Source organism: Ictidomys tridecemlineatus, chromosome 7 (assembly GCF_052094955.1).
Source record: "Ictidomys tridecemlineatus isolate mIctTri1 chromosome 7, mIctTri1.hap1, whole genome shotgun sequence".
NCBI classification, from domain to species: domain Eukaryota; kingdom Metazoa; phylum Chordata; class Mammalia; order Rodentia; family Sciuridae; genus Ictidomys; species Ictidomys tridecemlineatus.
In genome coordinates this window covers 40,343,108-40,450,484 of record NC_135483.1, presented here as the reverse complement: position 1 = coordinate 40,450,484, position 107,377 = coordinate 40,343,108, and the positions used below count along the sequence as shown (strand labels likewise).

Below are 107,377 nucleotides of genomic sequence, written 5' to 3'. Positions count from 1 at the left end.
AGAGCGCTTGCCTAGCATGTGTGAGGCACAGGGTCTCAGCACTGCATATAAATAAATAAAATAAAGGTCCATTGACAACTAAAAAAAAATGTTTAAAAAAAAAACACTCTTAGTAAGGATATAAAATCTCTATCAAACTTTTTCCACAAAAATATTTACTGTTAATTTTGGTTCCATTTTGATAGACTGGTTATATAAAAGTGAAATGAATAATATAGGTAAATACATTTAGGATAAAACCAAGTTTTTCACCATCAGAGAATGTGCTACAAATATAGAAAGGAAGAAGACTAGAATGAACTGTGGAACTAAACTGAAATTAAAATGTTAGTATGGGGGCTGGGGATGTGGCTCAAGCGGTAGCGCGCCGGCCTGGCATGCGTGCGGCCCGGGTTCGATCCTCAGCACCACATACCAACAAAGATGTTGTGTCCGCCGAGAACTAAAAAATAAATATTAAAATTCTCTCTCTCTCTCTCTCTCTCTCTCTCTCTCTCTCTCTCTCTCTCTCTCTCTCACTCTTTAAAAAATAAAATAAAATGTTAGTATGAACTCATGGTTGTTTGGGTTTGTGGGGGGACTGTTTTTTAATTTGTTTTGGTGCTGGGGATCAAACCAGGACCTTGTGCATGCTAAGCACAAGCTTTACACTAAGCTAGTCCCAAACTTATTCTTTTTAATTCTTTTTATTTTTATTTGTTTTAATTAGTTAAACATGACAGTAGAATGCACTTATATACTTTGATACATCACACATAGATGAGATATAATTTCTCATTTTTCTGAGTATACATATGGTAGAATCACATTGCTCATACAGTCACATATATACAAAAAGTAATAATGTCTATTTCATTATACTATTTTTCTTATCCCCACATCCCCTGCCTTCCCCTCCTTTCACTTCCCTCTACCTAATCTAAGATAATGCTATTCTTTTTTTCCACTGAAGGACATCCTGGTTGGCTCCAGTTTATCTATTGTGAATTGTGCTGCTATAAACATTGATGTGGCTGTGTCTGGAAATCCATATGCAACAAAATGAAATTAAATCCCTATCTCTCACCATGTACAAAACTTAACTCAAAATGGACCAAGGACCTAGGAATTAAACCAGAGACTCTGTGTCTAATAGAAGAAAAACTAGGCCCTAATCTTCATCATTCTTTTTTAATAAATATAAAGAAATATACATGAGCCAGGCGTGGTGACACACTCCTGTAATCCTAGTGGCTCAGGAGGCTGAGGCAAAAAGATCACAAGTTCAAAGCCAGCCTTAGCAACATAGCAAGGCACTAAGCAGTTCAGTGAGACCCTGTCTCTAAATAAAATACAAAAAAGGGCCAGTGATGTGGCTCCATGGATAAGCACCCCTGGGTTCAATCTCTAGTACCAAAAAAAAAAGAAATATATATGTTAGTAATCTGTATCTCCTAACTTTGATTGCTGGAAAGGCTAAAACCAGCAACACTACAGGATCAATGACTATATCAAATGACCAGACTGACTTTTAAATACCACTCTCCACTAAAATAGAAGTAAGACCTTTAGCTGATTTCAAGAGCAAGGGCAAGGAAGATCTTATTGAACTATATAGTATAAAAGTACTCAAAAGTTGATGGGAATTGTCAAAAAATAAAAAAAATAAAAGTTCTTGTAAAGGGATTCTCATTAGTCAAATCTGAAATAATCTGAGCATCACAAAATAATTATATAACAATAGATTATAAACCACTGAATAAAACAAATTTATAAATCTACAAAAATTAATTAGCAAGTTAGGGGAGAAGGGAAAGCTTTTCCCTAGAGCAGAATTCAAACTGATAAATATAAGTGAAATTAGTATCAGACATGGTGGTGTATACCTGTAATCCCACTGGCTCTAAGGCTGAGGCAGTAGAATTCACAGTTCAAAGCCAGCCTCAGCAACTTAGGGAGGCCCTAAGGAACTTAGCAAGACCCTGTCTGAAAATAAAATATTAAAAAAAAAAAAGAGAGTGGGGATGTGGCCCAGTGGCTAAGCAACACTGTGTTCAATCCCTGGTACCAAAAATTTAGAAAATCAACATTTGACAACAAACATAGCAATACATTTTAGGCAATAATCAGTATTTTCAAAGTGACTCCCCAGAGTTACAAAAAAAAAAAAGTTACAAAGGAAAAATAATTTTTAGAGTAAATACACCCTTCAGATAGCAATTTTTCAAATAAGTTTATTATTGTCAATAATGGGATAAACTAAAATCATATGCCTTTAGATGATATACTAGGAATTATGTCTGTGATATTCCTGCCCAAAATGTATAAACTGAATCTGATCATGAGAAAACATCAAACAAATCCAAACTAAGAAACATTCTACAAATGAATGACTCACACTCTTTAAAATTGTTAGTCACAAAAGATATGCAAAGACTTAAGAGACTGTTCCAGACTATAAGGGACTAAAAGACATGACAACTAAATACAACACATAATTCTGGACTAGCAGGAAAAAAGTTTATTATTCATTTAAATTTACTTTTGCCATTAGTACATTGTCTTAATGCACTCAGGCTACCATAACAAAATACCACAAGTTGGGCATCTTATAAACAACAGAGATTTATTTCCCACAATTCTGGAGCCTAAGGAATCTGAAATCAAGGCACTGGCAGATTCAGTATGTCCCCATATGGTAGAGGTAAGCAGCTCTCTGTGGCTTATTTTATAAGGGCAGTAATATTCAGGAAGGCTGAAGAATTTTGATTGATGGGGCATCATGTCAGTAAATCACTCTTGTTTGGTTCCAAAAAATCCCATACACAAAAACACACAAAAATGTAAACTTTGTTGATGTTATTTGTACTAGTCTTAGATTTTTCTATAAGTTTAAAATAATATTAAAATGTAATATTTAAAAAGTTTAAATTAAAAAGCATAACAAAATAACTTTTTAATTACAAGACTATGGAATACCAAAAGTATAATTATGTATAGATTGAGATCACAATAAATGATACATGCATTGCTCAAGCATGCTGGCAGTACAACCTGTACTACACCTCTACAGAGAGCAATTTAGCAATATCTATCAAAATGATAAATGCACATACCTCATGACCAACATCATACTCCAAGGTATTCTCCTATGAATATATTATCAAATACATACATAATATATAAACACTTATTTTAGCTTATTCATAATAAGAACATATCCAAAACAACCTAAGTAACTATTAATAAGACATAGTTAAATATATATTTGATGCATCTTTACAATGGAATTAGCTTTTAAAAAGAACAAGGTAGTTCTAAATGTATTTTAAAAAACATTTCAAAGATGTACTATTTACTCTCATCTCTGCCTTCATTGTCCTGTGGCCTCATTTTGATCCGTTTTTCTCTTTCTCTCTCTGATAAAGATACCAGTCATTGGATTTAGGGTCCATAATAAGCCAGTATTTACTCATCTTTATTTTGGATTTGTTTGTTTGGTTGGTTGTTTTGGATGTTTTTTATTTGGTTTGGTTTGGTGCTGAGGATGGAACCCATGGTTTCACACATGTTCTAACAATGAGCTATATCCCTTACCCTTTTCATTTTGAGACAGAGTCTCGCTGAGTTGTTAAGACTGGCCTCGACTTTGCACTCCTCATGTCTCAGGCTCCGGCGTTGCTGGAGTTACCATGTACCAGTATGGCCAGCTCTGCCCTCATCATAATATCCTAACATCTGCAAAGAATCTATTTCCAAATAAGGATACATTCATAGGTACCCAGGGTTAGAACTTCATCATATTCTTTTAGGGAACACAATTCAACTCTGTTTCTCCTTTCACAGAACTTGGTTTTCATAAAACCAATCTCAAAAGACTAAGCTGGACTGTTCATATAGAGAAAGGGCCATGACACTTGAACAACAAAAAAGACAGAAGTGGGCCCTTTTACTACAACCCTCAAAGAAGCACATTCTCTGGGCCTTGGAGGAAGTCATTCAGCAGTAGACCTGGACCTATACCTTTAGCCTCTCACAAGGAATATTATCTACAAATATGTAGTGTTATAAAGAGACTTTAAGTGCTCAGTAAAGTTGAATGGAGTGAAAATATACTTAACAGGGACAGTTCAGTTGTGAAAGAAAAAAAACTTAAACAATTTATGTAAAAATAATATTACTAATAAACTAAATATTAAATATCAAATATTATTATAAAATAATATGTGATTATATAGGAGAAAACATTTATTTTAAGAAATACTGCTAAAGTAGAGATAAAATAACATAAAATACACAACTTACTTTCAAAAAGTTTAAGGGAAAAAAGTATATGCACAAAGAAAGAAAGAAGGGCTGGATATGGTATAGCTCAGCAGTGGATGCTTGTGCAGCAGGTGTGAGGATCCCTGTGTTTGATCCCCAGCACCACACACAAAAAAGGAGAGAGTATATAAATAATACAAAATAAAAGTAAACTGTTGATTTTAGGATGTTAACTGGACTATTCTCTCAATTTCTCCATTGTAGGAAATTTTTCAAACTAAAAAGATGATGTGGGGAAATGGGGGCATATCTTAACTGGAACATACCAGCTTGCACCTCACATCAGAATAGATTAGATCTAGAACAGAAAGGATGTAAAAAGGTGAGTACTTTATACTACGTGTCTCTCATCTCTATGTTTTTCTATATATTATATTTCTCCCCAGCAATCTACCATAGCGAACAAAACATTTCTCACAAAGCTTTTTTACCCTATTTAACCTCTCTCTGAATAAGAGGCAGGAAAGTATCAGGAGGTTGGCAAAGGTTTCCCAGTCCAATGAATGTACTAAATCAGAGAAGGATTAAGGGATTAAGGCTTGAGTAAATTAATTCTCTCTTCAATTTATCTTAACTCTTAATTCCCTTCTCACATTTAGCAGGGAAGAGAATGAGAAACTATTGTAGAGGGAAAAAAAAAAAAAAAGCCCAAATGAGTAATACAGATTATATTCCAGAGTCTAAACATCGTTCTCTGGTGATAAACTACCATCCTAGAAAAGAAGCAGACACACATGAATCTATCTTTCTCAGGTTTGACAGTCAGAACAAAAGCCTGGGAAAATAGGATATTCACCTAACAAGGACAGAGGAGAGAAAAGAGGAATGGAGAAAAGTAAGAAAGAAAAAAGGGAGAGCAAATTAATAAGAGTGGTGATTAAATTGATAAACTCAGAGCTGTCCCTAGATATCTTTCTAAATCAATTCCAACTCTGAAAGTCTTTCTCAATCTCATTCTGACACTAGTTACAGCTTTGAAGTCATAAAAAATACATGACACCAGGTTATTGGACAATCAGGAAAACACAGAATTCCTTTCTGCTACAAAAAGAAATGAACCCATTCATGGGTAAAATTTATTAATCATCACAAAGTTCAAGAACCTCCACCAAAAGGGTTAAGTGTTTAAAATACTTTACTGATTTGCACTGGTATCATAAGGACGGCAGTTACCATTCTATAGCCCAACAGATGAAGCCAACTCCTAGAATCTGTCTGTTCAAACAATGAATAAATATCTGTGAACCACCTTAATTATATTTTTTTTAGTTACCTGAAAAATAGTATCTCTTACACATACAAAAAGAACCATAATCACTCTTTTAATTCAATTCAACAATGGCAGAATGAAACATGTTAAATGGTTGGTTTTCCTACAATTATATACCTTGGTAATTGAAATTCAACTGATATGAAGTTACTGCAGACTATAATAAATTGACAATTTATTCATTTCAAGTACATCTCCCCAGTACCATTAACATGTTTATTACAAAAAAAATTATATCAAAAATTTAAACACAATTAATTGTGGTACTTGAGGAAAAGATCATATTTGACCAATAAGTTCCCTTAAAATAGTATTAAATCTACACCTACCATAAAGTATAAGACTTCAATTACATGGCTATTAATATAATCACTAAAGATAAGTTATGACAACAGAAGATCTGAATTATCAACAATCTAGTATTATTACATCAACAGTTTTCAAATATAACATTCATTCTTGAATAATCATTTAAATATGGTAATAAGACTGATCAAATACAAACCTGATCAATAAAAAAGTTCACTCTTACCTAAAGGAGGAGAATCTAATGTCGTCACTGCAGATGATTCAAAACAACATTTCCCACTGTAATTATTTCCATCGTTAATTTCCTTACTTCTTCCTTTAGTAGGCAAAAGATTTGAACCACATACTCCAGAATCATTCTGTGCCTGAAGAAATGCATTATTTGCTGTACCCTAAAAGAACCAAATATATATATATATATATATTTTAAGCAGAAATTGATTCTAACTTCTCATATTTTTATAATAGACTCCTAGTTTTAAATGAGCTACCAGTTTGCCTACATCAAGAACAGATATTTAAGAATTAAAATCCAACTTCTATTGGTTTTTAATTGAAGAAAGACACAATAACTTTATTTTATTTATTTATTTTTATGTAGTATTGAGGATCAAACCTAGCGCCTCACACATGCTAGGCGAAATGCTCTACCACTGAGCTACAACCCTAGCTCCCTTCTACTATTATTTTTATTTATTTATTTATTTATTTATTTATTTATTTATTTTGGTGCCGGGGATTGAACCCAGGAGTACTTCACCACTAAGCCTTTTTTTGCATTTTATTTAGAGACAGGGTCTCACTGACTTGCTTAGTGCCTCGCTAAATTGCTAAGGCTGGCTTTGAACTCGCAATCCTCCCGTCTCAGACTCCACAGCCATTGGGATTTTAGGTATGTATCACAGCACCCAGCCCTCTTCTGTTATTTTTAAAGCAAATTTATGTTAACAAAGCTGAAAGACATGACAGAATGAAATCTATGGGTATAGCTCCAGTGTATTCTAAACATATCAGAAGAATTTTTAAAGAAATCAAAACGTCATTCACATAGTCAAATGTTCTTTTTCTTGATAAATTTCTCATTACTAAAATCAACATTTAAATATAATTAATTTTTAGGTGTGAAAATAGCAAATGCTTGGTTTTCTTGCAATTATATACCCCGATATTCAAATCTAACTGATGTGAGATTATAGCTGGCTCCCAGAATCTGTCCATTGTTGGTTTGATTTAAAGAGAAACATATACTAAAAATGTACTTAAAAGAGACTCCTGGAATTTTCTTCAAAATACCTGGGGAGGGCAGATGCTGCGGACGTGCCCAGGTCTTTTCTCTGGGCATGGCTGCTGCTACCTCCGAGACTGCTGCCCCTGATACCCAGAGGTCTTTTCTCTGAGGTTGTGCCTTCTACCTACAGTGTTACCACCAATGCTGCTGATACTAATAACACTGTTGCCACCCCAAGGCCGCCAGGAGATCTTCTTTCTGATTGCCTACACCCAGGCAGCTGCAGCCAACTCACTGCCCCCCCCCCCCCCGCAACACCGCTGTCCCCTATATCACTATGGCAGACACCACTGCTGTCCCCGCCCCTGAGATCACCTAGGTGATGCTACCACTGTCCCACTACAACTGCCGCTGACCCACCACCTGCTGCCACCAACCCCTGCCACTACTGCTGCCACCACTGCCCAGAGGTCTGCTGCCACGGAAACTCCAGGTTTGGTTGCATGTGGCAGCATCCACCTTGGGACACGGGCCAGGGCCCAGGGGGCTCCAGTGTGCCAGCAGGTTTGCCACCACAACCGCCTCTATCTGGGGATTCCAGCCAGGACCTGAAGGTCCAATGTGGGGAGTGCTGGTGGGTTTGGGTGCACATGGGGTCTTCCTGCTGGGAGTGCTGGTCGCCCCTGTCTTGATGCTGCTTCTCAGGGTCACTCTTTTTTGTGAACATGTCCCTGGTGGTCTCTCTGCAAGGTGCAATAGTGTTGAGATCTTGGGACTACAGCATGGCCAAGCCTGGGGTATCTGAAGCCCAGATTGGTGGAAAGAGTTTGATTTTTCCATCAAAATTTATTTTATTTTATTTTGTTTTTCTATTTGCTAACATCTCTACCATATTTTGAACAGGGTGTTTTTTATGCCTCAGTGTGTGGAGGATGGTGATATATGAATAGTGTTTTGCAGTTTTGTTGTACTCTTACATATCTTTAAATTTTTTTCTTTGTTTGTATTCTTTCTTTCACTTGTCTGTTTTCCGGGATTCTCTTTCCACCTTTTCTCTAACCAACAGCCAATCTCAGTCGGTTCTCTTCCACTCTTCCTATGAACTTAGCTTCTAGCTTCTCTCTTCCTCACTTGTAAACACTGCATACTACACTACTCCTGTTCTCTCATCCACCATTTGAAATTGTAAACAGTTTAGCAAATTTTCTATTTATACTGTAGATAACTACTGAACTTATCATTTTGGTTTATTGTGAGAAAGCAGTGGATGCCTTAGTGGAAGCTATAAGGTTTAAGGCTATATATCATTTACACTGGGTATTGTTGATATTGGTCTCACTTTAAAGGTGAGGTGCTGGAAACCTTCAGAGACATTATAGGTCAATAGGGTAGAATTTCTGCGAGATGGGAAAACACACGAACAACATGAAAAAACAAGGGAATAAAGCACCCCAAACAAACCAAGATACTCCAACAACAGATTTCTCTAACAACATAGTAGAAGAGATGTCCAAGGAATTCAGAATGTACATAGTTCAATTGATCTGAAAAGTAAAGGATAGTATAAGGAGTGAAATCAAAGAAAGGAAGTGAAAGATCATTTCAATAAAGAGAGATTGTGAAAAAAAAACAAGCAGAAATTCTAGAAATGAAGGAATCAATAAACCTAATTATAAATTCAATAGAAAGCATCACGAATAGACTAGACCACTTGGAAGACAGAACCACAGGCAATGAAAACAAAATATATAATCTTGAAAATAGAAATGACCATACAGAGAAAATGGTAAGAAACCCTGAACAGAACACCAAAGAATTGTGGGATACCATGAAAAGAGCAAATGTAAGAGTTATCAGAACAGATAAAGGAACAGAGGCACAAACCAAAGGAAAGCACAATCTTTTCAATGATAAAATATCACAAAATTTCCAAAACCTAAAGAATAAAATGGTAAATCAAATACAAGACGCTTACAGGACCCCAAATGTACAAAATTACAGCAGACCCACACCTAGACACATTATAATGAGAATGACTAACATAGAATAAAGATAAAATCTTAAAGGCCATAAAAGAAAAATATCAAATTACGTATGGGGAAAACCAATTCATATCTCAACTGATTTCTCAATTCAGACCCTCAAAGCTAGAAGGTCCTAGAAAAATATATTTCAAGCTCTGAAAGAAAACGGTTGCTAACCAAGAACTTTATATCCGGCAAAATTAAGTTTCAGATTTGAAGATGAAATAAAAACTTTCTGTGATAAACAAAAATTAGAAGAATTCACAACTTGAAACCTGCACTACAGAACATTTTCAACAAAATATTCCATGAGGATGAGATGGGGGGAAAAAAGTGAAAACCAGCAAAGGGAGGATCTACACTAAAGGGATAGTCAACCAAAGGAGAAACTAAGTTAAAATAAAAACCAGAAATAAATCAAAATGACAGAGAATACAAATCACATCTCAATAATAACAACCTTGTATGTTAATGGCCTAAACTGATCAATCAAAAGACATAGATTGGCAAATTGGATTTTTTAAGACCCAACAATATGCTGTCTCTAAGAGACTCACTTCATAGGCAAAGACATTCACAGCTAAAGGTGAAAAGATGGGGAAAAAAACATATCACTTACTGATTGTGTGAACAAGCAGGGGTTTCCATCCTCATTTCAGACAAAGTGGACTTCAAGCCAAAGTTAATCAGAAGGGACAAAGAAGGACATTTCATACTACATGAGGAATTATATATCAGTAAGACATAACAATTGAAAATATTATGCCCTAATTAACGAAGCATCTATGTACATCAAACAAACCCTTCTCATTTTCAATAATCAAATAGACCACAACGCAATAATACTGGGTAACTTTAACACACCTCTCTCATTACTGGACAGATTTTCCAAATAAAAACTAAATTAAAAAACTACAGAACTAAATAATACAATCAATAATTTAGACTTAACAAACACACAGAATATTCTATCCATCAACGAACAAATATACTTTCTTCTCAGCAACACATGGCTCCTTCTCTAAAATGAATCATATATTGCACTACCAAAGCAACTCTTAATAAATTAAAAAAAAAACTGAGATAATACCTTGCATTCTATCAGATAACAATGGAATAAAATTAGAAATCAACAAAAAAATAAAAAATAGAACCTACTGTAACAAATTGGAGACTAAATAATATAATACTAAATGATGAATGGATAGTAAAAGAAACAAGGATGAAATAAAAAAATTCTTAGAGGTAAATGAGAACACTGATACAACATATCAAAATCTCTGGGACACAAGGCAGTACTAAGAGGAAAGTTTATTGCATTGAGCTCAGACATTAAAAGAAAAAAAGTCAACAAATAAAAAACCTAAGATTATATCTCAAAGCCCTAGAAAAAGAACAACAAATCAACACCAAAAGCAGAAGACAGGAAATAGTTAAAATCAGAATTGAAATCAATAAAATTGAAACAACTGAAAAAATTGACAAAACTCTTAAGCCCTGCTAACAAAGAGGAAAAAGAGAGAAAACTCAAATTACTAAAAAACATAATGAAGAAGGAAATATCACAATGGACATGTCTGAACTACAGAAGATAATTAGAAACTATTTTGAAAATTTATACTCCAATGAAATAGAAAATATTGAAGACATTGACAAATTTCTAGAGACATATGATCTACCCAAACTGAATGAGGAGGGCATACACGATTTAAACAGATCAATTTCAAGTAATAAAATAGAAAATACCATCAAATGCCTACCAATCAAGAAAAGCTCAGGATCAGACAGATTCTCAGCCAAGTTCTACAAGACTTTCAAAGAAGAATTAATACCGATACTCCTCAAAGTGTTCCATGAAATAGAAAAGGAGCAAACCCTTCCAAACTCAATTCTATGTGGCCTATATTACCCTGATACCAAAACCAGACAAAGACACATCAAGGAAACAAAACTTCAGACTAATATCCCTGATTAACAGAGATGCAAAAATTCTCAATAAAATTCTGGCAAATCACATACAAAAACACAGTAAAAAGTGTACCACGATCGAGTAGGGTTCATCCAGGGATGCAGGGTTGGTTCAACATACGGAAATCAATAAACGCAATTCATCATATCAACAGACTTAAAACAAGAATCATATGATCATCTCAATGGATGCAGAAAAAGCATTTGACAAAATACAGCCCTTCTTGTTCAAAACAATAGAAAAATTAGGGATAGTAGGAATATACCGCAACATCATAAAACATTATATGCTAAACTCAAGGCCAGCATCATTCCAAATGGAGAAAAATTGAAAGCATTCCCTCCAAATATCGGAACAACATAAGGATGCCCTCTTCCATCACTTTTATACAACACTGTCCTTGAAACTCTAGCCAGGGTCATTAGATAGAAGAAAGAAATTAAAGATAAGTAGGTAAGGAAGAACTCAAACTATCACTATTTGCCGAAGACATGATTCTATATCTAGAAGATCCAAAAACTTCCACCAGAAAACTTCTAGCACTAATAAATGAATTTAGCAAAGTATCAGGATATAAAATCAACACCCATACATCAAACAGTTCCTATACATTGGCAATAAATCCACCAAGAGAGAAATTAGGAAAACTATCCCATTCACAATAGCTTCAAAAAAAAAAAAAACTTGGGAATCAATCTAACAAAAGAAGGTTAAAGACCTTAACAATGAAAATTCTAGAATACTAATGAAAGAAATTGAAGAAGATCTTTGAAAGTGGAAAGATCTCTCATGATCCTGGATAGACAAAATTAATATTGTCAAAATGGCCATACTACCAAAAGTGTTATACAGATTTAATGCAATTCCTATTAAAATCCCAATGACATTCTTCATAGAAATAGAAAAAGCAATCATGGGGCTGGGGATGTGGCTCAAGCGGTAGTGCGCTCGGCTGGCATGCGTGCGGCCCGGGTTCGATCCTCAGCACCACATACAAACAAAGATGTTGTGTCCACCGAAAACTAAAAAATAAATATTAAAAAATTCTCTCTCTCTCTCTTAAAAAAAAAAAAAGAGTTGAGAAAATTAAAAAAAAAAAAAAAAGCAATCATGAAATTCATTTGGAAAAATAAGAGACCCAGAATAGCTAAAGCAATCTTTAACAAGAAAAGTGAGGCATCACAATAGCAGACCATAAATTATACTCATTTATTTTTAATATTAGTATGGGTTCAGACTCCTACATTATTTGATGATTTATAATCAATATTTATTTTGATGTTCAATTTATCTCAGATTTTATATTTATCAGGTCAATCCAGTAAAAACTTCTAAAAGTTACTAAAGCAAACCTTTTTTTTGTACTGGAAATTGAACGTAAGGACACTTTATCACTGATCTATGCCCCCAGCCCTTTTTCTTTTGAAACAGGGTCAAAGATGCTTAGGGCCTCACTAATTTGCCAAGGCTGGCCTCAAACTTGTGATCCTCCTACCTCAGCCTCCCAAGTCTCTAGAATTATAGGTCTGTGGCCAAAGTAATACTTTCTTACTAAAGGTTAATTCAGTGTAATGATATTAACCAATCTCTGAAAAATAGCCATGTTCAGGTACATACACCTAATTCCAGCTACTCAGGAGGCTTTTCACTTCAGCCCAGTTTGGGGCCAGCATGGGCAACAGGGAGAACCTGTCTGTTGAAAAACAGAGCCAGGCACAGTGGCACACCTATAATGCCAGCAGCTCGGGAGACTGAAGCAGGAGGATTGTGAGTTCAAAGCCAGCCTCAGCAACTCAGTGAGACCCTAAGCAACTTAGCAAAACGCTATCTAAAAATAAAATATGACTCAGTGGTTAAGTGCCCCTGGCTTCAATCCCTGGTACTAAAATTATAAAATAAAATAGCCAGACATGGTGACACGTGCCTGTAATCCCAGCTACTGGGGAGGCTAAGGCAAGAGGATCACATGTTAAAGTCCAGCTTGGACAACTTAGCGAGAACATCTAAATATAAAACTTTTTAAAAAAGGCTAGAAATGTAGCTCCATGATAGAGCGCTTGCCTAACATGTACTAGGCCCTGGGTTCAAACCCCAATACAACAAATAAACAGAATGAGAAATAACCAAAGAACAAAAATTTAAGAATGGAATAAACAAAGTAAAGAGAAGATACAATTGACTGCTAAGTCTAACTTAGGCTTTTCATGTTAAATTGCTTTAAATTCCTGTATAACTTTAAAAATGCCTGCTTTATTAGTTTTAAAAAGTAAAATAACTATTAAGTTTCCTGATGTACTTAAAAAGAGAAACATTGTAAATCAGTATTTTGGTCTCAATTACTTTTTATAAACTACATCAGAAAATAAAACTTTAAGACAAGGGTATCAAGATAATTCAATGGGATAATGGGGTTGTAGCTCAATGGTAGAGCACTTGCCTAGCATGTGTGAGGTACTGGGTTCAATCCTCAGCACCACATAAAAAAATAAAGGTATTGTGTCCATCTACAACTAAAAATATTTTTTTTAAAAGAGATGATTCAAGGGCTGGGATTGTGGCTCAGCTGTGGAGCACTCACCTAGCACATATGAGGCCCTGGGTTTGAGTCTCAGCACCACATAAAAAATAAATAAATAAAATAAAGGTATTGTGTCCAACTACAACTAAAAAAAATAAAAGATAATTCAAGGAGCTGGGATTGTAGCTCAGTGGTAGAGCACTTTTCTCGCACATGTGAGGCACTGGGTTCAATCCTCAGCACCACATACAGGTGAACAGACAAAGTAAAAGATACTGTATACATCTACAGCTAAATATATATATTTAGAGGATCACATGTTAAAGTCCAGCCTGAACAACTTATACACACACACACATACACACACACACACGCATATTAAAATTTTCTTAAATATATATATATATATTAAAATTTTTTTAAAAAAGATAATTCAGTGGTGAAATAATAATCTTTTCAACAAATAATCCTGGGACAACTGGATTGATATTCACATATGAAAAGAACAAAATTGGACTACCACCTCACATCATACTCAAAAATCAACTCAAAATGGATCATAGACTGAAATGTAAGAAATAAAATTTTAAAACTCTTAAAAGAAAATAGTCAAAAATATTCATGAATTTCTTTATATATGACACCAAAAGTCAATCATTAATAGTGATATAGGGGGTTGGGGAGGTGACTCAAGCAGTAGCGCGCTCGCCTCACATGCGTGCGGCCGGGGTTCGATCCTCAGCACCACATACAAAAAAGATATTGTGTCTACAGATAACTAAAAAATAAATATTAAAAAAATTCTCTCTCTCTCTCTCTCCCTCTCTCACTCTCTCTTTAAAAAAAAATAGTGATATAGGTAAATCAGATTTCATCAAAATTAAAAACTTTAGCCATGGTGGCACATGTCTCTAATCCCAGTTACTTGGGAGGATGAGGCAGGAAGTTCAAGGCCAGCATGGGCAACTTAGGAGACCCTGTCTCAAAATTTAAAAAATTAAAAAGGACTGGGGATGTAACTCAGTACTTGCTTTGCTTGTACAGGCCTTATATTCAATACCTAAGTCCTCAGTATCACACACACAAAAAAATATTATTAAAAACCTTTGTGTTGCAAATGAGACCATCAAGAAAGTAAAGCAACAGAACAGGAAAAACTACTTGCAAATCATAGATTTGGTAAAAGACCTGTATCTAGAATAGATTTTAAAACAACTCTTACATCTCAATAATAAAAAGCAAATAATCCTATCTTTGATAGAACAAAAGATCTGAATAGACAATTTTCCAAAAAAATACACAAACAGGCAATAAGCACTTGTAAACATGCAACATTAGCTATTAGGGAAATGCAAAACAAAACTATAATGAGATACTACTTTACCCACTAGTATAGCTATAATCAAAAAGATAATAACAAGGATGTGGAGAAACTGAAACACTCATGCACTAATGATGGGAATATAAATGGTCCAGTTATCTTAGAAAAGGATCTGATAGTTCATTTAGAGGTTAAACATAAATTACCATATTATTTAGCAACTATTCTCCTAGGAATGCACTCAAGAGAAATGAAAACATGTCTTCAAAAAAATCTATCCACAGATGTTAAGGAGCATTATTCAAAAAAGTCAAAGTGGAAACAACTCAAATGCTTGTTAATCTAATGAATAAATACATAAAAAATGGTAATAGGGTTTATTCAGTGTTCCAGGCAGAATAACAGCTCTGAAAGATATCCTTACCCTAACCCCCTGAACCTATGAATGTTATCTTATGAGGCAAAGGGACTCTACAACTATGATTAATAACTATGAAATGAAAACATCATCCTAGATTATTCAGGTAAGCCTAGTCTAATCAAATGAACCACAGAGATAGCAATATGGAGATTCAAACTTCCGATTGCTGACTCTGCAGATGAAAGAAGAAGGCCATGAGCCAAGGAGTTTGAGTGACCTATAGAAGCTGGGAAAGGCTAGCAAGAAGACTCCTCTCTAAAACCCCGAGACATGAATGCAGCCCAACCAACATCTTGACCTTAACCCAATAAAAATCTGTGTTGCATTTCTGACTTACACAACTGTAAAATATACACATGTATTGTTTTAAGCCACAAATTTGTAGTAATTTGTTACAGGAGCAAGAAAAAAATGATATTTTGGCATAAAAATAAATGAATTACGAACACAAGCTACAACATGGATGAGCCTTAAAGATACTATCCTAAGAGAAGAAAGCAAGTCACAAAAGGACACATGTAGTATGAGTCCCTTAATATGAAATGTCTGTAAGAGGTAAATCTGGATAAAGTAGATTAGCCATGCCAAGACTGGAATGTTTGTAGAAAATTGGGGATTGACTGTTAATATGCATGAGGTTTCTTTTGAGAGTGATGAAAACATTCTAAAATTGATTATGTGATGGTTGCACAAGTCTGTAAATATACTAAAAAAACACTGAATTGTAGTAAGTGGACTGCATGGTATGTAAATTATATCTAAATAAAGCTGTTTTTAAAAAGGAAGAAGCTTTATTCAAAAATGAAAACCTATGTTTTCTTCTTACAGTATGCCAGAATACTTACTTTGTAAATGCTAACAGTATACTTGGAAGACTATAGAAATTTTTAAAATGTAGAATAAAAGAAACACATGCAGACCAAAAAAAAAGTCAAAAATTGGTATGCTTTTTGGGGCTGAGGCTGTAGCTCAGTGGCAGAGCGCTTGTCTAGCATGTATGAGGCACTGGGTTAGATCCTTAGCACCACATAAAAATAAACAAATAAAATAAAGGCATTCTGCCCATCTACAATTATAAAAAAAAATTTTAATAAAAAAAATTAGTATTCTTTCCAATAACAAAGACAACCCATTAAAAACCAAAAGACTTAAACAGACATTTCCCCAAAGAAGATATACAAATAGTAAATATCTCATGAAGAAAATTATCTAATTACAGCACCATTAGTAATTAGAGAAATGGAGATTAGAAGCACAATGAAATACCACTTCATATGTACCAAGCCAGCTAAATTTTTATTTTAATTTCTGAAAATAGAAAATAACAAATGTTCTGAAGATATAGAAAAAAATGGAGCATTATACACTGGGATAGAGATGTAAAATAGTACTGGATTTATGAAAAACAGTTTGGTGTTTCTTCACAAAAATAGACATAGAATTACATATTACCCAGCAATTCCATTCCTAGGTATATACCCAAAAGAACTAAACCCAGAGACCAAAAACAGAAATTTATATGCCAATGTCCATAACAGCATTATTCACAATAGATAAAAATTAAAGTAAATGCTAGAGTGATATAAACTATTTATGTATTTTTCTCTTTAAAATCACCTTATCTAAACAAGTTTTCACTTCTCTATGTAATAACTTTAAAAGAACAATGATAAAATTATTTATTTTTATAAGAATCTCTACCCTTTTTCCCTTGAAGAGATTTTTATTTACTGTTTATCACAAGTTTATTTTACAAACTCAACTGTGTGATTCCTTTAAAACATAACATAGCCTGGCATGGTTGTATACACCTGTAATCCTAGCAACTCAGGAAGCTAAAACAGGAGGATTGCAAGTTCAAAGCCAGCCTCAGCAACTTAGTGAGCCTCTATCTCAAAATTAAATAAATAAATAAATAAAGGAAGGAAGAAAGAAAGAAAGATGGAAAAGGGCAAGAAATGTGGCTTAGTGGGTAAACACCCCTGGGTTCAATCCCTGGTACCAGAAAAAAAAAAAAAAAAACACATCTACACAAACACACATCATGAATGTGCATACATTATATATTTAAAGACCATTTCTAAGATTCTGGAAAAACTTTTTCAGAAACACTAAAAAAAAAATAAAATGGGGGGCAGGGGCTACCAAGGATTGAACTCAGGGGCACTACTGAGCCACATCCTCAGCCATATTTTGTATTTGATTAAGAGACAGGGTTGCTTAGCACCTCACTGTTGAACTCACAATCCTCCTGCCTCAGCATCCCAAACCGCTGGGATTACAAATGTGCACTAATGCACCCAGCTACACTGAAAATTTCTATAAGCAATTAAGTACTTGTAAGTATTTAAATTATATTTATAAAAAACACATTCTTGCCAGGCGTGGTGGCATATGCCTGTCATCTCAGCAACTAGGAAGGCTCAGGCAGCAGGATCAAAAGTTCAAAGCCAGCCTCAGCAATTTAGCAAGGCCCTAAGCAACTTAGCAAGACCATCTCAAAATGAAAAAATAAAATGGGCTGGGGATATGGCTCAGTGGTTAAGCATCCTTGGGTTAAATTGCTGGTTTAAAAAAAAAAAAAAAAAAAAAAGCACAGTCTTCTCTAAGATTGTATAATTTTCTGATTTTATTTTACCTCAAATAATTTTATATCTGGATTTAGTTCTGTAATCTCTGTATTCAAACTTGGATTACTTCTTCCTGGTGGTATGAATTTTGGTTTTTTCAAGGAATTACCCTGCAACTGACTCGGTGCTGCAGATCGTCTCATTTTCAGCAACACTGACCTGAAAAATACCAAAACAAAATGGTCCAAGTCTGATTACAATCACCTCCAAATATAAAAATAGCTTACCATTACAGCAATGATATATTATAAAACCTACATGAACAAACCTGTACTAAGACTTAGAAAATAAGTTCACCAGCTAGTAAGATTTCAGTTTTCATTGTAAAGGGCTATTAAAAAAAATTCAAAGGTTAACATGAAACATGTGAACTTGAGCATATATGAATCCCATTTGGATAATACAACAGATTAATAAAAATTTCAAAACTTAACACAATTATTCCACATATATACATATACTTCATACATCTATACATACATATATACATATACATATACATATATATATATATATATATATATATATATATATATATATATGTACATGTATAAAGCACCTAGCTTAAACCACATGAGGATGGTGATCATAACTGTTTTCTTCACCATTCTAAAAAAGCTGCACAAGCCGGGCATGATGGCACATGCCTGTGATCCCAGGAACCCACGAGGCTGAGGTAGGAAGAAGGTAAATTCAAAGCCAGCCTCAGCTACTAAGGGAGACCCTGTCTCAAAATGAAAAAATAAAAAGGTATGGGGATGCAGCTCAGTGGTTAAGTGACCCTGGGTTTAATCCCTGGTACCAAGAAAAAAATAAAATAAAAAAGCAGAATGATCCACAATGCCAGACATCTGCAGTCATTAACAAATATTTTTGAATGAATGAATAAAATCCTAGCAAGACATTTATAATTCATAAGTTACCCTATTTCCTTTAAAATAATAGGATTTTTGAAAATGCAAATCAAGATGGTAGCACATGCCAATAATTCAGTGACTCCAGAGGCTAAGGCAGGAGGATCTCAAGTTCAACACCAGCCTCAGCAACTTAACAAGACTGTCTCAAAATAAAATAATAAAATATAAAGGACTGGGGATGTAGCTCAGGGGCCCTTGGTTTGGTCCCCAGTACCAAAATAAATTCAAATACACACATACATATAAATTGTGTGTGCTTGGTTTTCTGACTTTTGTTCAATTCTATTTCCACTAGGACTAGACAGGGAAAACAGGTAGAAGACAAGGACATCACATACATATATCATGTTTTTGTAAAGACAGCAGCACTCTGATTCGCCCCAATTTTGTAAAACACTAAACAAAATAAGCCATATCTACCAAAATTATTTGTTCAACCCAGAAAGTCTACTTCTGGCAATTTACCTTGAGAAAATATCAAAAATACATTCAAGCCAGGCACAGTGGCCCATACCACCATCTGGCCACAGCAATTACGCAAGACCCTCTCTAAAAATAAAAATGAAATGGTATAGCTCAGCAGCAGAACGTCTCTGGGTTCAATCCCCAAACCCAAATTAAAAAAATAAAAATTATATTCACAGAATTATGTATAAGGATAATCATGCTAGTATTACTTATAACAGGAAAAAAAGGAAATCTATGTCAATAACAATGTGCTAGATAAATTATGGTATACCCACCCACATAGTAAAATACACTCTATTCATATACTACTAAAACCCTTGAGTTATTATTGCAGGTAAAGCTAGGCATGCTCTCTTTTCCTCTAGACCTTTGAACAAACTTTCCACTCCATGGTATTGGAAATACTTTTTCCCATTTTACTTTGCCAGATTTATTCCACGTTGGGGATGGGGAAGGGGGTGTTTGCTTTTTGATTCTGTACCAGAGATTGAACCCAGGGAACTTAACCACTAAGCCACATTCTGCTGGGTTTCTGTTCTTGCGACTAAAAGGCTCAGGGGTCACTCTAGTTAAACTGGGCTAACTGGGCTGCATGAAATAACCACACAAGAGACACAAATACCTTTTTCTTTGGGGTTGCTGTGATGGCTCCTCTGACCTTAAGGGTCCGCAGAAGAGAGAGAGAGAGAGAGAGAGAGAGAGAGAGAGAGAGAGAGAGAGAGAGAGAGAAAGAGAGAGAGCGCGAGCGCTTGCACACATGCGGCACGTGCTAACCCCTTTTATTGAGAAGAAGCTATTCAAATGAGGCAAGGGGTCAGATTTCAGGGGGCTGAGTCTATCTTCATGATGTCCACGGTCAGCAGGTTGACTGACACCTGGGTAGGCCACACCCAAGGGCACAGTAAGAGGAGGGGACACACACAAGATACTTCCAAGGAAGATTCTATCCTAAACAGAGCAAGGGGTTATATTACAAAGGAACAGGTGAGCATAGCTTCACCCATGGGGCTGTAGCAAGACACACCCATTTCTGTGACTGAGCGCCTCAGCACCCAGCTGGGGAGTGTAACTCAGTCACCCATAAGGTTGGCCTCCCACAACATTCCCAACTCTTTTTATTTTTTTTAATTTTTTTCTCTTAATATTTTTTAGTTGTCAATGGACCTTTATTTTATTTATTTATATGCAGTGCTGAGAATCAAACCCAGGGCCTCACACATGCTAGGCAAGCGCTGTACCACTGAGCCACAACCCCAGCCCTCTTTTTATTGTTTTTGTTTTTTGAGACAGGGGTCGATAAGTTGCTTGGGACTCTTAAGTTGCTGAGGCTGGTTTTGAATTTGTAATCCTTCTGCCTTAGCCTCCCAGATCACTGGATTATAGACGTGTGCCATCATGCCCAGCAATTCTACTTTATCTTTTATAACTCTTTCCTATGAGTATTCTTCCTCTCTTAAATATGGATAAAAGAAACCTCTAATGTGTGTACCACACAAGCACTTTTCACACGGCAATACAATTATACAGGTTAATTATTCCTAATCCAAAAATATGAATCCAAAATACTCCAAAATCTGAAACTTTGAGAACTACCATTGTGAAAATTCCATAGCTGATCTCTTAAGGCAAGACATGGTCAAAACACAGGTGTATTTTTATAAAAATCAAAAAATAAATTAATTTTAAAAAATTTAAAAATTATATAACATTACTTTCAGGCTATCTATGTGTATATGAAAATCAGAGAATTTCATGTTAAGACTTGTCTCATCCCCAAGCTATCTTATTATGTATATGCAAATGTTCCAAAATCTGAAATACAAAATACTTTTTGATCCCAAGCATTTCAGATAAGGGATACTCAACCTGTATTCCATTCATCACTACCAAACATAAAAGGTATTCATTGCTATATAGACAATTATATAGCCATTAATTTGTGGAGTAGAATCACACTTTAGAAGAATGTTTAATGACATGAAAAATGTTTTTGACATACCAAATACAAAATGGCCACAAAACATGCTCAGTCTCATTACAACTTTTTAAAAAGGAAAAAAGTAAAAAGAAACAGACTTAAAAACAAAGGAGCATAAGAGAACTTTCTTAAGTGATAATCTATATCAAACTGTAGCATGATTACAGGGATATGTAAGCAACTGTATATAGAAATTCAGAAGACAGTATACCTAACTAGAGCTGGGTACAGCTTAGTTGTAAAGCACTTGCCTAGCATACACAAGGCCCTGGATTCAATACCCAGTGCTGCAAAAAGAAAAAAAAAGTGTACACCTAACTATACAACGCAAATTATACTATAAAATAATGGTCTTTAAATATATAATGTATGCACATTCATGATGTGTGTTTGTGTAGATGTGTTTTTTTTTTTTTTTTCTGGTACCAGGGATTGAACCCAGGGGTGTTTACCCACTAAGCCACATTTCTTGCCCTTTTCCATCTTTCTTTCTTTCTTCCTTCCTTTATTTATTTATTTATTTAATTTTGAGATAGAGGCTCACTAAGTTGCTGAGGCTGGCTTTGAACTTGCAATAATGAATGAATGATGAAATGTAATAGATCCATTCTCTACATTAGTCAGACTCCCCTGTAATGCTGTGAAATTGTTGACTGGCACCTTTTTAAAAGAAACATCAGAAAACTATATGAACTAGAAATACCAACAACAGAAATGAAGGAAACCCAGTACAGTTCAGATATGATTTAGGGATGCTTAACAATGGAGGAAGCTATTTAAAATCTCACATTCCTCATCTGTGAATAAAAAACTGGACTAAATGCTAAAATGTCTTTCAACATTAAATCTAAGAATCACTACCCTACACAATTCTACATCTAATATGTGATTTCTGATTTGAGAATGTAGGCTTATGAGAAACAGCACATAGCAATGGTCAGGAAAACAGATTCCTGGGCAGGGTCAGAAAGAAACCCAAACGCCACCAGAGCCTGTAGGCAACCGGCTGGTTCTGCTGAAACCGCCCCTCTCCGGTGAGTCTCCTCACCACCCCACCTCCGGCCTGGGCCAGAAGCCAGGGCGACCCTTGCATTCATGCTGTCTAGCATGAATGCGGCCTTGAGTTCAATCCCTAGCCCTGGAGATAAAAAAAAAAATACAGAATCAGAAGCCAGGTGGCCTGCTCTGGCAAAAATCCTACCTAACTCTTCCTATTTATGTATAATCCTTGGGCATCCATAAAGTTATATAATTTGTTATTGCATTTAGAAGTAAACTATAGAAATCAGTCCATCACCCAAAATACTTCAGCACCCTTAGGTGTTTTTTAAATTAGTTGTTCAGACTCTTCCCAGGCAGGAAGGGCTACAACTTCTTTTTTGTGGGGTAGAACAGGGGAACTGAATCTAGGAGTGCTTTATCACTGAGCTATATCCCCAGCCCTTTTTAGGTTTTGAGACAGAGTTGCTGAGGCTGGCCTCCAACTTGTGAATCTCCTGCTCAGCGTGTAAAACAGCTGGATTTCTGACATGTGCCAGGAAACCTGGCTGTGATACTACATTTACCTGTTCAATCTTAATTACTTGACACTAAACTGTAGTAATTAAGAACACAGCCCCCACACCACGCCCCCAGTGAACAGGAATGGAATATTAAAGCTCCTACAGACTATTTGGCTGACTAGAACATTGTGAAAAGACAAAATGTTACAGACTGAGTTCCAAAATTATCTTAGTCTTTCTGGTGATTGTTGCTGTTACTGTTCTCGTACTGGGAACTGAACCCTGAGGAACTCTACCCCAAAGCTACACCCCAACTCTTTTCTATTTATTTTGAGACAGGGTCTGGCTAAATTGCCCAGTCTGGCATGGAACTTGTGATCCTCCTGAGGCAGCCTCCTGAGTAGCTGGGATTACAGGTATGAGCCATTGCACCCAGCTTTAATCCCTTCTAATGGCCATTGACCATCAGTTTCTATGTATGACCAAACATTCTCATGACTACTATGTAAAACTCTTGGGATTTATCATTAAGCTTAGCAGATGTCTAGCTTCTACCTAAAAGACACCGCACTACGAATGAAAGATACCACACGACACAAGTCACCAGAGAGGTTCCGCTTTATTACAAAAGGCTGTGGGCTTCTATAGATCTAAGGAGAGGTGGCAGGGCTTAGGTAAATGACGGGTCACCCGATTATTGGTAAGTTCTTCCAGATGTCCGTTCCAGAGCCCAAGAAGTTAGTTCTTATTGGGGTTAAGGTTTCCTGCCAGCAGGATTTGAATATTGGCACTGGCAGGAGAATTGGCGCCGGTGGGAAAGGGAGAGACAGGAAGAGAAGTTCCTCAGGCGCCATGTTGGGGTTTTTGGGGTGTGGCTGCCATTATGTTTTCCCAACATTCCTCCCTTTTTGTTTTCTTAGGAATTGAGGTGTTGTTAGTCAGATCTGGCTGCTTCCTGCTGTGTGGGGGCGGTGTGGGGCCTACAAAAGGAAGTGGAGGAATGTTGGGGGGGGGCGGGGGGGCAGGTCTAGGGATATCATGGCAGCCAGAAATGAAACCCAGTGGCTATAGACAGCTACTTCCGTAGGGGTGAAGTCTAGGAAAGTTCCCTGAAGCCACAAGTCATCGATGGCATCGAACCAGTCCTGGATGGAAGAGATTGTCGGTATCAGCCATTGGTCCTGTAACAGAGACTCCAGGAAATATTGGAAGCGTAGCCTTGACATGGCATCACCAGAACCTGAAGAAGATCAGAGCAAACAAAAACAGGATGAAGATAAAAATTAAAAGGTCAGTTTTTGGCAGAAGTTCCATGTTGGGGGACTGATAGAGAAGAGGCCAAGGGCCATGAGGAGGCTTAAAAGGACATAAAGGCTCAAGAATCCAGGATGGCAGATTAAGAGGTTCTCCGGGCTCGTTGTCTCCCACTGTCTGATGTCCCTTGCATTCCATCGTGCCTGGTAGTGAGCTTCAGCACTGAGTGAGCTGTTCTCTTGAAGAAGTTGGGGGTTCATCAGTCATCAGAGGCTGATAGTGCCTAAGCAGAAGCTGGTTGAAACTTTGGTTAGAGATCTTCCGTAATTGGCCATGTAGGAAGCGAAGCAGACAGGGCAGGAACAGACACATCAAAAAAAGGAGACTTATGGGCCCTAAAAGAGGCAACAGCCATGATTGGAAGTTGGCTAAAAAGAAAGTGGCAATTGGGTTTTGGTTTGGTGGATTTTTCAAAGAGGTAGCCAGGTCGGTGGGCTTGACTACATTAGTTTCCACAAGGCCTGATTCATTGATGTAGTAACAGCATTCTTCCCTCAAGAAGAGGCAGGTTCCACCTTTTTCGGCCATGAGTAAGTCTATAGCTTGTCAGTTTTGAAGAGTAACTTGAGCCAAGGATATGACCTGCCTTTGTAAAGATGCTAGAGATTCTGCCGTAGAAGTGAGCGCTTGTTCAAGTTTAGAATTCAAGTCCTATACAGCCCATAACGAGTGTCCTAGAGCTCCATCAGAAATTTCTGCTCTCGCCGCAGATGAAGCCAGTGAGAGACCCACCATTACTGGAAGGAAAGCAGCGCGCCTACTTCGCACAGGGGAAGACAAGAGGGCCTGTACTTCAGCAAGAGTATAGAGAGTCAATTGCAGGACAAGCGTCACCAGTATACATGGGGCGGAGGTATTGGTGGATAAGATAGTGGTGAGAGAACCATTATACCAGAAGAATGAGCCAAGTGGTGCATAGAGGGTGAAGTTAAAGGTGATGTTAGAGTGGCAAAACTCTGACTGGGAGACATCCAAGCCCAGGAGGCATCGCCGGGGAATCACAGTATGGTTAGACTCCTCGGGCTCCCATAATGGAGCGTCAGATGAAAGGGTCCAGAGAGAATGGCAGGCAGATGGAGTGGAGAAATTTGAGAGGTCAGAAGCCAAGAAGTTTAAGGGAACTGCTGCAAGCAAAGGTCGAGTCAGAGAGGCACATAAGTAGCAATGAGTTGGTGCAATGGCGGGGAGGGTTTGATTTAAGGTTACAGTTTTGGCAAGTAGTCGTAGCCATGAATACTGTGGTGAACTCCCAGTATTAAGCTCATATGGATCCTGTATGGAGCCTAACAACTGCTGTTCGGAATGCTTTATGTCAGTAGAGATTATAGCTACTGAGGGCTGGGAGGGTTTGTCACAGTAGAAGGAAGCATTTACCCTAGAGGTCCAGCGCGAATGGTTGGGGTCAGTGATAGCCAATTGATAGCCCCCAGAGATCGATCTGAAATTTCCAACGCAGGAATCCCCGATGCATGCACGTGGGTTATGAATGTTGCATGACCAGTAGGGGCACCCCCCATAGGTTTCGGGCCACCATTTGCAGTAATCCTGTGTCTGATTATATAAGAAGCAAAGGTAAGGCCTAGTGGCTGTTTTTAAAAGTTCAGAATTCTGGGAGGAGAGGGGAAGGAAGATAGATGCATTACATCTTGCAGGGGCGCAATCAACCGAAAAAACTAGGCGAGTGTAACGAGTGCTGCCTTGGACATATGTCTCTCTAACTTTGAATCTCCAAGTATAAGAGGAGGACGATGATGTCCCCAGGAGAAGGGTGATGACAGCGAAAATACCAATTAAAAGAGTGGGAGTCATGGTGGAGTATGGGCAGTTACATGGGATAGGCGAAGCTTTAGAGGATAGTTGGAATGTGGAGAGCAGGAGTAAAGGGGAGGTCTAGGAGGTGACACTTGAAGTTCCTCTGGGATTGTCCTCTCGTCAGCAGGTGGGGCGGCCTACTGGTGATACGGCTTCAACCTAGAAATGTGAATCCAGGGGGTGAGACGGTTGCTTGGTAAGGAAAGTTTGGCGGCGGTGGGGGTACAGAGAACAACAGGATAGGGGCCTTCCCATTTTGGGGCAAGAGGCCCTTTCTTCTCTGGGGTGTTATAATAGACTAAACTCCCAGGTGTTAAGGGAGGAGTATTTGGAGAGGAGTCTGGGTCCGGAAGAAGCCAGTCCTGATATTTCCAGCGTTCCGAGCGGATAAGAAACAAGAGAGGCAAAGACAAATCTCGTGTGAGAGGTCCTTGTGAAACGACCAACCCAAGTGGTATAAGAGGTCTTCCATACATTATCTCAAAGGGAGACAGTAAAGATGGTTTTTTAGGGAGAGCTCTGATTCAAAGCAAAGCCAAGGGAAGGAGTTTGACCCAGTCTAAGTTTAATTCCATTGTCAATTTGGTAAGGACTTCCTTCAGAGTCCGATTTACCTTTTCCACTTTCCCTGAAGCCTGGGGGCGATATGGACAGTGGAAATGCCACTTGAAGGAGAGGGCTTGAGAGTCCTTTTGTGTGATCCTGGAAATAAACTCAGGGCCATTGTCGGATTGTAGGGAAGTGGGCATACCAAACCTAGGGATGATGTCTGTCAGTAAGATTGAAGCTACAGTGGAAGTCTTCTTATTGGAAGTGGGAAATGCCTCAACCCAACCAGAGAAAGTGTCCACAAAGACAAGGAGGTATTTAGTGCACGGTACTGCAGGCATGTTGGTGAAGTCTACCTTCCAGTCAGCAGCAGGAATGTGTCCCCGGGCTTGGTGGGAGGGAAATGGTTTAGGCCTTAAAGGAGTATGAGGGTTGGTCCGCTGACAGATCTGACAATTAGAGGCTATATTCTGTAGCATGGCTTTGTCAGAGGAGGTGAGGAAGAAGAAACTCTGTAAAAAGAGGGTCAAAGACTGAGAACTGGAATGGAATAGAGTATGGAAGAGCTTGAAAAGATCCTTGTTACTGGAAGAAGTAGGGGCTTCAGATAGGCAGTCTACAGTGGCTATGATATGTTTCCCAGGGAGGTCATAATTGGAAGCGGTAGCAGCCATCCGTGCCGCCTGGTCAGCTTTGGTGTTGCCCTCAGTGATATGAGAGCCATCCTTCTGATGGGACCTACAATGGATAATTCCCAATTCGGTGGGGAAGTGGGAGGCCTCTATCGAATCGGTTATAAGAGCCAAATTAGTGATCGCATTACCTTTAATGGTAAGTAGGCCTCGCTCCTTCCATATTGCAGCATGGGATAATAGACTATGGAAGACATATTTTGAGTCAGTGTGAAGGGTGAGGGATTTGCCCCATGCTAGGAGGCAGGCACGAGTGGCTGCTACAAGTTCAGCCTGCTGGTTGGTAGTTCCTGAAGGGAGAGCTTTGGCCTCTTTAATCTCAGTGGCATACCCAGAGTAATGAGTGCCGTTCTGCCAAAAGGAACTACCGTCAGTAAACCAGATAAGGTCACACTTGGTGAGTGGTCCCTCAGAAACGGAAGAATGACAGGGGAGGAAATCATCCAGCGGGATTTGAATATTGGTGCTGGCAGGAGAATTGGCGCCAGGGGGAAAGGGAGAGACAGGAAGAGAAGCTCCTCAGGAGCCATGTGGGGGTTTTTGGGATGTGGCTGCCATTATGTTTTCCCAACACTACCAATACTAAAGTGAAGAATGTTATAATGAAAGGGTAAAGTTTCTAAGCTGGAAAGCTTGAATTAAAATCAGGTATTATTAAGTTCCTCTGTTACACCCAGATTCCTGAGATAGTTAAAACAACGCCCTACTGGCCATTTAGCCTAGGGCCCTGTGCAGTTCGTCACAGGGCCCGAACCAATCAGTTTGAATGTGTAACCCGCTTACGAATGACCAATCACCCCCGCCTAACCTGTTCCCGCCAATGAATGTGCCGATCATGTGTCAGAGTTGTTGTTCAATTTCCCCGCACCTCATGATGATTTGTTCTGATGTATGCAAAGCCCACCGACCTCTCCAAAAAGTGTACTTAAGCTCTGCTTGACCTTTGCTCTGGGCTGCTCTCCCTCCTTGAGTGAGCACAGAGTCCCAGGGCGCTGGAATGGATCCCCAATAAATATCCCCTTTTGCCAATTGCATGGAGTCAGTCTCTTGGGTGGTCTCTCCCTCCGACGTTTCGCCAGACCCTTACAATAACAGCCAGGCATGTTGGCACATGCTTATAACCCCAGCAGTTCAGGAGGCTGAAGCCAAAGTTCAAAGCCAGTTTCAGCAATGTAGTGAGACCCTACCTCACAATAAAATATTTTTTAAAAGGGCTGGGGATGTGGCACAGTGGTTATATACCCCTCAGTTCAATCCCCAGTTTAAAAAAAAAAAAAATGTTATAACACCTAAAACCTATAAGAGATTCCCCTACCTCTGCTTTTGCCCACCTGATGTTTCATCAATGTATTTAGTAAATGCACTGATTTATTACTTTCTCTTGTTCTGTGATTATAAACTCTTCTTCAGTGGAGCACCAATTCAGGGTAACATAAATTTCTTCTGTTGTGATGGTGACCATTCAGAAAACACACTAAGTCCAAATTTGAAAGAAATTTTAAAAATTTATTTTACCTATTTTGCCAATTATTCCCAGTCAGGGGCTGTGTTTAACAAGAGTCCAAGTGGCTCTCTGAAATAGCCCCAAATTGTTTGTGACCAGACCACAGTAGACGTGGCAGAAGACCACACCCTATGGTACTTACAAACAGCAAGTAACCGGAATACAGGGGTTGATTATGCTGTAGTAGTGAAGCCAGATTTAAAATTAGGTAGTCAGTGTAGTTAGGTAAATCAGATCTAATACCAAGTGAAATCTAAAATGGAGGCCATGCTGAGAATGATTCCAGGAAAAGCAGGACAACTCATGGAATGTTAATGAAGTCCTGAAAAGGCCCTAGGCCAAAGTCCATCCCAAAGAAGTGTTAATGAAGTCCTTCCTGCTCAGATTACTTGTTTGGCCCACCTGTGTCCCACCCCTCAGGCCTTCCAACCTACATTCCATCACCAAAACTATAAAAAGGGGAAACAACCACACTTTCACGGATTCCACCTCTTGGGTCCCCTTCTTCTTCCGGGAGAAGTCTTTTCTGCTGTTCTTTAATAAACTTCTAATTTCTATTCTGACCTTGCCTCGGCGTGCTTCTTTGGTGTTATTCTTCAACATTGGGGAAGCAAGGACTTAAATCCTATGTCTTATAGTGATTATCTTACTTCTAACTTATAACTAGGGCAGACTGGAGTTTCTTAACATCACTAATTCTATAACGTTTGTCTCATGATCCTATTATTCTTACTAATTAATATTTCACTAACCTATAATTTCTAATCTATGATCTATAACATGCATTGATTAAATTCAGACTATAACAATTCTCTGACTTTGGTCACACAGAAAAAAACTACCTCTTCTTTCCTTTGGAGCAAAAGCTGTGTTTTCCCCAACATTCCTCACCCACACCCAAGAACAAAGCTTTCAACGCAAATGCCTGAATATAAATATTGACTGATACTTCCTAGCATGTGCTCTTACACAGTTATTTAATTTCTTTGTGCCTCAGTTTCTTTATCTATAATACCTTAATTAAACACAGGCATGTTGGGAGGATTAAATACTTAAAGCACTTAGAACAAAGCTTGACTCAGTAGCACTCAGTGTTACCTGTAATATTTCCATTATAATCATTATTAGGAAAGAATTAGATTTTTTAAGGAATATTTTTAAAATGATAATTATTATTATTATTAGGGTTTAATACATAAGGTCCTATCAGAGTAGCTACCTTAAAGTAGGGGGATAGAAAAGAATATAGTTCTGCATACAGGATTATGACCAAACTCTATGGGATCCTTTGGGTTTTTAAGGGTAAGTGTGTGCAACCATCAAACCTCTAGGATGCACGCATATAAACAATACAACTCTGCCAACAGCCAGCAACAGACACACACACACACACACACACACGCTTTGATCCTGCTTTTTGACTTCCAACTATATTTGGTAATAATTATTTCATTTCAGGCCTTCCCTGCTCCTTTGACTGACTCCTCACTACACCTGCTACAAAATCCTCCAGGGTTTAAAAAAGGGAGGGGGTGAGGGACCTGAGCTGTGGACTGTGGCCCAATGGAAGGTGCTCGCTGCGCAGACACCTCCTGAGCGCTGGCCGAACCTTCACCTCCAGGCCTGGGAAAGCGGCTCCACAGCAACAGAAAGAAACCCAAACGCCACCGGAGCCTGCAGGCACCCGCTGGCTCGGCTGCCCGGAACCGCCCCTCCGCCGAGTCTCCACATAAAAGCCCACCCTCAGCACCCCGCCGCCGGGCCTCCGCCCCTTGGGCCAGCAGCCAAGGCGACCCTCCTTCAGATCGTGACTCGGGGACGCGCAGGAGGCGACCGCAATCGCTCCTAAAGCCTTCCTTCCCCTCAGAGGGTTGCTCCAGCACCATTCCCCACTTTGTCCCGCCCGTGCTCACCGGCTGTCGCAGCCTCACGAGCCTACCGCTCCACAGACCCACTGACAACAATCTGACAGAAATTGCGCGCCGGATCTAAGAAGTACAGAGGAGTTTTTAAAAAAAAACATTTAAAATGACTTACAAACTGCCAACACCTTACAGCCACAGCAGCTCAAGGATCCCGCCTTCACGCAGCCAATGGGAAACCGGCGTTGCGCATGCGCATTACCTCTCCGCTTCAGCGCCTTCTCCGGCTCACTGATTGGACAACCTTGCTACGTCACTGCTCCTGTGCCCTTGCGCTCCTCTGACTCCGGTTTACAGTTCAATACAAAAAACGCTGATTTGATATAAACGCTCATTTGATGTTAGTTTGCAGACCTCACAACCCACGTGGGCATGTAATAAGTTATGATTCGGTGTAGAAGTGCAATAATAGAAATGTGCCCGTGCATGTTGGGTAAACATATAAGGGCAGCAGCACCCCAGAGAAAAACCCCAGCATGGCGTCTAAGGACCCTCTTTCTCTTCTTTGTTTTTTTCACTGGAACCACGTTCCTGCGGGTGCCAATGTTCAAACTCTGCTGGTGGGAAGCCTTAACCCCAATTAGAATTAACTTCTTGGCTCCGGAACTGTCATATGGAAGAGCTTGCCAATAAACAGGCGACCTGTTATCTACCTCAGCCCTGCGACCTCTCCTTAGACCTATATAAACACACAGCCTTTTGTAATAAAGTGGAAAAACCTCTTTGGTAATCTGTGTCTTGTGGTGCGGCATTTTCCAGTCTTACAATGCATTCATTCAAAAGTAATTTTTAAGTCTTTGTCAAGTTCTAGAAATATAAAGATGAGTAAGTAATTACTTGACTCTCAGAAAGGAGGACCTTCTCCGGACTTGGAAAAGCTTTAAAGGATTTTAACCAGGGAAGTGACATCATTCAATGGGTATTTACTAAGCAACTTCCAAGGCAATGACATAGTCTGCCAGTTCTGTGAAATGTGGAATTAGAAAGGCATGTCTGAAAGGATAGAAAGTGGTCAAAGGTCATTTATTGAGTTTTATTTAACAGCTTGACAAAAATTAAGAAACTAAAAAAAAAAAATCAAGGGATTAATGAAGATGTTAAATGACGAGAATTCTTAAACCGTTGATAGGATATAAATAGATTATTTGGAAATAAGGTATTTGAAGAAAAAGAATTTTTAAAAGGAATGTAAATGTGTACAGTCACAATAATTTTGACAGCATCTAATAAAAGGAAAAAGTGCTTAAAGACACTTCTAGCCCTCAGGACTTTTTCCAATCCTAAAGAGACAATCATAGATTGAGTTGTACTTTTGGCAGTTGCTAGGGCCAGGATTACAAGAGTTTTGCACCTGGGACCTGCCAGGTCCAAACAAAAGAGTAAAAGTGACTAGGAAACAACCTGCCCTCATAGTGTCTGCAGCCTACCTTAATGTCATCTGGAAAATCCAGAAAACCTAAAACAGATTGGCTGGAGGTGGCCTGGGACATTCTTCTTCCAGATTTGCACAGTCTACTCACTTCATCCAGGTAATAGGAAACTTTATATGACCAAACTATCTTATCTCACTCATACTCTACTCCTTTCCTACTTTATAGTTTATCTTTGCAATGCCTAACATACTTGGTTTTCTTTTGTTTTCCTGTTACTCTCAGAATTTAAGCTATGTGAGAGTGTGATTTTTGTTTCCTGCACATATATCTAAACAGTACTGTCTCATAGAAGGCACTCAATAAATACTTGAAGAATGAAGAGTTGTGTGAAAATCAACAGAGCTTAGTGACTGCTCCCTTTTAGAGGAAGAAGATTGACACTTGATTTCCACACATCAGTACCAGCATCAGAACCCTCTGAGGGATTGCTGGACTCCTCTGGAGAGTTTTGGATTCTGTGGGTCTGATCCATGCTGATAATTTGCATTTCTAATGAGTTTCCAAAGATGTTACCAGTGAAAAATGCAAGATTTTAGGGATGAGCCCACAAATTACAATGCTGTTCTTTTTGTTTTGTTTGGTGCTGGGGATTGAACCCAGGGCCTTAGTGTATACAAGGCAACCACTCTACCAACTGAGCTATATATACCCCCAGCCTCAGTTACAATGCTATGAAGATAAACTACTACATAAGCTACATGTAGTTGCACAGTACCAGGCACACACAAAAAATACTCGATAAATGCTAAGTGTGCATCTGATGCTTCCTTCCAACTGTGACTGAATTAATTGCTTTGTGCTTATCTTAAAAAAAAAAAAAAAAAAGAACCCTGGAACTACAAAAAAAAAAAAAAGGAGCAGAGGAGAAGAAGAATAGCAGCTCCATTCTGTGTCAAAACTCAGGGATCTTTCACAAGACTTCCTTCCATTAGTTTAGCATAAATCTTCTGTTTGGAGGGGCTTTCTCCATCTGGCAACAGCTTCTATTTTAACAAAGGGTCCAGAGGTAAGGCATGGGAGATGAAGATCTGTTCCCACTTCACTATCACTCTGTCCAGCTAAAACTGTGGCCACTTCAATAGAGGTATGTCAAATTTTCTTTAAGTTTGGTGGTATTCCAAATTGTCTTCAAACTGAAGTAATAAGCTTCTTTAAATTGCACTCAAAGAATCCATAATCAGATTCCTGTACAACCTTTATAACCTCATCTCCCTTGTACTCTCATGTTGGGGGTTCCCAGACCACCCCCAGGTTCCATGACTTGCTAGAAAGCCTTCAATCTCAGAAAAGCTTCTATAAACACAATTGTGATTTATTACAACAAAAGCATACACACTAAAATTAGCAAAGGTAAAAGGTGCATAGGGCAGATTATAGGAGAGATGAGATACTAGCTTCTAGTTGTCCTAGAACAATATATGACAACACACCCAAAGTATTGCCAACCAGGAATGCCATGTGAACACTGGTGTCAAGGATTTTTGTTGGATGTTGTTGGACCACAGAGCACCCACATGGCTAATCTTAGTTACACAGTCTCTTCCTGAGGTCAAAGTTATAAATACCTCAGGACCTGTACCATAAATCATATTGTTAGCATAAGTTACCTGCCAAGGTACCAGGTATACAGAAACACTCTTGACAGACAGGATATTCCCAGGACTAAAAGGGACTGGTACCTCCCTTCCCAGATGCTGTCAGGAAATAATGCTTATCCTCCCATACCCTGACTTTTGACTGTAGCTCAGGGCATAGCTGAGGTCACCATTCATAGAGTTCAGCAAGGCAAAGTCCAGACAGCACTGCACTCTCTCAGGAAATAGGTCACCTATCACTTCCCTTTGATTGCCTGTCAAGACACTAACTTATGGGAGTCTTTTTTTTCTTTTTTCTTTTCTTTTTTGGTCCTGGGAATTAAACTCAGGGGCACTCAAACACTGAGCCACATCCCCAGCCCTATTTTGTATTTTATTTAGAAACAGGTCTCACTGAGTTGCTTAGTACCTCGCTAAATTGCTGAGGCTGGTTTTGAACTTGCGATCCTCCTGTCTCAGCCTCCAGAGCCTCTGGGATTATAGACTATGCCACCATGCCTTACTGGGAGTCTGTTTTCTTATCAGCCAATCACTGTTGAGTTTACCTCACAAGTTTTTCAGATTTATAGAATTATAGAAGAAAAAAAAAAGGAAATCCAAGCTGATGATATGACATTGCACCAAGTTATTCCAGAGGTGCCCTTGTATGAGACAGTCTGGGATTCCAAATGACTTCCAACTACTTTAGCCTTCCCAAGAGGACAACTCACTTTTCTTTCTTTCTTTTTATATTTTTTTAGTTGTTGATAGACCTTTTTCATTTTTTATATATTTACATGCGGTGCTGAGAATCAGACCCAGTGCCTCACTCGTGCCAGGCAAGCGTGCTACCGCTGAGCGTCAGTCTTAGCTCCAGCCCCAGCCCCTCTTTCTTTCTTTTAATGTTTACCATGGGTTTTAGAAATTAAGGTTTTATTTATATTATTTGTAAGTAAAATTGCAGATAATGTTCCAAATCATCATCAAAAATTCAGAGCACCTGATTTTCACATGTCAGTACCAGCATCTGAATCCTCTGATAAAAAATTTGGTTTACATAGATTCTCAAGAGTTCACATCATTAAGTACAAATTTTTGGTTCATTTTAGCACTGGCGGCAGCGTTCAGAACAATTCAAATCCAATGCTGAAGGAAGCATTTCTGAATGTATATGACGAAATGAAGGCGCTTAATCACTGAGCCACATCCCCAGCTCTTTTTATATTTTCTTTAGAAACAGAGTTTCGCTGAATTGCTGGAGGCCTTGCTAAATTGCTGAGGCTGGCTTTGAACTCAAGATCTTCTTGCCTCAGCCTCCCAGCTGCTGGGATTACAGGTATGTGCCACTACCTGGCTGGCAGACATAATTTAATGGAAGCAATTCAGTCTTCTGAGTAGCTGGGTTATAGGTGCATCAGTTTCAAGTACTTTTAAATTAATGTTTCTACATTGGATTTTTTAAAAAAGATAGCATATCATATCAAACTTATATGCACTGGGGAACCAAAAAAGTGTGTAACCCATTCTATTGAGATATTTGCTTTATTGCAGTAATCTGGAGTTGAACCCCCAGTATATCTGCAGGATGCTTTTTATAGGAGCACTGAGCACAGAACTAGAGCTTCTAAGTTACAATTTCCTCTGCATAGTGACTATTTAGTATTTATTTCATCATTTCAGATTTCTTCATTTGAAAATCTACCAGTAGAAAGATGTTCTTGGATGTTTTGTGGAAACTGAGCTTTCCCTTCCACTTTTCAACAGATGTCTTTGCTTTTCTACTGCGATTAAAAAAAATTGTTTTTTTAGTTATAGGTGGACCCAGTGTCTTTATTTTATATTTATGTGGTGCTGAGGATCGAACCCAGTGCCTCACACATGCTAGGCAAGCGCTCTACCTCTGAGCCACAACCCAGCTCCCCACTGCAATCTTTAGATGAACTTCCAGAATTACACAAAACAAACAAAAACCACCTTGGTACCACTTTATTTGCCTCCAGCAAGTTTTTGTTCCAGGATCCAGTCTACAACCCTACAATGCATTTAGCTGTGCTACTTCTTTAATTGCTTCCAATCTGTAATAACTCCTTAGAATTCCTTTTTCTTTCATGAGCTTGACACTTTTTTTCCTGATAGGAGGGGGTACTGGGAATTGAACGTTGAAGTGCTTACCACTGAGCTACATCCTCAGTCCCTTTTTTTTTTTTTAATAACCCCAATTGTACCTAGGATTTATTTGTTTCAAATATAGATGTAAGGTAGGTATGAGGATGTCTTCAGCAACAGAAGCCTCCTGTCTGGATTAGAAGGACACCAACAGGAGAGTCCTCACTTGGACCAGCTGAGCTGGTCACAGGCAGCACTCCTCCACAGGCATGGGTTTCCTTATAGGCCATCCAGATATCTTTCCACCCTACAGGAGGAAAGCTGAATGCTCCCATATAGTATAGAAAACAAAGATGCAGTGCAGGAGGAAACAGGCAGAAACATACACTGCAACTGAACCAAGCTGAAGAGAAGCAGGTCCTCTAGGTAGTAATGCCACAAGCAGAGATTATTACAGTTTAAGACTTGGGAGGTTCGGGGGAGCAAATCTAACATCCAAAGCAGCAAGTCTCCATTACAATTATTTGTAACTGATAAATACCTAGGAGAACATGTTCTGAGATAATGTTAATATCCTCTTTCTACTCAGTTTTACCCACTGGTTTTAGCATCTATTTTGCTGATCATAATTTTCAGTATGATATTTACCCAATGGGATTATGTATTTCCCTCATTCCTTATACATTTATTAGAATTCTTCTATTAGGAAGAGTTCTGCTCCTCTCCTCCACTTATTTACCTATTTAATCATTTATTTTTTTCAGTATAGAATCAAAGATATTTATTTTATTCTGTGAAATAATCGAATTTATCAATATTTTGTAAAATTATTCAAAGTTTGGTCATTAGAAGTTCTACCTTAGCTCATCTGGTCTACTATAATGAAATACCACAAACTGGGTAGCTTATACACAACATAAATTTAATTCTCACATTTCTGGAAGATGGCAAGTCCATGGCACCAGCAGATTCAGTGTCTGATGAGGGCCCACACTCTGGTTCATGAATGCTGCCTTCTTGCTGTGTTTCTTGAGGACTGCACTCTCATAACCTAACCACTTCCCATAGACACCTACATGCTAATCTCATCACATTAGGGGCTTTTTAATTATACGAATTCTAGATAGTCTTAGAATGAAAAAAAGAAAACTCTTTTTTCCTACACTCCAGTTGACTCAACACTTCTGAAACTGGATGTGTGACTTCTGTGGAGAGGGCAACAGTTGAATTCTGTATATGTTTTGAAAACAGAAGCCAGCTATCTCAGAAGTAAAGTGTGAAACTGAGGAGGTAAGGACAACTCTAGGTTTTTAGCCTGAGAAAGCTAGGAGTTGCCACTTAGAAAAAGAAGATGGCCAAAGTTCAGTTTGTTTATGTCAAACTGAGGTGATTACCAGATATGTAGTGGAAATGTTGAGATGCAAATCTAGGGGTTACAGACATAGGTTGGAATTTTAAAGTATGTAGACCTGCTATTTAAAGTCATGAGACTAAAAAGAAATCAAAAACAAATGTAGTTTAAAAAATTAAAATTTGGTTCTAGTAGCTCAGGAGGCTAAGGTAGGAGGATCTAGAGTTCAAAGCCAGACTCAGCAAAAGCAAGGCACTAAGCAACTCAGTGAGACCCTGCCTCTAAATGAAATACAAACTAGGGCTGGGGATGTGGCTTAGTGGTTGAGTGCCCCAGAGTTCAACCTCCGGTACTCACCCCACAAAAAATTAAAAGTTGGGACTAAGGATGTACCTCAGCGGTAGAATCCTTGCCTAGCATGCACTGCACAAGGCCCTGGGTTCAATCCCAGAAATCACCAAAACAATAAATAAAAGTTTTATTCAATTATGTGAACTGAACACAGTAGCACATACCTGTGATACCAGCCACTTGGAAGTCCAAGACAGGAGGATCATAAATTCAAGGTCAACCTTAGCAACTTAGTAAGACCCTGTCACAAAAATAAAAGGACTGGGACTGGTGAGCGGGGTGCGGTGGTACACACCTGCAATCCCAGCAACTCTGGAGGGTAAGGAAGAAGGATTGCAATTTCAGCAATTTAGTGAGGCTCCAAGCTATTTAGAGAGCCCTGTCTGAAAATAAAACATAAAAAGGTTTGGTGAGTAAGCACTCCTGGGTTCAATCCCTGGTATCAAAAACAAAACCAGTGGCTGTGATTGTGGCTCAGAGGTACAGCACTCACCTAGCACATGAGGCACTGGGTTCAATCCTCAGCACCATATAAAGTAAAATAAAGACAATGTGTTCACCTATAACTAAAACATTAAAAAAATTTAAAAATGGTGATGTGGTAAACCAAAATTGGTGTAGCTTAGTGGTAAAGTGCCACTGGGTTCAATCCCCCATCCAAAAACAAACAAACAAATAATTAAGAGGACTCAGACATCTTTAGAAAGAAACATATTGGTGGGCTGGGGATGTGGCTCAAGCGGTAGCGCGCTTGCCTGGCATGTGTGCGGCCCAGGTTCGATCCTCAGCACCACATACAAACAAAGATGTTGTGTCTGCCAAAAACTAAAAAATAAATAAATAAATATTAAAATTCTCTAAAAATAAATGCTTCTTAAAGAAACATATTGGAAAACTTCAGTTCATTTCCATCTTTTTGTTTGGGGGCAGGGTACTGGGGATTGAACTCAACCACTGAGCCACATCCCCAGCCCTATTTTGTATTTTATTTAGAGACAGGGTCTCACCGAGTTGCTTAGTACCTTGCTTTTGATGAGATTGGCTTTGAACTCACAATCCTCCTGCATCAGCCTCCTGGGCTCATTGTGTGCCAATGCGCCTGGCTCATTTCCATCTTTAATCATTAAATACCAAAGTGTATCACCACTAAATATTTTTTGTAAGGATATTATGTTATCTTCAGTTTCAGGTGATGTTACAAGTATTGGAGGTATTTATAGGACAAATAATAGTAAATCAATACATATACATATATATATGTATAATAAAATCATGATTACCATCTCTTTAAACATTAATAATTTTTATATTGGGAATTTCATGCTCTTCTTGTCATCTTGAAATATATCATTGATAGTAGTAACCATGTTATGCTACTGTTCTACAGAAAACAAGACCTAATTTGTCCTCTCCCTGTAAATCTTAATTTTGAGTTAAAAAGCATTATTTATTAGTCATGGTAATGACAGCTAACTAGTTAGCAAACAACCAACATCCTGGGAGGTAGAAAGAAGAAAAAGAATTTGGAGACCTCCTTTTAATCTGGTTACTCACTACTACTAAGCTACACCTCCAGCCCCTTTTTAACTTTTGTTTCAGACAGGGACTTGCTAAGTTGCTGAGGCTGGCCTTGCCATCATCCTGCCTCAGTTTCCCAAGTTGCTGGGTTACAGGTGGGCCCTGTGCCCAGCAACCCTTCTTTTTTCATTTGTTATCTCATTTGTCTTTTAGTAACACTTTATCAATTCTAAATTGCTTTTTACTTAATTGCTTTATATGTCACAATACAGTTTTCAATTTATTTTTTTTATGGTGCCGAGGATTGAACCCAGTGCCTCACAGGTGCTAGGTGAGCACTCTACCACTGAGCCACAACCCCAGCCCTAAAATTGATGTGTTTAAAAGATCCCTGATGATTTGTTCATAACACATAGCAAATTACTGATTCGTTAACCAAGCCAGGATTAATACCTAGCTCTTTTCATTACTAATTTTCCTATTTTTTCATCAGAATAAGCTTCAGAGATAAAATTTTGTTTTATACAATTCTTTCAGATGAATTATTTTTAATTTTTTATTTAACTTAGAGAATAATAAATTTCAGAGAACCCTAAGTTGTTCAAGAAGGGACAGGTGAAATGCTTAAACAGCAAGTGTCCCATTCCGGGGTTACCAAAATGTCTAAAGAGACATTGCTCCACCCCAGGATAAATACTTAAAGCAGCTGCAGACTTGGGAGAGGAGTAGGAGAGCCATTAAGCCTACTTTAGTTCAGATCTTTACAAAAATACTCCCAAAGTCTCTCCAGCAAACCAAGAGACCTTCATTGGAGAATAATATAGTTTGCCAACTCAAATAATTGTCAATATTTATTAACTTGAAAACATTTTAAGAATTTTCATTTGGTTATTTTAGGGTTGTCTTTTGCTTTAACATGAAAGCCACGGGGAAGTGGGGTGTTGAACACCTGTAATTCTAGCCACACGGGAAAGCTGAGGCAGGAGGATCACAAGTTCAAGGCCAGTTTTGGCAACTTAAGCAAGACCTTGTCTCAAAACTAAAAAATAATTCTTTGAAACTCCACTTCCATATGATTAATCCTGTTAATACTTAACCTAAAAAGTAGCTTCTTACTTTTCCAAAATGGTCCAGAGGTAAGGAATTTGGGAACTAGCCAACCTGGTTTTAAATACTATTTCTACCACTTTTTTTTTTGGTGGGGGGCAGGAGGATTACTGGGGGCTGCACCTAGGGGGGCCTAACCATTGAGCCACATCCCTAGCCCCTTTTTTTATATATATATTATTAGAAACAGGGTCTTCTGAGTTGCTAAGTTGCTGAGACTGGTTTTGAACTCACGATCCTCCAGCCTCTGCCTCCCCAGCCTCTCGGATTATAGGCGTATAATTTGCACCTGTTTTATCTGAGTCAAGCTCCTTAGCTTTCTCCATCTGAAAATAAGGATTAAACCTCCTTTGCTGAATTGTTATAAAGACTGAGTGATATATGTAAATAAGGTGATCAACATGTTGGATTCCTTCCTTTCTCATTTATCTAGAAACTTTCAGTTACTCAGGACATTTTCAAATTTTCCTGACATTGCTTCTACACTAATAATTTATTATCTTTGCTGACCGGCATTACTGGGTAATAACCTAAAAGACTTATAAGGCAAAAACAGTTCTCTGATATTTCTTTTGAGGTTATATTCAACTTTATTGAAAAAATATCATAAAATATGTATCTATATATAGTCAAATCTTCTCATTCAAGAAACAAAGTTACCTAGGAAACATTAACATGTATTTGTGTCAGGCATTATAGACAAATTTCTAATTCATCTAATATGTTAAAAATATCTTTAGAGAAGATGAACCTATTAGGTTTCAGGATTGAAGGAGGTTTAGATTAATTTATGTGCTAAATTTCTATATTGAAACTAATGCCTGTATGTGAGCATATTAGGAGATGAGGCCTTGGGGAAGTTTGGTTTAGACTGTCCTGAGGGTAGAATCATCATGATAGGATTAGTACACTTATTAAAAAGAAGAAGAGACATGAGAACTTGTTCCTCAAGGAAACCATTGAGGAAAGACTGTGTGAGAAAAAGCAAGAAGGCCCTCATGAAAACCTAATCAGGCCAGAACCCTGATCTTAAGACTTCTAAGTCTCCAGAAATGAGAAAATTTTGTTGCTTCAGCCTGTGGTGTTTTGTTATTGCTGTGAGAGCAGGCTAAGACACTTTGGTTTTTGGACACTCTTAGTTATGAAGATTTCCACTACCTTTCACTTAAACATCAGAATCTTTAGAGCTGAACTTTTCTTTAAGGCATTTTCTTAAAAGAACTGAGACTTTCTATTTACTCACAAATAATTTCCCAAAACAAAGAGTGATAAAAGAATGGAATAAGACTCATACACGTATTTTTTGTTTGAGAACTCTATATTTTATGCCATTTATATAGGCTCAGTGTGTTAAGACATACCTTGGGGATATGGCTACTTTCTCAAAATTATAAGCTCCACTTCTGAATATAAAGTCCAGCATTTATTAGATGTTTCTGATTCCCAAAATAACAGTATCAGGATATGCCTCATTTCAGGCTTTAATTAACTATATAATAAAACAACATCAGAAGGTCCAAAGCTGAAACATAAAGTAAGTCTTTCTATGTAACATGGGAGAAGTGTTTTGTTTCTTTTGGTACCGGTATGGTTCCCAAACCTTACCAGGGCACCTTAGTAAATTAACATGAAGGCCAGAGAATATTTTAAAATTGTGAGGAAACATAGCAACACCATTTGGACACCACATACACTACTAATTTGAGGTAGTTTACATTTTCAACATTAGATAACATTATATTCCTTTCTATGACAGCATATCTTTGTAAAACATTCAGCAGTTGGATAAAAAGTACTATGAAATAAGCATAGTAGAGAAGGAAATGCTGCTGATTCCAAATTTTGAGATGGTGTGCAATGTCCGCAGTTACTAGTGATGTTAACATAAACTGCCTGGACCTAACTAAATATTTAATAAACAGAAGTATCAGATATTTCTTTTGGCCTAGGTATGCTGTAAAAAAATTACTGTGACATTAAAGGGTGCCATGGGCTGAGAAAGACTGGGAACATCTGTGGCATAGGCAAGAAAAATACAAAACAAGTCATTTAGTCTTTCTACCTAGAAATTTTCTAAATAAATAGTCATATAAAAAAGGGGAAAAATATATACAAACATACATACAAAGTTTGGCTTTTTATTGAAATCTTAGGTTAGGTATCAAACAAAATCTGCTTTCTTCAGATAAAAATATTCTCTCAGATGTCTCCAGATAACTGCTAAGTCTAAATTGGTCCTTAAATGTCTTTTTATTGTCCTCATGAAATGTCCATATACACTTAGGATGTTCCCCAAAGCATTTTTATCGTGTAAAAGACCGTACATGACGACCTCTACCACTGCCTCCACTCACAAACTTTCCTCTGGAACCTCCACTGCCACTATTAGCACTAGCCCAGGAAGGTCCAAGTCCCCCACGACCTCTAGAAGCACGGTCTCGAGGACTTGGGCGGTAACCTATAAAAGAAAGAATATTTTTAGTTCCATCATCCTTTTCTTTCACAATAATTAAAAACAAATTTATGACACTGTTCAAACCAAGAATTCCTCTTCTACTTTTTTTTTTTTTTTAACCCTCCTGCCAGTGATTGAACCCAAGGGTACTTAACCAATGATCCACATCCTCCCAGCCCGTTTTATTTTTTACTTTGAGACAAGTTCTCACCAAGTTGCTTAGGGTCTTGCTAAGTTGCTGAGGCTGGTCTCAAACTTGTAATCCTCCTGCCTCAGCTTTCCAAATCCCTGGGATTACAGGAAAGTTCCACCACACGCAGATTCTTTTTGTTATTTAAAAACTCTTCTAAAATCTCTGGGAATGTGGTAAGGACCACTGAATTGTATATTTTAAGTAGGTAAAGTACATTATATACAAGAATTATATCCCAAATAAAACTGTTGTTTAATAAATGTGCACTTAAAACCAAAGCTACTTCTGGCAAAAATTCTGAATGTGATATAGTAATGCTTAAGAAAAAGTAAGATTACAAATCAGGCACAGTGGCACACACCTGTAATCCTAGCTACTTGGAAGGCTAAGGCAGGAGGACTGCAAATTCTAGGCCAGCCTCAGCAAATTAGCAAGATCCTATTTCAAAATAAAAAATTCAAAGGGCTAGATGTAACTCAGTTGTAAAGCACCCTGGGTTAAATCCTCAGTGCTAAAAAACCCCAATACATTCTTATATACACAATAAAAGTAAATGAAAACAGAATAAATCATATAGACATTTCTATTACCAAAATTCTTTACAGTTAACCATAAGAATGGGATCCTAATTATTTATATTTCATGTATGTATAATATGCCAAAATATACTCAATTGTCATGTATATCTAAAAAGAACAAATTTTTAAAATACTTTATGGTTAAATAGGTATAATACGTTAAATGAGTATAAGGATTGACTTTCATTATTAAAATGGAGCACATCACCATGAAATGGTAATTCCAAATATAAAAATATGATTACCTTGACAGAAGATGTGTATTGGGCATTATTTCACACATATAAACTTGACTCCAGAATTTATGTCAACATTCTAAATTATTCTGTCTCAAATAAGAGTCATTCAACAAATAGAAAAGAAGAAATTCACTTCCCTTCTATCAGTAGTATCAAGTAGGGAAGACACATACCTGTAGAACTAAGTGGTCTTAATGGTGGAAGAGGGCCCCTGTTAAAATTGCTCTGGCCACCACGACTTTCATTGTAATTTCCTCGAGGAGTATTCTGAGCACTCCAACTGGAGCCTCTAGTTCCCTCCCGACGACTGTAGTTTCCTAAACACAAATAATGCAACCAGAATCTACATTTTCACAACCTCAATTGGATTAAGGCAGATGTGACATGTTTTTCTTAATCATCAAAAGTAATGGAAGAGAAACTGAAATTCTATGAACTGAATATACTATAAAGTGGAAGCATCACCCAGTGGTTTATAAACAGAGGCTACCAGCATTCAAACACTAGTCACCTGAAGGATAATTTTATTTTCTGTAAAGTGGGGTATTAACAGAACCTACATCATGGGATACAAGAATACTATAAATAGTGTTTATAACAACAGTTCCTGAAACTGCATTTAAGTGTTTGCTATTAAATTCCTATCCTGTTCCCCTTATCCTCCTAAATCAGCAGTTATAAAAAAACAACTCGACAAGTCACCAATAAAGAGTAATTCATCTAAATAGAGTCAGTTTCTAAAATATTCAAACAATTGAAAATACATGAAGCTGTAGCTCAGTGGCAGAGCTCTTGCCTAGGATGCATGAAGCACTGGGTTTGATCCTCAGCACCACATAAAAAAATAAAATAAAGGCATTCTGTCCACATACAAGTACCAAAAAATAAAATAAAATAAAATAAAACACATTAAATACAACACTTGCAAGCAGAGATAAGAAGCAATAGTGAACTTCCCAGAACAATTTCAAGGAAATTGCTAAGTTCAATTGTGAAAATAATGTATGAATATTACATAGGACAAATAAAATTGTCAGGGTAAAAAGGGAAATAATTAGCCAAGATTTATTTTACATTTCTCACTAAAACTACACTGTATCAAAGGTCAACTTAAAAAGCAGAGTATTCTACTTAATAGAGTACTCTGCCAATAGTACAACTGACCTACAAGCAATTTAACTGAAGTAAAAGAAAAACACTTTATCTGAATCTGCCATTTGAATCAGATACTTTAATAGTCCAATATTCTAACCCATTAGAAAATACACCTAAGTTCTTACCTTTTGAAGCAGGTGGTGTAAAAAACCTATTTTGACTATGAAAAGCACCGCGTCCTCCTCGATTGCCTGAAAACCCACCACGAGAAGAAATCTTCTGTGATACTTTAAGAGGTCGTTTTGGTGGGGGTATTCCATCTTGAGGGACCACTTCTTTACTTTCAGCTGCAACAAAGTCATCCACATGCATAGATGGTGGCCTACTTGTGTTCTGTTTTCTCTGACGAAAAATATCATGGGGTCGTATTCCCTGTCCAAATCCTCCCCTGCCCCTTCCTCGTGGTGGTGGCACAACATGAGCTCGTTTAGCAGGTTCAATGTATTCAGATTTTCCACTATTAAAACAAAAATACTTCATGAAACAATTTTTCTTCATATTTCTCATGAAAATAGTCAATTTTGCAATACTGAAAATTCAATTTCATTTATTTCTTACTCCAATTCTGTTAACTTTGCAGGTTTCTATATTACTTTCTGCAATAATACAACAAACTAGCTAAGAATAGTACTCACATTTTATATAATCAATAATTTTTAAAAACAATTCAGTTCACTTCTTATTCAACACTTCCAAACTTTCATAAAGAATAAAATAATAGGGGCTGGAGCTAGCACAGTGGTAGAATGCATGCTTAGCAAATATGAGGGCCTGGGTTCAAACCCTAGCGTTAAAAAGAGAGAGAGACATAACAAAAATACTGAATGTGTACTAGCCAAATTATCTTTTTAAAAAAAATCCAAATAAGGGGCTGCGGTTGTGGCTCAGTAGTAGAGCCCTCACCTAGCATGCTGGGTTCAATCCTCAGCACCAAATAAATAAATAAATATCCAAATAATATTCACAATTCAAGTGCTATGTTTAATAGTCATGCATTTATCTTAAAATAAGATCTTTAGCAGAAAAAGTTTTACCTTGAAGTTATAAAAGTCTCATGTTTGTGCTTCCCAAGTTTGAATCCTTTTGTAGTCTTGGTTCTCCCTGGAGATGATGGTTCTGACAAAAATGAACGCTCTAATTCTGAGTGCAAATCAAAGTCACTACAACATTTTTCAGACAACTCAATTAAGTCAACCTTTACCTGTGTCATAAAAAATGAAACAAAATACATCTTAAATGTAGTTATCAATGTAACATTTGACTACAGAAATTATAAATTATATTTAATTCTCACAGTTAATAAATTATAGATCTACCTCTCCTCATCTTTTCAGAAAGCAACATCATTGATAGTTAACAATAATTTTAAAAAACCTTAGGAATTCAGTAACTTACTTTAGTGGAACTCTTCTCAAAGCAGGACTATAAATCTAGAGAACTTCTGCTGCCTAAGAGGGAACTCAAGATTTCTCCATATAAATTAACACTGCAATACCTCCAGATCATTTCCAAAAGAATCTGAAAATTATGTACCCTGCCAGCCTTGTATAACGACCATTTCTACTATAAAACAAATCTTCACCACAGAATGAAGTTCCAATGCAAGTAATTTCAGAGAAACAAAATATAGTTTACATTTCAAACTTATCATGCTTAAGAGACCTAAAATTTCTCTAAACCATGGTCACAATGATCACTGCAAGACAGTATGGTTCAAATTTATGGTTTAAAGTTACAAAAAGAACAACTTTTGGGGGGAAGGATTGAACCCAAGGGCACTCAACCACTGAGCCACATCTCCAGCCCTATTTTGAATTTTATTTAGAGACAGGGTCTTACTGCTTTGCTTAGCACCTCATCAAGTTGCTGAGGCTGGCTTTGAACTCACAATCTTCCTGCCTCTAGAGCTACTGGAATTACAGGCATGTGTCACCGTACCCGGCCAAAAATTACACCTTTTAACACAAATATTTTACATCTGTACTGCCCATATGTAGACACTAATTGAAAGTACTTTTAAATCTAAATTAACTAAAATTAAATCAGAATAAGATTCAGTTCCTTAATCATATTAGCTACATTTCAATCCCACAAAAGTTACATGAGGCTACTACTGGCTACTGTATTGAACAGGGCAGACAGATTATAAAACATTTCCATCACTCAATAGGTCTTACTGGAAAACACAGTTCTAATGGTTCACTGATGAATTTATACTAAAAAGATATTAATACTTTAATGAAATTTTAATTGAATTATATGTGATTTTAAAACAATTTTATTCATTTATTTATTATGGTACTGGGAAATGAACCCAGGGTGCTTAACCACTGAGTCACATTACCAGCCTTTTCATTTTTTATTTTAAGACAGTGGTGCATGCCTATAATCCCAGTGGCTTGGGAGGCTGAAACAGGAAGATTCCAAGTTCAAGACAATCTCAGAAACTTAACATGGCCTTAAGCAACTTATTATCGAGACACTGTCTCAAAAAAAAAAAAATCCCCACTGGGGATGCGGCTCAGTGGTTGAGCACCCCTGGGTTCAATTCTTGGCACCAAAAACAAACAAACAAACAAAAAACCTAAATGCAAGAATGAACAGTTGAGACTGTGGATGTAGCTATGAGGCAGAACAAGAACATGTGCCTAACATACATGATACCCTGGTTTGAGCCTCCCCAAGAAGAATGAACTGTTATTTTGTGGGATAATTTTCTCTATTCTATACCTTAAAGACATAAGAAAACAAAGTACTTTGAAGCAGTTACATAAAAATGTGATTTTGGGGCTGGGATTGTGGGCTCAGTGGTAGAGTGCTTGGCCTAGCACAGGCGGAACCCGGGTTCGATCCTTAGCACCACATAAAAATAAAGGCATTGTGTTGTGTCCATCTACACCTAAAAAAAAAAAAAAAATTAAAAAAAGAAAAAGAATATTCTTAAAAAATAAAAATAAAAATGTGATTTTTTTCCTCCTTAAAAGCAACATTCCCAAAATATAAATCACTAACTAAAAAGAAGCAAAACAATTAGCATAAAAAACAGACAGTTCTACATACCAGGTTAAGTAGGCAACTGGCATAATAATATTTAATTCTCATCATTAAGTAGACCTGACCAGCTATACAATATGTAAACTGTTATAATGCTAACAACACAGAGAAACAAAAAAATCAGTAACTTTTTTCTAAATATTTGGTAATAAAATCTTTATACCAAATCCAGATCTGTATCAATCTCTTCAGCTTGAAATGGAGTAAACCACATAGATTTCAACTGATCATCCATGACATCGGCTAACACATATGCAGTCCTAGGAAATGAAAAGTATTTGGTAAAAAGCAGAATTTCAAAATCAAATATTTTAGCTCATCTTGTAAGTATAAGCTACAGAAAGGTACAATTAAAAATATTACCCTCTGAAGTACTACTAAAATTAGCACAGACATTTTCAAAAAGCTATTCAATAATTACGAATTCTTTAAAATTAGTAACTTCAGAAATAATCCTGTTATAACAACTTTGGACCTTTGGTAAAATAAAATGGACTCCTGGCCTTACTTCCAAAATGGCAAGTTCATTACACTGTACCAATCTGTACAGAAACTGCCTATATTTAATTTTTCTAAATACATAGTTTAATTCTATCACATTAAATGGCTATTAGAAGCCAAGCATGGTAGCAGATATCTATAACACTAATGGACCAGGAAGGCTGAGGCTAGAGAATCCCAGGTTCTGAGGCCAGCATCCCTGGGTTCATTCCCCATTACCACACACACACACACACAAAAAAAGTCATTAAAGCTATAATGCACCAAAGATTAAGAGGTATATATCCTCTACATTGTCTATTGGTTTGGATTTTTTTTTTTCTTGAAGCATATGGTGATTTGGTTTATTTATAATGAATTTTCCCAGACACATTCATTTCTGTAGTCTACAAATCTAACATAATCAATTTATTTATTACACTAGAAATCATAGGTTACAATAATTGTTATAATCTTAATTTTTAACATGGAAATTTTCATATGCAAACAGGAGCACATGGAATGAGAAACGCTTTTAAAACCTTTATAAACTTCAGTAAATGTTGATTTCCTCTTGTTTGGGTTGGATTATTCCTGAACACATCCTCCCTTACCTTAAACAAATTCGAAACATCACATCATTTTATCAGCATCATTTACGTTATTATTACAATTGCACATTTTTTTTTTAAGTTTTTCTTAAAAAAGCAAAATAAGCTGAGCACAGTGACGCACACCTGTAATCCCGGTGGCTCAGGAGGCTGAGGCAGGAGGATCACAAGTTCAAAGCCAACCTCAGCAAAAATAAGGCACTAAGCAACACAGTAAGACCGTCTCTAAATAAAATACAAAATAGGGCTGGAGATATGTTCCTGAGTTCAATCACCAGTATCCCACCCCACTCCCCAAAAAAGCAAACATGCAACAGAGAGGGTATACATGACCTGCAAAGCTAGAATTTTTACTGACTTACCCTTTACCAAAAAAAAAAAAAAAAAAAAGTTTGTTCACCCTCTCTAGCCTCCAACCATTGTATAGGTAATATCTACTCAAATACAAAACATTACTTGATTTACCTATTGTTAAACAGATTCTGGAGAGATTCTGGAGCTGAAAGTACTGGTTCTACATCCTGGTCACTGAGAGGTAAAGGATCACCTGATGACTCCAGCATCTGCTTAAGTCCAACTACATTGTCTAACAAGGAATCCAGATTGTCGTCATCTTTTGAATGTTCCTATACATAAACAAATGCAGAATAAGAAAGTGCAGAAAGACCTTGAATAATTATAAATATAATCTACTGACTCTTTAGGAGAAAAGGCTAAATTATTTTATTGCTAAACAATGTGGAACACCATCAAGAAATCATCAACTTAACATTAAACATATTAAAATAAAACAAATACCAAAATCATACATCTTTTTTTTTTCCTTTGTTTTCTTTTTTCAGTGTTTGTGATTGAACCCAGGGCCTTGTGCATGCTAGGCAGGAGCCCTACCCCTAAGTTATATCACCAGCACCCCCCATTTTATTTTATTTCTAAATAATGGCAGCAGGGAGTAACCTGCATACAGAAATAGACAATTCCAAAAATACTGCCTTTATTTACATTTACTCCTTTAAGATTCATTATAGTATAGAGGACTTAAAATTATTAATCCAAAGACTTAACAGAATGGTAGAAATATCCAACTAAGGATTATCTCTTAGCTTTTTGTTGTTTTTGTTGTTTTGCACTACTGGAGGATTGAATTCATGACCACATACATTCTAGGCAAGTGTTCGTCTACTGAGCTATATCCCCAGCCCTAAGGATTAGTATTTAAAAAGGTCACTATGAAAAACTTAAACTAAGAAGAAAGTATGCCTCAGGACTATTCTGCTTTTGTTATTTTTGTTTTTCTTTTTTCTTTTTTACCAAAACAAGCTTCTCTAGTTCCAGGAACAAATTTTCTGGACTTTCTTCTTTGCTTTGCAGAAGTTGTTTTAACTCTGCTGCATTAATACTCATTGTCCGTGATGGATGAGCTCCCTCCACTTCCATGAGACCACTATCATCTCCACAACATCCCTGGAAATATCACACACAAGTTAAATTTGAGAGCAGAAAAATTTGCAAAGATGCTTCCAAACTTAATTAGATATTTAAGCTATTTGCTGCGATCTTCTCCTCAATGTTATGGTTTTAAGTATGAACAGATAGTTTAAAGGATTTTAGTTGAAGCTGACGTAAGTTTGAGACTCACAAAATAAACACGTAAACACATATGTATATTCAATTTACTGGCACCAAGAAGTCTCAAGAAAAATATTAAATGGCAAACCCTCTGGTACTTACAGGACATACAACATACTAATTGATGTTCAAAAGTTAATAAAATATGGTCAAATTACACTGTTATGTTGTATACATGTACTAGTATATAACAACAAATCTCATCATTATGTACAACTATAATGCACTAATTAAAAATGTGAAAAGAAAAAAGAAGCTAATAAAATACTTACTAAAACAAAGAACTGAAAGACCCTAAAATTGTATTTCTACAGACAAGGCAAAGAACTAAAGAAAACAGTAACAATCACACTTAAGACTACCTTCTGTCACAAAGTGAATATTTTCTATTTTAAAATCATACACATTGTTACATATGAAAGAAAACTTACAGTACAGCATCATGTACATGCCTAACAGTACTTCTAAATCTTTATTAAAAAAAAAGAAAAGAAAAGAAAGAAACACCAGATGGGTTCAGTGGTAAATTCTACAAAATATTTAAGGAAGAAATTAGACCAGGAGATAGACACAGAGGAAATACCTCTTAAGTCTTCTATGAGGCCAGCACTTCCTAATATACTCAGGCAATACAGAACAACACTTTGGGTAAACAACATAAAGCACATACTACAGTGATCCCCTAAGGTTATAATGAAGGTGAAAAGTTCTTATCACCTAGTGAAGCCACAGACATCACTACTGTGTTGAAACTGCCTACAGTATTCAATATATGTGAATACTGCCTACAGTAATGTGCTCCACAGGTTTGTAGCCTAGGAGCAAAAAGCTATAGCATATAGCATCTGGGTATTAGTATGCTATACCATATAAGTACACTCTATGATGCTTGTATAACAATGAAATCACTTAACACATTTTTCACAATGTATCCCTGTTGTTAGGAGACACATGACTATAAGAAAACCAGATAGATGTTACAAGGCCAATACATCTACAACTACAGGTCAATACATCTCATGAACACAGATAGAAAAATCTACAACAGATTATCAGCAATCAAACCCAACAAAGCATAAAAAGAACTAGTGGAATTTATTCCAGGGGTATTTAAAGATGTTTTAACATTCTAAAATCAATGTCTATCACATCATAGGGCTAAAGAAAAAAATCCACATAATCACATTAATAAATGTGGAAAAAAGTATTCAACAAAATCCAATACTCATTCATGATATAAATTTAGTTAACTACGAATACAAGAAACTTCCTCAACTCATTTATCTACAAAAAATCTACAGCAACATCATGCTGAATAGTGAGAAACTAGAAGCTGTCTTACTAAGATCAGGATCATGGTACCAGAGCTTTACTACTTCTTTTAACTAGCTTCTATAAAAAGACAAGAATGGATATAAAAGATGCAGACAGAGAAGGAAGAAATTAAAATGTCTTTCATGGAAGCAAGAGATATGTGCAAATTCTGTACTTTCCACTGTTATTTCATTTAAATTTTTTTAAAAGTCCATTTAAAGGGGGTGGGGTGAAAAAGATTTATAAAGTTTGTCTATTTTTTAGTACTGAGGATTTAACCCAGGGGCAACTTACCACTGAAACACATTCCTAGCCCTTTTTATTTTTTATTTTGAGACAGAGTAACACTAAGTTGCTTAGGGTCTAAGTTGTTGAGGTTGGCCTTGAACTTATGATCCTCCTATCTCAGCCTTCCAACCTTTTGGGACTATAGACCTGAGGTAAGGTTTATTGATATAGATTAAATGAAAAAAATTTCAAGGGAAGAGATGAAACTATAAACTCATTAAAATATTTGGAATGATCTAAAATTTTAATCTCTCCATACTACCTTTCTTTTTTATCATTATGAATAGAAATCATTTTGAGCAAAACAAAATGCCTCTATATTCTAATCCAATTGCTTGTAATTAAGAGTAGTCTTAGAAAATCTAGAGTCAAATTTAGTGTATTTTCAAGTTTTCTGTATTTACATTACTGTGATAAGTAGCAACAAAAAAATTTTATTTATTATTTTTAATTATTTATTTATTCTGGCAGTGAGGATTGATTTCAGGGGCCTTGGTGCCTCCACAGTTAGCAGAATTACAGATACACCCAGTAAGATTTAAATATATATATGTACGTGTGTGTGTGTGTGTGTGTGTGTGTGTATGTATGTGTATACAGAATTGTTTTAGGAAAATGGAAATTCTATAAAATTTGTGTACAATACCATTTCAGTTTTTGTTATTCATTTGTTGAACACCAGCTTTTAAACTGTATGAGATTTTCTCTTGCTTTTTAAAAAATTTTTGTTCTTTTAGTTTTTTGGTAGCAAGGATTGAAACCAAGGGTACTTCACCACTGAGCCACATCCCCAGCCCTTTTTAATATTTTATTTTGAGGCAAGGTCTCACTAATTTGCTTAGGATCTCATTAAGTTGATGAGTGACTTGCAATCCTCCTGCCTCAACCTCCCAAGCTTCTGAGATTACAGGCGTGCACCACTGTGTCCAGCTAACCCAGGGGTTCTTTACCACTGAGCTATATCCCTAGCCCTTTTCACTTTTTAAGAGAGGGCCGTGCTGAGTTGCTGAGTCTGACGCAAACTTGTGATTCTCCTGACTCAGCCTCTAGAGTTGCTGGGATTACAGGTGTGTACCACTGTGCCTAGCTTGTATCAGACATTTTACGAGTATTCTGAGAAAAAGACAATTCAGATTTATGGCCTGAGCTAATTTCATAAAGTAGGGTGGGGAGAAAAAATATGTATATATGATTTATAATAAAGAAATCCAAGTAACATGCTATGAAGAGCAAAGAAGGAAAAGTAAATCCAAAAAAAACTGCATCTAATAGAAGAAAAAGTAGGCCCTAATCTCCATCATGTGGGATTAAGCCCTAACTTCCTTAATAAGACTCCTGTGGCACAAGTTAAAAGCCAGCATCAGCAACTTATGAAGACCCTGTCTCAAAAAAAGGGGGGAGGGCTGCTGGAGATGTGGCTTAATGATTAAATGCCCCTGAGTTCAATCCCTGATATATAAAAAAAAATTAAATGCCTAAGAATTATTTCTTTAGAAAGCAAAAATAAAAATTCTGAAGTGGAAAACTGCAATAACTAAAATTAAAAAGTTGGGCTGGGGGTTATAGCTCAGTGGTAGAACACTTGCCTAGCATATGTGAGACACTGGGTTTGATCCTCAGAACCACATAAAAGTAAATATATAAAATAAAGTTATTGTGGCCACCTACAACTCTGTGTGTGTGTATGTGTGTGTATAAATGAAAGTCAGTAGAAAAGCTCAATAGCAGATTTGAATTGACAAAGAATCAGTGAATTGGGGGCTGGGGATGTAGCTCAGTGATACAGTATCTGCCTAGCATGCATTAACTCCTAGATTCAATCCCTGGCAACAACAACAACAAAAATCAGTTAAAAGATAGGTCAACTGAGATTATGCACCTTTAAGAAACAAAGAAAAAAGAATGAAAACCATGAACAGCCTCAGAGATCTGTGGGATACCATTAAAATCATCAACATATAACAAGAGTTTCAAAAGAAGAGGAAAGAAGGAATCAGAAAGAATATCTGATCGAAAAAATGATTGAAAACTTCCCTAATTTGATGAAATAAATTAATCTACACTTGCAAGAGGCCCAACAAACTCCAAGTACAATAATCTTGAAGAGATCCTCACTTATTATGCCACAATCAAACTGTTAAGAGCCAAAGACAAAGAAGCGACACATATAAGAGGAAACATCAATAAATCAACAGCCGTTTTCTCATTAGAACCCATGGAACCAGAATGCAGTGGGAAGATACATTCAAAATGCTGAAAGACTATCAATTAAAAATCCTTTAATTTGTGAAACTATCCTTTCAAAAATAAGAGAGAAATTAAAGACAGAATTTACCCTAGCAGAACTACTCTACAAAAAATACTAAAGGGAGTATGTCATGCTGAAATGAGCTGAAGGACTGGGGTTGAAGCTCAGTGGTTAAGCACTTGCCTCGCATGTGTGAGGCACTGGGTTAGATCCTCAGCACCACATTAAAAATAAATAAATAAAACAAAGATATTGTGTCCATCTAACTAAAATAAAAAATAAAATTGGGCTGGGGATGTGGCTCAGTGGTCAAGTGCCCCTGAGTTCAATCCCTGGTATCCTCCCCCAAAAAAACACAATATGGATGAACTCTCAGTGTATAAAGATGAATTCTGTGTGGTAGTAACAGCACAAAGGAAGGAGGGGAAGGAAGGAACAAAGCCATATTGTAGTAGTTCTCATATACTACTGAAATTAAGTTGGTATTAAGCTGAACTTGATTATATTAAGTGAAGATGTTAATTGTAGTTCCAGGGTAATCACTACAAAAATAAATTTTAAAAATTAGTAAAACTAATTGGAAATTAAATAGAAAATATCTATTTAATACAAAAGACATAGTAAATATAAAGAGGGGGAAAAAGATGTAAGATACATACAAAGTAAATAGCAAAATGTCCAACATAAATACAACCTCACCAGCAATAAAACACAAATGAATTGACTACACCATCCAAACTGGAAATACACAAGAAAACAAAATACAATTCAACTCTATATGCTATCTACAACAGACAGATTTTAGATTGAAAGACAAGCTAGGTACAGTGGCACACACCTGTAACCCCAGCAGCTGGGGAAGCTGAGGCAAGAGTATCACAAGTTCAAAACCAGCCTCAGCAACACAGCAAGGCCCTATTTCAAAATTTAAAAGTTTTTTAACAAGGGCTGGGGATGTGACTCAGTGGTCAAGCACCACTGGGTTCAATCCCTGGTTTAAAAAAAAAAAAGACAAAATAGGCTGAAAATAAAACAGAAAATACATATGTTATACAAATGGTAACCAAAACATAGGTGGAATAGCTGTACTATTAAAATAAATAGACAAGAAATAGAGACAAAAAAGGAACCATTTTTAAGACCCAGGAAGACATAATAATCATGAATATATAGCACATATAGTCATATATATACATATGTACACATATATATATATCTGATAACAGAGTCCAGAGATACATGAAAAAAAAAAAAGAAAAACTGACAGAATTAACAAGAGACAAGAATAACTGAAAATTTTAGCACTCTACTTTAATAGTGGAAAAAAATCTATAAGGAAACAGCTTAAATAATTATAAATCAACCACAGACATTTATAAAACATTCCTCCAAACAACCACAGAAAACAATCTTCTATGCATAAAAACACTCTTCAGAATTGATCATATGCTAACCATTAAAAAAAGGCTCAACAAATTTAAAAGGACTTCTTCAATCAAAGTATGCTCTCTAATCACAAGGAAATGAAACAAGAAACTAATAACAGAAGGAAATTTGTGGAATTCATAGGTATGTGAAAATTAAACACATTCCTAAAAAATCAATAAGACAATGAAAAAAAAATCACAAGGGAAATTACAGACTTTTGAAATAAACAGCAATGAAAACATAATATACCAAATCTTTTAGAATTCAACAAAAGCAGTGCCTAGAGGGAAATTTATAGCTATAAATGCCTTCATTAAAATGGAATCTCAGTAACATAACTTTTTACCTTAAGAAACCAGAAAAAGAATAGCAAACTAAATCCAAAGCAAGCAGAAGAAAAGAAATAATGAACACTGGAGCAGAAATAAATGAAATGGAGAATGTAAAATAGGAAAAAAAAAAAAAGGGTGCTTATAGTAGTACGTCCATTATCTATAAGGGAGACATTCCAAGACCCGACAGTAGATGCCTGAAACCACTGACATTACTAAAGCTCTACATACTATGCTTTTTCTTCTACGTATATACCTATGATAAAGCTTAATTTACAAATTAGGCAGTTAAGAGATTAACAACAATAACTAGAAATAAAATAGAGTAATTATAACAATATGCTGTAATAAAATTTCCATCAGTTAGATAATGAAGATAAATGTAAAGGGACAAATCTGACTTCACTGGTAAATTCTACCAAATGTTTAAAGAATTAACAACAATCCTTCATAAACTCTTCCAAAAACAAGAAACCTTTCAGGTTACTCAATAACGCCAAAGATATCACAAGAAAAGAAAGTTATAGACCAAAATTCCTCTAGACATTAAAATAAAGCAAACTTAATCCAGCAACATTTAAAAAGAATTACATTATCAAGATCAAGTAAGATTTATCCCAAAAATGCAAGGTTGGTTTTAACATGCAAAAACTCAAATGAATGGTGGGGTTTTATCAAAATAAAAGAATGAGCAATGGAGTAGAAGAAGGGGATTAAAGGGAAGGAGAAAGGATGAAATGAGGAAAGAACAGTGGAATGAATCTGACCTAACTTTCCTATGTACACATACGAATGAATAATGTACACATATTGAATGAATACACTGGAGTGATTCTCACCATTATATATATCCACTAAGCATGATGTAAAACAAACAAACAAACAACAACAACAAAACCCATAAGTAAATAGCAGAAAAATTGGGAGAAAAGAGAAGGAGGGAACAGGGAAGTACTGTGGAATGAATTAGAGCAAATTATATTCCACGCTTTCATAACTATATCAAAATGAATCCAATATTATGTATAACTAAAAAGAATCAATAATAAAGATGAAAAAAACCTCAATGAAATATATATCATTTGGTAGACTATGAAGAAAAACCACATAACCATTTCAATGGACTCAGAAAAAGCATTTGAAAAAATCCAAAAACTTTTCATGATAAAAACACTTAATTTAGGAATAGAAAGGATCTTTGCTAATCCAATAAAGGACATCTAAAAAAAACATGGGCTGGGGATGTAGCTCAAATTGGTAGAGCACTTGCCCAGTGTGCTCAAGGCCTTGGGCTTGACTTCCAGCATAACACACACATACACAAAAATAAATAAATAAAAACCATAGCTAAGAAATTTAATAATGCAAGACTGAAGCCTTTTCCCTAAGATCAAAGACAAGGCACGGATATCCTTTTGCCACTTCTGTTCAATATTGTACAAGAGCATCTCACAAGGGCAATTTAACAAGAAATAAAAAGGCACCCAAATCTCTGATCTTGTATATAGGTAACCCACTAAGAAACTATTAAACTGAACAGTGAGTACAGCAAGGTTGCAAACAACATTGTTACAGAAAAATAAATTGCCTACCTTCCTTCCTTCCTTGTTCTAGGAATTAAAGCCCAGGGACCCTTAACCATTGAACCACACCCCCAGCCCTTTTTATTTTTATTTTAAGACTGGTCTCACTAAGTTGCACAGGGCCTCGATAAGTTGCTGAGGCTGGCCTCAAACTTACAATTCTCTCCTGTCCCGCATCCTGAGCTCCTGGGGATTACAGGCATGAACCACCATGCCCAGTAAATACACTATATTTCCAAAGAGTGGCAAAATAAATAAAAGCGAAAAACTCAGAAATGAAATTTTCAAAATAATTCCATTGGCATTAAAAAAAAAATCATTCCCATATTAGGGACATAAACTTAACAAAAGAGGTACAAGACTTGCATACTGAAACTATAAAATTTCTTAGGAAGAAATTAAAGATGACCAAAATAAATGAAAAGATAATTCATGTCTATGCACATGAAGAGTTAATATTATTAAGACAGTAATATTGGGCTGGGGATGTGGCTCAAGCGGTAGCGCGATTGCCTGGCATGCGTGCGGCCCGGGTTCAATCCTCAGCACCACATACAAACAAAGTTGTGTCCGCCGATAACTAAAAAAAAATAAATATTAAAAAAATTCTCTCTCTCTCCCTCTCTCCTTAAAAAAAAAAAAAAAAAAGACAGTAATATTCCCAAAATCCACCTACAGATTCAATACAGTCCCAATCAAAAACTCAGCAGTCTTTTTTGTAAAAATTGACATAAAGACAAAAAATAAATTAATAGTTGTCATGAGATGGGGAAAAAGGTAAAATGGGAGTTTAGGCTAACAGGTATGGGGTTTCTTTTTAAAGAGATGAAACTAAGACTGAATTGTCAGTTTAAATAGGCAAATCTTACAGAACATGAATTTTTAAATCTCTGAAAATGTTATTTAAAAAAAAAAAACAGAAACCAGCCAGGCATGGTGGTGCATGCCAGTAATCCCAAAGTCTCAGGAGGCTAAGGTAGGAGGATGAAGAGTTCAAAGCCAGCCTCAGTAAAAGCAAGGAGCTATGCAACTCAGTGAGACGCTGTCTCTAAAATAAAATACAAAACAGGGCTGGGGATGTGGCTCAGTGGTTGAGTGCCTCTGAGTTCAATCTCTGGTACCCAAAAATAAATAAATAAAATAAAATAAAAAGACCTGGGCATGTAACTCAGTGGTAAAGCACCCCTGGCTGGGTTCAATCTCCCATACACTGCCCCCCCACCCCGCCCCCAAAAAAAGGAAGAAAAAAAAAAAAGAAACTAAGGCATATGTTAAAAAAATAAAATAAAACAAATTTATGGGAAAGACTATTTGATTTTGAATATTTAATGGTTAGTGGTTATTGACTTGGAATTACTTAAAGACAAGTGTAAGAAGCTCTGTTATTCTGCTAACAACATCCCTTAGGATCCAGTGAAACCGATAAGTAGTCTTCATCAAGTAAAACATTAAAATATAAAATCTCCTTAAGGTAGCCACATCTCTACTATTAAATATGTCTATGTTTTAGAATCTAAACATCTGGTAAATGACTTCAATAAACCAGACATGATACAAAGCAAATAATAATTTGTCAAAAAAAAATGGCAAGACAACATCTACAAACATAACATGCAGCCAAGGACTGGCCAGATTAGACAGTCTCAATATAAATTCTACGTGTAAGAAAACACACACATCAAATAGTAAATGTATATTTTTCTTATGAAATACCATATTTATTTTGGAAACATTACACCTAAACAGGTCCTTTACAATGCTCCCCAAACAGAAATCTTACATATGAACTGAATTTTTTAAACCAGTATTAACAGAGTACATGCTGACCCACAGAGTACACACACACACACACACACACACACACACACACACACACACACACACACGTGTTTTATAAGCAATACACTTAAGCAAAGCTGCATTAATTGTAAAACTTTCAGGACCTATTAGAGTTTTACTATAATAATTTATACAGATAAGCTTCATTGGGGGAAATTTTTTTAAATTTTTTTCAGTTATACATGGGTACAATATCTTTATTTTGTTTATTTATTTTTATGTGGTGCAGAGGACTTAACCCAATGCCTCACATATGCAAGGCAAGCGCTCTACAGCCCCAGCCCTGGGGGAAATATTTTCATAATTATTTTACCCCAAATATTTCTTGTAGGAAGGCCTATTAATGGTTGCTGGAATTTAGTCAGCAATACAACATGATTTTGAAAACTACTAAGAGGAATCTTTTTATTCAGGGAGGGAAGGGGAGTACTGAGGATTTAACCCAGGAATACTTTACAAGTGAGCCAAACCCCCAGCCCTTTTTTTCATTTTTTATTTTGAGATGGGGTGTTAGGGCCTAAGTTGCTAAGGCTGTCTGTGAACTTGCAATATTACTTATCCCAAATACTCTGGTAAATGACTTCAATAAACCATGATACAAAGCAAATAATAATTTGTCAAAAAAAAATGGCAAGACAACATCTACAAACATGACATGCAGCCAAGAACTAGCTTATATATTTATTATATACTTCAGTCACCCCAAAATCACAATATCTAAAACACAGTTAAGTGACAGTAAATAAATACTTTAGAGACTAGGGTTGTGGGGAGAGAAAAGGGATGTGCTGGGAAGTGATACTGACCAAATTATATTGTTAAATTGTGTACATTTACAAATATGTAACAACAAAACCTATAATTATGTACAACTATAATGCACCAATAAGTAATGTGGAGGGAAAAAAAAATCACATTGTACTTCATACACTGACAGGTTATCATTTAAAAAAACAAAACAAAACAAAACTTCCTGGATGATTTCAAATACTTGACTATCATGTGCCTAAGGTTAGTTATATAGAAAATAGTGAAAGAGAATCTGTCTTAGTTCCTTTGGCCTCTCTTTTCCTTGTCCCCTATTTTATCCCTTAACTTTAATTGATTTTCAAGGAATTAAAGAGATAAATTATTTGCCCTTTAATGTCAAAATATTGGAAAATGTCTCTTAAACAAATGCATATAATCGTTTTATTTTTTTGTTCTTTTTCTATAGTTACAGATCACTCAACATTAAAATGGCAAAACTTGATTATACTGGTTGCTATAGAAGGTAACTCAAGGACAAAAATTATTTACAAATGAAGGCAATATAGGTAATACTTTTCTCCCCTGAAAAATAATAGGGTTTTCATAAATAAACAATGTCTACCAAATTAAAAACAATTTCAATATATTTTACTCTTCAATATCATTTTTCTCAAATCAATCAGAAGCCAGTGTTTAGAATGGAATGAGGGTAGAGAAAAAAGCACTCTTCTAAGTTCCAAGATATTTTTAAGCTTAAGTGTTTTTTAAAATTATGATAAAGTTGGTAAAATTTAAAAATACCAAATATACACACACACTTACCATTGTGTCAGAGTTAAGAATTTGTCTCATAAATTCCAAAAATGAAGATGCAAGTTCTCCTGTGTCCTTACTAAATGTGCTGACTACTCGTTTTAGTAAACTATGCAGAGCACTACTGTTTTTCCTTAAAGAACTGTAAAAAAAGAAAATAAAGATGAAATATTGCATTGGAAGTATGAGCACATAAAGCTAGCATAAGAAATAAATGAAGTTCAGACAGAATAAAAATATTTAATAATATAAATATAAAACCTATTTAAAATAAAAACATTTTAAAAAATGAAAAAATACTTTCAAATATACACAATGTAACAAAACGATATTTATAGTTACCAACTCCTTTTAGAGCTTCAAGCTTGTAAAGAAAAATTTTTCCAAATAATAAATTTATAAAACCTACCATGAGAAACTTAACAGTTCCCTATTTGTTGAGGGACTTGAGGACTTCTCTAACATAAAATGGGTATAGCTGAGGCTGGGGTTGTGGCTCAGTGGTAGTAGATTGCTTGCCTAGCATGTGTGAGGCACTAGGTTTGATTCTCAGCACTGCATAAAAATGAATAAATAAAAATATAAAGTCCACTGACAACTAATTAAAAAAAAAAATGGGTATAGCTAACTCGAAAACCTGCCCAGAAAGAATCAAAGGTCTAAAGCAGAAGTCATCACACTTCTCTGTTAAAAGTTAGATGGACCCAATCGTAGTAGCACAGGCCTGAAATCGCAGCAGCTCCAGAGGCTGAGGCAGGAGGATTCTGAGTTCAAAAAAACCAGCTCAGCAACTTAGCAAGGCACCAAGCAACTCAGTGAGACCCTGTCTCTAAATAAAATACAAAATAAGGCTAGGGATGTGGCTCAGTAGTTGAGTACCCCTGAGTTCAATTCCCAGTACCCAAAAATGAAGATGCAAGTTCGTTTGTACATTTACAAGTATGAACAACAAAAGAGAGAATTTCAAGGAAAAACTATTAGAATATTTAATTGTCCTTTTAAGTTATAAAAAACATAGCTAGCCAAAATGGAAATAAATATAATATTAATACTAAATATGCAGTGTTTATGTTTGGAAAACATGGTTAGATTCTGAAATGACATCATGCAAGACATTGGGGAAGCAACACAAAAGGGAGAACGATAAGATTCCAGCTCTTGAGAACTTAACAAAATAGAAAGATACAGCAAACAGGAATGAGAAAATATAAAGACAAAGATAACTGTTAACAAAAAAAGAAGAGGTTCAGAATTAGACAATACAAATTACTAGCTGTTACATAAAACTTGAAGCAAGTGAGTTATATATTCACAGTCTATGAAAAATAATACAAGCTGCAGGTACATGCCTATAATCCCAAAAAAGTTCCATGCCAGCCTGGGCAACTTATCAAGACCCTGTCTCAAAATAAAAAGGGCTGGGGATGTAGCTCAGTGTTAGAGTGCCTCTGGGATACAGGAGAAAAAATAAAGAAAAAGAAAGAAAAAAGAAAAAAAATGTATTAGAATATCTAAAATAAAAAAACCTAGCAAAGCTGGGTACACTGGTACTGCCTGTGGTCCCCACTATTCAGAAGGTTGAAATTTTAGAACTACTTGAGCCAGGAGTTCAAGGCCAGTCTGGGCAACACAGCAAAAATCCTTTAACAAACAAATTAACTGACAATACCAAGTTCTGATAAGAATGAGGAGCAACTGGAACTTTAAAGCACTGCTACTAGGAATGCAAAATGACAAATCTACTTTTGGAAAACAGTTTGGCACTTTCTTAATAGGCTAAACATATACTTACCATATGACCAAATAATTCTACTCTAAGGTATCTACCCATGAGAAACATAGGTAGGTACACACTATATACAAACGTTTAGAACAGTTTATCATAATCACTAAAAATTAAAAATAACCCAGACTGCTAGAATATTACCAATAAAATAAAATAAAAATTTAAAAATTCTTTTACTGCACTGCTAATGAGTTTTTTTCTATAAACATAAAAATTTTCCCACGAAAGAAATCATACCTTCAACCTCTATAATAGATATAAATCAATCAATTTGGGGGACGTGTACAATGGTAAAAAATTAAACCTAAGAGTATATTATGTTTGACAAAGCATTACCTTTTTAAATGAAATAATCCATAATCATGCTCTGCAAGAAACATCATTGTTCGAACACATGTTAGCAAACAGTTGTAACTGCTCTCAGAGTTAGCTAAAGTAGCCAATAGACAGTCACAGATTGAGGCCATCAGTTCTTTGTTTGGTAGAGAATTGGAGAGCTGCTCCAGTTCAGAAATAGAACCTTCTGAAGATGCTGGCAAAATAAGTGCAATGTCCTATAGTGGAAAAAAGGAAAAACATAGATTTTAACTATTTATTCAGATGTTAACTATTTTAACTATTTATTTATTAATTGCATAGCAATTAATTTTTAACAATTATCTAATTAAAATTTTGTCGTTGTGGTACCATCCATAGACTCAAATATATCAAGAACAAAGAATTTGTTTGGCCCTTATTTTTTTTTTAATATCTTCATTATTTATTTATTTTTATGTGAGGCTGGGGATCGAACCCAGTGCAAGGCAAGCACTCTACCACTGAGCTGCAGCCCCAGCCCCTTGTTTGGCCCTTTTATAAAAGTTAACTTAAAGCCAGGCACAATGGTGAACACCTATTATCATCTTTATGGGGACCGAGGCAAAAGGATTCCAAGTTTGAGGTCAACCTCATCAATTTAGTAGGCCCTGTCTCAGAATGAAAAATAAAATGGGCTGAGGATATAGTTCAGTAGTACAGCATCCTAGAGTTCAATTTCCAGTAACACACACACACAAAAAGAGTTAATATATGAATACACACCTAAAGAAATGCTTAAATATTTCATTTTACAATATTTTTATTTTATTTTATTTTTTTTATTTTTAATATTTTTATTTTAAAAGAACATATTAAAAAATATTTTCCTTCTATATTTTACTAAGTGTAGCTTCTATTTCCAAATGATTCATTAAAAAGGTTTTTGGGGACTAAAATATTTTAAATCACTTTATTATTTTTTCCTCTGTATCTTTTTTTAGCTTATAAAGAAACCATTCAGAGAAACATATTTTAATAAACATATCAATACTGGAATTTAAACTATCATAAAAAGTAATGGAACAAATAAACATTTAAGCAGTCCTCCAATTAAATATCCCCCTCTACTTTTTATATACTGTAAAATACTAGTTTTCCTTACAGAGCAAGTTTAGCTAATGATAATTCTAAAAACTTCCACAACTCTTTTTACAGAAGCAAACTGAAGTAAACAGTGATATTCTGGGGGTATATTTCATCACCTTTAATTACTTCAAAAAACTGCAAATTAGTACTCAAGAAAGCTTAGGGCTGTAAAATAAAGGTGTGAATCAGAAGGGAAGGATACAAAGTGAGGCCACAGATGTTGTCTGTGTGATGTAAGAATAAGGATTGTCATGCAAACATGCAACCACAGATGGGTTACTTAAATGCTAATCAAGTGGACACTTTGAAATACAAAGATTTAAAATATCCTTTGACCACATCCAAATTATTTTCTAACAGGTCCTTTTTTTATGAAAACAAGTCACACAAAAAATATTCCTCCTTGACTTGAATTTTAAATGTAACCAACTAGATTTTTGTCTTCTAACCTGGGATTTTATTTTAAAATATCCTGCCTGGAAAAAAATCATATCAGATAACCACTTGACATTAGCAGACAAGATAGAATACCATTAGGCATGGAAATCTTCTTTAAAGATTTCAATCACTATGGGCTTCAAAAGCTAAACAATTATCATTATCTCATGAAATAATACTATACACAGTAAGGGAAAATACTACACTTTTAGCCAATAGTCATAAGCACAGTAGTCTGAAACACACTAAAACTGTCAGAGTAACCTTTGATGCCTTCAAAAGTTGCCCTATCAAGATAATATTTTAACTCAACCAATAACATAGCTAAAAAATTTAAGAATCACTTGATGTGTAATAAAATTGGAAAGAAAATTAACATAGCAGATATCAACCAAACCTAAAAAAATCTAAACAATAGCCTATAAAGCAATTGCCTAAATTTGCAATCTTACAAAGGAGAAGAAAAATTTTTTTTGCAGAAACCCATGAAATATGAACCCTATATGAAGCACAAGTGAAGTTCCTTCACTTATCAAATTTATCTTCCTAAACAGTAAGAATAATAAAACACATGAGAGCTCTCTGTTGAGTCAAGATGCATATAAAGACAAGTTTTAAAGCACATGTGCGTGCACACACACACACACATACACACACAGAGACTTTATAAAATGATTATAAATACCTGATCACATAGAGACTGCAAAATGGATGTAATATATTCAACACATTGCTGACGAATAACACTGTCTCCAGGAGACCGCACCAAAGCTAAAAGATCCTGGAATATCTCTGCGTATCTTTCATCACCTTTAATAGTTCCATTAATTAGATGCAAAATTGCTAATTTACAAGCTTTGTGTGAAGCCAGAGCATCAAGAAGAGCAAGCAACCTGGTGGTTTGGCTAGTATACTGTTTTTCTTTATCTTCTGAAGTGCTGAAATAAAATCAATACATTTAGTAAACAAAGTTCTTAATTTTAAAGGCATTATTTAAACTTACACAAATTTTGCATGAAACATTTCATTCCTTGAATATAATGACAATTTTTCTGGAATTTTACAATTACTATAAACTTTTATAAATTCAGGTTTCCAATAATATATTTTCTGAAGTCACTATTTCTTTATAGTTCACTTTTCAAAAATCCAAATCAAGATATCTTATATATAAAATGATGAAATAAAGTGTTCTAATTAAAAATAACTTACATTTTTATTTATACATACATGTGTATATGTATATTTACAATGTATATATGTTATCTGGGCATTCTAAACCATGGTTTCCAATTTCTAAGTGAAAAAAAGTGTATCTGTGTCAAGAATAACTTGAAGAAAAATTTCTTAATGCAAAATAAAAATACCTTTGCAAGTCTTCTACAATCAAATCCAACACAGTTCTCATAATCAGAAGTGCAGTTGGTGAGGCAAGGTCACACAATTGAACACAAATACGCCGCAACATATGTTGAATGGGCTGGCAGGTTGTGCCAGAGAAAGAGCGAACTATTTCTTGGAGCAACTTTGCTTGAACATGAAGGTGCATGCTCCACAATTTTCGGGTGTTGAGTGCCACTGATATATCATGTGGCTCAATAACCTGTTAAAAAAGTATAATGTGTGTGTACGTAGATTTTTAATATTTATTTATAGTCACAAAAACTGTTCAGGAAGAACCGTTATAAAAAGAACATCTTTATGCATGCTTAAAACATTTAATTTTCTATTATACAATTAAACATTTGCTTTGAATTCAATGAGTCTAAAAAAATCTCATGGTTCTCAGGTTAGCAGTCAGTTGAGCAGAGTCCATTGGTGAAGCAACCTACTTATTTGCAAATTCTAACACATGATAAAGGGGGGAAAGGATTTAAAATAACAGAAAAATTTAAGTACAAATACATGTAACAGCATAATAAAACTCACTTTAACAAAAATTTATTTAAAACATTACCCCCATACTTCTTCAATGACCAACTTGCTTCAGTTTTAACTCACCCTCATGCAGTATGTCTTTCAGGGGGAAGAGGGATGAGAATTAGTTTTTGTTTTTAACAAAATCACTGGCTTTATTAAAAGTGTTATTGCAGTCATTTATAAGATGCATGTTATATGTAAGTGATACCTGAGTTGTTTGCATGGGCAAAGGAAGAGGCAGCAGCTCTGAAAGAAGTATGAGACCAGAAAAAAATCCTTCAGGAACCTTCAAGATGGAAGAAAGAACTTCTTTTAACATTAAAGACCAAGTATTATTGGCCAGAGTCTCTTCTGAGATTGTGAGTTTTTCATTAACTCCTTGGGTAAAAGTCAATAAAATATCAATGATGTCATTTTGAATTTTCTGTTCGTCACTATCCAAACGACCTGAGAGGGGGATAGAGCACAGGAGCATGTGTAAAGTAACAAGTGCTGAAGGAACTCGCATGTCCTTAAATTCAAAGGATCCACCTCTCAGGAGTTCCGTTAACATAGTTTTAAGAAGAGTGAGTGTGCAGCGAGCCATTGAAATAGTAGTAACTCTGTGAAGGGTAGTCCCCATGTTCACATGGAGCCTCCAAGGTTGAGTCAAAATACTGTTCAATTTTTGCAGAACCCGAATAAAGGTGTCCATTCCTTCAGCAGAAAAAAGCTGAATAACAGCAAGATTCCATTTCAGGTCTTTCTGCTGACCTTTAGATAAAATAAAGAGATAAAAATTAATTATTTATATGTTAGTAATCATTTAAGAATTTTGATTATTTAATAAATAGTATTTACACTAGGCTTAAATAATAGTTTTTAACATATAATAGTCACATTACCTTCAACAGGAGGTGGTGGGCATGCTACATTACAGAGAACACGTAAAGCAGTAGTAAGGCCAACTCCTTCTGCAGTCATCAAGTTATCAATATTCTTTAAAAATAAAAATGAACAGTGTTTAATTTCTTCATACCCATAAAATAAGAGAAAATTTCAGAATGGCATTAGTTAAAAATATGAGTTTCCAGTGGTAGAGTGCGTGCTTAACAAGTACAAGGCCCTGGTTTGATTTCCCAGCACAAAAGAACAGAACACCAGAAAAAGGGGTTGGGGGGAAAAAAACAGCTTTTAAGTTAAATACACAGGATATTTTACATTTTATATATTAAAACACAAGGCTCTCAAACTAAAGAAATTTATCAAAGTTCTTTTATCTGGCATATGTTGTAATACATTAGTATTACATAAATAAAAAGAACTGTAATGTACAAATATGTTTACACTACTTAAACAAAGCAAATACACAGAAATGTATGAGATGCCCTGTATTAAGAGTTTAAAATAGGTTCTTTCTGGATACCCATTTTATACATCTCTCCCCAAAAAGCAATGGCAATATATTTTAAAAGCCCTTGGCTAGGGTTGTAGCTCAGTAGCAGAATGCTTACCTAGTGTGTGTGAGGTACTGGGTTCTCAGCACTGTATATAAATAAAGGTCCATTGACAACTAAAAAACTATTAAAAAAAAAAAAAAAAAAAAAAAAGCTCTACCAGTACTAAACCCCTTTCAAAAATGGAGAAAGCAACATTGAATGTTTCTGAATTACATAGCATAGCCTGGTTAGAGGAAAAAGAAATACAGTTGTTCAAGTCTTCAGCTCCTGCCTATGCTATTTCCTGACAACAAATAGTTAGACTTGTTTCTGTAACTTTCATAGACTAGCATTAAAAATGATTTAGAAAATGTGAAAAAAATAACATTCAAAATGTTAACATTCAACATAAAAAGTCTCAGAATATAAACAAAAAATTTTAAAATTCCTTTCTCATGTTTCCCACTTTAGATAATGTTTTCCTCTAATCTTTCTCTTACAGCTCTACAAAATTATATAAGGCAACAGGGAGCCATACAGTGAAGTTTCAGTCTTGGATCTACTGCTTTGTTTTCGTTGTTTATTTTTTCTTATTACAAGGGATTAAACCCAGCAGTACTTAACCACTGAGCCACATCCCCCAGCCTTTTTGATTTTTTATTTTGAGATAGGGTCTCCCTAAGTTGCTCAGGGCTTTGCTAAATTGCTGAGGCTAGCTTTGAACTTGTGATTCTCATGCCTCAGCCTCCAGAGTCCTGGAATTGTAGGTGTGAGCCATCACACCCAGTTTGGATCTAGTGTTTTCAGAATTTGGGATAAGAATTATGTAGGATAACAGCAATTAATAGGATAAGAATTTACATAAAACTCAAAACTTTTAATTATAACATATAATACAAATTTCTAAAACTAAATTTATTACTAGTTAAATACTTTTACTAAAGCTATTTAATATTTATTGGACATCCTGTTAATTCACTCTGCCATGCACAAGTACTTCGATTGCATGACCATCTAAATTTATAGGACATTAATTATATTTCTGCTAAATAAAAAACAGCACAATTAAAAACTGTATATGTCATTTGAAGCAAGAGTTAAGAACATAAAAAGACCTATGATGGCACCACAGGATTTAAAAGTATTCTTAGGAAAGAGTGAAAAGAAAAGAGTAGAGATATAATATGAAACAGATAAATAAGACTGTGCTCTTAGGTCAGAATGGAAACAAACTGGATGATATATATAATATCTATTAATTGCTATTATCCTAAGTTGTTCTAAAAATAGTAGATCCAAACTGGGATTGTGTGCTTGTGTTTAAATATATATATTTCTGGGGCTGGGGATGTGGCTCAAGCGGTAGCGTGCTCGCCTGGCACGCGTGCGGCCCGGGTTCGATCCTCAGCACCACATACCAACAAAGATGTTGTGTCCGCCGAGAACTAAAAAATAAATATTAAAAATTCTCTCTCTCTCTCTCTCTCTCCCCTCTCTCACTCTTTCTTAAAAATAAATAAATAAATATATATATATTTTATGTACACATATATATATTCACACACATATCTCATGTGTATATAGAGACTTAATTAATACACTGCAATTCCAAGACCAAAATGATTTACACATATCCTCCCCCCCGACACACACCACATCTGCTAAATGAAAAAGGAGATAACTCAAAGTCCATATTGCCTATCAGCTTAAAATTATTATGTATCTTTTAGTGCTTTTATCCTTCCTTCCTATGTTACACATTGATTAACTAAGGAGCCAAGAAAAAAAGAAAAAAAAAATCCAAGACTAAGAATGCCATGAATATTACATTATGAATTATTTTTAAATTACATTATTATAGATTTTAAGAATTCAGCTTTTATGAATTATTTTAATTACAGACATGACTATCCCAAATTAGCAACAGAAATAGTACCCACTGCACTGAACCTGGCCTATCAGTTTCCACCTAAGTATTTTATTTTAATTTATTCTAATTAGTTATACACAACAGCAGAATGTATTTCAACTCATTGTACACAAATGGAGCACAACGTTTCATTTCTCTGGTTGTACTCTGGTTGTACTCGATACAGAGTCACACCATTCAAACAATCATACATGTACATAGGGTAATAATGTCTGTCTCATTCCACCATCTTTCCCCTGCCCTACCCCTTCTATCTCCTCACTCCCCACTGCTCAAATCCAAAGTTCCTTCACTCTCCCCTTGCCTTACCCCCATTATGGATTAGCATCCACTTATCAGAGAAGATATTCGGCCTTTGGTTTTTTGGGATTTCCACCTAACTATTTTGAATGAAATTCTTTTTCAGTAATTAAAGTTTAACTGAAATAGTTAATATGCTACATTACCACAGCATTTAACACTTTAGTAAATGTTATCAAAATGGCAAGTGGTATCTCCCAATTCATACGAAAAATTAGGACAAAACCTGGTAGCAGAAAGCAATATAGTACACAGGGTTATGTGCATGAGTATTAATGTACCCACACAATTATCTATAACATATACCAATTTACCTACAAAATCGAATAAATCAATGAAGAATACAATTTCTATATTACCTACACAAGTGATTTAATGCTTTATTACTACATATTATCACAAAATTCCAGAAAATCAAAACACAAAAGTTTTACTTACCTGTTTAACATATTCAATTAGGTTTGGGATGCAGTTAATTTCAAATCTAAGGTTTTTCAGAGGTTCAAGCCACTTGCCAAGTTCTTAAAAACAAAAAGAATAATCTATATTTTTTAAAAATAAAAGACTATTTCATAACAAAGGAAGTAAGGTATTTTTCCCCAAGGAAAAACATTATCAGAACTGAATTGATTTCAATATCTAAATTGCATATGGGAATAAATTTGTGTCTAATTGTTTAAACAGCTTTAAAATTAAATAAAAATATAGCCCTACTATATATTGGTTCAAAAAGAAGTAGCTGACTACTCTTAGTTTGTTTTCTGAAGACTTAAATGTAAATGCTTCAACAGTCTACCTAATTAAAATGAATAGTTTGCAATTTACAACATTAAAAAAGATTTATAAAACTGCTTCTAAATTAATAACAATACAGGTGTATTTACCTACCCTTGCTACTGCCAAAAACATATAAACAAAATATATTTATTTCCCATAGGATCAACCCCATGAGAAGATATTTTGTTGAGCACCTCCTCCCTCAACACAGAATTTTAATGTTGTCAATTTCTTAATTTGCCTTTAAAAAATTAATCACTATCACCACAAAATAACGGCAACAAACTCTGATTATCAAACACAAGTGAAATATGCCATTTACAGCAACCAAACTAAAAACTCTCCAAGAAGTTAAACCTTAATACCTATACCCTATATCCAAAAATATTTTTAGGAAAAGCATTCTAGTATAAAAAGTGATATACCAGTTTCAAACTGATTATATACATGATTAAAGGAAAATAGTGTCACATCTCTCTTTGGATCTATACTCCTTCAACTATGCACCACTTAAATATTTTGCCCATGCATTTTAAAATTAAGTTTTATATACAGAATATATAGCTCAAATAAAAGATATAAAGAATAAAATACTAAAAAAATATATCCATGTACCCATCACCAAGAAAATAACATCAATAAAGGTATTGTATGCCTTCTTTTATAAGAGCACACTTCAGGAAAAAATAATCTACTTCACTATGGGAAGTTGAGTTGATACCCAAGTTTTAACTGGAGATATCTCACATAAGATTTAGGATTAAAAATAAAAGAAGACCTGGGCGCAGTGGTGCTTGACTGTAATCCCAGCAGCTGGGAGGCTGACAGGAGGATCCAAGTTCAAAGCCAGCTTCAGCAAAAGCAAGGCACTAAGCAACTCAGTGAGACCCTGTCTCTAAATAAAATACAAAATAGGGCTGGGGATGTGGCTAAGTGGTTGAGTGCCCTCGAGTTCAATCCCAGGTACCAAAAAAATTAAAAATAAGAGGCTACATGCCATTTTACAGCATTTTTACAATATTTACTCAATGTTATCAAAATTTCTACTTGATAATGTCTAGAAAGCCATGAAACAAAAAAATAATTTAAAAATTGTGATTAGCTAACTGACATGTTTTTAAGACTGCCCACATAAGGTTTGCAAAATCTTCACTCAATACACATTGGTATACTTTAAAAAAAAGTTCATATTCATTATTCTTCATTTTTGAGGATAACATAAATAAGTTAAGTCATAAGTAGATTACTTTTTTTTTTTTTTTTGTGGTGCTGGGGATTGAACCAGCATGTGAGGGCTTGTACATGTAAGGCAAGCACTCTACCAACTGAGCTATATCCCCAGCTCAACAAGTAGACTTTAAGTTATATTTAGAACAGTGTTTTACTTAGAAATAAATATATATAAGAAAATATATGCACAGGCAAAGCTATACCAAAAACTAAACTTTTGAGTTCTTTTTTAACCTATCTTTTGTTGTGTGTGTTACTGGGGATCGAACCCAGGGCCTCACACGTGCTAGGCAAGCACTCTACCACTGAGTCACATCCACAGACCTTAAGCTATCTTTTCTATTTTGATTAGAAACTTTAACCAACCAACAACTTTAATAACTTTTGAGAAAAAGGCACTATTAAACCTTTTCATAATCGAACCTTCAGTTTTATAAAGATTGTTCTATAAACCATCTTCACAAAAGGTCATTTCAAGAAGTTAAAAACAATATTTCTATGTGTATTATCAAAACACGATAAAGCATTAATTTATAGATATTCTAAGGTTTTTCCCTTTAAGTATTATAAATGCTTAAAATAACTTCAGGTACCATACCTTGCAATTTAGCATTATTTTCATCTGCTTTACAAAGCTTCAAGAGAGATGCTGCATGTTGTTCTAGCATCTGAACATCACTGGAAGACTGAACCACCACCAAAATAAGTATGCATGCATAATTATAAGCTACTGACTTCTTAGACTTGGAATCACTGAAACAAAATAACGTTTTTAAGTATGGGACACAAAAACAATTTTTTAGGAATAAATTTTAAACATTATTTTCTATTTGGGTTTAAAGAGACTAAGGAAATTTACAATGAAACATAACTAACTTCTTAAAGATAAGAAATCATATTTTACAGTTCACATCCAGTTAAACACTACTTAACAATACAGTCGTCCCTCAGTATCCATGTAGTACTGGTTCCAGGACCCCCTGTGGATACCAAAATCCGTGGAGATAAAAGTCCCTTATGTAAAATGGCTTAGTATTTCCATATAATCTACACATATCCTCCCATATAATGTAAATCATTTCTAGATTACTTATAAAACTTAATACAAAGTAAAGGTCATGTAAATAGTTATTATACTATATTGTTTAGGAAATAATGACAAGAAAATAAAAGCCCATGCATATTCAATATAGACACAATTATATTTCCTGAATATTTTCAATTCAAGGTTGGTCAAATCCCCAGAAGCAGAACACACAGATAAGGAGGGCCGACTGTATATAAAAATAAAAGCAAACAAATTACAGTGGAAAGTAAAGTACTCCTAAGACATAAAAACAGAATAATAATGAAATATTAACAAGTATATTTCATTAACAATGAAATATTAGGACTATACTTCATTGATCCCCTTTAAATTCTTTGTCCAATCTGAAAAAACAGAAACAAATGTGATCACCTGACATTATCACTCAGTCTTCCATTACAAAACCATTAAGACATAGCTAGGCATAGAAGCCACTGTGGTTTGCCTGTAACAGGCTCCAAAGAAGAGTTGTCACTCAAGAAGTCACCAAGTCCACATTGTGAAGGCAGTTATCAAGATGTTACTGCACTGGAAGAGGGCATGTCTCTCTTCTCATGCACTACAAACTCTCTGCCCTAGTGGGCAGTCTCTTTAAAATCATTCATTCTCAATTCCCCCACCTAATCAAAGCAATTCTGAAACCAGAGCACTACAAATGACTTAGAAGGCAAGATCGAAAGACAACAAGAGTGCTCACTAGGTATCCCTGGGATCCCCCTCTGCACATATCAACAGTGTTACTACAATTACAATCTTTGTCATGACCATAGAGCAAATAAAAGACACTATCAGAAGGTCCATTGCTTTGGAGCCACATATTATAGATATATTTCTGTCATTCTTAATTAACAAGGTATGCATTATGTCAAAAAAATAATTTTTCATTCAAAGAAACACATTTTTCAAAGAAACTAGCCCATTAATGATCTAACTGAAAATTTAAGGAGTAAGTAGAAAATTACCCCAAAGCTTCTTTGGAATAGTACTCCATTAGAGTAATGAGACTTTGGAGATTTTTCTCAAGACTGAAAACGTGGCCAACAGCTGATCTTCCCACAGGATTAAAAGTAATCAAATAAAGATTGTGAAGGGTTCCCAAGAGATCTGAATGGTCAGTTTCTTCACTGGCTGTACAACGTTGAAAATGGCTGAAGAGTTCTGTTATACATTGCAACGTCTGAGTTGAGTCCTGTAGCCACAAAGCAAATGCATCATCAACACCATCAGACTGGAGACCTTCCTCTTCATCTTGATCATAAAGGTGACACAGAGCTCGGATTAACAAATTTGTTGCTTCATATTCTGACATAAAAAAAAGAAGACCCTTTTGTGACTGTGCAAGAAATTTTAAAACATCTTTTGTAGCTTGTAGCACACCAGGGTGGGCACTTGTTACTGGAATTGACAGAAGCAAGGTAACCAACTCCAAGAAGTGATGACTGTGAAGATACCTGTGGAAAAGTTAATGGATACATTGTCAAATAAATGCAAAACATTCTTCATTTATTCAACATTCACAAAACAGGGCAAGAGTAAAAAAATTTAATGGCTTTAATTCCTTATCCTCAGAAATATGCTGCTTTAACTAAAAACCACAAAAATAATGATAATGTAATTATCAAGTCTTCTCTCAATTGGGCCAAAAAAAAAAAATTAAAGTTTTCTTTAATTTTCCTTCCTTTAGGAGGAAGCCTAGTACACACTCAGTGAATCTTCAATAAATAAATCTGGAAGAGTTTTTTTCTCCAGTGTTAACCTTCACTCTAAATTCTAGACCTTCTTTTTGAACCACCAATCAAATGTACATTTTTCACCATGGTCCTACTCTATCTGAAGTGTATCAATATGTGAACTAGTGTACACAGGGAAAAGATACCACATGTAATGTAGAAATATAGTAAACATATTTACCAGAGACCTAAGTATCTCTAGGGGGAAAAAACCTTTCAAATCACCATTTTTAGCATTTGAATATTTAATACTAACATATATAGATAGCACTCTTATCAAATCGAAGTATATATAATTTTAGGGGGAAAGTCTGAAATTTACCCAATACTCAAAAACAGACAAATGCCACTGACAATTTCTTTTGAGCATCAGGTTCCTTATCTGTATGAATTTCCTTCCTTACTTATAGGCCCTACAGGCTTAAACTCTTCTAAAATCAACCTTTTCAAAATAAAACTTAAAAATGATTTTAAAACATTTTTTAAAGGCATTTTTTCCCAAAAATTAAAAAATGGGGGGGGGATCTACAATGTAACTATATTTGCATTCTCAAAAGGCTTCCTTTCTCCTCTCTAAAATTAAACGCCCATATCTGTACTCTTTGACTTTTCCTCCTACCAAAACTTGCATTAGCAATTAACATCTCCTACTCCTGTATCAAATTATATCTCCCTCTTTCCTAACTTTAAATGTCACTCTTCTCAGTCTACAAATATGTTCTCCAACTCCTAAAAAACTACAAATCTTCCTTGTTGACCCCAGAATCCCTTTCTGGCTGCTGTCTCTCATTTCTTTTTTTTTTTTTTTTTTTTAGAGAGAGAGAATTTTTAATATTTATTTTTTAGTTCTCGGCGGACACAACATCTTTGTTGGTATGTGGTGCTGAGGATCGAACCCGGGCCGCACGCATGCCAGGCGAGTGCGCTACCGCTTGAGCCACATCCCAGCCCATGTCTCTCATTTCTTAACTTTCCCTCTTAGCCAAGGTCCTCAAAACAGTAACCTAGACTGCTTTCACATCCTCAGTTCACAGTGACTCTTCACACTTCCTCTCCCACTACTACATTAAGCTGATTTTGCCCAAGTTCCAATTGCAATCTATATTGTAATATTTATTACATGATTTCCTGTCCTTATTTTCTGAAATCCTCCACTGAATTTGACACAACATACACTTCACTGTTTCCCAAAACTACGTTCTTCCTCAGTTTTCAAGGCAACATTATTTCCTAGTTCTCATTTTACCTTTTTATTCCTTCTACATATCCTCCCTAAACTCCTACCCTGCATACTACTGCTCCCCAAGGTTGCATCACTGACCTTCTCCCACTATTCAGTCTGTGGGCTAACAATACTCAGTCTTAAGTATTCACTTTGGGCCTCTCTACCTTTCTTTCTCACAGCTTTCTCTAAAGCCAATAAGTTTAAAAATACCTCCTTTCCTGTCTTTTCTCTTCTCCCTTACCTTATTTTTCTCAAACATTTGTTTCCTAGGATAACCTCTCAAACAAAGAACCTGCATCCAAGACTTTGACACAACTTATGCTTTGAGGGAACTCAAAAGGACAAGCTCTTACAGCTTGAGCTAAACCCAGGAATGGATAGGTACAGATTTCAAAGTGGACAGGGATCCCTTTCCTGGTAGTGAACTTTGTCCCAAATCAAGACAATAACTAATCCCAGAAATAATAAAGTATAATAAAAATGCCATTTTTATGTTGGTTAGAAATTTATTTATAAGCAAAATGCCAAAAAAGTAAGCCTCAAAAGTTAAAACAAAAAACCCATTGTTAGAGGCTGGTGCTAACAATGGTAAAATTGTATCAACTAGAGGTAAGTAGAAAGGTACATGGCACAAACAGTTATAGAACCCTGAAGATGTCTTCAACCAGGACTAAAAAATTAAGTTAGCAAAATAAAATTTTAACTTTAATTAGAATATAATATAAGTGTATTAGAGTAATAGGGAACAAAGGGTTTCACAGAAAAGGTCTCTCCTTCCTACATTATGTCTTTCTAGCATCTTCCCAGAAGCAACTCAGTAGTTCCTCATTTATTTTTCTCACAGACGTGCTTATACAATATCACTGTTAATTATGTACTATCTTTCACTTATGTTCCTAAGTCTGCTTTAAGTACTAACACAACATATTTCAGTTCAGTATTGAATATCTACTTTGATACACATACCTACAAAAAGATATTCTAAAAATTGCTACATAAAATTGCCTTCAATGATTTGTCAAATGTATTTCCCCAAAACAATTATATCTCACCTAAAGAGAACAGGGTATGGATCATCTCTCTCTGGAGGTCCAGTAATCCGTGCCATCGTTGGGAAAGACTTAACAGGAGGTTGGATCATTGTATGAGGTGCCGTTTCCATTAGATGAAAAACTTCTTCTAGGAGGTTAATTAGCTTTTCTATTTCCCCTTCGCTTATATTTGAGGATTCCAAAAGATCCATGTCCATAGAAGTTTCTACCTCATTTTCATATTCTGGGTTTGTTCTCTCAAGTCCAGCATCTGTGTCATGATCAGTTTCACTGTGGTTAGGAACAGATGAAGTCTTCTCTGCTAAATGGTCACCAAGTCTTTTAATCTCTGACAAGATTTCATAGAAATGGCATTTTTGAAGAATAGCCGAACCAGCAGTGACAACCCGCACAGTCTGATCTAAAAGTATAAGCTCTAGAAGTTTCTGATAGCCACTTTTTTCATTCTGCCTACCTCTTAAAAAAACTTCCATTCCTTCTGTCATACTAATGACACTGTCCAAAGCTTTAAAAGCATTTAACTTAAGAGAAGATGAAACATGATCAGCAAAGAGGAGCTCAAATAACACACTGATCACTCCAGCTTGCAGCAGTCCCGTGACTCCTTGAGCCCCACATTCTGCTAGTGAGGACACTAATTTAGTCCCAGCTTTCAGCTGCCGGACATTTAAGGCAATGGGTTGGCGAAAGGCTACTTGTAAATTTAAAGCTTGCATTGTCCAGTCTACCAACTGACCAAGGCAGTCTTGTTTTGTGTTTTTCAATTGCAAATAGCTTAATCCTTTTATTATCAAACTTGGAATTTCTTCTAAAGCTGTTACCCATTTTGCACCTCTGTCTTCCCGATACAAATCTAACAGTTCAGTTAACTTAACTGAGGCTTCTATTGCCCCAGAGTTTTCTTTATCTGGGCCTTGATCCTTCATTCTACTGATTTCAATTTCAAAAGTAGTCTTGTATGGACAGCTGAAGTATAACAGCGGTACTAACTCCCTGTCGTATGGATCATATGTCATAGGAGGAACAGAAGCTAAGTCTTCAGCAGTGTACTCAACATCAAAGTTTGGATACTTAAATGTTTCACGTTCCAAGTCAGCAATTCCATCTTCATCACTGGAAATTTGTTCATAACCATCATCACCTGAAAATTAGTTTACATAATATGTAAGTATCACATCTTTGCTGTTTAATGCATAAATTTTGGCAGATCAAAAAAAGTTTATAGTATGGCAAACAATAAGAATTCATAATTTGCTGAACAAAACCAAATTCTGCACCCACTCTTAACAACTGCCAAATTTCATAATTTCTAGTAGGATAAAGCAAACTCCCCTATTATAAATGTTCAGTTTTAAAATAAACTCTGTAACAGATAACTTTGCATCACAGAAATAAAATTAGAGGGGCTGGGGTTATGGCTCAGTGGTAGCATACTTGCCTAGCATGCATGAAGCACTGGGTTCAATCCTCAGCACCACATAAAAATAAAGACAATAAAGTCCATCAACAATAAAAAAAAATTTTAAAAATAAAATAAAAAATAAAATTAGAAATACCTCAGGAGAGAAAAAATTAAGCTTGCCTTCTTGAGAGATTACTTTAAGATGAAAAAAAGCAAACAGTACACAAACGTTATTAAAGATAAATACATTTAATACCATAATCATAAGGTTAAATTAAATGTTTTCAGAAAAATATTAGTTTTTTATATTTCATCTTCCTGAATGTTTACTTTTCTATATTTGTCTGTCACACAGTTTGCTAGGTCTATGTCATATTGTTATGGAAAATTTATTCATTTAAAATATTCAGCTTTGCCAAAATAAAGCTTTCTTATCATGGCAAGTACAGCTTTTTCCTCTAAGTCAAATAAAACAAAACTAAAAACAGAAAACTTGTTGGTTTTAATTTCTAACACTACTATTCCCTGGCTATGGTAAATGGAAATGAGCAATAATGGCTCAAGAAAGAAAACATTTCCAGAGAATTTCTCCTGCCAACTTTGGCATTCCTTTGCTTAAAACCTTATTAATACATGCTATCTGAAAAGATAAAGGCCTATTAGGGGTCTTGCTCTAAGAATAAGCCAAATATCTCATATTAAAAATTAACTAGCCTCATTCTTTCACCTCCTCTGCAAAATTGTTCAGATTAAGAAAAGTACTGGTTGAAATTTATTTGCCAGTAAATGTAAAAATATTATTTGATAATCAGGGAATGAGGGAAACTAAGAAAAGCATCACTCAATAATCAAATTACATGAGTATTTTGTAAAAAGGTCTATGATTCTGAAATGACCCTCACCCTTATTATTGTAAGAAAAAGTCACAGCAGATTATCTGTCATTTTGCACAACTGTATTAACATTACATATAACATTTACAGGACAAATTAAGAGTCAATTAACTCAAATATCTCTCATTTTTGGCTTTCAAAGGAAAAATAAAACCTAACTAAAGAACTGAATCATTTTGCCATATGTCCTTGAGTAACTAAAATCTCAATTACACCTAAATTTAATTCACCCCTAAATTTCAATTCACCCCTCAATTCATCCCTACATTTCTAAAAATAACGTAGTGTTTTGTTAAAATGTCTATGTGCCAAACATCTTTAAGAATTCCATCCAGTTTACAACACCACTGCTTACTCTGAAAGCAGCTGTCAAATCCTAACTATCATGTATTTACTACATGACACTGTTTCCCTGGCCAGAGCTGATGGCATCAAGGGGCAACTCATATCATAGCAAGCCAAACAGAATCTCTTTGCCAGGAAACTGGAAATGTGACTGACAAAGGTAAGCAGTTTAGGCTGGTTAAACAGAGATTAAAGCTGTCAACAGTTAATTGACAGAGAATAAAGTAGACATAAAAATGATGAAAATTTCATTTATAGTTCTATCTTGGGGCTTAGATACCTAACATTTGGGTTTCTTGAAACCCACATATCTTTGCTATAAATCTTCATGCACTACTTAAAAAGACATATAGTTTCAAGTACATAAAATCAAAAAGTCCCACCTTCACCTTCTTCATCCTCTTCACCTTCTTCTTCTTCATCTTCTTCTTCCTCCTCAGGGATACTATCTACTGTATGTCGATCATCCTCATCCTCATCCTCTTCTTCCTCTACATCCACATCATCTTCATCATCTTCTCCTTCTTCTTGTTGTTCCTCTTCTACTTCTCCTTCATCAGAATATTGACCTTCCTGAGGAACAGAATTTCGATCAGGAGAAATGGGCTCAAAGTAATCTTCTCTATGGGGAGCATCCTCTTCCTTGTCACCAGATACTGGAAAAAAAAATAAAAGATTTAAGACAGATTAATAGTTTAAATAACATGAGGCACTGGATACCACAACTACTCAATGACATTTGGGATGATTTAGTTCAAAAAAATCCTTTTTCAAAAAGTAGAAGAATTGGGTTGGGGTTGTGACTCAGTGGTAGAGCACTCACCTAACATGCACAAGGCACTGAGTTCAATCCTCAGCACCACATAAATATAAAATAAAGATATTGTATCCACATAAATTTTTTTTAAAAGTGGCAGAATTACTTGCTTTTAAAAGATATTAAGAGTCTGGGGAAAGTGGTTGGCTCAGGGTTTGACAGAGGGAAGACAAATAAATACCGTATTAATAAGAAAAAAAAGAGTATACATTGTGCCGGCATGGTGGCACACACCTATAATCCCAGCAACTCAAGAGGCCAAAATAAGAGGATCATAATAAGTTCAAGGCCAGCCTCAGCAACTTAGTGAGACCCTGTCTCAAAATAAAAAATCAAAAGGGCCAGGTGTGTGGCTTAGTAGTTAAGTACCGGTGGGTTCAATCTCCAGTATTTGGTGGGGGATGGGGTATGACGACACATTGTACAATATCATAAAGTGAGAATTAATAAAGTTTACTATTTTATATTCATATGCTAATCCTTTTCTTTTTATCCTTTAGGTAACTTTATAGATTTTTATCTCTTCTGATACACACTATTTATTTTTAATTGGTACTTATCTGTACATACATTACAGCACATTATCACTTTATTTTCAAAGGAATACTGGTATAGCTTCAAATGAATTAACTTTTTTGTTTTTTTTTTTTAACAAGTTCATATGCCAACAGAAAAACATAATACTGAGCAGGATGAAAGAAAGGGAGAGAATAATCAAGGTCAGCATATAATTTCTTTCCTTTAATTATAAAGCATTAGTTAACTCTAAATGGAGACTTCTTAGCACTGATTTTATTCATACCTGGCAAAGGCATAGGATCATCTTCATCATCATCAGGTGGAGGAGGTCCTGGAGGAGTTCTTGGTCCCCTTGGCTGTGGTCTTGGAGGGCTTCCATTAAACTGATCTTCTTTCTCACCTTCAGCTAAGGTTTTATTGGATAGAGAAAGACACCTTCAAATTATTAAAGTATAGTGAAATGAAAGCATGAAAAATGTTTTTCATCATTCATATTTTTCCTCTTCAGAATTTATTGATATTAACTTTTTCTTCATGCAATCTTAACAAGAATTTTGCTAATTTATATTGGTAATATTAGAATTTCCAACTTCCCATATTCCAAAATATAATACATATGCTCTTGGGCATAATCCCAGAAAAATGAATAACTATAGTTATAACTACTATTTTAATGCAGGAAAATGTACACAAATGTTGAACTTCATTTGTAATAGCTGAAAATTAGAATCTACTCTCAAATGTCCTTAAATGGTGAAAAGTTAAATAAACTGTGGTATGGGCTGGAGTATTGATCAGTAATAAAGCATGTGCTTAGGGCAAAACCTAGGTTCAAACCCCAGCACCCTAAAAAAAAACAAAAACAAAAATAAAACCAAAAAAAACTGAAGAATAAAATAAAAAAAATTTTTAAAAAAATGAAAAAGGGAGAGGACAAAAAAAACTACTATATCCATACTATGTAACACTAATCAGTTGAAAAAATAGAACAAACTATCAATATCAATATGTGCAATCAAGTGGACAATTCTTAAGGAAATTATGCTGAATAGAGTTAATCTTAGGGCTCTGGGTATAGCTCAGTGAGCATGTGCTCAGCATAAGCAAAGCCCTAAATTCAACCCCCAATACTGAAAAAAAAAAAAATTCAACTCAAAAAGATACTGAATGATCCCATTTATGGAACATTTGTGACTATAATTACAGATATGAAAAATAGATCAGTTGTTGCCAAAGTTTAAAAATGGGAAGATGGGCTCAACCATTAAAGAGCCGTCACAAGGACATCTTATGATGATGGTAAAGGAGTGTTTTGATTCTGGTGGTGATCATACAAAGCTTGCTACCTGACATAAAATTGCAGAGCGGGGGACACACAAACACAATCTAAATGATAAAGTCTGAATAAGCTCTACAGGTTGCAGCAATGCCAATTTTCTAGTTTTGATAGTATACTATGATTATAAAAGGTGTTAACATTAGGTGAGGCTAAAGAGTATACAGGAGTTCCCATACATTTCTTTGCAACCTCCTATGAGTCTATAATTATTTCAATGTAAAAAATTTAAAACATATATATATATATATATATATATACACACATATATATATATACATACATATATATATATATATAGTTAGATGGGAGAAAAAAGTTCTAGCATTCTATTGTATAGTACCACAGATGATGATAATGTACTAAATATACTTTTTAAAACTAGAAGGATTTTGAATTTTCTCATCTTAAAAAAGTGATAAGCATTTGATAGAATGTTTGAACATTCAAACATCACATAATACAAACATGTATCAAAACATCTCACACTACCTCATATATACAATTTGTATGCATCAATTTTTAAAAATTAAAAAATTTGAATTGAAAATTTTCCAGGTGCAGTAGTGCACACCTGTAATCCCAGCAACTTGGGAGGCTAAGGCAGGAAGATCACAAAGTCAAGGCCAGCCTCACTCAGCAACTTAGCAAGACCCTCAGCAACTCAAAATAAAAAATAAAAAGGACTGGGATATAGCTCGATGATAAAGCACAGTACCAAAAAATAAAAATAAAATAGGTTTTAAAATAAAATATATGAGCTTATGTATTACATTTTTAAAATGTCAGTAAATAATAAAATTTTAGAGTTGCCACTATATATATAAGACACTATGGTAAGGCTTTTATTTTTTTTTTTTAGTGCATTTTTACTTTCTTTTTTTTTTATTGTTGGTTGTTCAAAACATTACATAGTTCTTGATATAGCATATTTCACACTTTGATTCAAGTGGGTTATGAACTCCCATTTTTACCCCGTATACAGATTGCAGAAATGGTAAAGCTTTTAAAGACTTAATTATAAGTGAACATATTTTCTGTCCAGAAGGAGTTCACAATCTGGTAAAAAAAAAAAAAAAAAAAAAAAAAAGAGGAGCATAGAAGAGTAAAGGATTAAAAGAAAAAGTAGAGGGGAAGACAGGAGGAAAGGGGGGGATTCATGAACTGAAATCAATTTCCATGCATGTATGAGATTGTTGGGATGAACCCAACTACTACATATAACCATAAAGCTCTGATTTAAAAAAACTAAGAATGAAAGAAAGAAAAGAAAAAGATTAACTGTGCATAGCAGGTAAGATATAAGAGATATAAAAAGTACAATGTGCGACCACCATGAGAGATAAACAGCTCACACCACACTATTACATCAGCATAAAGACAAAGACTATTTTAATTGAGCTTATAAAACACTAATTTTAAAGCAAAAAATTTTCCCATGGCCTCAATTATAATTTCAAAATGTATTCCTGAATTTCATTTCAACTCCATATAGCAATTAATATCAAAGTAAGCAGAAAAGACACTGTGATACATGAGTCCTGCTGCCTAACTAAAGTATACTGAAGTTCTTATTTTTCTTTCCAGTTAATGATTCTTAAAAAGGAGAGAAATCTGCGTTAGTTATTAAGATTAATCTATTCAAACAAACTTATACTGTACTCCTGAAAAAAATTCCATTAATGTAAGGATTTCAGGAATACACAGCAAATTTCCTAACTATTCTTTAATTCTTGTAGAGGTAGTTTTGTTGGAAAAAAAAAGAAAAAGAAAAGAAGAGTTACTAGATTGCACTATCACTGACATTTTAAATGGAACATCCTTCCAACAACTTTAAAAGCTTATAAGTAGGGCTGGGGATGTGGCTCAAGCAGTAGTGCGCTCGCCTGGCATGCGTGCAGCCCGGGTTCGATCCTCAGCACCACATACCAACAAAGATGTTGTGTCTGCCGAGAACTAAAAAAATAAATAAATATTAAAAATTCTCTCTCTCTCTCTCTCTCTCCTCACCCACTCTCTGTTTAAAAAAAAAAAAAAAAAAGCTTATAAGTAGAGAAAAAAAATAAGAACTTTAAGGGCTACAACTGTAGCTCAGTGACAGAGCACTTGCCTAGCATGTGTAAGGCACTGGGTTCAATTTTTAGCACCACATAAAAATAAACAAATCAAATAAAGACATGCTGTCCATCTAAAACTACACTTTGACATTAAAATAAATTCTTACAGTAAAGAACAGGAGATGGGCATCTTGCCAAGTCTTAGGCAAGGATCAAGGCACTTCTGTCTTGATCAAGACACTCTTTGAATTAGCTTTTCTTACTGTAACAGACATGTTCAATGGCAAGTGAATTTAAATTCTCACCATGTTTTGGATTCCTTTTCAAACTTGGCTGTGGCTGGGGTGGTGGTGGAGGTGGAGGTGGAGGTGGAGGTGAGTCTCTGTCATGACTTATCACTCTATCCACTGATCCATATATTGCCAGAGTCAGACAATTATACCAGCCCCTTAACACCAGACCATCAGTATTCACCTGATTGAGGGGATAGGAGAAATAATTCAAATTGATGTTTTAATATGCCAGAAGTAAACTGAAATCAAATTACTTTATGGTTCAACTAAAGACCCTATAATATGCTAAAGATGCAAAATTTCATATTAGCAAAATTCACCCAGAGGCAATGTTTATGTAGCACTCTAGGTTTTCTATATCTAAACCTATCCTAAGACTATACATCTCCAGTCCTATACATTTTGTTAGACGTATTCAAAAGTATAACCAGACTTTCAACAAAGAGCAATGAAAATGAAATTAAGTGGGAATTATTGCTAACTAACAAACTAAACCAATAGCTACAGGTGCCACAGAGATACATTTTTTTTTTGTGCTTAATCTCAAAAATAAAGTCCATGCAAATGTACAGCATTCTTCTTAAATGCCCAAATTATATCCAGAGGTATATTGTATGTGCCCACATTGTACTTAAAAAGTATGGCTATCCAGAGACATTAAACAAATTGTTTTTAAAAAGAAAATTTCTCCTAAGATCAGACTTTACCAATGCCATTAACTTTTCAATCTTTCCTTATAAAACAAAATTAGCAACTTTGCTTTTTAGAGCTTATCTACATTGACTGCTAGATGATCACAGTAAATATTAGAGGTGGTCAAAACTAACATTATCATTTTATTTTAACAAATGAAAATCAGAGTGTTGAAAGAATCTTCATTAGAAATCAAAACCCCTCACTGGGCACAGTGGCGCACACTTGTAATCCCAGCAGCTCAGGAGGCTAAGGCAGGAAGATCACAAGTTCAAAGCCAGTCTCAGCAACTTAGCAAGGCCCTAAGCAACTCAGCAAGCCCCTGTCTCAAAATGAAATATAAAAAGGGTTGGGGATGTGGTTTACAGTGGGTTCTATCCCTGGTGCCAAAAAAAGAAACCAAAACTCTTGGCTTATGAATTCTCTTTCAACCCCACCATAATGGGTAAAGTGAAGTAATAAGTATCACTGAAGCCCCTTCTGAAGGCAAATAATGAAGAAAAAAATTATTATTCTCCTTAGTAAATTGTATAGAAAACTGGGGAAAGGCTCAAAGACTGTACCCAGGGACTGATAGCAACTCTAAACAGAAATCCCATTTAAAAGAAGATAAACACATAAGGAAAATAATTTTTAATCTAAACGTAATTTTTAATCTACCCATTCCCCCAAAATCAAACAGTAAGTTGAGGAGTCCCTTAGTAAATCACTATTATTTTTGCATTTAACTTCCATTAGATGCTTCTAGAATGGCATTTGGCATATAAAGAAACAAGACGTACTTCTAGTACATAAGGAAGAAAAACGAAGAATGTATTTTTTAAAAAAGACCTTATTTAAGGTTCAATATGTCTATTAACTTATCTGTTTGTATCTACTGAACCTGCCCATCTAAATAAAAGAAAAGGCAACTAAAAATATATTAAAAAACTAAAAATATATTAAAAAAGGAGGAGGGTTGGGGTTGTGGCTCAGTGGTAGAGCCCTTGCCTCGCATGTGAGAGGCACTGGGTTCAATCCTCAGCACCACAAAAATAAATAGTTGTGCCTAACTACAACTAAAAAATAAATATTAAAAAAAAGAAGAAGAAGAAGAAAAAAAGGCACAAATGCAGGCCTCTTCAGACTCAAATATAAAATTAAGGGGAGAAAGACTCTTAGACTCTTTAGGTAGAGAAGGACATTGTAATGTTTTTGCTCCATTTTAAAACAACTTCAGAATACAAAAGGACACAGACAAGAAATGACATTGTACAGCACTAGAACCAAATTCTGTATCACTGATTTATTTCAATCAAAAACTGTGAATGAAAATGAGAACAAACAGCAGTAACAAGGTGAAAACTGACTTCCACAATTACCTTTGAATTGGGTCTAAAGATGATAGATGTATTCTCATCATATTCCAGGCTGCCAAAAGAGTAGAAATAAATATACAGGTTCAAATACTGAACATCACAGACCATAAAGAAATCTTTCCAAATTTGACTATCTGAATATAATCAAATAATATATTTTTGTTTGGATTCAATAAATCACAAAATTTATTTGCTGCCCCAAAAACTTCATCAAGAAAAAGTATAAATCATATTTCCATGGACTGGTTTAATTGACTTTGGGTATTTTTACAAGTACTCAGGTGACTGTAACGTACAGCTAGAGTAGATAACTACTCCATTACAGTCTTTTAAAAAAACATCTACTAGGAAGAAAAATTTTAATCACTCTAGGGCTGGGGGCAGTTCAGTGTAGAATGCACGCTTAACATACATAAAGCCAACAGTTCAATTTCCAGAACCAAAAAGACAGCAAACAATCTTTTTTTTATCAATTAAGTACTGACATAAAAACATCCTACTTTATGAAAAAATAGCTATTTAGATTATCATGATTTCCTGTTGTTTAAAAATAGGTCAGGCAGGGGCTGGAATTGTGGTTCAACACCACATCAAAAAAAAAGTAAATAAATGAAATACAGATATAGTGTCCATCTACAACTAAATATATAAATAAATATTATAAATATATATATATATATATTTTTTTAAATAGGTCAGACAGAGAATAGATAGGTGGTAGGGTGCTTGCCTAACATGCAAAATGACCTAGGTTCAATCTCCAGTAATACGATAAAAAAAAAGAATCGAGGAAAAAAAGGTTAAATTATCAACTTCATAATAAATGAAAAGGAGCAGTTAAAAAAAAATGAGGTGGAAGAAGCTTCCAATTCCAGAAAGGAAAAGAAAATTTTCCATTTTTAAACTGCCTTAATTTTTTTTTTTACTTTATTGATCTTTAAAAGTGAGTTCTAAATAAACCCACTCAATGATCAATTTGATTGCAGACATGTTAACAACCATTGCTAATAATATCTAGCATGTATTAAATAATCCCAAAAGTCTCATTTCCCAAAATGTTACTACAGAATTTCAAATTGTGCAGTAGTGTGACATAAAAGACGCCCTCAAAATAATAGCTCTCATTTGCCATTTAATTTCTTTAAAGCAATCTTTCTGGGCTGGGATTGTTGCTCATTGGTAGAGTGCTTGCCTAGCAATGTGTGAGGTACTGGGTTCGATTCTCAGCACTGCATATAAATAAACAAAATAAAGTCCATTGACAACTAAAAAAAAAAAATTTTTTTAACAGCAATCTTTCCCAAATTAGATGACTAACAAATCATGATATTAGCATGCATATAAGAAATGCATGTACAAGTAAAAAGTAAACAAAAGGTGGCTAATGTTTCACACATATAAAATTTTATTCTGTCAACATCTTCTTAGAAATTTGACATTTCCTTTGTATTATCAATCAATAAAAATTAATCCTAGAATGCAGGTCTACCACCAGAAAAGGGCTTTTATCCCATCTAAAGAATGAAAACATTTTGCTTATTAACTCGTGAATTCCTGATGAAATTACCTAGCAGGTACATACCTTCCCAACCTATCAAAAACTGGGGCACTTGGTTTGCTTACATTGTTGAAGAATAAGTCTAACTGAAATGTGTGCGGAGATGTCTCCCTGTGAATGAAAAAAAGGTACAAATATCAGCCTTTCTAACAATTAGTTCTATATTAAAATAAAAATACATCAAGTATAAAGTTAAGAGCAACCCTAGAATTAGGACATAATATCCTAAGGTTTAAGTAACAAAAGTACACAGTTAACTATGGTATTTAATGAAATCTATTCATATTCAATTCAAGTAACCAACTGTTCACTTTATTATTAAAAATAGTCCGGGTATAGTGGCGTATACCTGTAATCCCAGTGACCTGGCAAGAGGACTACAAATTCAAGGCTAGCCTTAGGAACTTAACAAGACCCTGTCTCAATGCTGCTCAATGGTAAAGTGCCACTGGGTTTAATCCCAATAAATAAAGAAATATTAAAGATAAAATTTTAATCATCAAAATCCAGATTATTTGAATCATTTTTCATTTGCTACTTGGTAATTACCTTAAATATTTCAAGTTTTAATGTGTTTAAAGATAATTATTGTGACATCTAGTGTTCTGTTTATCAGCAAAAAGAATTATAAAGCCTAAATTAAAATTTGTATAGTAACAATTTTCCAATTTTGAGTTTTCTCTTTTTTGGTAGATTTTATAGTTAAGATTAAATCCTCTTTAATTTGTATTAAACTAAAATCTTCTTATACTTAATGTAAATGATACTATATCATAGCACCCTTGACTGAAATTCCTTAGGCTCAACTAAAATTTTGATTTTAAACATCACATGCTTTATTGTTCATTTGCATAAAAAAGTACTACAAAAATGATTCCTTCATGAACTTCTGATAGAAGTACAAACAGGTACAATCATTCTGAAAGGCAATGTGGCAATAAAATTCAGAAATGTGAAAAAAAATTCTTATCATTTGACATAATCTAGAATATTTCTATGAAAATACTGATATCAATGAAAGACTTTTTTCAAAAGCATGTTAACATGCTATTACCTATAATTTCAAAACTAAAAATCATCTAATGGCCCCATTATCAAAGGACTGTCAAATCAATTATAGTATAGTCATTCATTATAGACGATGCAGCTATTATAAATCATATATTCAAATAATACTTAACACTATAAAAGTACTCATATACTATAAAACAAAAATACAAAAAAGAATAGAGTCAAAGTAACAGCATACATTTACTTTACTTGAATTCAACCACTATGTGTCTAGCGACTCTACTGTCTTCCTCCTATATTTCCTCTTTATACTAGACCATGGCCTCCAATGTCTTAAGAAAAAACTTTTGAGCTCCCAAAGGCTCAGGTCTTAGGCATTGAAAAACAATGTAAAGAATCAAATATGGAAGACGGTTGTGATGGCACAGGCCTATAATCCTAGCTACGTTGGAAACCTGAGGCAGGAGAATCACAAGTTGCAGACCAGCCAGCCTTAGAAACTTAACAAGACTCTGTCTCAAGACTCTGGGAGTATAGCTCAGTAGTAGGGTAGGGTTTAATCCCCAATACCAAAAAAAAAAAAAAACAAGAGAACACTTGGAATGTAGCCTTTGAGTTACCTCTTTAAAAGACCCCTGTTCTGCTGCTGATAAAGATATAGTATATATAGCCTTTGGGACAGGAGTCCCTGTGTTCTTCTTTGCTAGCAAAGCAATAAACCTTCTTTTTCTTTTTTCTCAAAACCATGTCCTCATTATTGGATTGGCATCAGAGACAAGGACTGAGCTTTCAGGAACACTATTAAGGTCAAAATGTATTCCATAGTATGGCTAGACCATGAAATGGCATCTAGCCACAGCTAACTACTAGCAGACATGTAACTGTGGTGTAAACACCAGAAGGCAGTGTGGTTAGAAACCAGCAGTGGTAGATGTGGGTAAGAAGTCCACTTGGATGTGCCGTCATGCATAGGACAGAAAGATGAAGATGCCACATAGTTGGCACAGGCATAAAGGTGTCAATGTATCTGCCCTAGGTAAGAATCCAGGCTATGAGCCAGGAGAAAAGAGCTGGCCTACCAGGACTCATGCTCAGTAGTTTCTCTCTACATATTAAGATCAGTCCCTCTCTTAGGACTGGTGCCTCTTCCCAAAAAGTGACGATTTAGTCATTAATATAATTTCTCATCTACCAAACTGGCAAAGATAAATGACATTTATAATTGGTTAAGACAGAGTAAAATGGACTCCCCCATTGGAATACAACTTGGCAACATCTCTAAGGATTAAAAACAAAGACACTTAACCCAGAATATCAGTCCCAAGAATCTCTACCATAAAAGTGTGCTGGAGCACACAGGATTTATGCAAAAGACTCCTGGAAGAAGCAGGGTTGGCTATCAATTCTGCCTTTCCACTGCTCTCACCTCACATGGCAGCCCTGCAGATTTGAATATCAGCCTGGGCCAGCCATAGAGACCCACACCAAAACACAGGAGGATTGGCACATGGGTTTCCCACTTGGGCAGCCTTCAGCCCTGAATTTGTCCTACACAAATGATACCTGTTATTTAAAATAATGTCAAATTAGTCACCTAGCCATGTTCCCTACTCCTGGAAAAGGACCTTCCTTTCTATTTCCTGGTGATAAACCAGGAGAAATGTTCTACAATGTTCTTATAACAGTAGTCTACTTTATTCTTTGAATATAGCCCTTGCTGCTCTGCCACTGCAACTTATTTTAAAATGAACATGTTTCTTTCTCTTCCTGACTTCCTAATCTCTCCCATCCCTAATATCAGGGAAAATAGGATTACCTTCTTTCCCATTTTAGGCAGATTTATCTGTCCTTGAGTGTACACCTACCACAGGAATGAAGCAATCCAGACTTTGGGGATGGTACTGGAAAATCTCAGAATGACTATCTCCCAAATTAAGAAGTCAATCACAACTCCAACAGAGAACATGTGGAGGAATGTAGCCCATAAATCACCTCTATAAAAGCCCCCTGTTCCCGATGATGGGCAGAATCACAGCCTTTAGGACAGGAGTCCCCTGTGTTTCTCCTTTGCTGGCAAAGCAATAAATCTTTTTTTTTCCTTTGTCTCAAAAAAAAGAAAGAAAGAAAGAAAGAAAGAAAGAAAGAAAGAAAGAAAGAAAGAAAGAAAGAAAGAAAGAAAGAAAGAAAGAAAGAAAGAAATGTCTCCAGGCACAGTGGTGCAATGTAATAAATATTCATATCCATTGCAGCTAATGACAGAAATCAATTTTGCCTGCTATGGTGGCCAACTTCCAAGATGGCCCATTTCCTAGTATTCACAACCTGGAGAGTCCCTTCCCACACTGACTTATAGTATGTAACCAACAGAATATGGTAAAAGCTATAGTTTCAGTTCTAATACTAAGTTATAAAACACACTGATTGTGGCTTCCTTCCTGAGCCCGCTCTCTCACTTTTGGATCATTCCTGGAAGAAGCCATGTCATGACGTGAGAAGAATGGATCCCCATGGGGTGGATCTCTTAGCAAGCACACAAGTGAGTTTCTTTTTTTTTTTTAATTGCCCATTGACTTTTTTTTTTTTTTAATATTTATGTTTTAGTTTTCAGCGGACATAACATCTTTGTTTGTATGTGGTGCTGAGGATCGAACCCGGGCCACACGCATGCCAGGCGAGCGTGCTACTGCTTGAGCCACAACCCCAGCCCACAAGTGAGTTTCTAAGTAAACTCTCCAGTCTCACTCAAATCTTCTAAAACTGTAGGTAAGACTGTAGCTGTGACCTGAATCTTGACTACAACTTCAGGAGGGAAACTGAGCCAGCTAAGCCCTTACAACTCCTGACCCTCAAAAACAATATAATAAAATATATTTTTACTGTTTCAGACTGTAAAAATCTGCAGTTTTTGTTAAAGAACAATACATAACTAATAAACCTTTCTTGGTCAAAAGCATTGTAATTAAATAAAACTGTGGTATATGCTATCATTACCCTCTCTTTTACATTCTACACGTGATAAGAAAAGTAGGAAGAAATGTACACGAAAACATGAGTTTTAATTTCTTTTAAGTGAAAATATAAAAAGTGAATAACAATTCTCTTTAAAAACATTAAATATGCCTGTTTTATTTTTATGTTTTAATTTCTGAATAGTACTTCTGAAGATTTTATGACTATTTCTGTAAGAAAACAACTATTTTTTACAGGAAGAAATAAGCCTTTAATTTTGATTCTGTCCCTTAAAACCATGAAATAGTAGGTATAACTCTTTTATGTAACAGAAATTGAGCTACCCATAGTATCTATAGAATGGAATATGGTATTGACACATGAAACTAATACTAGGCTATAAATTAAAAATGCATGTAAGATATATTTATTATATGTATTCATGTTCCTACAGCCAAAATGTGGCTTATAACTCTAATCCATGTATTAAAATAATGATTCATGTTAAGTTCTCTGTTTTTGTTGGTTGTTAAAGTTATTTGTATCTCCATGTCAGGATGATGGTCTTACATTTTAATTCCCACAGAACCTAAGAAAGAGAAAGTACCAAATAATTACTTAGTAATTACAATTAATGGCTCATTTGAAGCTACTCATTTATAAAAAGATACATGTACTGAAATAAGAAGATCACTGAGTTGTAAAAACTGGCATCACAAAAAAATTTAAATAATGCGTTTAAAATACATTTCTAAATATTTAAACTAATTCTTAGTTATTTTCAAGGAAAAAGTCAAATTAAAGGGCTAGGGCTGTAGCTCAGTGGCAGAGCACTTGCCTAGCAGGTATGAGGCACTGGGTTTAATCCTAAGCACCATATAAAAATAAATAAATAATATAAAGGAATTCTGTCCATCTACAACTATAAAAAAAAATTTTTTTAAAGTAAAGTTAAAAATACTTTATTGCTGGGCATGGTTTGCACACGCCTGTAATCCTGCTGGCTTGGGAGGCTGAGGCAAGAGAATCACAAAAAAAAAAAAAAAAAAGCCAGCCTCAGCAAAAGCAAGGCACTAAGGAACTCAGTGAGACTCTGTCTCTAAATAAAATACAAAATAGGGCTAGGGATGGGACTCAGTGGTCAAGTGCCCCTGAGTTCAATCCCCAGTACCCCCCACACACACAAAAAAAAACTTTATATACTTGATTATGTTATCCCATAATATTTTGGAAAATGTAAATGCATTTCTACCAACTTTTTAAAAAAAAGGATAAATTTTTTAAAATCTTACCTACTACTTAGGTCAAATAATTCCTCCTTTCAAGTTTATGATGATAAAAGCATTATAAAGAAAACTTAAGAGTTAATTACAATGCAAAGTGACCATAAAGTTTCAACATTTTATTATTTGCAAAACAGTACCTTAAAATTCTGCACTTAAGTTTCAACCACAGTGAGTCTCAACATCATGTGCATCCATAAGACTGGGATCCAAAAATTAGAATAAGATAAACTCCATATTTGTACAAATATGTCAAAATTGACTCTACTATCATGTATAACTACAAAGAACAAATTAAAAAAAAAAAGAATTAAAAAAAAAAAAAAGAAAAAGAAGTTGTTTCAGGGACTGGGATGTAGCTCAGTGATAAAGCACAAGCCTAGCACTCACAGTGAGGGCCAGGATTTGATCCCTCAGCACCCCAGTCCCCACACACAAACACACACCCATTCCCACAAGAATAAGTTTCTAAGACATTCTTTAGTTTAAAAAAAAAAAAAAAAAGTTTTGCAAAGAGAGTAACTTACCCATATGCTCTATTGTCAGGCAGACTACTATGGGCTCTCACTCCTGGGGGTATGACTCGAACTTCATTGATATAAACCACACATGGAAAACGAACCACATCTATATGAGAACTTTGCTTTAAAAAAGGAGGGAAAGAAGAGACACATTGTAAGCAAAAAATGCTTCCCAATTCAAAATATGCTCATCTTTTAATTATTTTCATTCAAAGCATCACAAATAACCTTAAAATAACCATATCATTAAATATTTTACAATGATGTATAAATCATTTTTAATGGCTGATGATAAAATGCACCTGTTAAGTCTTTCACTTAATATAACATTTTCTGCAGTGCATTATCTCTCTGCTGATATTTTGCTTAGAACAATATAGTTCACAATCTCTTAAATGAAACTTTTGGAGCCAGTTGACTTTCAAAATCCTGACTTTTTGAATTTTTAGAAAGGTATACGATACAAATACTACATATTACCTAAGAATTCCAGCAGCTTCTGAGACATCAATATCTTATAATCAAAACATCAATATTTCTACAGCAATATGTATCAACATTCACACTAAATAAAGATTAAAACTAGTATAATATTGGTTCAAATTAGATTGTATAGCTAAATGAATTCAGGACAGTTTAAAGGTTTTATTATTTGCAAAAATAATACTTAAAACTTTTAATTTCTGAATTTTTGAATTTCTGGTTAAAAGGTTGCAGATCTATACTTAATTAGCTTACTCTGCTAAATTTTACATACTAAATAATGTCAAAGGATCAGAAAAACCATTTAGATACTGAATAGCTGAGGAACTCCCACAAAAAAAAATTAAATGGACAGCATAAATTATATTTATTACATACTTATCCCTATGTAACATTTTTATTAGAAAAATGCAACTCTTGTGATCAATAAAAAAATTCACATTGATTTGGAATATTTTTCATCATTTTTTCCTAGCATTTCAATCAACCATCATTTTATTTAGTGGTTAAAGTTCACCATAGGTTCACGTTATTTGCATTTGGAAAGGCTAGGTCTTGAAGCTGCAAAGAATATCATGCCTACCATAACAAACCAAAGAAACAACATGTTCAGGTTAGGCTTCCCTGGAAATGTAACAGATGACTTCCTAATTTTGCATTTTAAACTTGGAAATTATAATATATAGGCATAGAAATCTGCCAGTAATATGTTCATTATTCAAATGTACTTCAAACTCTCATTGGAATAAAATAAATGGGATAAGTGAGACTAACTGCTAATTATTCTCCAATATCCATTTTCCTCTTCTTCTAGAGAAATTTTAGCTGGGCATAAGTGAACCAAAGGCTATTTCCCAGATTCCCAAGATGCAAATGTGAACATGGGACTATTAAATTCCTTGATATAAATGAAAATGATGTAAGCAATTCTGGGTCATGCCCTTAAAGAGAAGGTTCAGACTTTTGGACCTATCTTCCACTTTTTCTTCCAATGGTCTAAAATATAGATGTTATAATGAGCTATTATGGACAATACAGGCAATGTTATAAAGGATAGCAAATGATACAGATGGAAAGGCTGGGTCCCCAACACTGTAGAACCGTTATATGGGCCCTAGGTTATTTTCAACTAGATTATTGAAAGAGAAATCCTATTTTATGTAAAGCTACTATTACGTTTGTTTTTTGTTAGAGCTGATCTTGTATCCCAATTATTATGATTATACCTTATACAGTCAACAAATACTACATTCAAGGGGTTGGGGCTGTGGCTCAGAGGAAGAGTGCTTGCCTACCATCCGTGGAAGCACTGGGTTCAATTCCTAGCACCCCATATAAATAAAATAAAGATATTGTGTCCACCTATAACTGAAAAAAATCACATTCCTTTTATATAAAAGAAATATAAAACAACTTACTTCAGAAAATAGAGAAAATGCTATGATACAAACAGTACAGACAAGATACTTTAAAAACTCAGAAGGGTACTTACCTAGCTCAGATTTTGAACAACCATTTTTGGGGGAAGAAAAGATGTGTCAGGGAAAGTATCCCCAAAGAAGTTGTACCTAAGTTAAGTAAGTCTTCTAAAAAAACAAGAATCAGTGGAAGAGAGAGCTTTCTTGGCAAAAGGAGAAAGAAAGCATGTACAAAAGAATGTAAAGAAGAACTTGGAAGGTTCAAGAAATTGCAAGCATAGTTCACCATGCCTAGAGAACAAAATGAGAAAGGAATGTAGGGCAAAGTAGCTGAGCACAACCATCAGAATTACATGAAATAATTCATCCACAGCCAGAAGGCAACTTCATATCTGTATCCCCATCTGGGGCCTCTCTCCTGAGCCCCTGACTGTTATACACAACTAGGTATCTCCACCTGACTGTTATACACAACTAGGTATCTTCACCTGAATGTCCCTCAGGCACCGAAAACGCAGCAATTCCAAAACCTAACTCTCCTACATTAGTGATGCAACTATTATCCACACAATTCCCAAGAAATTATCCTTTTGTTTCTCATTCTCATCTAAATCATCCATTCATTCAAACACCAATTCCTAGTAATTACATTCTTTTTTTAAATATTTTTAGTTGTAGATAGAGACAATACCTTTATTTTATTTATTTATTTTTATGTGGTGCTGAGAATTGAACCCAGTGCCTCACACATGCTAGGCAAGTGCTCTACCACTAAGCTACAATCCCAGCCCCCTAGTGATTATATTCTAAATAGCTCTCGTATCTATGTTTCCCTTCATTCCTGTTGTCATTCCTTTAATTCTATGACTACATCACTCTAATCTGAATTATATCAAGAACAATCCTTCATACATGTATTTTGGATAATAATGATCATCATATTCAACCATCATTAATTATCCCATGCCCTCTCCCCTCCCCTCCCACCTCTCTGCCCTATCTAGAGTTCATCTATTCCTCCCATGCTCCCTCTCCCTATCCCACTATGAATCAGCTTCCTTATATCAAAGAAAACATTTGGTTTTTTGAGATTAGCTAACTTCACTTAGCATTATCTTCTTTAACTCATCCATTTACCTGCAAATGCCATGATTTTATTCTCTTTTATTGCTGAGTAATATTCCATTGTGTATATATGCCACATTTTTTTATCCATTCATCTATTGAAGGGAATCTAGGTTGGTTCCACAATTTAGCTATTTCGAATTGTGCTGCTATAAACATTGATGTGGCTGTGTCCCTGTAGTATGCAGTTTTTAAGTCCTTTGGGTATGAAGACACAAATTGGTGTGAGTGTACTATGTATACAACCAGAGATATGAAGAATTAAGCTCTATATATGTAATAAGAATTGTAATGCATTCAGCTGTTATACATAAATTAAATAATTAAATAAATAAATAATTGTATAGTGGGCATCATTATAGAAAAATCTTTAGTATATCAATGATTGTTTATTTAGGACTCATTCCTAGAAATGAAATTGCTTGATCAAAAGATATGAATGGAATTTTGGAATATAGATCATATATTCACTTTCCATAGGAGCTTCACACACTCTAAATTTATCAGTTTAGATTCTCTGGATATGAGCATGTGTACATTCAACATTCAGAACCATTGTAGGAATTACAATATTTTTAAAAAATATATCCAACTTGAGGTAATAAATATTATTATTTGTTACTTTTAATAATCTCATTTAATTACTAGTAAGTAATAATATTTTCCATATACTGACTTTTGTTTCTGCTTTTGTGAATTATCTGCTCAAATATTTTATAGACTTTTTTCTATGGGGCTTCTCTTTATTTTAAATCATAGGAGTCTTTTATACCTTAATAATGGTAGTAGACCTGTTCTTACAAATATATTACTTCTAGCTCCTCTATAAATTTCCATTATGTTTGTTAATAAACAGTCCTTTTTAGCAAACAAACAAACTAGCTGGTTTTGTGCTTTTTTTCTTGCTCCCCTCCAACCCATTCTCCTACTGCAACATATTCTCCCTAAATTATAAATACATTATCCCCCTGCTCTTTCCTATACCCAAGCCAAATTCCTAGGTCTTATAGATAAGATTGGCTTCTTAATCACTCCAAACTTATACCCCTAGCATACCATGCTCTTTTTCAACTTTATGCCCTCATTTATGCTGTTCTCCTGGTTTAGAACCTTCTGATACCCCTCTGCCCCAACTCCCTGTAGATGTCAACTTTCTTTTCTTTACTGGAGACTGAACCCAAGGGTACTCTACCACTTAGCTACATCCCAAGCCCAAGACAGGGTCTCAAGACTTGCAGAGGTTGGCCTCAAACTTGTGATCCTCCTGTGTCAGCCTCTGGAGCAGCTAGGATTATAACTTTTAAGAGAAAGTTGATCAAGCCTAGTTAAGCACTTCTCCCATGTGTACCCAAAGTCCCTTATTAAACTGAATTGTAATTGACTCTTTTAACTCTCCTCATTAAAATATATGTTGCAAGGAGATGAGAACCAAGTCTCAGTTACTGTATATTCACAATGTCTGGCATATTTTTTAATGAATGAAGAACTTTTAATAGGTGCTTAAAGGGGATCAAATTGTTCTTAGAGGGTTATAAAAAATACAAGCAGGATGACAATAGGAAATCATGGAAGGTTTATGATCAGTCAGGTAACAGAAATGTGAAGAACAGACTAGTCAGATTCTATGACTAAGACACATTTATCCATAGGAGTTATTGTGCATTTAAAGATCACAGCATAGCTATCTACAGCTCCTTATCTCTAGAACTATCTCTCTTCTCTTTCTACCCCCTCCCTTAGCTATCTTATCTGTTTCTATCACTAAGGCAGAGGAGTTACAAATTAGTTTCATAAACTCTAAAATGATCATTACAAAGAACTTTCCAGCACTGACGACCTCCCCAAGACTATATTTTAACCCAACCATTCTACTCTGAAAAGTAATATTAAAGAAGTAAACATGTATAAAATAATTTAGGCCCAAGAATATCACAACACTGTTTATAAAGCCAGAAATCTAAATGTATGAGAACTTAGTAAATAAATAATAACATTACTATTTACATAAATATTATACAGCCAATTTTAAATATTTTACTGAATACTCTTTTGTACCTTTTGAATTTGTACCTCATACATGTATGACATAGTCAAAAAAAGAAAATTTTTTTAAGTGAAGTTTACTTTTTAAGTGATATATATGCAAATTTCTCGATGTACAAGGATGCACAACACAGGTGAAAACAGAAACCACAAACAGTACTGGAACATTAATGTAGGTAGTGGGTTCATATGTTTAAGCATAATCATATTCACTAGAAGATTTGGAAAATATTAATATAAAGAAAATCATTAATTACACCTATAAAATTCTAATACTGACTATAATAGGTGTGGGAGAGAAAGAAAGGAATTTACATCATATCAACAGGAATATCAAAATATAGCATCTCTCTACTCATATACTTGTTTACCAGCTAGTCCTACTTAAATCTGACTTTAAACAATTTTTCAGATATGTTATGTTAATTTTAGTTTTAACTTTTTTTGTGTGTGTGTGTGTGTGTGTGTGTGGTACTGGGGATTGAACCCAGGGCCTTGTGCATGCCAAGGCAAGCACAATCTACCAACTGAGCTATATCCCAGCTCTACCTTATATTCTTGATTTGCAATGTTAAGTGTTTTATTCATTTATTGGAACATTATTTCCCCATCATCAAAGTCTGTTAATAAATTTAACTGCTTATCTTCTGAAACCAAGAGGATTGGCCTTATAAATGTTTAAAACTTCCTTATGTAATAAAAAGGGGATTATTGCAAAATACATAAAGATACAGAATGAGCAAATAGTATTAATGACAGTTGTCACTAAGAAAGGTGATACTATGAAAGCATAGCTTTTCAGCATTTTCTAATTTTTCTAGAATGAAATTTAAATTTACTAAAATATTTATTTTTTCATTTTTATAAGAGTATCATACAAACCACAAACATAATTTGTAATTCACTTTGCACCACTCATATCCCTTTAAGGTAAATTAAAAGTCTAACTTCCCTACCAGATTACAAATCCCTCTGAGAACAGACAATAGATTTTGTTTTATTTTTACTTATATTGCCCCTCCTGGAACTGTACCCTCACTTTCAAAAGTATTTTTCATAAGCCAGCTGCCGTCACACATGCCTGTAATCCCAGTAACTTAGGAGCCCAAATTGGAAGGATTGCAAACTCCAGGCCAGTCTTGGAAACTTAGTGAGGTCCTAAGCAACTTGGTAAGACCCTGTCTCTAAATAAAAATAAAAAATAAAAAAGGGCTGGGATGTAGCTCAGTGATAAAGCACCTCTGGGTTCAATCATCAATACCAAAAAAAAAAAAAAAAAGGTATTTTTCATAAATATTTTCTAAATAGATTCCCAACTTCCTACTGGGCAAATCTGGCTTACTACTAAACACACAAAAAACTAAAATTATCAGGCTGGTGTTGTAGCTCAGCAGTAGATTGTTTGCCTAACATTTTCGAGGCAATGGGTTTAATCCTCAGCACCACATAAAAATAAATAAATGAAATAAAGGTATGTGTCCAAGTACAACTGAAAAAAAATTTTTTTAATTAATAAATAAAATTACCAGGCATGGATACAGAGCTCAATGGTACAGCACTTGCCTAGTATGTATGAGGCCCTATGTTTGATCTGCAGCACTACAATAAAAAAATCTAAAAAAATAAAAGCTACAATTCTCTTTTTCCCATCAAATTCACTATCAACAGCCCCACCAGTTCCCTAGTCTCTAAAACTAAAATTCTATCATTTTAACTACAATATTCAGCTTCCATCTTACTGAATATGTGTAGTTAAAAATTATATCCAAAATGTATCTTATATGTATTCCTTCCTATTTAGTATCACTGGGTCAGAGTATACCATGGCAGGAAAATGCATGCTGGTGTATCTTAAGCTAGTTATGCCATTTTAGGAAAGACATCTAACCTCTCGGGCTCCATTTCTGTATTTCATGAAGATAAACTACCTTTTCAAAATGGATGGAAAAATCAGAGATAATTTATTTAAATAACCAACACACAATAGGAAAGATAGTAGAACGAACTGAATATAACTTTCCTACGTTCATACATGAATACACAACCAGTGAAACTCCACATCACGTTCAATTACATGAATGAGTTATACTCCATATATATATATATATATATATATGTCATAACATACTCTACTGTCATGTATATCTAAAAGAAAAAAATTAATAACCAACATACTGCCTCACTCAAAGAAAGTATTCAGCCAGGCAAAGTGATGCATGCCTGCAATCTCAGGTACTTGGGTGGCTGAGGCAAAAAGATGACAAGTTTCAGCTCCATCCAGGCAACTTACCAAGACCCTGTCTCAAAATAAAATAAAAAAGGGTTAGGGATGTAGCTCAGTGGTAAAGTGCCCCTGGGTTCAAACTCCAACACTGGAGGAAGGGGGGCAGGGAGTATTCAATAAAGGCTAACAAGCATTAATTCCCATCTGCTAAGTCAACCTTTCATTATGCCTTATTTTTTTCTTCCTGAATTTGACACCTGTTTTCTTTGAACAATTTTAGGTATTACTGATCAATTAATCTCCCTAATATAGTTCACTAACCATATAATTTGCCTGCTCAAAAACTTTCCACTTGTACGACAGATCTATGCTCCTTCATTGAACATTCAAGGAGCTCAATGATCTGGCTTCGAACTGCCCCTCAGGTGCCACTTACTTGAGCACACCTGAACAAATGACTATTCCAGTAAAATACCATCCTTTCCTAACTATAGCTGCGGTACATACCTTTCCACCAAAGACCAAGTTCATATGGTAAATGCCTAGATGAAGTCTTTCTTAATACTCTCAAAAGAAGAGTATCTCTCCCTTCTGAAATCATGCAGCCTTAATATCCATAAAGGAAGTTAAATATAAACTAGAATTCTAATACGTCCAATAATGAAAAGCATTTTTAAAAAAGATGATAAACTTTAAGAAATCACCATTGTGCCTCTTTATGCACTTTGTCACATTCTAACTTGAATGATAATTTTGTGGAGCTAATCTACAGTTCAGTTAAACTTTTTTTGTGTATGTGGTATATCACTGTTACCCATGCTCTCACTCTCCCAAGTAACTGGGACTACATACAGTTCTACATCCCCAAAACCACGTTGGTTCTAAATTTTTTGAGAAGAAACATTTGAGAACAAGATTTCTTATCTCTACCAGGCATAGGGCACACACCTGTAACCCCAGGGATTCAGGAGGATCACAAGTTCAAGACTAGCCTCAGCAACTTAGAAAGGCCTTAAAGCAACTTAGCAAGATCCAGTTTCAAAATAAAAAGGGGCTAGGGATATAGCTCTGTGGCAAAGCACTTCTAGATTCAATCCCACTGTACATTGAGAGAGAATTTTAATATTTATTTTTTTAGTTTTCGGCGGACACAACATCTTTGTTTGTATGTGGTGCTGAGGATCGAACCCGGGCCAAACGCATGCCAGGCGAGCATGCTACCGCTTGAATCACATCCCCAGCCCCCCCAAAAAAATCTTAGCTCCCATAAATTTTTCTTTCAAGATTTGGTTCAAATGTGACCTCTACTAAAGCTTTCCCAGTCATTCCCAGAAGATGGCATTTACTACATGCCCTGTCTTCTCATGGCCTTCAATGTTTGCCTAAGAATGAAAGAAAGAAAAATCGATTAAATAATGAATGAATGAATTAATGAATGCCAGTTTTCCTAAACTAGAACAGTATAGGACTAATTCACCATATGCTTTCTTCAAATATTTACCTACTTTCTACTTCTGTATATGACAGGTTCTGCTACAACTACTGCTGCCATTGTGGGTTTTCTAAAACTTAGCTGGAATTACAGTCGGAATACAGCCGTCATTAAACAAACCATGCCAACTGACCCACATGGAATGTAAGGCCAAATATTATTTCACTGTCAGTAAGATATAATAACCCAAAGTACCCAAACTTTTGACTTTTACTGACCTATAAATCATTCATTAAAATAAAAGCTAATTGGGTTGGGGTTGTGGCTTGGTAGTAGAACGCTTGCTTCACATGTGTGAGGCATTGGGTTTGATTCTCAGCACCACATATAAATAAATGAATAGAAATAAGGTCCATCAACAACAAAATTCTAAATAAATAAATAAAATATCAAAGAATTAACCACTTCCCATATCATCACTATTTCACAAAACAAAGACTATTCATTTTAAACATTTTGCACTCAAACATTTATTGAGCACCTACATTTTTCTAGATACTGTTGTAGCACTGGAAATACAACCAAGAATAAGAGACTCTAGCTAACTTCTTGGAGCTTGATACAAGAACACACTCTTAATAAAAACAGAAGAAATAGTCTAGCTGGGTTTGGTGGCTCACGCCTGTAATTCTAGCTATTGGAGAAGCTGAGGAAGTAGGATCACAAGTTTGAGGTCATTCTGAGCAACTTAGAGACATCTTGTCTCAAAATAAAAAGGACTGGGGATGTAGTTCAATCGTACAGCGCTCCAGAGTTCAATTCCCAGTACCAGAAAGGAAAAAAAAAAAATCTTCGAAGAAAGAACAATTCTCTAAAATGATTTAAGTTTACATTAAAACAGAAGAGGAAGTTTGCGCGCGCTCGCTCTCGCGCACTCTCTCTCAGACACAGACACATACACGCCAATTTCTCTTTGGACTTCGTTAAAGTTCATTTTCCACCGGCTTTCAGAAACCTGCAGTTAACTAGCTATATTCAAATATCACACGTTCAAGAACCCGTAAATAATTTGGTACAGAAAGATTGCCCCTCAAAACGACAATACATTTGCTTGCTGAGAATAATTCTGACTACGATTCCCTCAATTCTTCCTACTTCGAAATAGTCTCCACGCAAAGAGGTTGTAGGCATCTCATGTCCTAATGTGTGAAACCTCCTTCGAACTATTAAAGTTTCATGACAAACGGGAGAACACTACAATCCTGAGCCCAAAGTGTGGCAAAACTTCCATTAGAAGAATCTAGCCGAAAGAATTTAGAAACGTCGTTAACTCGGGAACCACAGAGCCCGAGGGAGCTGCTCGGACTCCCGCACTACGGTCAGCGACCAGCTGCCCAAGACACCTCCTGCACCCAGAGAGGTTACCTGAGAACCTCCACCCTTCTCAAGGCCCAAAGTTGACAGAAAAACATAATAACAATAAAAAGTAATGCCAGCAAAGCAGCCAACTCCAGCAAGACGCCGCGGAAGGGGATGCAAGTTAAAGCAAGGAAAAGAAGGCTCTGCCGCCCCCTCCCTCAGACGCAGAGCTCACACCCAAGCTGGGGGATGGGGTGTGTGTGCGCGAGGAATTAAAGCGACAATCGGTGGGAGCAAAAAATCTAGGACGCTAACGATTTTCTTGTGAAAGTCCTCAAGTCGAGGAGTAGGGTCGGAATCAAGTGGCCAAGCCTTACCTCAGCGCTTGGATGTTTAAAAGTGTCTAAAAATAGCAGCTCCATCGCCGAGTCCACCGCCATGTTTGCCGCGGGCGGAGGACAGGGGGAGGACTTCCGGGGCAGCGCTCCAACTTCGGAGACTGCAGCTCAGGAGAGGGAGAAACGGAAGCACTTCCGGTGATCAGAGCCCCAGCGCTTCAAGCCTCGGCCTATCCCAAAGCTCCTTGCTGCCTGAAGCGGCCGACCCCGCCTTCTCCAGCGCGGCGAAGGGCGCCCTCTGAACACCCAGTGGGGGACAGAGCGGGGAGGAGGGGAAGGAGACTACGGTGTATCCAGTGGTCCAAACCTTGTGGTTCTGTAGCGCTACGGAGCCACGACGACCTCCGGGAGGGGTGGGTGGAGAAGGCTTTGAAAGGCTGGAGGAGGGAGCATTACCAGCTCTGGAGGACCGGCCTCCTATATCGTCCCCAAAGCAGTCTTTCTAGCATCTGGAGATGCAGTGAGCGAAGTTGCAAAGTAAAGCATTATTTTTAGAAGAAAGTGTTGTTTCAGCAAATGGAGACTCTTTTGTTTTCTTACCTGTAAAATGTGAAGAATAATATGTAACCCATAAGATGATTATGAGGATTCATTGAAATAAAATTCAAAGAATTGTGGAAGTGAAAATGTCATGAATAGTATGAAAAGGTGGTCAGTGAAAAGACTGTCATGTACTGAAGAGTATTGGAGCAGCTGGAACTGCACACAGCTGGTTTCGTCACGTAAATTGGCACAGGCCTCTGGTAGAGCACTAAGGAAATAGCAAGTAAAATTACATACCCCTCTTTTATGGAAAATCTAGCGCACATCCCAAAAATGCCTAGAAATATGAGAATGGTCATATACATTTCATACTTGCACAAAAGCTGAAAACCTAATTGCCACTGCTACACAAGAAATAAGTATAAGGAGGTGTAGAGTATACCGCAGGCGTAAAGAATGAACAAATCTGTGTCTTCTAATGTGGATAGTCTAAAACCCAGAAGATGTGGCTCAGCAGCAGCGGTGCTTATGTAGCATGTGTGAGGCTCTGGGTTCAAACCCCACTACCTATTGAGAAACTGTGTAAAATAGCACTTACACAGTTTTGTAAAAAAATGGAAAATAATATAAAATTTGAGGGGCATATGTACCATAAAATTATAAAGTACATTGAATGATTACAGTACTGAGATGGAGGGATTTGCAGTGAACAAGAACAAAAGGGCTTCAAATGCTTTGACTTTTTTTTTTTTTTTTTGAGAAAAAGGAAAAAGAAGGTATATTGCTTTGTTAGCAAAGGAGAAATGCAGAGGACTCCTGTCCCAAAGGCTGTGATTCTGCACGTCAGCAGGAAGAGGTTTTTTTAAAAAGAGGTGATTCAGAGAAAATGAGATTAGGAAAGAGAGATCGTGAAGAAGAAGATCAGGGAGGAGAATGTCAGGGAGAAGAAGGCTGGGAAATAGAAAAAAACATATAAGTTTCAAAGCCACGAGGGATACAGTCAAAGCATCAAATGTAACCCCTGTTACATTTCCCCACTGTCTATTTATAGCTTCCATTTCTATGGAAAGTGGGCAACCACATCTCCAAGGTAGTTCATGCTGAAAGTGGGTGAAGTAACCCAGAGTCCTTGTTAAAGGCATTCAGCATCAGGACAGTCCAGAGATCCACAGTGGCAGCTGGCAGGTGAGTGGACAAGGCATACATACATCATGCTAAGACAACAATAAAGACAGCAAAGCATTACTTTTTTGTAAACAATTAGCACAAAAGCGATTAGTATTTTAGCCATTCTCTAAAAACCATGAGGACCATAACACATAGTTTTTTTTAAAATATGTATTTTTTAGTTGTACGTGGTCACAATACCTTTATTTTATTTTTATGTGGTGCTGAGGATCAAACCCAGTGCCTCACATATGCCAACTGAGCACTCTAGCACTGAGCTCCAGCCGCAGTCCACAATTCATAATTTTATCAGGAAAAAAACAGATCAACTTTATCAATATAGGAGGTTGGGAAGATTTGTATACCTATGAAATCAGACTCAAATTAACTTGGGACAAATTTGTGACTTTTATCATTCTTATTATTGGGCACTCTAACACAAGAACCCTACCTTTATAGCGTCCAGCTTTACTTAATTTTGGTAGGGCTGACACAAGTATGTATAATAAGTTTTATTTTTTTAAAAAACAATGTTTTTCCTTTTAAATGTCCATGTAGGACTGTTCTGTTAGGCTGTACTCTCCTGCAGGGTGTTTAAGACCAAGTGGTTGGACAAAACTGATCTTATCCCTATCTATTTTTAAGCGTCAGCTGAGATTTCTCAGAGATCACTCTTGGAGACATGTGCAAAGCCTCCTGGCTCCTTTAGCTTTCCTCTACCAGTGGTGCCACTTGTCAGGATGGTTCAGGGTCTGACTGACCATATGTGGCTTCTCTTGAAACAATCAGAAA

General features: G+C 35.7%; 2 protein-coding genes across 6 annotated transcripts in view; both read right to left on the bottom strand.

The window, feature by feature from the left end:
- The window catches only part of Rad54b (RAD54 homolog B), a 99,828-nt gene extending 68,936 nt beyond the window's left edge, over window positions 1-30,892 (bottom strand). Inside the window, exons 1-3 of the mRNA XM_021728670.3 lie at window positions 30,769-30,892; window positions 18,004-18,154; window positions 6,108-6,276 (exon numbers count right to left, since the gene is read on the bottom strand). Of these exons, the coding sequence (XP_021584345.2) occupies window positions 6,108-6,276; window positions 18,004-18,138 (304 nt within the window). The 5' untranslated portion in view covers window positions 18,139-18,154; window positions 30,769-30,892. The remainder of the gene's footprint in view (window positions 1-6,107; window positions 6,277-18,003; window positions 18,155-30,768) is intronic.
- Window positions 30,893-41,503: 10,611 nt separating this feature from the next.
- On the bottom strand, window positions 41,504-105,072 carry Virma (vir like m6A methyltransferase associated). Of its 5 annotated transcripts, XM_005328659.4 has the most exons (24): window positions 104,915-105,072; window positions 94,460-94,575; window positions 88,714-88,800; window positions 87,135-87,183; window positions 85,093-85,261; window positions 81,678-81,800; window positions 80,442-80,714; window positions 77,419-78,559; window positions 74,374-74,862; window positions 72,923-73,077; window positions 70,756-70,838; window positions 67,554-67,647; window positions 66,878-67,422; window positions 66,117-66,352; window positions 65,435-65,687; window positions 63,205-63,422; window positions 61,092-61,224; window positions 50,170-50,322; window positions 49,324-49,484; window positions 47,931-48,027; window positions 45,748-45,914; window positions 44,839-45,170; window positions 43,732-43,875; window positions 41,504-42,551 (listed from the first exon to the last, which is right to left on the bottom strand). In XM_005328659.4, exons 1-24 carry the CDS (start codon window positions 104,975-104,977, stop codon window positions 42,397-42,399), a joined length of 5,436 nt encoding a protein of 1,811 aa, XP_005328716.1. In that variant the 5' UTR covers window positions 104,978-105,072; the 3' UTR covers window positions 41,504-42,396. The 5 variants fall into 5 exon arrangements, with proteins under 5 accessions (XP_005328716.1, XP_013215562.1, XP_077873033.1 ...); XM_013360108.4 differs by lacking the exon at window positions 50,170-50,322; XM_078016907.1 differs by lacking the exon at window positions 88,714-88,800.
- Window positions 105,073-107,377: the final 2,305 nt, after the last annotated feature.

What these genes read in the sequence shown, in the direction of transcription:
- Virma (XM_005328659.4), bottom strand. Translation starts at nt 104,977, where the DNA reads ATGGCGGTGGACTCGGCGATGGAGCTGCTATTTTTAGACACTTTTAAA. An exon ending in AGAGGATGAAGAAGGTGAAG is followed by an intron (nt 78,560 to 80,441) that starts GTGGGACTTTTT and finishes ACTAATTTTCAG; the next exon opens with GTGATGATGGTTATGAACAA. An exon ending in CCATACCCTGTTCTCTTTAG is followed by an intron (nt 74,863 to 77,418) that starts GTGAGATATAAT and finishes ACTTTTCCACAG; the next exon opens with GTATCTTCACAGTCATCACT.